This window comes from Juglans microcarpa x Juglans regia, chromosome 4S, assembly GCF_004785595.1.
Source record: "Juglans microcarpa x Juglans regia isolate MS1-56 chromosome 4S, Jm3101_v1.0, whole genome shotgun sequence".
Lineage (NCBI taxonomy): Eukaryota > Viridiplantae > Streptophyta > Magnoliopsida > Fagales > Juglandaceae > Juglans > Juglans microcarpa x Juglans regia.
In genome coordinates this window covers 2829081-2946130 of record NC_054601.1, presented here as the reverse complement: position 1 = coordinate 2946130, position 117050 = coordinate 2829081, and the positions used below count along the sequence as shown (strand labels likewise).

The 117050-nt window shown below is 36.6% G+C and overlaps 13 protein-coding genes and 2 long non-coding RNA genes across 25 annotated transcripts; 9 read left to right on the top strand and 6 right to left on the bottom strand.

The window, feature by feature from the left end:
• The first annotated feature begins 8101 nt into the window (after nucleotides 1-8101).
• On the top strand, nucleotides 8102-11694 carry LOC121263285 (plant intracellular Ras-group-related LRR protein 6). Its single transcript, XM_041166088.1, has 3 exons — nucleotides 8102-8424; nucleotides 9047-9216; nucleotides 10592-11694. The coding sequence occupies exons 1-3, from the start codon at nucleotides 8227-8229 to the stop codon at nucleotides 11277-11279; spliced, it is 1056 nt and encodes a 351-aa protein (XP_041022022.1). The 5' UTR covers nucleotides 8102-8226; the 3' UTR covers nucleotides 11280-11694.
• A 2612-nt stretch (nucleotides 11695-14306) lies between these two features.
• Nucleotides 14307-15313, bottom strand: LOC121263286 (oligosaccharyltransferase complex subunit OSTC-like). Its single transcript, XM_041166089.1, has one exon. The coding sequence runs from the start codon at nucleotides 15026-15028 to the stop codon at nucleotides 14507-14509; it is 522 nt and encodes a 173-aa protein (XP_041022023.1). The 5' UTR covers nucleotides 15029-15313; the 3' UTR covers nucleotides 14307-14506.
• A 1153-nt stretch (nucleotides 15314-16466) lies between these two features.
• Nucleotides 16467-19838, top strand: LOC121263284 (nucleotide-sugar uncharacterized transporter 1-like). Of its 3 annotated transcripts, XM_041166087.1 has the most exons (8): nucleotides 16468-16839; nucleotides 17727-17878; nucleotides 17995-18203; nucleotides 18278-18371; nucleotides 18640-18806; nucleotides 18926-19096; nucleotides 19284-19414; nucleotides 19500-19838. In XM_041166087.1, exons 1-8 carry the CDS (start codon nucleotides 16749-16751, stop codon nucleotides 19502-19504), a joined length of 1020 nt encoding a protein of 339 aa, XP_041022021.1. In that variant the 5' UTR covers nucleotides 16468-16748; the 3' UTR covers nucleotides 19505-19838. The 3 variants fall into 3 exon arrangements, with proteins under 3 accessions (XP_041022020.1, XP_041022021.1, XP_041022019.1); XM_041166086.1 differs by having other exon boundaries at nucleotides 16467-16839; nucleotides 17727-17855; nucleotides 19284-19838; XM_041166085.1 differs by having other exon boundaries at nucleotides 19284-19838.
• A 6917-nt stretch (nucleotides 19839-26755) lies between these two features.
• On the top strand, nucleotides 26756-28503 carry LOC121263536 (probable WRKY transcription factor 11). Its single transcript, XM_041166481.1, has 3 exons — nucleotides 26756-27592; nucleotides 27713-27838; nucleotides 27970-28503. The coding sequence occupies exons 1-3, from the start codon at nucleotides 26931-26933 to the stop codon at nucleotides 28127-28129; spliced, it is 948 nt and encodes a 315-aa protein (XP_041022415.1). The 5' UTR covers nucleotides 26756-26930; the 3' UTR covers nucleotides 28130-28503.
• An 8542-nt stretch (nucleotides 28504-37045) lies between these two features.
• LOC121263780 lies at nucleotides 37046-42310 on the bottom strand. Of its 3 annotated transcripts, none has more exons than XM_041166852.1 (9): nucleotides 42155-42310; nucleotides 41713-41786; nucleotides 41443-41535; nucleotides 41230-41297; nucleotides 39778-39850; nucleotides 38869-39008; nucleotides 38669-38773; nucleotides 37974-38073; nucleotides 37046-37689 (listed from the first exon to the last, which is right to left on the bottom strand). In XM_041166852.1, the coding sequence occupies exons 2-9, from the start codon at nucleotides 41737-41739 to the stop codon at nucleotides 37576-37578; spliced, it is 720 nt and encodes a 239-aa protein (XP_041022786.1). In that variant the 5' UTR covers nucleotides 41740-41786; nucleotides 42155-42310; the 3' UTR covers nucleotides 37046-37575. The 3 variants fall into 3 exon arrangements, with proteins under 3 accessions (XP_041022786.1, XP_041022787.1, XP_041022788.1); XM_041166853.1 differs by having other exon boundaries at nucleotides 38884-39008; XM_041166854.1 differs by having other exon boundaries at nucleotides 37567-37689; nucleotides 37970-38073.
• Nucleotides 42311-43232: 922 nt separating this feature from the next.
• On the top strand, nucleotides 43233-44627 carry LOC121263781 (transmembrane protein 230-like). 4 transcript variants are annotated; one of them, XM_041166855.1, is made up of 3 exons: nucleotides 43233-43446; nucleotides 43537-43828; nucleotides 44235-44627. In XM_041166855.1, exons 2-3 carry the CDS (start codon nucleotides 43639-43641, stop codon nucleotides 44354-44356), a joined length of 312 nt encoding a protein of 103 aa, XP_041022789.1. In that variant the 5' UTR covers nucleotides 43233-43446; nucleotides 43537-43638; the 3' UTR covers nucleotides 44357-44627. The 4 variants fall into 4 exon arrangements, with proteins under 4 accessions (XP_041022789.1, XP_041022791.1, XP_041022790.1 ...); XM_041166857.1 differs by having other exon boundaries at nucleotides 43304-43446; nucleotides 43559-43828; XM_041166856.1 differs by having other exon boundaries at nucleotides 43316-43446; nucleotides 43574-43828.
• A 400-nt stretch (nucleotides 44628-45027) lies between these two features.
• LOC121263777 lies at nucleotides 45028-52069 on the top strand. Its single transcript, XM_041166847.1, has 4 exons — nucleotides 45028-46164; nucleotides 46266-46499; nucleotides 47675-48925; nucleotides 51409-52069. Exons 1-4 carry the CDS (start codon nucleotides 45890-45892, stop codon nucleotides 52013-52015), a joined length of 2367 nt encoding a protein of 788 aa, XP_041022781.1. The 5' UTR covers nucleotides 45028-45889; the 3' UTR covers nucleotides 52016-52069.
• Nucleotides 52070-52443: 374 nt separating this feature from the next.
• On the bottom strand, nucleotides 52444-53474 carry LOC121263783. The gene is made up of 2 exons (XR_005940342.1): nucleotides 53088-53474; nucleotides 52444-52688 (listed from the first exon to the last, which is right to left on the bottom strand). It is a non-coding gene; the product is annotated as an uncharacterized LOC121263783 (long non-coding RNA).
• Nucleotides 53475-56294: 2820 nt separating this feature from the next.
• On the top strand, nucleotides 56295-57836 carry LOC121263779 (homeobox-leucine zipper protein HAT22-like). Its single transcript, XM_041166851.1, has 3 exons — nucleotides 56295-56742; nucleotides 57072-57151; nucleotides 57261-57836. Exons 1-3 carry the CDS (start codon nucleotides 56365-56367, stop codon nucleotides 57553-57555), a joined length of 753 nt encoding a protein of 250 aa, XP_041022785.1. The 5' UTR covers nucleotides 56295-56364; the 3' UTR covers nucleotides 57556-57836.
• Nucleotides 57837-64087: 6251 nt separating this feature from the next.
• On the bottom strand, nucleotides 64088-75998 carry LOC121263778 (protein trichome birefringence-like 5). Of its 3 annotated transcripts, XM_041166849.1 has the most exons (6): nucleotides 75828-75996; nucleotides 75287-75653; nucleotides 73779-73971; nucleotides 66103-66296; nucleotides 65390-65548; nucleotides 64088-64825 (listed from the first exon to the last, which is right to left on the bottom strand). In XM_041166849.1, the coding sequence occupies exons 1-6, from the start codon at nucleotides 75871-75873 to the stop codon at nucleotides 64486-64488; spliced, it is 1299 nt and encodes a 432-aa protein (XP_041022783.1). In that variant the 5' UTR covers nucleotides 75874-75996; the 3' UTR covers nucleotides 64088-64485. The 3 variants fall into 3 exon arrangements, with proteins under 3 accessions (XP_041022783.1, XP_041022782.1, XP_041022784.1); XM_041166848.1 differs by having other exon boundaries at nucleotides 75287-75996; XM_041166850.1 differs by having other exon boundaries at nucleotides 64744-64840; nucleotides 75287-75998.
• A 9247-nt stretch (nucleotides 75999-85245) lies between these two features.
• LOC121262442 lies at nucleotides 85246-106392 on the top strand. Its single transcript, XR_005940105.1, has 3 exons — nucleotides 85246-85258; nucleotides 102430-102434; nucleotides 106236-106392. It is a non-coding gene; the product is annotated as an uncharacterized LOC121262442 (long non-coding RNA).
• LOC121262441 (cell wall / vacuolar inhibitor of fructosidase 2-like) lies at nucleotides 91074-91784 on the top strand. The gene has a single exon (XM_041164909.1). The coding sequence runs from the start codon at nucleotides 91188-91190 to the stop codon at nucleotides 91728-91730; it is 543 nt and encodes a 180-aa protein (XP_041020843.1). The 5' UTR covers nucleotides 91074-91187; the 3' UTR covers nucleotides 91731-91784.
• LOC121262438 (probable LRR receptor-like serine/threonine-protein kinase At1g56140) lies at nucleotides 92149-95294 on the bottom strand. 2 transcript variants are annotated; one of them, XM_041164905.1, is made up of 7 exons: nucleotides 94984-95294; nucleotides 94721-94915; nucleotides 94493-94623; nucleotides 93886-94099; nucleotides 93296-93527; nucleotides 92894-93044; nucleotides 92149-92803 (listed from the first exon to the last, which is right to left on the bottom strand). In XM_041164905.1, the coding sequence occupies exons 1-7, from the start codon at nucleotides 95003-95005 to the stop codon at nucleotides 92477-92479; spliced, it is 1272 nt and encodes a 423-aa protein (XP_041020839.1). In that variant the 5' UTR covers nucleotides 95006-95294; the 3' UTR covers nucleotides 92149-92476. The 2 variants fall into 2 exon arrangements, with proteins under 2 accessions (XP_041020839.1, XP_041020841.1); XM_041164907.1 differs by having other exon boundaries at nucleotides 92149-92794; nucleotides 94984-95283.
• Nucleotides 98719-100035, top strand: LOC121262440 (probable xyloglucan endotransglucosylase/hydrolase protein 23). Its single transcript, XM_041164908.1, has 3 exons — nucleotides 98719-99119; nucleotides 99293-99486; nucleotides 99599-100035. The coding sequence occupies exons 1-3, from the start codon at nucleotides 98769-98771 to the stop codon at nucleotides 99990-99992; spliced, it is 939 nt and encodes a 312-aa protein (XP_041020842.1). The 5' UTR covers nucleotides 98719-98768; the 3' UTR covers nucleotides 99993-100035.
• Nucleotides 102832-105130, bottom strand: LOC121262437 (ribosomal RNA processing protein 1 homolog). Its single transcript, XM_041164904.1, has one exon. The coding sequence runs from the start codon at nucleotides 104807-104809 to the stop codon at nucleotides 103070-103072; it is 1740 nt and encodes a 579-aa protein (XP_041020838.1). The 5' UTR covers nucleotides 104810-105130; the 3' UTR covers nucleotides 102832-103069.
• Nucleotides 106393-117050: the final 10658 nt, after the last annotated feature.

The following is a 117050-nucleotide window of genomic DNA, read 5'->3' as shown; positions in this document are numbered from 1 at the left end:
AGCTGCAAATAGATTTTACAAAAATAAATTAACAAACTAACATGACATGATATGGTACATTAGATTGTAAAATACTTATTTTTATTACAAAATAAATCTAATATATCATACGAAATTACGTCAATTTAAAAATTTATTTTTATAAAAAAAAATTTGTGATTGTCGCACTTTGAATAAATACAACAAAGTTGATAAACAATTGATATTAACCTAATAAAATCTAAGAGACATTCCATGCAGCTAGCTAGCTACTTATAATCATCTCTCGATGGATATCTAATATTGATCAAGACTGGCCTAGATCGAGCTAGCTAGCTAGCTAGCTTTCCATTAATAAAACGATGACCATTGTTTAGTATATGCATGCAGGCACGTACGTACGTAATAAATTAGTATGAAGATAAGAGATCAAAATTAAGCATCGCTTGAATATTAAAATGAGATGAAATAAAATAAGATTAGATAAAATAATTTTAGATAAATTGGATAAACTATTATTTGAATATTATTTATTATATTTTATATAAAAAATAAAAAAAGTTATAATAATAAAGATGAGAAGATATTATCAAACAGGATAACTCTCAACGGTTTGGATTTCTGAAGGCCTAGTTGTGTAAATAATTAAGTGGTTAGGTATTGGGAATATTTTATCTTTGGTAAGCTGTTGATAATTCAGAATCCATTAATTCATGGAGTACTAGTACGTACGGTGTACGAGTGCTAGCAGCTTGCTGGATCGATCATTACGGATTATATTGTCTTAGACAATCATGAAATAATGCTAGTTGCTAGCTTTTAGTCAAACTTTCCGCCGTCCTATTCGATGTCAATATATTCCCTTTTAATTATTTTTTATATTGATTAATGCAAAGCATATGCTCATGTCATATTTAAAGCAACTGATTAACGTTATTTGTCTGCTTTCTACGTACGGAACTGGATCATACTCTTTAATTTCTTCACGAATTTTCTTACTTTTTTGCTAATCTTTCTATTATTTGGATGTATATATAATACGTACCTTTTTTTTTTTTTTTTTTTGTTAAAAGCGAAGAACTAAAAATGCTAATCCCCGTGAGTAGTAATAGCCAATTAGTGATCACAGGTTGACATATATATATATATATATATTATATTGAACCATATAATCGTGTTTAATATTTATAACGTTTCAAAGGAAGCTCTAAATCACATGAGTTATATTTTAAAAGGACTAGTAAATGATACAATTGAAACTTTATTGAAACTTTATAAAGAATAATAGAGCACATAGTGACTCAGCATCCAAAGAAGCTTCTGCAACAAACTCTCAACAGAATTGCACAATAGACATGCTAGAATAAAGTAGAAGATTCTTGAATATATCTGTAACCGAATGCAGGACTTTTATTATTATTTTCTTTATGTAAATGAGTCTGAAATATAGGATAAACATGCCTATAAATACTACACTGTTGTGGTTGTATTCAGTATGAAAAGCAATAGTAATACAATGATGAGTTTTACACAGACTTTACTTTCGTTGAAGCATTTCTTCGAATAGGTGTAAAGCTCTATTTTTCATTACTTCATCATGGTATCACAGAGCCCTAAGGACCTCCGTCCCTTTTTTTTTTTTTTTTTTTTTTTTTTTTTTTTTTTCTCTCCGATCCACCATGGCAAAACTTCCTCCACCCAATCCCAATCTCACTGCCTCCGCTACCCATACCATTACTATCAAACTTTCTACCACAAACTTTATTCTCTGGAAATCCCAGATTATACCATTTCTCAAAGGCAATCAACTATTTGCCTTTGTCGATGGTTCCTGCTGTAAACCCTCCCCCACTCTCAATGATGCCCCTAATCCTGAGCATGATAAGTGGATTCTTCATGATCAATTACTTATTTTTGCTCTTTCTGCCACTCTTACTGATGGCATTCTTGCACAAATCACGGACTGCTCCACCTCGCATGAGGTTTGGACAACTCTTCAAGGTCTTTACTCTTCTCACTCCGATGCCCATCTTATGCAAACACATCTTCAGTTAGCAACCCTTAAGAAGGGAAATGACTCCATTACCGAGTATTTTAATAAAGTCAAAGCTCTCTCTTCTTCCCTCTCTGTTGCTGGTTGTCCCATTTCTTCTAGAGAATTCAATGTTTATCTCTTGGCTGGCCTTGGATCGGATTACGAATCCTTGGTCACTTCCATCTCCACCCGACCTGATTCTTTATCTTCCTCTCAAATTTTCAGCTATCTACTTAACCACGAGTCACGTCTGGCTCATCAAACTCAGTCTTTACTCTCTGGTACCTCACTCTCTGCCCACTCCACCTCTGCTCGCACTTCTTTCTCACCTTCCTCTCCAAACCGAGGCCGTGGTTGTGGCTTTCGGCGTGGACGAGGAGGAGGTCGAGCCCCTCCATCTCCAAACTACTTTTCTAATGCTTCCTCTAATCGTCCTGTCTGTCAGGTCTGTTACAAAATTGGTCATACTGCTATGGTCTGTCACCATCGCTTTGATCATGCTCATCAGTCACCTCCACCACCATCCTTCTCGGCAAATAACACTACCTACACTCAAACACCCACTTATCCGAACAGTTGGTTCCCTGATACAGCAGTTACTAATCATTTTACAGCCGATTTCTCCACCTTAAATTTGGACTCCCATCAGTATCAAGGCACTGACCAAGTATGCATCGGAGATGGTTCATCACTTCCAATTCATCATTCTGGCACTGGAATTCTTCCCACCCCAAATGGCAAATTTCTTCTTCGTCATTTATTACATGTTCCATCAATTTCACGCAATTTATTATCTGTTCGTCAGTTTTGTCATGACAATAATGTCTTCTTTGAGTTTAATTCATCTGGTTGTCTTGTGAAGGATTTGCGCACACAGACGGTTCTTCTTCAAGGACCCATTAAGGATGGCTTATATGTGCTTCCTGCTGATGCTCGGGCCATGTCCTCTTCTTCCAAACATGCTCTTATTGGTGAACGCACTTCTCCACAAATCTGGCACTCTCGTCTCGGTCATCCGTCTTCACGTATTACTGCCTTTACCATTCAGCAATTTCAGCTTCCTATTACTACTACAAAAAATAATATGACACCATGTGCTGCCTGTCTCCAAGCAAAAGCCCATGCTCTCCCGCACCCTCCCTCACCATCTCAATCCTCCCAACCTTTTCAACTTTTATTTTTAGATGTTTGGGGACCAGCGCCTGTGCTCTCTTCTAATGGTTTTCGTTATTATTTGTCAATTGTCGATGACTTTAGTAAATACATCTGGTTTTTTCCCCTTCATGCTAAATCTGATGTACCTACTATTTTCTTGGCTTTTGTTAAATATATAACAAATACATTTTCTTCTAAAATCATTGCCATCCAAACGGATTGGGGTGGTGAATTCCGCCCACTTCCAAAAATTTTACAACATTTTGGTATTTCTCATCGCATCACATGTCCATATTCACATTCTCAAAATGGCAGTGTTGAACGGCGTCACCGTCATATTGTAGAAACTGGACTGTCCTTACTCGCTCAGTCCTCTGTTCCTACTAAATTTTGGGTTGATGCTTTTCAAACCGTTGTTTTTCTTATTAATCGAATGCCCACTCCAATTTTACAAAATCAGTCACCCTTTCAAATTCTCTTTACTCAAACTCCTGACTATTCCTTTTTCCGTGTTTTTGGCTCAGCTTGTTGGCCTAATTTACGTCCTTTTAATAAACATAAAATGGATATGTGTTCTCAACTCTGTGTCTTTCTTGGTTACACGCCTGACCATAAAGGATACAATTGTTTTCATATTCCAACTGGTAGAATTTATGTCTCGCGTGATGTGCGTTTTGATGAAACTAATTTTCCCTTTTCTAATAGCACTGGTTCCCTAGCATCTGTAAATTTGGCCCAACCTGATCCTACTTTTCTAAACCTCTCCTCTGTTCGGCCCGATACCTCTTCTTTCCCTCCATCTATTATTCCCACATCATCTGGGCCCACTCCAGCCCCCCAACCCGATCCACCCATACCCAGCCTACCAACTGAGCCTCCTCTCTCGTGTGAAACCCTCATACCCAGCTCCGAAATATTGTCTTCCTCCTCAGACCCAAATCCCCCTTCTACTTCGGTAGCGCCGACACCCATCTCCACAACTCATACTTCCTTCTCTTCCCAGATTGATTCTTTACCCCCCTCTCTTGACTCCAGCTCCCAACTTCTACCTACTTTGGTCTCCTCCTTACCTCTCTCTTCTACTGAGCATCGGTCCAATACCCATTCTATGCTCACCCGATCCAAGACAAACATCCATCGACCAAAACAAAGATCTGATGGCACTATACCCTGGCCATCTACTCATCCTTCTTCTCATCTCACCGAAGCTACACCTATTCCTGAGGAACCCTCCACATACACTGAGGCCTCCAAATTCCCTGCCTGGCGTGCTGCCATGGCCAGTGAATTTGAGACCCTCCTTCACAATCAAACGTGGACCCTGGTTCCTCCTCACCCTTCTTAAAATATTCTTGGTTCAAAATGGGTACTCAAGACCAAGAGACATGCTGATGGTACTCTAGAGCGTCGGAAAGCTCGTTTGGTTGCTAAAGGGTTCTATCAGCAGCCTGGTCTTGACTACACTGAGACTCTCAGCCCAGTGGTGAAACCTATCACCATCCGTTTATTACTCTCCATTGCAGTTTCTCGGCACTGGCCCTTGCACCAGCTTGATGTACAGAACGCCTTCCTCCATGGTGACTTAGAGGAGGACGTCTTCATGCAGCAACCAGTCGGGTTGGATTTTTTTTTCAATTGGAAATTTCCAATTGAAAAAAAAAAATGATACTTATCAGGGGAAACTGCATCACATATTTTATTCTAAGAAATCAATATCTGTATTATGGTCTAAGTCTTGAAAAAAAAAAAAAAAAAATAGATAAGATTTGGCCCTATTGGGCTAGGTCATTTCGGGGTTCGGACAATATTTTTTTTTCTGTACTGCAGAAATTAGGAATAAAGAATCTATATCAAAATCAAAGAAAGGTCTAACTTAACTGTTGGAATAACGGTATCCATTGTTATTTGCTTTGATTCGGATATTTATACAATTCATCTAATTGTTCTTTGTGGTACAATACCTTAGTAGATTTCGCGTTAATTCTGACTTCCCTCAGTATGTATGTAAACTCAAAAAATCCATTTATGGGCTTAAACAAGCCCCACGAGCTTGGTTTTCTAAACTAAGTTCACAATTACTTGCCTTGGGTTTTCATGCATCTGTCTCTGATTCTTCCTTGTTCATTTTTAACTCTGGTTCTGCAACTGTCTATGTACTCATTTACGTAGATGATATCATAGTTACAGCCTCTGATCCTATGCTTGTCACTGAGTTCATTACAGCTCTTCAAAATACCTTTCCTGTCAAAGACTTAGGCCCCCTACATTATTTTCTAGGCATACAAGTCACTCGTAACCCAACTGGTTTATTTCTCTCTCAGTCTCGATATATCTCTGACTTACTATCAAAAACTAATATGGACAATTGTAAACCAGTGTCTACCCCCATGGCTACCTCGAAAAAGCTGAGTGCTCTTGATGGATCCACTTTTGAGGATCCACAGCTTTATCGTAGTGTCGTCAGCAGTCTTCAGTACCTTGCTTTTACTCGTCCTGATATTTCTTTCGCTGTCAACAAAGTTTGCCAATTTATGCATTGTCCCCGCACTTCTCATTGGCAAGCTGTTAAACGAATACTTCGGTATCTTCGTTTAACTGCTGCCTTTGCTCTTCATTTTTCTCCAGTTTCTTCTCCTAAGCTTTTAGCCTTCTCCGATGCTGATTGGGCTAGTTGTCCGGATGATCGGAAGTCCACCGGTGGTTTCTGTATCTTCTTTGGTTCTCATTTAATTGCATGGGTTTCCAAAAAGCAGCCCACGATTGCACGTTCTTCAACTGAAGCTGAATACAAGTCCGTTGCCAATACTGCTTGTGAATTATTATGGCTCCAATCCCTTCTTAAAGAATTAGGAATTTGTCTTGCTGATCCTCCTACTCTGCTATGTAATAATATGGGTGCTACTTATCTTTCTGTGAATCTTATTTTGCATTCTAGGACAAAGCATGTGGACCTTGATTTTCATTTTGTGAGGGACCGTGTGGCAGCCAAAACACTCAATGTGTCATTTATCTCTAGCCATGATCAATTGGCTGATATTCTTACAAAGCCCTTATCTACTGCTCGTTTCTCATTGCTGCGTTCAAGTCTCACCATACTTCCTATGTCGCTTGAAGCAAGGGGGGATAATAGAGCACATAGTGACTCAGCATCCAAAGAAGCTTCTGCAACAAACTCTCAATAGAATTGCACAATAGACGTGCTAGAATAAAGTAGAAGATTCTTGAATATATCTGTAACCGAATGCATGACTTTTATTATTATTTTCTTTATATAAATGAGTCTGAAATATAGGATAAACATGCCTATAAATACTGCACTGTTGTGGTTGTATTCAGTATGAAAAGCAATAGTAATATAATGATGAGTTTTACACAGACTTTACTTTCGTTGAAGCATTTCTTCGAATAGGTGTAAAGCTCTGTTTTTCATTACTTCATCAAAGAACGATAAACTTCCCATTCCTAAACAATATAAAATTCAAACACCACCTATATTTATCCTTTATATCACAAGATTCGTTCTTGCAAGGCTGGCCGAAGACCATCAAGAATAAATTATATACAACGAAAGCAATATCTCATGAAGTACCCTAGCTAGTTTTAATAAGCCATCGATCTTATCACTCCTCGATCGAGCTGTACATGATTTTCAAAACTTATTTATGCTAATAATATTAATAATAATTATTATCATTAGTACTGTAATTGTTGTTGATATTATTATTATTTGGTTTGGCAGTTACGTACGTTTGATAATTATTCTAATATTCCTTTAAAGCAGACGACGACGTTGGAGGTCGCGATTATATATTTCTTCTGGTGGTAATGCAAATCTGCGGTCCAGAATGATCATGAACCCTTTGAAACCCGCGGTCATATGCATGTGCCATCCCATATATATAATTAATGGAAGATTGAAGAATAATAATGGACCATTTTAAAAAGTAGCTAATTAATTAACTATTAATTATGCAAATTCAAGGGATCAAAGTACTCAGCATGCTATCATGCTTGCTTTTTATGATGCCACCATTACTCATTATTCTTTTTATTTTCCACATGTAATAATTATATATAGGCGATCATATAATAATATTCTATCGGACCGTCCAAAAAATGAACCGAGAAAAATATCTTATTTTCAATAATTTTATGGATATAAATGGGCAAGAGTAGTAGTAGTGCTTGACCATTGCATGAGTTTAATATAGCTCTATATATATATATATATATATATATATATATATCTAGGGATATTGCAGCAAAATAAATATTCATCATGCACAAAACCAATAAATTTTATTTTTATTTTCTTATCCATTGTCTTATTGTCAAAAGATAAAAGGAAAAGAAGAAAGAAAGATAATTAGAGAGCGTTGGATTTAGGCCTTGGTTACACAGTTCAAAAGACATAAGATGAGATGAGATATTTTATTGAAAGTTAAATAAAATATTATTATAATATTATTTTTATTTTAAAATTTTAAAAAATTAAATTATTTATTATATTTTATATAAAAATTTTAAAAAATTATAATAATTATATGAGATGAGATTAAATAGTTTAATTTTATATAATCAGACGGACTTACTTATAATCAAAATAATTGCAGAAAGCTGCATGCATATATATATATATATATATATATATATATATATATGTATGTGCATGATGATATATTGGCCGAGATTCGCGTGCAGCCGAGAATGGGGTTTCATCTTTCAACACGAAAGGAGGGGTTGACTTGATCAAGTGGGAAACATGGCCACGCAATCCCTTAGAATACGGCCTTTGTACTTCACCACCCTTCCCAAAAACAAAAACAAAAACAAACGTCAGGCATACGTGGTGGGTACCTAATGACCTCAAGCCGTACGTCCTTACAGTCCTTTGTTTTGAATATAATGACGGGTCTTTCTTTTCAAACAAACACAAACACAACAAACAAGCCAGACTTTTTCTCTCGAAGGGTATTAGGTTTCTATTAAAAAACGATTTGCGTCATTTTCTCGGGAAAAGATCAGAATAAGTTCTTTCATGTGGGTTTCTTATAAGGATGATGTACGAACAGCATCAGCCTCAACAGCAGCTGCAGCAGATGAGGAAGAGGATGGAGAGAAGGAAACCCGCAGAGGAAGATCAGAGATTAATGGAAATAGTGGATTTGAGTGGCATGTCCTTGGAGTCTCTCCCTACTCCTTCCCTTAATTTAGGCACTATTTGTAAGTTGAACCTCTCCAACAACAATCTTCAGGTATATATTAATTCAAGCTGATATTATTTTTCGCCAAAATCCAAGTGATTTTCCTTCATCAATACCCTATTAAGTTTTTGTTCTTTATAATTTACAGGAGTTTACAGCTTGTGTTCTTGAACTAAACCAGTTTTAGCAAGAAAAGCATCTTATATATATATATATATATTTACTCGTACGAAATAAGTTCTTTTCATCTAAAGAACCCCATCACCCATCAAGTTTTGATTTCAAATTAGGTTTTATTTTTGCATTCCTTTGGCAATAGTGGGTTACTTTCCATCTTCTGATCTATCTCTTTTGGCATCTCTTTCCCTTTGAGAAACCATGCGTTCAGCTTCATTAATATCTTCTTTCTTTCCTGTGGCATCCTTCGATCTCATTCTCTCTTTGATGCAATCTCTAAAAGGGAAAACAAAGATCACGAGAGGAAATTAAAGTTGAATATTTTATTTTATTTTACCAGATCATGTTCTATTGCTTGCAACATCCTCCGATCCTAAAATATATAATCGCGGGCCGGAGAAGATTGATCAAATATTATATCTTGAAAATTTATGATCTCTATCTCTGAGTCTTCTATATATGTGCTGATTATTTCTTCGGTTACTAAAATTGACAGAGCATTCCGGAGTCCTTGATTGCGAGATTGCTCAACCTGATAGTGTTGGACGTGCACTCAAATCAGCTTAAATCGCTCCCAAATTCGATTGGCTGTCTTTCTAAGCTCAAGGTTCTCAACGTCTCCGGCAACCTTATCGAGTCCCTACCAAAATCCATTGAGAACTGCAGGTTTGTCCTCGATCTCCAAGCTCTTGAACTTCTTACCTATGACATGACGTAAAATATATGTATGCTTTTAACAGTAACATCCCAATTATTTACTGCATGTCCAGCGAAAATACCTTTCTTTTTATTCATTCATTAAAGAACGGTAAATCCCTTTTAATAAAGATTAGTTTTTAGCAACGGTCGATCGATCTATTAGCTAGTTCTGAAAAACTACAAATATCGACCGTAGATCCCTTGAAACTCTTGTATTGCATCATAGAGGTGAAAATATCAAATTTTGTAGGATATATAAGAAGTTTTATTTGGGTACCTCTAAAATATGTCATGAAAATAATTAGGTCCGACGAAATTTTTTTTTTTTGGTCGGGCGACGATGATTTTTTTTTTCCTCAGCAGCCGGACGACATGTTTAGCGGGTCCGAGTACTCGTATAGGGAGAGGGATCATATAGTTATAATTAGGTGCTTTTGTTGAATTTTACAATTAGTGCATATCTTTACTAAATTAAAGTTCTGCCTATTGACTCTTTCCTTCATTAAAGTAACAAGCTGCGATGAAAGTGTTGCACCACTAGTGAATGTCCGCTTCTTACTGTGATCTCAGCAAGCGAATATATATATATATATATATATATATATATATATTCTTAGTAAATTTGTGAAATCATCACTCGTCTCAAAAGTTTAAACTTAAAAAAAAAAGATAAATTTTATTATTTATTTTATATCTTAACAATCTTTATCACGTGCTGACCAAACTCCTCTTTGATAGATGGTCTAATATGTAGAATATTTAATTAAATATGATAGAGTATAGAGTCAGAATTCAAACTCAAGATTTCTGCTCTGATACTATGTGAAATCATTATTTGTCTTAAAAAATTAAGATTGGATAAATTTTATTATTTATTTTATATTTTAATAAAATTATGGGACTTTTCGATACCTTGCTACTTGCCAGTCAAGCGGTAAGCTGGTAGGGCGCTATTCGATGAAGAAAACAGACTTTTGGAAATTAAGTGCTTCGGCTAGCTTTCAAATTACTCATGCCCAAAGTATATTATTGCTGAAATCCGTAAAAACAATTTGTGTCCATGTGAACAATAATTAAATCATACCCTAGCATGCATTTGCCGTTGAAAAATTAACCGTCACTTTGGGTGTGAGAAATGATACATCTGACTTTTACAAATATGACGGCCCGAAAAACTACAATGAAGTTAAAGTCGCAAAAATGTCCATGACCTTGTAGAAAATCTAGTAATAGTACTTTGGATCGTTTTAGATCAAGCTGCTGCTTTTTTTTTTTCATTTGTAGTTGCACCAAGATGCCAGAAATTTCACTGACATTTTCTTGTTTCATGACTCGCCGCCAGATCCTTAGAGGAACTGAATGCCAACTTCAACAAGCTGATGAAGCTCCCAGACACCATCGGCTTTGAGCTTACTAACCTAAAGAAGCTCTCAGTCAACTCAAACAAGCTGGTTTTCCTCCCAAGCTCCACCTCCCACTTGACCTCCCTGCGTGTCTTAGACGCCCGCCTGAACTGCCTCAGGTCTCTCCCCGAAGACCTCGAGAACCTCATCAACCTCGAAGCCCTCAACGTGAGCCAGAACTTCCAGTACCTCGACAGCCTCCCATATTCCATAGGCCTCCTCATCAACCTCGTCGAGCTGGACGTCAGCTACAACAAGATAACAACCCTGCCCGACTCCATGGGATGTCTCAAGAAGCTCCAGAAGCTTAGCGTGGACGGGAACCCGCTCACTTCGCCTCCTACGGAGGTGGTGGAGCAGGGGATGCATGCGGTGAGGGAGTACCTGAGCGAGAAGATGAATGCAGGCCACAGAAGCCCGCAAAAGAAGAAATCGTCATGGATTGGAAAGTTGGTCAAGTACGGGACCTTCAATGGAATCAGCACAAGACACCCTCATCGCGTAGAGGAGCGCGACGGCTTCATCATGCCGGAGTACAGGTCCATCGACAGCCTTGCTTCGCCGAGGTATATGGGGATGTTCTCGCCGCGTCGTCTCTTCTCTCCCCGCACTTACTTCACTAGATGATCATGTAGATCAGGCGCAAGAAGCAACATGGTCTTTGGAACAGCAAAAACCCTGTGAATTAAGTTTCGCTGTAAATGTTTTGTTTTTTTTTTGAAAGTGGACTTTGTGAATTGATCGTGCATGTATACCATTAGTCGTTTTGCAGATTGTAAAGTAGTACTGGGATTCAGTGGCAAAGGGTTTTGTTGGGATTTAGGCCTTTCGAAAGACTTCTCCTAGCCCTAGGTATATGGATCAGAAAGATTCGTGGGTTTTTTTTTTTTACTCTGATCGTGTACTAAGTACGTTGCTATGTATGCAAATAGCTAGAATATTGGGGTATCATGTTTTGGGATCGAACCTAAATAAACATCACGCGTGTTTTGGAAAATTTGTTTACCTGAAAGTTTTTATAAAGGAAGCTGCTCTTTGGTCATCTGATCAGTTTACAATCTAAATGGACTGCTTCACTGATGAACAGTGCCATGGGGTACTATAATGCCAACGAAATATCAAAGCTTATAATGAGCCTTGTTTTATAATCATTGCTGTTAATAAAAGAAATGGATACAAAGAAAAGATGCCTAAGAGGAAAAAATAAGTGTTATATTCTTTTCTTTTTTTTTTTTTTTTTGTAGAAAACTACTGGTTAGTCCTCTCAAGTATATCGCTCAAAGTTTCGGTTAGTGTTTTTTTTTTTTTTTAAATATTTGACAAAGTTACTACTAGATTTTTTATAAATGTTTAAAAAATATTTAAAAAAAAAAAGAATGTACTAGCGATCACATCCAACGGTATGAGCTGGGCAGCCCATTATCATTACCCTTAATTTTTTTTTATGACTTGCAGCCACGTGGCAAGAAACGCTGAGATTTGAGGCGTCTTTTACGTAATGATCAGCTAGCAAAACCACCATCAGAATTAGAATTCGAAAGATAGGAACGGATGTACGATTTCCAATTGATCATTGGGGAATAAGCTTCATATAATTTATATAGATACTTTTACACGACTTGAGTCCATCAAAGGCCAATTCCCTATTTACAGTACGTACTCGCTCCCTTCTGCCCATTTTTTCTCCTTAATTCCCCACAAATTGCAATAAACGGATCTTCCATGCATGGGCAGAGGATTACCATTATAAGCAGAAATCGCAAACAAATGAGAGAAACTTTCAGCAATTTGGAATTATATATAGAGCAAGATTTGAGTTGGCTGAATAAAAAGCCTTGGAACCTATTGCATGAGCGCGCAGCTCTAGCAGGTCTAATGTGAGCTAAGAGTTTAGTACATTTATGATGGGCAAAGCAATCAAGCATGAAATAAGAAGTACTGATACCTCTAAATTAAGGGAAGCAAAAAAGTATGAGCAGTGATCAAGAGACGGAAGGCAAATGCAAAAGGCATGAAAAGCACTACGAGAGTACATATGTAAGTGGTTCATTCCATGTTTAAAGGCCTAAAATCAGCACGAATCATGGAAGCAACAAACGCATGCGCCCAGACACGAAAACAATAAAGGCATGAACTTCTCAAATTTCACTTTCTAACCTTAATTTTCAATTTAAAACAAGTGCCTAAATCCTTAAACATTAAACCCAAACAATTATGCTTAATATTAGTTCCCAATGATTCAAGTTGTAAAACTCCCCAAACATTTCTGACATCCCTATATGTCTGGATGAAAAAGAGCGTACACCTGCCACTAGTTATAGCCTTCCTTTTGTGCTGCTTTCTTGGTCCTCACCCCAACTATTCACCAGTCGCCACTTCAATCAAAGCCCTAGTGAATAGTGATACCCACGATCACTTCCATTACAAAGACAGATTATGAATTAAACCTTCAACGAGTTGGATCCCAACATATATAGTTGTTTTTGAGGTACTCGATTCTTTCTACCATACAATTCACCTTTTAACCATTCCAATAAACTTTATAGGTGAATCCCCACAATAACTGTATTGCAAGACATGATACAAATCCCCTATAACACAATACCTATTAACAATATCACTTATAACAAGAGTACACGTATTCACTTTACCTATGTCATATTCAAATACCGTCTTGGTTTAATCTGTTTCCGATAGTATTTGTTTGACTTGTTGGCCCCCAAGGGGCTACTGACTGCATCCTAACAAAATCTAACATACATATACTCAAAGTCAAACTAGCTACTCAGAGACCAAAAAATACAAACAGAAAAAGAAGCATGATATCTAATGCTCAAACTTCATATTCTATTTAAATCTCAAGGTTGGGCTAAGCAGAGAATACAGATATTAACTCCATCACAACACACACATACACACAAAGCAGCTTTGGTCCAGCCCGGAAATGCAGCATTACAGCGCATGCATAAGCTACACCATATTCGTGTCACAACATCAAGCAATCAGTTCACATCATTCGAAGTAAAAAATAAAATTCCACAATTAAATGTTCATAATAACAACACGTGCGAGTAAGTATAAAGACCTGAACTCTAAATGATTGTCAGAGTATACCTTTATGTTTAAAAACAACTTTCTAAATTCCTAATATTCTTATAGACCTATTTTCATCCAATTAGGATTTAGAGTTTAGATTTTAATCTGTGTATGAGTACAGAGTATGCTAGAATCTAATGCTTCCGACTCACATGAACGCCTTGTTGACCCCGAGGGACTGCTGGCTGCATCCTAACAAACTAGCCATTCATAGACCAAAAAACTACGAAAAAAATGAAGCATGATATCTCATGCTCAAACTTCGTATTCTATTTAAAACTGAAGGTTGGACAAACTGAGAATACCGATGCTAACTCCATCACAACATACACCCACACAAAGCAGCGGTTGGTCCAGCCCGGAAATGCAGCATTACAGCGGATGGATGAGTTACAACTTATACAGGTTTCAGGTGGGGACTAACTATTTTTTTTTTTATATAACTAAATATATATATTCACGTCATGACATCGAGCAATCAGTTCACATCATTCGAAGGTAGGAACAATAGTCCTTCATGCAGAAATGTTGTACGCAAGCAGATCAAATGCTAATAGCTGAGGGGAAAAAAGGACATCCCACTAATAATAGTAGTAATTGTAATTCAGAAATAGGAAAACCTTAACATAAGGCGCTAGAAATGTACGTGAGAAAAGATCAATAATTGTATAGAATAAATCCATTTCAAGAAACAACCTAGAAAGGAATGCCGCAAACATAGAAGAAAGGGATATGATTCCCACATTGAATTTCAAAATTCATCTAAGATAAGCCGGGATCTTAATCCGAATAAATAGCATACTCATCACGTAGGCAATCACCACGGAGGCGATCCCCGCGGTGGCGTAGGAGACCTTGACGGACTTGGCGCGGTTGCGATCAAGCGCGAGGTCCATGAGTACGACGCCGACGCCGCCGAGCACGAACATGAAGCCGGAAGAGAGGCCCTCAACAATGTACTGGCCGTTGACGCGTCCGGGGAGGAAAACGACGGGTCGTACGGATCCTGTGGCGCGGTCCTGGGTGGAACCTATACCGGGTGGCTCGACGATGACGTCGTATACGATACCGGAGACGACCATGAAGTAGGTGAGGAGAACGAGGGCGTAGACGGTCATCGGGGAGGGGAGGGTTAGGTTTGGGAGCTTGAGGCGGAGCTTGGGTGGGCGGAGGAAGCCGAATGGTAGGATCCGGAGGAGGTGGAAGATCGGGTCCATGGACGTGGATGATAGTGGCTCCGTTGCAGCGGTGAGGCTTTGGGTTTCGGGTTTGGACCTCATGTTGGGTGGTGGGTCGGGTTGAACAGAGGAAGGGGAACTCGGAAGGAAACGCAGCTGTTGTACACCTGCAGTGTGGCGTGCGTGACTTGTGGGGGTTGGACTTCCAGGTATCGGACTCAGTTGTGGGAGTGTTTGGTTATGGTAAGAATGGTGCCCTGGTTATGGATTAGAATATGGTGCCATGCCATTCTAGCTTTATCTAAAACCTTATGTCTAATTTAGGGAGATACTCGCCCATTCGGGGCCGGAGTTTTCACCCCCGCACCCTGCTCCTAGGATGCGAGGGTGGAGGCTGACGCTCATCTGGCCTGCCCCCTATCCACTCAAATAGTGCTCATGGCCCACAGGTTCTTAAATTATTTGAGTCTAAAATAACCAAAAACATATTTTTAGACATAAATTTAGATTTTTAAATATAACTACAATTTAAAAACTAATAACATAATTTTTAAATTTATTAGTGCATATTTTGATTGCCTTGACAAGACAAGAGTCCAATATTATTTAATTAAAACTCTTGTATTACATTGACCTCCTGTATAAAGATCACATTAGATTACTTTCTAACTTGTACAAAGTATTAAGTAAAAATTATACTTAATACATATTACTATATTTATATATAGTAAAACTAATAATAAATATTTATAAATATGTATAAATAAATATTTATTTAAAAAATATATAAATAGCAGGACGGGGCCTTGCTGGGGCCAGCCTTCCCCCACCCTGCTGGGATTTTTCCCTGCAAGGCGGATGGGGCGGGCAATTCTTTATGTTTGAAAGAACCTTCAACGAAAACCCTGCAAAATTTAGATTTAACCCTTTTTTTAAGAAAGATTTAATCCTTTTGATAAAAGTTAATTAAAACAAGCAGAGAAGAAAATAATTTGAGGAATGTTATAGTTACGAAGAGATTTTTTATAAGAAATTTTTAAATTGATATAATTTTATAATCTGATATACCACGTCAACTTGTAGATTTATTTTTATAAAAAAGCTTTATATCCAAAACATTATCATATAAATTACGACTATGTCAGATGATGAAATCCTATCTTCATTATGTATACTTCGGAAAATTCAAGTTTTGTAAAAGAAAAAACAAGTAATACCTCAGTGACGCACATTTGTCTGGTATTCTCATAAGAGGTCCCCCGCCTACCCCATCAATTATGGTACCATGCACATCAATACGACCATATCTAGAGAAATATAGGCTCCCCCTTAGAAGAAGTCGTGATAAATACAAACATATGAAATTAGATTAGATAGAGACCAGTAACCGTTACAAATTTATCACGATCTGTCAGACTGGTTGGTAGGTATGTCCGTAATTTACGACCAAAACACGATGTTGATGATGATTAAACTTTAAAAAGTTCCAGATATATCTTTCTTTCTTCCATTAACCTATCTTCTCACAGCTTTCATTATCCGTCATCATCGTTCTCCTCGCTTCACAGGTCCCCACTTTACCGTCTCCCTCTCACACTGATCGGTGCGGATTGGCTTTGGTTAATGTGCTCCTGCGTGTCTTTTTTAGCTTGTCTCTCGGGGTCTTCTTTTTTACTATTGAACTCTTACTGAACTTGTCCGGTTCTGCACTCTCATTCGTGCAATGCTTCTCTCTCTCTCTCGACGGTCTTAGAGAAGCAGACCCCATTTTGATTTCTTTGAGAGGGAGTGGAGAGAGAGAGATATCAGAGAGTGAAGATCAATGCTGTGTAGCGGTAAAATGTTCGATTTCTTAGGAAGGAAAGATATCAGGAAAATTCTTAAGCGCAAAGATAGTGATGCCGGCCAAAAAGGTTACTACTTAAAGACATCATTTTTTTGGGTCCATCTTTACACCGAGTTTTCCTCTGTTTTTTGATCTATTAGCTCTCTGGGTTTTTTTAAATACAAATTATTCAATGCAACAGAACTAGCCCTGTAGTTTATTGAACTTCTTTTTGTTTCAGATTTCTGGGTGTTTTCTTTTTATAGATTAGGTTTTTGAGTGTACATCGGCTTTGATGGATTTTTTAGTTTTGTTGATCTGGTCCGCTTGCGGGTGATGAATATAATGAATAACATAATTTTGTGCGGTATTAATTGATTTCTCCTGTTATTATTTATCTGTTACATCTGGCAGCTCTTGGCATTATTCATTTATTTATTTCGAAGAATTTAATGAACTGTATTAAATTCTATCGCTTTGTTTTACTGTTGCTGTTATTAGTGTTGTTGCCATCATGTTTTTACTTTACCTTTTAGCCTCGAGTGGTGTTGTCGAAAGAAAATGGGGAAAGCAAAAGAGGAACGAAAGTAAGAAAAACAAAGGAGGAGAGGGAAGAGAGGAGTGGAGACTGAGAGGATCAGGTAGAGGAGAAGAGGGGAAAAGGGGAGGGAAGGGAAGAAAGGAAGAAGGGCTAGTAGCTGTTTTCTAGAGAGTAGGCGTAGCGTTTCCTCTCCCCAGGAAGTCACGGCCAGGGGCTCTCACTTAATGCTTGTTTAATTTATTTGATTAACAGATTGTTTCGTGTGCTTAATTTCTTTTTTCTTTAATTTTTTGGGTATTGGACGGAATGATTCTATATTGATATACAATGTGTAAAGTATAACATGTTTTTAAAAAAAAAAAAAAAATTTTGAAGGAATTTTCAACTCAATTTGATTGATTTGTGTCCATTTTTTTCTCTCATCATAAACGCAGGAAAAGTGCTCGAAGAGTTGCGAGCTTTTGTTTTTAACGAATTTGGCTCATCTGAAGGAGCTAGGCGTCAACCACAATGTAGATGCGGCCCCATTACTGCTCTCACCTTCAATTTTGTGGTTGCTGTTGGTATTATTTTCATGAATAAATTGGTTTGTATTTAACCATTTTTCTTTTATATATCTAATCTAATTATGTAATTGCCATAATGTTTATGCACTCCATGCTTCCCAGCTCGTATCTGATTCGGGCTTATTTGTTTTTTCAGGTGCTCAATGAAGTTAAATTCAAGTTCCCCATATTTCTTACTTTTATTCACTATGTTATAAGCTGGTTATTGATGGCTGTGCTAAATTCATTTTCTATTCTCCCTGCATCACCTTCCTCAAAATTGACACCTTCATCTACTTTAATTGCTCTGGGCACTGTCATGTCTCTATCTACAGGGCTTGCTAATGTCAGCTTAAAATACAATAGGTGAGATATGTTATCTCCTGTTTCCATGATTGAAGTATTCTGTTTCTGACACAGTTGAATACCTCTGTTTTCAGTGTGGGATTCTATCAGATGTCTAAGATTGCTGTAACACCATCAATTGTTCTGGCTGAGTTTATATTATATAAGAAGAAGGTTTCTTTCTCCAAGGTAGCAGCTGTTTATAGTTTCTCTTCTTGTATCTCTTGAAATTATGGCAATTTCATAAGCTTTGTGTAGACAATATCGGGTAGGTGCTTGTACAGGGGACATGGGTGCATTTGAGTGTCAAGTGTGTTTTGTTTTCTAAAGATGTAATATTCTTGTTGAATTGGTCACTGACGAGAGTTAATGATACTTTATATGATCTGCCCATGTTACTGATGTAGGTCATCGCATCGTGCTTTTTATTTGAAATTTTGACAATGAAATCTTCCAGGTGCTTGCACTTACAGTAGTATCTATTGGTGTTGCTGTGGGTACGGTCACTGATCTCCAATTCGACCTCTTTGGTGCTTGTGTAGCATTGGCATGGATAATACCTAGTGCAGTTAACAAGATACTCTGGTCCAGTTTGCAGCAGCAGGAGAATTGGACTGCCTTGGCGTAAGTTTCAAGCTCTTTCAAATCTCTCCTTTTTTCCTATAGCTCTCACCTATGTTTATTTGCTTCTAGAAAAGTTAGATAAATTGTATCTTAACAAGGATGTTAAATAATTTAAACAGCTTGATGTGGAAGACAACGCCGATCACTTTGTTATTTCTGGTTGCCTTGATACCTGTATTAGATCCCCATGGTGTCCTCTCATTTGATTGGAATTTTAATAGCACATTGGCTATTCTTACATCAGCTGTTCTTGGCTTCTTGCTTCAATGGTCAGGTGCTTTAGCACTTGGGTAAGCAATCTCTGTTCATTCTTTTGACCATTCCATGCCACAGCCTGTTTGGTCCCATAGCTTGAGATATATGACTTTCTATGTTTGTTTTGGTCAATTCATACTCTAGAGCGTAAAGTTTGCAGAACTCTGGGAAAGTATCTTGTTAATCTTGGGTTGTTTGCTGTTTGGTTCTTCTCTCTCTCAGGGCTACATCTGCCATAACCCATGTTGTTCTTGGGCAATTCAAAACATGCGTTCTTCTTCTAGGAAACTACTCTCTGTTTGGATCAAATCAAGGAAAAACTAGTATCTGTGGAGCATTCACGGCAATTGCTGGTATGTCTATTTACACCTACCTTAACATGAAGCAGAAATCAGACAAAACACCTCCTCGACAAGCCTCCTCTTTGCCTATATCCAGGCTGAGCAAAGAAAATGGCAACACATGATGATGGAAATTTTGGCGGGAATCAGAGAAACAAGAATAAGATACCTAAATTTTTGATATGAAGATTAATGAGAAGATGAAGCTCTTCGTAACTCGAGTTGTTATATCAACTCAATTTTGCTCCAACTTTTCTGATTTCCAAGTAAGGGATCTCTGTCATCGTTTAGATCATTGTTATATCTCCAGTGGCTTATGTAGATCACCATGTTGAGTGCTTTGCTAATCTCCTGACTGCAAACTGAACATTGTAAAAATGAATTGTCTGAGGGATTTTTGACCCGAATACAATTTCATTTGGCTTTTCTTTCTCCACACACACGTATTTGGTATTTTTTTTCAAGACAGATACACGCAAATTAGTGTTGAAGAAGTTAACCAAAAGCATTATCTCCATACTTTTTTGCTCATTTCGTGCTGGGGCAAATGACTATGCCAATGATATAATCCGAAAGCTACAGAAGACCAGGGCAGAATAGAAAGTACTAGATAGAAATAGTACTGAAATTGTCTCATTGTTATTCATAATCTCCTCGAAATCTGTTTTCACTGTAGTAAGGAGTTTATAGTTGACCTAACCATTTCAATCAAAGTTGAAAACTTGAAAGTGTAGTGTTTTTGTCCGTTGTCAAAAGCACCACAGTTATTATTATTATTTTTTTTATAACACCACACTTTCAATTTCTCCTTAATAACCCGTTCGAGTGGTAAAGGTTTTAGTTTTGAGATATCATTTTCTTTTAGATTCAAGGTTTAATATCTCACGAGTGTAAACAATTTCTAAAACTACGGTTTACGAAACTGAAGTTTACTCGTAGATCCGATGGTCCTGCCTTGAGGTTGCCGACATTTTTTAAAAAAAAAAATTCACATATGAAGACGGCAGCAGACCCACAGGCCAGAGAGAGACGTGCGATAGAGTTCTTGGTGTGACTGGATGCATGATGTCGGATTAGTCATATGTCGCTCCTATGGCATACAGGAATTCTTCGGCTGTTATTATTTATTGGAGGCATGTCTTGGAGCTAGATGCCAAGAGATTCAGAAGCAGAAGCCCTTCATGTGCATAACTCTAGATCGACTACTTCCCATCTTAACTCACAAGACATCCCTCGGTATAAGATCAGATGATCTAACTTTCCAAATAACTCCTTAGGTTCTGTTTGACAACATAATTATTTTCAAATATTCTTAGATATTTACTTAGTCTTTAACTTTTTCATCTAATCCTTACAATTTCCTCAAACTTTCAAATAAAACACAAAAAATAATACTACTTTCTCAAATTTCAAAATAAGAATAATATTAAAAAATTATATTTTTAATTTTATAATATTTTTGTTCAATTTTTTCTCTTCTTTTTAAAAATTCAATAAAACATCTTAACTTAAACTATCTCACTATTGTTTACAGATATGTTGAGATATTTTAAATAGAATAATAGTAAGTACAAACTTCAAATAGATAAGTTTCATGTAAGCATTTTGTTAAAAAGTGGGCCCTACTAAAAAGAATGATATTTTTTACACTTTTTCAATGTAAGACCCACTTTTTTACAAGAGTAATACTACGTACAAGTCCAAATGTATAAGAATTTTGTAAAAATGTGGACCTCATCAAGAAAAAATAAATTTTTTCTATACTTTTTCATGATGGCGTCCATTTTTTTATAAAGAATTTATACAAGATTTGTACATTTGAGACTTATATATATATATATATATATATATATATATATATATCATTTATCATTTTAAAAAAACTTGCATGCACTTAATTATTTAAAATTTGTATAAATCATTTCTTTTATTCAAAGTTTCCTTGATTAGGGGTGGGCAGGGGGTCCCGCACCTTGTTGCCCCGCCACGCCTCACATCTAGAGCCCCTAGCAGGGTCGAGGGACGGGGAGGGCCCAACCATGCCCTGCCCCCGCTTACATTTATATATATATATATATATATATATATATTATATATAAATATAAATATATATATGTTACAATTTATTAGACTTGTTTACAAAATATGTACTAACAAATTTAAAAACTACATAATTTAAAAACTAATACACTACAACTTATACCAAATATGCATTAGCAAATTTAAAAATTACATAGTTTTTAAATTATAGTCATATTTACAAATTTTAAATTTACAATTTGAGTCTAAAAATGTATTTTTATTCACTTTTGGACTTATGAATAATTTTAAACCTAGTGAAAATGTAGTATATTTTTTAAGTGGACGGAGGCGGGACAGATTGGGTATCCGCCCCGCACCCTGCCCGTCGGGACGGGGGTGAAAACCCCACTCCCCGCCCCATGCGGGGTGGGGTGCGGGGAAGGGGCGGTCCCGCCCCGTAGGGGGTGGGTATATTAGGGACCTCGTCTTGTCCCTAAACACTAAGGTCCACGACCTTGCCTTGGTGATGGTGATGACCAAGTAGACTTTGTCAACTTGCTTGGCCTTCAACTGTCGTGGCAATGAAGAGTTCCTAGGTTGATGAAGGTTTAGTGTTTGAGTGCTGGAAGGCTGAAGCGATGATGATGATGCAATAAGTATTCTAAGTGTTTGAGATATGCAATGCAATGTGGTTTGACTAGGGCTTGTTCTTGAGAATGGCACTGCAATGGCTTGGGCTAGGGTTGGAGGCTTGTAGTGAGGTTAGGGTTTGGTGGCTAGGGCAACACGCCAAGGGGTAGAGAAATTAGGGTTTGCTTGAGTTTAGGGTTTGGATTAGGGTTGGCGAGTTTGGATGAGGGGAGGATGATGAACGGTTTAGAGATGAGTTTGGAAAGATTCCTAAATGGTAGGAATCTCTTAGGGAATAAAGGGGATTCGGTTTTGGCTATTAAGGAAGGATTTGGGTTGACTTGAGATAAAGTAGGAAATGAGGGATTTAAGGAATTGATGATGAATGTCAATTTCTTAAATTAAGGGATTTGATTTGGAAGAAGTCAAGGAATCCTAAATGATAGGAATTTCCTTATGGGGCTTGGAGATTTCGGCTAGGGTTTGTGGAAGATGGAGGCAAGGTTAAATATGGTAAGTGGACTAGGGTAAATACAATAGTGGCCGAAATATGGTGTATGGAAAGATTGAATCGATGCAATGAATTATATGAATACAATAGAAGGGATAGACACTCAAGAATTTGAATGAACAACAAGATAAACCAATAAACTTTGATTCACAAATTGTACAAAGATGAAAGAAAACCTCATATATTAATAAATGAATCACACATATTCACGAATTGAAAGGTGTGATTCTCTCTTACGGGATTCACGAATTGCACCTCAAAGAGCCCAAGTGCTAAGTACTGAAAATAATCTCAAGAACAATATGTCATCCACAAAAGAATTTGTCAAAAGATGTAAAATAAATGACTAAGTGTTCTATTTATAGAGATTATAAAGTGGAAACCCTTAAAAGGTCCCTTGAAAAACATTAAATTAAAAATAAAAAAAAGTTATACGATAGTCTTGTTAAGGGCCATGGTGGCCCGTTGCATGCATTGGCCCATGGGTGGGCTTGAGTGGTTCATGGCCCACGGCTAGTTGGTCTGGCTCATGGCTGGTCTGGTCTGGTCTGGTCCGATGGTGGTCATGACAGGGTGCCATGGGCCTGTTGGTGGGCACGATATGGTGCCATACATGACCCACTGCTGGTATAGCAGGGTGGCCTGTACTGGTGCTGCATGGCCCAGGCAGATGGCTTGGGCGTTAATGTTGCAAGACATGGGCTGGTGCCATGCACTAGATGGCATACCTGTTAGACCCCCACGTCGAGTTGCCTCCAGAGGAGCCGCACATGCCTTAGTCATGGTGGAGACATGCACCTTGGCTAGCCCACAACCATGCCTTGGCTCTTGGGGTGACACGCACGTGGCGCCCAGCATGCATGCATGCCTTGGCCCGTGCGATGGCACCCACGGGGCGCCCAGCATGCGGGCTAGCAAGGCTAGCAGGCGCACGGCAGGTGCGCAGCACAGGTCAGCGCGTACAGGCTCGCGCGCACAGGCGCGCAGCACATGGCCCAAGCGGGCCGCACGCCCAGGCACTTCCCAGTGCGCAGGCCCATGCGCACATCATTGGGCCGCATGGCCCTGCAGGCACCCATGCGCCGCATAGACAAGCCGCCCAGCCCACGCCCAGACTGACCATGCCACACACCCGCATGACCTTGGCTTCCCCTGCCGCACACCAGCTTGACCATGGGCCCTTGCCGCATGCCAGCACACCACGCCCATCCTGCAGCGCACCAGCGAGGCTAGTGGCACGCCCCATGGCTTGCCATCCAGCGCACGGCCCCAGCCCGTGTCATGCAGCCAACGTCCAAGCCACCCACTTGGACCATGCCGAACCAACACTTAGCCATGGACCAACCAACCAATATGCAACCACTTAGCCCACCATGGGCCCGTGCATGTCACACCATGGTTTAGTCCATGGCTCTATTTTATTGTTTTATTTATTTGATCCTTTAATTAATTGCTATTTACTTTGAAGGGACCATTTGGGGTTTCCAAGTTGTAACTTATAAATAGGACCCTTAGTCATTTCATTCAGGATCTTTTGGCAAAAACTCTTAAGAGAGAACACTTGTGAGAGATCAAACTTTCGGTGCTATGCACTTGGGCAAGTTGGGTGCAATCCGTGAATCCCACTTGATTTATCCATTTATGAAGTTTATCATTTCTTGTGCAATTCGTGAATCAAGATTTGATTGTGTGTTTGCTATTTTAATTATTCAAGTGCAATATTGTTCTACCCGTGTTCTTGGAAGTTCATCATTGTTCATGAAAGTTTTTCTTCATTGTGGCATTTTCAATCCATTCAACCCTTGTATTCGGCCAACAAAGGTGTTAGCCACTTTCCATAAGTGACCCTAACCCCTTTTGGCAAACCCTAGCCGCCCACTCACTAGCCCAAATCGGCAAACCTCAACATTACTTTCCCTTCCACACTTACACTTTTGGTAATCTCACCTTCCATCCCAATTTGGCAAACCTTAACTCCACTTTCCATCCACTTTACCACTCTTGGTAATCCTAGCCGCCCACTCCCTACTCCATTTCGGCAAACCTTAGTCTATTCATCATTCCCATTTCCACTTTAGGCAAACCCTAGGCAATACCTCCCTTTCCCATTTCGGACAACCCTAGACCCGTACTAGTGCCGTCATTCCCTAATCACTCCCAAGCCGTGCACTTCCTTCACCTATCCCCTACATCCCTACACTCATACTAGCCGAAATACTTAACCTCATATTTGCACATTGGTCATCTTGACCATCATTAGACGTAGACCAAGCAAGAGAAGAACCAAGACTCGGTCACATCAAGACTACTATTGGGTTAGCAAGGTAAGTGTTTGGGGACTAGACCGGGGTCCCTAACAATACCACTGGCCTTGCCTGCAGGGCACAGATTAAAGTCGTGCTCTGGATACCTCACTGGCTGTTACTGCTGGGCGCACGTAAGGGCGTGTGCAGAGGCGTGCGCATGAGCAGGCACATGGGCGTGCTACTGCTGGGCTGCACGCGCGCAGCCACTAGCCTTGATAGGCATGCGCATGCTCGGCAGCGCGCAACCAGCAGCCTCACTGGATCCCTCGTGTGTGTCAAGGAAGGGTTGTGCGGGGCCAGTAGCCTCACTGGGCCCTCATGCGTGTCATGTGCAGATCGGCTATAGAGCTGTCTTGGCATGTCAAGTGTTAGCCCGATGCGACTTTTCTACGGGTCCTGACAGGATAGCACGCCTACCCCTGATGTTAAATGGGATGAGGTTTAGTTAAGGATGAGACTCCACCCAACCGAGGCCTCAGTTTAGTGAAAAGCTATATAGATCTGCTTGCGACCTCGTATTGGGCCTGCCTTTGACCTAGGCCGCAGTGGTTCTCCCACTCGTTGAATTTCTAAAACCACGTGACGTGTGTGGGGGACTAAAATAAGATAACACACACTCAGGGCGCATCGATTTTATTTTCTTTGGTCAACTTCCATTTAGCCGTCGGATTGGATTGGTGGAGTCTCATCCAACCGTCACAGATGGTTCCCGGCTAATTATGTAAAGTCGGCCAACAGTTTCACAGATATCTCAAAACCCAAGACATTATTTGACTGCGGGCCCCACCATTAATTTAGATGGTTTCCCCTCCATTTCCTCGGGCTTTAGCTTTTATGTATAAATAATGATTGCAATTTGCAATGAAATTACCAAGAAATTACGTTCAAACGTAGAGACGGGGCATCAAACAATGTTCATGTTGATATAATTAAAAAAGAAAATGAAGGAAAAGTATCAAAGCGCCCCCCCCCCCCCCCCCCCCCCCCCCCCCCCCCCCCCCCCCCCCCCCCCCCCCCCCCCCCCCCCCAAAAAAAGAGTGGTATTTGATTTGTCCCCTAAAAGCCAAAAAAAAGAGAACAGGTTCTAGTGGAAAAAATTGAGCATATTGCTTTTGACTTCTTAATTTGTAACCCCACTTGCCACTTTCTTTTTTCAAAATCATAGAGATAGAATCTTATCTCGAAACTGATGATTTAACTATGTAAATTCAAGGACGACTTTTCCAATAAAAGTACTAAAATAAAATAAAATATTTATAATTTTAGGATTGTTTTTAAAAAATATATATATATATAAATCTATAATTTACATAAAATATAATTTTTTAAAAATAGAATGCATGAAATTTATTCACCCTATTACTATATATATAACATTGTTTAAAAATTTAAAAAGAGAAAAAAACATTAAGAATGGTTTAGATTTAGAGATTAGATAAAATGAAATGATTTTCGATTAAAGATGAAAGTTATAAAATATATTATTAAAATATTATTTTTTAATATTATTATTATTTTAAAATTTTTAAAAAATTGAATTGAAATTTAAAAATTAAATTATTTATTAATTTTATATAAAAATTTAAAAAAATTAATAAGAAGAGATAAAATAATTATCAAATCTAAACGGTCCCTGAATTTCTCTATTCTAAATTTCAACCTAATTAGTGAGTCAACCATAATAATAATAATAATAATAATAATAATTACTATTATTATTTAGTTCATCCACCTGTGAGTTGATTATTGCATTGCTTTACCTGTGGAAAATTCAAAAGCCAGCGCGTTACAGCGCTGTTCCTTTACCTTTGGTTTTTCAAACCTGCACGGGACCCACCAACAACACCTCTTTTAGACAATTACAGTAACCCCAACCAATTTCCAACCTTCCATCCATGGATTGAGGCCGAAACCTCCTTGACTTTGCCACCCTCCCATCTCTTTTATAAGAAACCTTCCCTCACGTCTCTCTCTCTTCATCACACAAAGTCTACGCCTTTTTCTTCCTCTAAGCTCTTCCTTGTTGCTCTGCTTCTTAATTTCTGGTTTTCTAGCTACTATGGCCATAGATCTGGTCGGCTTCTCCAAGATGGACGAGCATACGGCTATACAACAAGCAGCATCGGCTGGGTTGAAGAGCGTGGAGCACCTCATCTCCCTACTCTCCCATCCGGCTCCTCAAGGTCAATACCTCGGCCTCAACCACGACCACCCCGAGCTAGACTGTCGTGAAATCGCTGACTTTACCGTCTCCAAATTCAAGCAGGTTGTTTCCATTCTAAACCGGACCGGCCACGCCCGCTTCCGCCGCGGACCGTCTAATCTTCCTTCCTCTTCTTCCGGACCTGCGTACCCGGTCGAAGGCCCCGAGATCCGGCCGCAAAAACCTCAGACCTTCACGCTCGATTTCGCAAAACCTAAAGCTACTACTTCCGAGTCGCGGTCGGAATTGTCGGCGATTCAGTACTCAAAGGAGCGCTTCAGCATATCTCCACCCGTTTCCTCCACGACTTCTTCCTTTATGTCATCGATCACCGGAGACGGCAGTGTGTCCAATGGTAAACTAGGTACCTCGCTCCTCGTAGCTCCAACCACTACCTTCTCCGCCGGAAAACCGCCTCTGTCGTCATCTCACCGTAAAAAGTGCAACGTGGATCATTCTCTTGCCGGCGTGGTGGCAAAGATCTCTTTGTCCGGCCGTTGCCATTGCTCCAAAAGAAGGTCGGCATCGGATTATCGGCTCGATTACTTTTTCTATTTTGCTCACCAATACTTGCGATCTTGAATTTTCCAGCAATTTCTAAATTTTTATGTTATGTTGCTTCTTTCTGTTTTTTTTAGGAAATCAAGAGTTAGGAAAACTATCAGGATACTGGCTACAAGCTCGAAGATCACCGATATACAACCGGACGAGTACTCGTGGAGAAAGTACGGTCAAAAACCGATCAAGGGCTCACCTTATCCACGGTACTATTCTACTCCATAGATATTTCTATTCCTTCACCATAGATCTTTTGGACCATGTAAAAGTCAAAGACGAATCTCGTGGCACACGTGAAACTTCTAGTAATTTTCTGTTTTTTTCTCCGACTGTGCAGAGGGTATTACAAGTGCAGTAGCGTGAAAGGGTGCCCGGCGAGGAAGCACGTGGAGAGAGCGCAAGACGATCCGAAGACGCTGATCGTAACCTACGAAGGGGAGCACCGTCACCCACACACTCCGATTCCCGCTGCGAGTTTCGTGCTTCAGTCGGCGTGATACACACGTTGGGACCCGGGATTGGAATCATCCTTAATAGAACGGCGAGGATTGGGCCGTGACACCAGCCCGTCACCATCTACCGTGACGGTAGTTTTGCCAGATGAAATTGGTTAAGAGAGTGAGTAGATGGGAGAGAGAGGGATTAATCAAGTCAACTATGCTGGGTGGTGGGCTCACGCTTGGGTATTAGTCAAAAAAGAATGTTAGATCCGTAGATGAGAGAGGAGATTGGATTCCGAATTTCATGAATATATATATTTTAGTTGCAGAAAATGCTTTACTTATAATTGTAAAATCTTACTCCATGTGTATATACTCCCATCGAAAGCCCACCTTTCTTTTTTGAATTTAAATTTACTTTTTGCTTGTTAGTTTAAGTTTATAACTTGAATGGAAATTGACAGTGTCTCTTAAATATGTATATTCATATATTTTATTTTATTTTTATTTTTTTAATGATTAAGGATATTTAAAAAATACTTAAAAGAAAAAGAAAAAAAAAACCATTTGCATTGGTGTGCATATTTGGGATGCACATTTAGTGTGCATCCAAGCATTGTCCAACTAGAATAATGTATAGTATACATCATTCATATTATTTAAATAGTAAAATTTGATTTGTAAGTTTCAAATTTTAAAAATTATCTTTCAAGTTAAATTATATCATATAAGTATTTTACTAAATCTACTTTACATATCAACTTGAGAATAAAATATTTCTTATAACTAAAGGTTGGTCTGTATTAAAGGGGGACACTTCTAAATTTGTAAAAAAAATTATTATTTATTTCGTGTCTTATCACTCGTAATGACATTACTTATTTGTTTTGTTTTAAATAATTTTTTATTTAAATAATTGACTTCTAAATCACTTAAAATATGAAATATTATTTCGTAGGATTGAGTCTCAACTTTGATAATCATATATTTCTCCGTAATACAGTTGAAAAACATTTTATTTCAGAAAAATAAATTCATAAATTAGCGTAGTTTGATGTGTTACATTAGATTGTAAAGTTAATTTTTATATAAAATAGATATAATATATCATATGAAGTTATGTCAGCTTATAAATTTAAGATCTTTTGTGGGTATAGCACTTGTCAATTCTCAATTCAGTTATTCCACTAACAAAACTTATGAATGACGCTTGAACACAAGAAGATGTCGGCATGCATCTATTGATATAAAAAGGTAATAAGAAATAATATGAAGTGGCCACACAAATAGTAAAAGGAAAACACTAGTATGCCATCCCAACTTGACCGCTCTTTTTGACCGCTTGGCAAAAATTTTTTTTTTTTTTTACTTAGTGATTAAGGAAGTGTTTTTAGTGTATTGGTGTATTTTTTTTTTAAATATTTAAATGTATTAAAAAAATATGAAAAAAAAAGAAAAAATAGACTGAGCGACACGCTTAACAGTAAATGCTAGACGGCAGAGTAGTATTGGCCATAGTGAAAACATATCAAATGAGATTAAATAATAGAATAAATGGGCAAAAAAAATCCTAGTGTATATGGGCTCGGAGAAGGAAAGGTCTTTTGGTCTTAGAAGGAGTAAAAGTTTGGGTTTTTAATTATCTTCGGTTGGGTCCAACTTTGCTTGTAGTAATGGGTCTTGAGAATGAGTAGGTTAGAATAAAGTGGATCTGATATGGAGCTGGGAGGGATTAGGCTTTGCTCTCTAAGGCTAATAGTATGAACATAGCTAGCTCGAAAAACATAATAAAAAAAATGGTATGAACATACGGAGAAGAAGAATTTATAAATAATTATTTTATTTTTAAATCAATGTATAGAATATATTTAATAAAATGCTTACATGATATTATTTAATTTGAAAGATAAATTTTGAATTTTGAATCTTATAAATAAAATCTTATTATTTAAGTAATGTAGAAGTTCTACACAGATCGATTTGAGAATAAAATATATCTTTTATAAAAGGCACATACCACCTTGTAGGAAAAACACCCCACGAAATTGAGTAAAAGAGGGCCTAAGAATGATTCTTTACACGACAGGTATGCAATTAGTGCAAGGATGAAATATGATATGCAACTTCTTGTTGATCATCTGTTTGTTAATTTGAACCATTGGTTATGTAAGACTTACAACAACATTAATCTTAAGAAGGGAGTTCGGGATAGGAGTGCCCTTGTCCTGTCCCTCGTGGGAGAATGCTGGGAGGCGAACTGACCCCCATGACCGTCTGCCCCACCTTGCCCAAAATCGAAGAACAATAACAAATCTACATATCTATTCCTAAAATCTACAAATCTATAATCCAACAACAAATTCAAGAAATTACGAAGTACAAACAGTCAACACAGTGACATGGCAAAAAATAAAATAAAATCCCAACTACAACCCACGTCAAGACCATAGTGTGACCGTGGGTCTGAGCAAAGGAATTACGGCCACGCTTTAAGAAGGAGAAGAAAAATTGAAAATAGAAAAAGGAGGGGGAGGAGGAGGAGATGAATGGCGGACTCATAAAGGGAGAGAAACAAGATGGGAGAGGAGAGGAGTTAAGAATGGTGGAGAGAGAGAGAGAGAGAGAGAGAGAGGAGAATGAGTTAGGGTTTTTATTTTTTGATATATATACTAATTCGTAAGTATAAAATGATGTCTTTTTATACTTACAAATTTGTTTATATATATATATATATATATGTATGTATTTGGGTTGTGTAGGCCTGCGCCCAGCTTGGGCCCCTTCTCTTGGTAGCCAAAAGCATGGCTGGACGGGGTGGTGGATGACGAAGGCCCGCCATCCACCCCTATCCCCAGACCCTTGTCCCAAAGAATGATAAGCCAAGAGTAATATTTATTTGAGAAAATTTAGCAATTAATCGAAAGAATCAAAGAGGGTGTAACGTGGCGATGGGAGTTTTCTTGGGAGTTTTCTCTTCTCGCAAGTGTTGATGGTAATTCTCCCATGTGTGCCACCCATAAAAACAAGTTCATCAATCCTCATTAGAAATTTAGAAAGATCATTAAAAAAAAAAAGGTAGAACATTTTTTCCTCCTCCTAATCCTATTGGGTCTGTGGAGCTTGGTTTATTCTTATGGCGGCCTGATTTGATGACCCGACATGACAAGGACTCTTCGTGACTTTTTGGTGGAGTTTCAATGAGGCTTCGACTGTGGAGTCGACCTAGTTTGCGACTAGTGAAACTCCAAACAAAAAGTTCGTTTGACGTTCATGTGATAGGTCGCTCGAGTGAAGTTTAAGCAAAGAGTTCACTCGACGCTCGCTTGAGTGAACATTAGAAAAAGAGTTTGCATGACACCTCGCGTGAGCGAATAACTTGATAATTGAAAAATTAAGATTTTCACCGTGTAACCATATATATATATGTTTGTTATGAACAATACTATGACCAGTTTTGAGCATTGTATTTCATCTCAAAGTGTATTTTGTCATTTCGTAAGAGAATAAAATCTTTTACAATTTCGTAGTGTAATGACCGGACCCAATAATTTTAAGATTGGAATATTGATAATTTTTATTGGGTCTAAATTTTATTTAATGGGCCATATTGGATAAGCCTACGAGCGATAAATTATTGATATTGATTAGGAATTTTAATTATGCTCAATAACTAGGTTAAATATTATATTTATTGAACGAGTTAAACTCCTTTTAAAATTTAAAGATCGATCATTAGAAATTTATTTCAATTTAAAATCATTACTGATTGAAGTCCTCTACGCAGTCTCAGTCACTGTCAATCCTACATTGAATGAACTACTAAATTATATTTTTAAATTCAATCTCTCTTCTTAGATGATCACGACTAAGTGTTTAGCATATTAGTGTCACTACATATATTAACCAATTCCATCTCAAACTTGTCGACACCCTCTCCCAAAAATCTCTATAAATATCTTTATTCCGTCTGTTATTTTTAAAAAAAATGATAAACCTTCATAAGTGCAGTGGCTACGGGTGGGAAAAAACTCCACCCACTCTGATTTCGCCGGAAATCCGACAAGACTCCAACTCCGATGGAATTGGAGTTTTCAGAAATAGGAGTCAGAGTCGGAGTTACTCGGAGTCAGAGTCGGAGACGGAGTCAGAGTCGGAGACGGAGTCAGAGTCTAGAGTCCATGTCGGCTCCGAACTCTGACATTTAGACTTAATATATTTAATATTGTAACATATATAACAGGCAGTTGAGTGGCCTAATGGTGCAATGTCGCATTTTTTCAATTAATTGACCCGCATTCGAGCCCCCGTGTACGAGATGGTGTATTTTGCAAACCTTTTTTTTAGAAACCCTCAAAAGTTCAAAACGAAGTCGTTTCTGCCCCTATATATTTATCTCTTCGGGACCAAAACCCTACGCCATTTCTCTCCTTCTTCGTTTTCTCAGAATTGAAAGTCTCTCTCTTATCTCTCTTGCAATCATTTTCGTCATTTCCCTCTTCCTCATTCGTTTTCTCATAACTTCTCTTTTGTCTCTTGTCCTCTCACTCGACAACTTTCTTCGTCCTTTATTTTTTCTTTGTGCTTGTCTTCCTCTATTTCAATCCAAAATCCTATGGTGCGAAAATCCTACGTGAATCAGTTTGTTAAAATTTCTGTTATTTGTTATTAAAAAAATAGGAAAAAATTCGCATTTTCTCATAAATGTTTGTTATTTGTTGTTTTGTTATAATTTTTGTTGTTGTTTTGTTCTGTTATAAAAAAAAAATCGAAACATATTTGTTATTTGTTGTTTTCCTATAATTTTTGTGAAATGTTCTTTGTTGGGAGATTTTGAAATTACGTTGCAAGAGAGAAAACAAGTTGTGAATTGTGAAATGTTTATTGTTGGGATTTTTTTTTTCTTTTTTTTGGGTTGCTTTTCTTGTTTCATTCAACTCTGATCAGAGCACCAACCCCCGACTCTGACTCCAAAAACTCCGATCGGAGTCGGAATCTGCTTTGATTCGAAGTCGGAGCCCAACTTGGTCTTCGACTTTGGTCGGAGTTGGAGGCTGGAGTTGGGCTTTCTAACTCCTTCGTAGTCGGAGCCCGGCCCTAGCAACTACCGAACCCAAGATACCCAGTCCAGCACCGTGTGTGTCCCACTTTCACCATGCCAATAGCCGACTGCCTCATTACTTTTACAACATCCCTCACGTTTTCTCTCTCCTTCTAGTTCACATGATCGATTTCATGTCAGAAATATTGGATTAACGTTGCGAGGTAAGTAGCCTGATTATAAATTAGGATTAATATACGTTAGCTAGTTATATATTTTATGATTTAAGCTAGTTTCTTGGAAGCCAATATTTATGTACCACGTATGTCATAATATTTACAAGCATGTCATTCATCATGTTTCATATATTATAGTTATGTATGTATTATGCATCTCATGCATTTCACGTTATATAAGACAAGCTCAGAACAGTTAACTAGATGACCATTCAGATGCATGATACCAATGTCGTCTCAGGGTGGACATACAAGTCACGAACTCAAGCGTGGTCTACCATAGTATGCTAGAATACTATCAGCGGCTCCCTTTGAGACCACGAGACGTAGGGCCGATGCACAACCTCGCACACATGGTTAAATGTGTTAGTCACTCAGATCAATCAGTTAATTTAGATAAATCAGTCATGATTTTAAGTTCAGCATGAAATATTTTATGAAAATATGATGTTAAGTAGGGTTACGTTATGATGAGTTTCTATTTTAGTTTGTTTTTATGTTTTTAAACCAAACCACTCCATATCATAATATTTATGAAAGTATAGCTGCAGGATGAGACCTAGTCCTGGGAGGCGTGACGGTACTGGCCTAAATCATGTACAGAAATTTTAACTTATGATTAATTTTATGGTACAAACTTTGAAAAATTTTAAATAAATATTTCAACGCACTCTTTCTTATGATGATCTCAGTATTTTAATAAACAAATAATTTCATTTATAAGAAAATCTTTGTACTTGACGCTTTCTTTAAAATAAATGAAAATATTTTTAAGTTACGTTCAGTAGTAGCACTTTGGCTTTTCAGAAAATTTCTAAAAGATATGTTACACATAGACAAAGACATGCTATGTACCGAACTATGTAAATTTTTGTATCAATTGATTTATTTCTTATTTTATTATACTAATTTTCTGTAGTCATTTTTCACAACAAATCGATGATTTGTAGACATCACAATTTGTTCTCCTAATCCCTGGCATATATTATATGTAGGGGTACAAAAAACGTCCATGCAGTGATGAGAGTCATGCATATATAAAACACTACTCTACTCTCTACCCAATTAATTAACGCAATAATGCCAATGGGATTCACACAGTACTCCTCCTTTATTCGATCCCACGTAAACTTTGCTGGGGGGATCAGATCGCTAGAATTTCTCCATTTAAAGCTCTGTACGTACTGTCCAAACGCAATAATGGGTTTCACACATTCCTTTATTCCTACGTTAACTTTGCTGGTAGATTGGAATTGTGGTGCTGGAGATCATCATGATAAGGATCACGGGGTGCTGGAGATCATAACTTTACTGGTAGTTTAATTTGTTCCAGTATTTATATGCATGCAAGCAAAACCAGCTGATCAAGAGAAAAAGGACATCGATCGGAGCCGGCTAGCTAGCTAGCTAGCTACTGATTTAAACTAACATGCAGCGCTGTAATTGCACCCTTTGACCTAAATAAACTGATAATCATGAATAATCATGATACCGTTCTTACCTAAGAGTTTTTTTGTTTTTCATAAAATAAAAAAGGGAATGTGCAAGAACAAGAACATGAGACAAATTAAGTAGTATTAACAACGTATATGAAAGCCAGGTTGACTAAAAACAAATGACCTGCATGCAAATGGTAATGATCGAGGAAGAGACAAGGATGGAGGAGCATCCGAAAGTCCCAAAATCCCAACGAGGGAAGCGTTTCGTTGCTGGAGGCCACATTAAATTTTAGTAAGAGAGGATCAGCTACCATCTGTGATCTTCTTGTCATCTACTTAACCCCTGCGTTGCTTCCTTTTTTAACATCGATCTAACATTCAGTACTTCCACGCCGCACACTCAATTTACCTTTTATTTTTTCTTATGTCTTCTTCTTGGCTCCCTGCCTAGGTTATTCGTCTTCATCATTCCTGTCTGTACCTGATCCCCCACCTTCACCCTTACGCATTCTCTCTCTCTCTCTCTCTCTCTCTCTCTTTCTGCACCCCTCATCATTTACCTCTCAATTGCCTCAGCATATCTTCTATATATCTCATTCTCTCTCAAAATACCCTGGCTACACTTACTTTACTATTAAGTGCTTGCCACCTGAGAAAACTCTCTCCGAATTATAGTACTTCCTCTACCGTCAAATGGGTTTCGAAACTTTAGCAGAAATCCGGCCGATTACGCCGATACGAACAATTTCAATAACTCGAAGCTTCAACCATGCTATGGAATTGTCCAGCCCGGATGAAAGAAAATATCAGCTCTTAGATGATGAAGAGTGTCACACACCCAAGACTTCAGATCAGGCCTTGAAGTCTCCCTTGGTATGCCCACCGGCTCCCAAGAAACCTCGGACGGCAAAGAGAAAACTGAGGCCGCCTCCGAAAAGGTTTTTACAAGTTCCCCAAGATCTTGCTTCGGTATTTATGGCACTCAACAAGCCTTCCAAGAAGATCAGAGCCAGTTAAAAGGCAGTGCTCCTGTACGTGGTATATGTAGTTGTTACCATTATTCTATCTATTTGTTGCTAGCTAAGCTTTAAAGGACAGAATAAGGAGTACTGTAAAAATGCATGGAATTAAATTGGTAAATGAATTAGTTGAAGTTACTATCGTTATCTAGATTTGTTTTTAATTGTAAAGCTTCGGATCCATTGAAAGTACTTCCATTTTCTTTTAGATCCAACTGGTTGGGCTGGTTAGAAAGATTTCTGCTCCATTTCTTTGAAACCTAAGTACAATACATGATATGAAGCTCAATGATGTGGGAATTGCAGAGAAGCGCAAGATCTAGAGTGTCTTTTTGCACCTAATCCTTCTCTCCCATCTCTTTTCTATAGGTTCAACCTTTTAAACTTCTAACGATTCTTTCATGCGAACGTTCCATTTATTTTTTTTGATCTTCTGCTCCTCTTGGCCGAGAAGCTGTACATGACTGAGAGAGAGATTCTGGAAACGACAGAAATTCTGGCTAGCTAGAGGCTAGTTCAGAGATGATGAGCGAATCGATCAATATTAGTCAGCAATATTTCGGTTATGAGTTTCGGACATAGATATCGGCCTGATTCTTGTATGGAGCTCTACGTAGTGGTTATGAGACTGCAATAAGAATTTTCCTTATAAGTTGGGGGGACCTGGGAATCGAAGCTAATTCGTCCATGGCCTACACTCTGACATTCAAAATCTTGTCAGCCTTGGTCATCGATCAAGTACTATACTAATAGTTCCCAGAAAATTTAACTCTAGTAATACGCAAGGAAATCACATTTCTTTGCTTTGTTAGATAGATATATATAGTCACTTGCATGTCTGGATCGAAGATTTTTCTAAAAATTTCTGAATTTTTTTAAAATACTTTTGAGATAATTTTCTGAAGTGGTCTGTATAAAACGTTTGAATTGGGAAAGCTTTCTGTTTTATTAGAGTTTGTATGGTGATGATATCCATTGAAGTGATCCTTCGGAGAGAAGTTAGAACTAGTTTTTCTTGAGCTTTTGTTTTTCCTAAAAAATGTTTTAATTTTATGTTTTTTCTTAAATCATAAAATTCCATTCAAATTGATTATATGAAAATTAATTTCGAGAGATGATTTTTTTTTTTTTTTTGTGTAAAAAGTGTTTAGTTTAATTAACATTTTTTTTTCTTTTTGCCAAAAAGAAAAGAAAAGAAAAGAGATTTGAATCCGCACCATTCGTGACAGAGAATGCTTAAATACGCAAAAAGGCCGATTTCTGTCATATCGTTGGCATTTGGCAATTCCCCAGAAACGAAGGATGATTTTGATCCATAATAATGTGATACAAATTCTTTTAAAAGAAAGATATGAGGGCAAAGGTTTATTACACTAAATAGGTTGGAAATGAGAACATACTTTACATGTGTTGCCAAGAGAACAAACTGAAGTACTGAATTCTGAATTCTGCAGGCAAGGGAGTTCAGAGAAAAGAAAATGAATCTTTGAAACGCCACGGGGGAAAATAACACAGGAGTGCTGGATTTCGAAGTCGGTGACTATTCATCACACTATTGTATCTGCAGCTATACTTGAGCCGAACGCTCTATCTTGGCACACATTTGTGCAGTCTTAAGCATACAAACTGGTTTGGAATATCAGTCTCAAAAATGGTAGAGCAAGCCTCCGGGATCAAGATTCGTACAGCCGACTCGACTAGTACTAATTCAGGTGACGCGAATTAGAAGTACCACCATGATAAAACTGCATGTCATCACAAAGATCACAAGTCATGTGAAGCATGTAGTCTTAGAAGTCAGAGAGTATATCTCCATTGCCCGAGCATTAGCACGACCGGTGCTTGCCAAGCTATGCTCAACAGCCTTCTCTGTAGAATCAAGTATCTGCACTCAACCATAATCAACTTATGAGATTGCTTGATCCTCAGTCTAACACCAGAACATGAAAAAGAAGAAAGTAAAAGCTCTTTACCAATACTAAAAACCAGTCATTACAGTTCAAGTTATTGGTTAGATTCCATCCCCACACCCTCCAAGTTATGTAGGGTCAGATTCTTTTAGAATTCTTTTTCTACAATTAATATACTTATGAAACTACCCATCTCATGTGTTTCAACTATAAATAATCAAAGTGATGCAAGACCTCTCCATAAATCGTGGGTACTTACTTTTTCAGTGTTTTCCACTGACTGGCTTATCATTAGACTACTCTCCTTGAGTTGTTGTGCCAGCCCAACCATTTCATCAATGAAGTCCTCTTGAAGCTTTCTATGGCAAGATAGAAAAGGTAACAAAGATTTAAAGCAGCACAATGTGCAGAGAAGTTATTACTGACGACAGATCTTTTTTGAGTCTTTGACACATAATCCCATTGTTTACAGTCGTTTTAGGAAAGCTAAACAAGAAAACCATAATTTTCAGTCTGGGAATAATAGATTGCGGGGAGCTATTGTAACTTGGAGACAAGATCCATTAGCTTAATGACCTACACACTTACAGCACTCACTAGGCACAAAAGGGCAAGCCACCTCACTAGTGTCTCGACTGAAGCACCTAGGTGAACTCAGATTTCCTTAGACATTACTGATTTAAACAATGATGTAAGCACATTGCTTTTATGGACAGTGCTCTGGACGATACTCCAGGCAATGGCTTTTTATGTTTGGAAATATACGAAATATCATAACAAAATAAATTTAAAAGCTTTTTTTTTTTTTTATAAGTAAATTTACAAGCTTTTTTTTTATAGGTAACCAAGAAGTTTTATTACCAAGGTAAATAGGCATAGCCTAAGTGCATAGGATGTATACAAGAGAGTAATACCTAACTAGGATTTACAACCAAAAGAAATTTAAAAGCTTACCTGTGCTTTTTTATATGTGCTTGTGAGGAAGCATCCAGTTTGACAGGCGCTGATGAATGATCCTCAGCATTGTCATGAACTCTATCTTCAGAATTCGATCCAGGCCTGGTCAATGATCCAAACTGCCCAAAGATTAACATCATAACATAGAAAAGAGCCAAAAGCTAATCAAATCACGTTGATTCCAAATTTCCAACTACCACAGATTCACATACACAGATCTTTTTCTTATTCCAGGAGTAGGGAGAAGATGATTTTCTACTCCTGTTCTAGAAGGGCTCTCATGTGTGCTTGTCTTTGCAAAGGGTTCCTCAGATACTTGCATATCAGGCTGAGCAGCCTGCAAAAGTGTAGTCAAGCGGGAACAACATTTGGAAGGGATAGAAACTATATCAGAGAGAGACAGAAGTCAATAACCTCCATGCCAAATTATACTAATCAGAGCCACCATTTCACTCCAGTGAAAGAAATGAATAGCAGCAAACACAATAAAGTACTTGGTTCAGGGCCCACTAGGTTCATATGAATTTCAAGCTTAAAGCTTGTTTTACCATATAAACTTCAACCAAAATGTTTGGAACTCCCTATTCATTAGCATTTTAATTCATGGCAACTTATTCTAGCAAAAAGAAGTAATGGATTCTCTGGCTACTCAATGCCCGTCCACTTTAGTATTAAGACTTTCCTTACACTACTTAGCAAAAAAAGTCTTTCCAAATATTGCATCAACCAAAACGCCTACCACTTTCATCACTACAAAGTACAAACCCCTCATGCAGGTTTTGCTCACCATAGTAGTTCCGGTTTTCCTCCCCGATTTAATGATATCACCATGCGAAGTATTTTAGGTGTCTTTGGTCTTTAGCTATTGCAGGAAAACAACAAAAATAGAAGCAATTTATTTTCTTATTATTAGTCATAGCACTATCAGATTTACAAACTCAAATCTGTTGTTAACCAAATTTAGTCTTAAGAAGTCATAATCAAGGTTTCATTTGAACTTGCAACAAATAAATTTTTGTTTTTTGGAAAAAGTAAAAACAGTAATCTCTTTAATATTATGTACCTACGGAAACTTTATGTTGACTTGCTAATTAATATGCACGCACCAATGGGGCAGTTAATTTGGAAGCAATCAGTTTGATCTTCTCTGAATACTCATTCACCTTGGCCTTTGAAACCCTGTACAAACAGCACAAATACAACACCTGAATCAGCCATTTGAAATAATCAAGAGTGAAGATAAATATCATTTTAAAGTCAGTCAATTATGAAACGACTTTTGCCTAATGCCAGTGTTTGCCTTGGATCTAGGAAAACTAAATGAAGAATCAACTAACCATTAAGTAGCATTTTCTATTAAATAAATCTTTGTAGTAAGCATCTTTCCAAAGCAAGAACAGTCAACAAATTTATCATTGCAAGTCTAAAGAGCAACCATAGGCATAAAATCCATATAAGATTTGGAAAAGTATGGGTTTGCTCCCCAATGGTCACCAATTCGAGTCCCCTTAAGGCCACTGGAGGTTTACGTGGTCGTTAATGCCCCATGGGATTAGTCGAGGTGTGCACAAGCTGGCCCGGACACCCATGGTTATTAAAAAAAAAAAAAAACATTTGGAAAAGTAGAGAGAGAGAGAGTCTTTCAGCTATGATTCATAATATATGTTACTGTGCAGGAAAAGCAATTGGAAAACAATGTTCAAATCTCTTCCAAACTTCAAAATCCTTAAGGAAACATAACAGATCACAAGTTAAAAGCTAGTATAGTTCTCAAAAACTAAGGATTGGGGAAACCGTACATTATCTTCACATTCCAAGAACCATTGGCCTCAGTAGTCTTGTCTATGACCCATGACACTTTTAGATATTCCATACAAGTCACTGACATGGTACTCCATAGTAAAAAAGACCTAATGCACAAATTTTACTCATTGGATGGGCCAGTAAGGGTCTACATTTTTTTTTTTCCATTGGACAAGTCCAGACCAAAATCCGTACATGTCAAGGCATATTTCAGGCAATACATATCTCACATCTCCCAATAAGAGAAAGAAAACATGATTCTAGAGTAGTTCATTCCAAAACAAACATTTTAGTTTTGTACCCTAGTCTAAGCATCAAGGTAGTCAAGGCCCTCAAGGATGTTGAAACCCTAGATCACATGCAGTAGTACTTCATGCTAAAAAGGTACTCACCCTGGTGAAACTGGAGACCTGTATAGTATTGGTTGACAGCATCTAACGATATCTCATAAATTATATTAGCATATTTGAAGTCATTAAATTTATCCCACGCCAAATAGAAAATCTATTATCCAATGGTCTAGGGTAAGAATGGAGCATAAACACATACTAAGAGAGAAAAACCATGTAGACAGACGTATCTTTAGAAGGACTTAGACATTTTGATCACCTTTAACCAAACTTAAGAGTTAGCTAGTGAAATAGGCAGAAATCATAGAGACACTATAAATGAATAGTTATACTAGTAAAGCAAAACCAGGAAGGAACTAAGAGCAGAATCAAAGAAAAAAAAGGGAAATAAATGAGTATACTGACCTAGGTAAGCCTTCAGGAGTAGTCTCTTCAGCTACTTGTTCCACTTGTTCTCGTAATGTTGCAACATACTGCAAATTCACATGATTCATGTGATCATAAAAGGCATTTCACTAAAATTAGAACACCTAGATATAAAATCAAGAAAAAAATTTAAGAGCCCAAAGAAAAAGAAATAGCCAAAGTAAATATCACTTCAGAAAACTTTAGACGTACATGTACAAGTTTTGCCAGGTTTTGTTGATGAGGTACAGCTGCAAGCAACCTCCTCAAGTTCACTTCTGTTTTACTGATTCCCATCACAAAATCCTAGAGCGTTGAACAAACATGGAAGCACTTAAGTAGATAGATGAGTATGGCTATTCAACAATAAATGAAACTCAAATCGCAAAATAGTTTAACAATTCAAGTGACCACAACTTCATGTTTTTGAAATGATAATATTCCCACTTTACCAGTAAGACAGAAAACAAACCCAAAACTAACCAAGCAATGTAGCGACCATATGTCCATTACGATCTGACAACTAGAGCATAATATCAAAAGAATCTGAATACTCTCTGTAAGAGTAAGAGAAAATCAAGATTTCAATTGCTGGAAATAAAACCTCTGTGAGGCGCTGTCTCAAACATATAACAGGTCTCCGGAAAACAAGAAAGCATACAATTTAGATTTGTTTTATGAATTGATGTTGTCTCTTTTGCCACAAATGCAATGTCCAAGACGATAGATTTACTCGCAAAGTTGTCTCTTTTGCTACAAATGCACGATCCAAGATGGCCGATTTACTCACAAAATCATATGCAGAAATTATATATAAAAAACAGCGTAACTTCAAAGATCGTCGATTTTTCCTTTACCGTTCTTTTTCAAATGGAAAGAATCTAGACTTCCAGCAACTCAAAAACATTCCTTAAAAAAAACTCACCTGACAAAATTCAGAATTCAGAGAAAGGATATAGAGAGCGAAAACAATGGACTCAGTACAAATTCGCTGTCAATTCCACTGAGAGAAAGAGCGCCACGACGCATTAATTTGGAACCAGATTCAGTTCGGATTTATACCTATTCTCTCTTCTCACACATTATTCTCACCATCATTATTATTATTATTATTATTATTATTATTATTTATAAATAAAATTTAAAAGTGCGATTAGATATTGACTTGAGTTGAGTTGATAAAATATTATTATTATTATTTTGGAATTTAAAAAAATTGAATTGTTTATTATATTTTGTATTGAGATTTAAAAAAATTGTAATGATGAGTTGATATGAGTTGTGTTTCCAAATGAAGCTAAGATAATTTATTTTAGGGAAAAGTTTGACTGTTCGAAAGAAAAATGAAAAACGTTTGTTGCAAGCGTCTGGAGTAAATAGTGTATAAACGGAGTTGACGTGGAGACACTTGATGAGAAAGAAACGGAGTTGATAAGAGAGAGATGAGAGAGAGTTGAGGAGAGAGAGATCGAGTTGATGAAATTGATGAGAGAAAAAGATTGAGTTGATGCGAGAGAAAAACTGAGCTAATGGAAGAGAGACGACTCGAGGAGGTAAAGATAGAGAGAATTGATAAGAGAGAGTGCCCTGATGAGAGAGAATATGTGTGTTTTTAGAAAGAGTAAACAATTCATTTTAAATTGACGTAGTATAGATGACTGCATATCGATTATATCAAAATATTGTATATAGAAGAATTGAAGAAAAGTTATCCATTTTGATAAAATAGATTTAGAAAAATTATAGATATAAGTATTATATTTTTACATATCACTTAAAAATATGTGATTTTATTTTTTATCTTTATATTTATATAATTTTTAAGTAATGTATAGAATATAAAATTTCTAAGACTCATAGATTTAACATAATAACTTTAATTTAAAAATTTACTTTTATAATTTTTTTATAATAATATATAAGACAGTTTCCACTTTCCACGTATTTAGCGCTCTCGCTTTCCACGGATGCCTACTCTCCGAACTCCGACAGTATCTCTCTATCCTAATCGGATTATTTTAGGTTCGCTTAAAAAATGTAGAGTTTTTTAGGATAAATCTATGAGAAGAAACTATAAAGCACGCGGCGGTCAGGAAGTTGGCAACACGCGCCCGAACTCCGCACACCGTAAGCGGTAGCGGTAATAATGTGAAAGTGATTCGAAGAGATTGCGTAGCTCCTCAAAAGTTCAAGACTCATCAACCACCTACTAGAAAGGTAAAAGAAAACCCTCTTTTTCCCTTTGAGAAGTCTTCTACTTTGAAGGTTGAATTTCTTCTCCAAGCTAACTTTGATTGTTATCTGAAGTTTTCGGATCAAAATCAAATAGGTTGCAGTCTTGCAGAGATATCAAGAGGCAGACAGAGAAACTGAGAGACTTTGTGGAAGAAGAAGAAGAAGCGGAAGAAAATGGCGTACGTGGACCACGCGTTCTCGATAACCGACGAGGACATAATGATGGAGACTTCTTACACGGTGAACAACCGGCCTCCCATCAAGGAGATCGCTCTCGCCATCTCCCTTCTCATCTTCGGTACCCTCGGCATCATCGTCGGTTTCCTTATGGCCTTCAACCACGTCGGCGGCGACCGTGCTCACGGTTATCTTTTCCTTATTTTTTTTCTTCCTTTGTTAATCCTAACCTCTTCTTATTATCCTTCTTCTTCTTCTTCTGATCTTTTTCTTGAATTCCCGTGTTCTACTATTGTTTTTAAAGAATCATCGAATGTGCCTGATCTAAGGGCTAGGGTTTTAAAATTTTCTGGATGAAATAGCGCTTTAGATTCTGTTTCTTCATTTAATTTCTTGGTAGCCAAACAGATCCCAAAGCGAAGTAATTCCTTTTTTTTGGTGGAATTTCTTCTACAATCTTGATTTGTTGGGCTGCTGAGAGATTAGGAGATATTAGTACTGGAATAAAACCAACAGAGCTTTGTCAGGGTTAGGGTTTTCTGTTTATGGCTTTCGGTTCTAATATTGATTACGTTTTGATGATGGATGATTAGGGCTCTTCTTTGCAATACTGGGTTCGATCTTGTTCATTCCGGGGTTTTACTATACAAGAATTGCGTACTATGCATATAAGGGATACAAGGGCTTCTCTTTCTCCAACATACCTGCTGTATAAGGCACGATTGGCTGGAAGTTCATGCTCACCTTCTACTCCTGTACAGATCTTTCCTCAAGATGTAATTTTTAATGAATACTGTGTATTAGCTGAAAATAGTTCTGAACAAGGTAATATTTTTGAAGTTTCTTGTTGCAATGTAGTTTATTTGCATTTTGCAATCCTTGTGACGGTCTTGTGACCTGTGAAATTCATGATTTTGTCCTGTTTTGTATTTGTATCTGCTGTTGTATTTTTTATATAGTGGCATAAGAACACTTGTTGCTTGCAATTTTTCTTTTATATGGTTGCTTATTGAAATATGCAGGAAGGGAAAATATAGATTACTTTCTGGTTTAGTTTTACCTGTTTGCTAGCCGTGTAGCAGATGACAGATACTAAATTATGATTAAGAAGGCAAGCCTAATGTTATTTATTTTTGGTTGTCTATTGAGTGAAATAAAAAGGGGACATATTTTCATGTTCAAAAATAGCTTATATAAGATTTGTTTGTAGTTTATAGTCCAAATGGCGTGGTCTGGAAACACCATTTCCAAGTTTTCTGTTTCACCTAATAAATATTTATTTCTCTGGTGGAATGGTAGAACCATCAGGCTTTGAGTTGGTATCTGGCTTGGTTATGTGCTAAGATAGCAGGTTTTAGACAATATAGCAAATCTGAATGTTATCTTTCTTTAAACATTTTTTATGGGGGATTTGCAGCTATCCAAACCAGGCCTAAGTGGCACAAAGTTCCATCCTCAGCTGTATTAGATATTATATCTGTGAGGTGGTATCAAATGAAGGTCTCTGTTGTTTGTATTCCGAAAGACTTCAGAAACGGTTTATATATGTTCAACTTTGTAAACGATATTCCTCCGTCTGTGATGCATAACTAAATTTAGAATGCCGTGAAAGGTTACCCCATACAAGCGGATGGTTCGAGCTTACTCTGCAGCAAAGTGTCCAACTCGTGTCAGTGACATCGTTTCAAAGATCATCTTTATCATCCTCCACAGCAACACAGAGAAACTTGGTCAGATCTCCACTTCCATATCTGGAATCAATGTGTTGAGGAGTTTCTCAGCATGATTTTTAGGACCCAACTCGTGTTACAACATGAAGCTGTGCCAAGCCATCTCTGTTCAACTATCTATACTACTATTGATGGTTCAATGGACCATAACCGTTCAACAATCTATAGCTACCATTGATGGTTCTTATGCTCTCGACAAACACCTAAATTTGGTACACATCACATGTTTTTAAAAAAAAAAAAAAACAAAGATCCTTTTTATGGATGTAAAACACTTTTTATCTCCCAATGTAAATGTACGACTGAAAAAAAGAAAAGAAAATACATAAAACATGTATAAATAAAAATTTATGTTTTGATGTTGTCGTAAGCTGTGTCTAGGTACCAGCCCATGAGCAGCAGAAAATACAACCAAAAAAGAAACAAAACACGAGTATCCGATCCGATTGAAAGTTGAAACTAGGTGCAGGGGCAGCAGACGGCAACGCAACCGCACGGCATCGGCAGCAGAGGAAAGAATGGAGAAGAAGCACGAGAGGAAGCGCGCAAGCCGAAAAAGGAAAAGCAAACCCCAAACTTTCTCTTACCACGACCGTAGCCTTCACCTTCACCCTCAACTTCGACATGTTGATGCCGACACCATTTTCGCTCTGTTACTCGCAGGGATCTCCAACTCTCACAGACCCGACTCTCTTTCCTTGATCGAGAAATGTCTAATCAAGCTCCCTCACTCTCTTCTCTCCACCAAACCCAACCACATCCTGTCTTTGCTTCCCTTCCTTCTCTGTTCCAAGTAATCTCTTCAACGTATCCTTAAATTCGATTAACTCAAACGAGCCCATTATGAATGAATTGCTGGTGATTCTTCGATTTTCTTATATTCTTTCGTTGCAGAAGGGCCTCCATAACGTCTCGCGGTGCGGAGATTGTGGGCATGGCGTCGCTGTTTTCACTCGAAATGAATGAACGGATTGCTTTCGATGCTGATATTGTGAAAGGTTTGGTTTCGGCTTTGGCAAGTTCCAAGAGGAGTGTGTTGATGGCTGCGTGCAATGCTGTTCTGGATATGTCGACAACCTCGGTTGCTCGAGAACGCCTGCTGGCATCCTCCGCTTTGGAGAGTCTAATGTGAGTGTCTAATTAAAGATTATTATGTTGTTATAGTTTCTTGCATTTTCATTTTCAACCCAGTTGTGGCTTTTTGTTTTTTGGATCTGCAAGTCGGATAATGTACTGTTTGCTTGAGAATTAAGGAAAATAAACGAGTTTCTGTTCTTTAGTGTTACGGTGTTTGGTTTTTTTTTCTTCTTTAGTGAATGGGACCATATTGTTGTTTTAGCCATGAAAGAAGGATTATGGTTTGGTGTTGTTAAGAGGGAAGAAAAAAGGTTTACGAGATTGTTCTCTAGTAGTGTGAATTAAGCGTGCGTGAGCAGTGCATAAAGAAGAAGAAAAAGAAATTACGGTGTTACCTTTAGTTTAATATCTTTGCATTATTTTGAGGGTTTGTGCTAAACCATCTGATAAAATCCAAAATATTAATTAAGAGTTCTGGAATGTTCTTGATTTTTTTATTTTACCTATATAAAAAAAAAAAGGGTTCTCGAATTCCCTTTCTACCAGTTATGCCCTTTGAATAGCACAGGCTTAACCCCTGTTTTAGTTCCATCCAACAAATTTATTTGCTTGATAATATCAATCCTGTTTTACCTTTCCTGTCTTCTTATACGCATTTAGCATTTATTGAAAGCACACATTTTTTCTTTCTTCACGTGGGCATGTGTGAGGAAAATTTTCAACTTGAACATTCACCGCTACTAAAGCCAGCACCTTGACGTATCATCTGACTCTTGCTCTAGATGAGGTTCAATTAGTGAAAACTGGGATTAGAAAAATGCAGTTTGATGTCTTAGCAGATTTGCTAGTGACAGAGACAGAATGACCTCTTGATTTCACTTTTCCTCGATGTTCTTTTTCCACTAACTTAATGGTTTTTTTATGTTTGTACGCAACACCTAGCAATCGAAAAATCGGTAACTTGATCATTATAACCATTCCCTTCTTCCTATGAGTGTTCTTCACTTGAGGAAGGAATCTTCATGATGCTTAAGTTGATTGGCGATAGTTGTAATGAAATTGTATTTTTTTTTTTTTTTGCCATTTTTAATTCCTGCTGACAGAAAATGTCTCCTCCGCTTGTTTCACATCTTAATCATGTCATTTTGTATATGGGTTTCCATATTAGATGGTATATTGATATTTTGAGCTAAGGATTTTGAATAAATTGACTTCATTTTCACTAGGTTTGGATTCCTTCAGGTTCCTAAATCTCCAGTGATGCAAGTCTCTCTATGCACCGTGGATGATGGAAATGCTACCTGTCTCAAGATCGGGTTTGAGGAAGACGAACTCCCAATATTACTTCTTACTGCATCTGTAATTCTCATTAACTCCTGCAGTATGGAACAGTTGGAAAAGATCCCAACAAATCTATCTGAAACTTTCTTGGTCCTTTTGAAAAAGCTGTGGGCTAAAGTGCATAATCAAATGTTGCTTGCCAACACCATGAGATCCATCCAAGAGGCACACATTTATATAAGCAACATTAGAACTGATAATATCGCTGAAAGCATCTTTAGGCTTTCCATTAATAGTAGTCAAGTTACAGCAGCTTTACCTTTTGAAGTGGTCAAAAGAAGTATCTTTGGTTTGGATAGTTCTAGTTTTGAAGATTTCATGTTAAATCATTGGGAGGTATCACCCTTTAGAATTTCAAGGGCTTTGGATGTAAGAGATGATGTTTTCAGTTCATTTATACGGTCTCTACACTCAGCCGAAACAGTTCCCTCCTTTCTTTCTTTAATCCTTCAAAACTCTGTGTCTTGTTTTCCTATTTCTTCAGATGAACTAGGCATCCTTAGTTTTTTGGAGGAGGTGAGGAATAAATTGGGTTGCCCTATAATCTATCAGCAAGACATTCGGGTGTTAAGAACAGAAAGCCAATTGAAAAGAGAGGTGCATTTCTTTAAGGAGAGTCTCAACTCTTGCTACAAAAATGGTTCCCACTTTTTTAACATTGACGATGTTTTGAAATGTGAAGAAGCATATCAAGAGGGTTACACAGTAGCACTTCGTGGCATGGAATTTCGCTTTGAGAGCATCGCCGCTATTGCAAATGGAGTAGCATCTATCTTTGGCCAACCATCTGTGGGTGTCAATATGTACTTGACGCCGCCTAATTCTCAGGGTTTGGCTCGTCACTTTGACGACCACTGTGTGTTTGTTTGCCAACTTTTTGGAACTAAGAAGTGGACTGTTTTTTCTCAGCCAAATGCCCTGTTACCTCGCTTATATGATCCTCTTGATAGCCTACCTGGTGCAGAGGCTGAGGTTTCAGTGGCTGAATGCAGAGAGATTTTGCTAAAAGAAGGTGATATCTTGTACATTCCCAGAGGTTTTCCTCATGAGGCATGCACGGATAGTGGCTGTTCCAATGGCTCTGCTGGATTTTCCTTACATCTTACACTTGGTATTGAGGTCGAACCGCCTTTTGAGTGAGTAAATGTTTACTTTGATTTTGTTTCAGATTTGGTTCTAATGGTTTAGCTTCTTGTGGTTTCTTTCAGTCCTTGCATGTGGGAAATTGTGCCTTTCTTGTGCATATCTTTTTGTGCTACTTTCAAGTTCAGATTGATTGCTGATGTCCATGAAGTCGAATTAAGATTTGACTATACTGAGTAGAATGTTTGAATGACCCTTTTATATAGGGAAATAGCCAAACATGTGTACATGTAAAATTTCTGCGATATTAATGTGATTGTTAAATTAGGACTCCAGTAATTAATTGAGTTGGTTATCAATACATATATATATCTGGCCAATGAGCTCTTCATCAAATAGTAATTCTTACTCAGAAAAATGGTTTGGAGACTAAGGTCGTGGGTTGAAGATCTACTAAGTGTGTGTAACCTGTCAATAAAAAAATTAAATAATAATTCTTCTATATTGAATAGTAACAATGTGGAAAAAAGTTAGCCTAGGTCTACCACCATACGATTGAATCAAGTATCTCGGTTCTATTTATCATACCGTGGCACATTACCCTGTTGGCATGTCCTATTGACTCTTTTGATTGAATTCTATCTGATATAGTTATAACTTATTCTTTTCTCAGCTGGATTTAAAAGATGGATTTTGGAACACATCCACTTAATTACAGGAAGTGGTTATACAGCTATACTTGTGAAAGTACACACTGTCAGCTCTTTTCCCTTGTGTTTTGACTAATATTTGGGAAGTTGAACGAGATTATGAATTTATCAACAGTCTTCTGAATTCTGATCAATATGACATAATAATTTAATGCTTATCTTAAAAAGTTAGATGCTGAAAAAGACCATTTACTTGATATCTGAGGAATTGACACGATTATTGTCTCCTTCTTTAAGTTACATTTTTTCTTAGCATCTGCTTTTTTATCAATATTTAAAACAAAATAAAAAGATATAGTGATTGATGATATGACACTATGCAATTTTTAGAAACGGAAATCTATTTTCTCTGTAAATTGGGATTCAATAATTGTTGATATTTTTGGGCAGAAATGACCCTTGGCCACTTGTTTGACACATTTGCTTGCTTAGATGTATCTTGCGGTTGATATGCTGTATAGAAGAAACTGCCCTTCATCCACCTGTAGTTTGGATTGAGTTTGAATTGTCAATCCAGGATAAAAATCGCATCTTATCCACGGAGAACTGAGATTCCAATTTTTTTAAAAATCTCGTGTGTAAATCACCCTTAAAAAGAAAGTCTAGTATACAAAATATCACCATTATTACATTTGAATAAATTAAACTTAAAGACCAAAAGCAAATACTACTAGACCTTAGGTGGGCTAATGCAACTTTTTAAACCAATTATTGGCAATTCGAACTCAATTAAACCGCTGGAGGAAAAAGAGTAACTTCTTCAATTCTGGATGATTCATTAGATACCTCTGCTCATTACGGCATAATGCTCATTTTGTTTGGTGAACAACTTGGATTCAAATCAATCAATCAACAACGTATTGCTTGAGCCCAGCTGTCTGATTCCCTATTGATTTAGACCCAGTAGCCATCTTTGCCTCCCACACCATTTGGTCCACTAAAAAAGGGCTCAATTGGATTGGTCAGTCAATTAATTGATGGATCTGGGGTCTTTTAACGCGTAGACTGGCCATCCATTGCAATCTAAATAATAAGCATGGGTGAACGTGAAAGGGACTTCCTTTAACGTGTATGTTGTTATTGTTAGCCCCCCTTCCCTATGAGTATGTCCGTGTGTGTGTGAAACACTTCCATCTAAAGGCTACTTCTAAATAGTCATCGATGCACATTATTATTGTTTTCAATGCTTTTTTCTTAAGTCCTTTATGCAAACCCCTGTAAATATGGCAAAGTTTTATTCATGATTGGAATGATAATGTTTGAAGTGCTGAAAACAGAGCACGTGGGCTGACCCATTTTCTTGACCAAATAATATAATATACATGTGTGTCTATGAGACAGAGACAAGTTTTAGGATCCAGTAGCTCAGAGAGCTGAATCACTGTATGTCTTCAAAATGTAATACGGTAATCTTAGATGTTATAGATTTGTATCAATTTCCTTACATAGAACTTCAAAATGTCACTATTATGTCTCTGTCCGTGTGCGCGCGCGTGAAGTGTTAGATTTCCAAACGATTCAAATAAGTGAATCTAAATGCCTAGTGTTGTGTGACATGGTGAAATCAGCAATATTTGCGTTTGCAAATTGACTTTATTGTAGTTTGTAGATCTAGACAGTGGACTTTTGTTAGTATTTATATTAACCATTAAATATAATAAGACAACAAAAAGAAAAAAGTTTCGATCCTGACATTGTGGTTAAGAGCTCGTTAATTTAAGAAGTCACCAGAATCTTTGGAATTGAAATAACAGGAGTTTGAGATTATATTGAACCTGAAACTATCCAAGTACCAGACACTTTATTTTATGTCTTATTTGACTCAGGTGGGAGGGATTTGCTCATGTTGCACTTTGTTGCTGGAGCCAGACCCAGAAGCAACCTCAGTTCTCTCTTCTCGAGTCTGCAGTACTTCTTGATGTTATTTCTGTGAATGTCTTGCATGTTGCAATTGGGCTAGTAGGTGATTCTGATCCTACCTTCCGGAAGGCTTGCTTGGTTGCTGCAATTTCTTTGTCATCAGACACTGGTTGCTGGCTTGATCTGCATCAGAGAACCATTTTCAGCCATTTGATTGACAAAGTCAACACAGAGTCAAGGTTCTTGGAAGCGCTTAGGAGCATAGAAGTTGCAATTCAGAAAACTGAAGACCCCTTTCATCAGATAAGATGGCTCCGGCTACTCAATATGGAGGGAGAAAGCATTGAAGGAAATGATTGGAATGTGCCTTTTGTGGAGATGGCCAAGGTATTCCCTTTATGTGTAATGAACAAAGATCAGGTAGAAGCAGCATTCATGCGTGTCAAGTCTAGGTTCTGTCATGAGGTGTTATTTGGCGATGTGGTAGATAGCTATAAAATGCTGCTCGACAAGTATAGGATGGCCAGAAAGCAGTATTTGAACGGAATGGTTTCACTGCACTGTACATCGTGATTCCATACATATATGTATCAACTGATTCTTCTTTAATGGTTTGTTGTTCCTGTTTCTTCTCTCTCTCTCTCTCTCTCCAGGTAATAAATAAAATTGCATTTGGCGTGGTGAGTTTTAGCTGCATTTCTCGTGTAAAGTTGTGAATAAATCCAAAGGGCATCCAGCGTTGTCCCAAGTGCATCCGTTGTTGTAGAACAAGGTGCTTGCCTTCTTAACATATGATCTATGTTAGTGGGACATCATACTAAAATTTGAGTGTTGTATTGGAACGTTTGTTCTATTGAAAGTTCTTATGATTCATGCACTTTAGGACAGAAACTCATTTGACGTGTCCAAAATTCATCCTGATAATTGAGCTCTTACTATCATTTTAAAAAGAAAAAAACGCTTTCTCAAACTGTTTAACATTTTGCACAAGCCTCTTATCGCTTAGAAATAGTACCTCTCTCTTTACTTTTCATTTCTATCTTTAAACACAGTACATAATTGCATTTCCTCATAAAAGCGAATAAGCTCTCTACGATTTGGGTTGTTTTGGAGTTGGAGTTGGATGTGTTGTCACCCCATGATAATCAATGTGGTAGACAATCTCATCTGAATTGTCCCTGCTGCTTGTACGTTTAAATGCCACTGAAACTTCTTCGACGGTTGATCCTTTCATCTCTTCACCATCCTGCATTTCACAAGACCCAAGAAGGCAGCCTGAAGTATAATTTTAATTGTAAACCTGGCGTGCATGGTCCATCTGGCATGGGGAAGCTAAAAGGTAAGTTTGATCCCTTTTTTATAATTTCAGTAACATTAATTCTAAACAATATTATTATACTGATTATTAGGGAGCTGCTTGTCATAGTTAGCTTTTCTTTTTTTGTTTTTTTCTCAGAACATGAACTTAAATATTCTGTTGTGAAGCTAGGCATGGCTGAGTTGATTTAAGATTAGAACTAGTAAGTTTGAGTTTATGTCTGTGAAATAAGAAAATAATTAGATCCATATATGCAATATAATATGGCATCAAGCTCGTTTGATAAATCTTCTGATAAACTTAACAGTGAGGGACTTTTGAACTTACCTGTATTTTGTGGTATTTGTGCTTGTCATAGGGCTGTAACATGCTCAGTTTTCTCATGGGCAGCCTTCCTTGGAGTAAAATGAGGGAAGGGGAGGGAGAGGGGGTACTGATAGTTGGGAAGATGTGGGAGAAAATGGTCGTAAGGAGACATAAGAAAATGATAGAGGATGATTTCATTATTTATTTGGCCGAAATATAAAAACTTCCTAGCCTTGGGGAGGAAAACGGGAAGAAAATCTAAGTATATATAGAAGAGCATGGTATTTCCATATGGAGAGAGTGTATTATTGCTGGAGAGGCTGGGAAACATGTATCTGCCCATGCCTATGATTATGCAGCTGATGTAAATGAGAGAGACCCCCCAAGACTCTAGGCCTGGAGACAATATATGTCCCATCCTCTTTCCAAATTAGGGACTCCTGTGTGGGATTATTATAGGCGACACTTTCTCCTTGGTATTGTTTTGGGCGGGTAAAGGGAAGATATTAGGTTCACGCGCATGTCCATGCCAAACGAAACCAGTCACGATTGAATCATTAATCCATGTTTTGTCCTCATCAATAATGACTGGATGTAATTATGTCATCTTAGGTCCCTCGGTTGCCTCTCTCTCTCTCTCTCTCTCTGGGCATGTTCAAGAATCAAGATGCAGTTACTGAGGTGTTATTTATCCCACTTTGTGACTGGGCCCTTGGAAACACCGTATTTTCAGTCACATTTAGCAATTTCTATCGATTCCTATAAGGTTTGGGAATATATAGCTCTAATGATTTCAGCATATTGCTGTCATATCAAACGAGTATCTAGACTGTCCAACTTTCATCTTCATGGAAAGTGACATGAGATCTCGTAGTTATGGTTGCAGAATCTTTAACTACTGTATGTGCCCAATGAAAGTTTTCCTTGTCAACTACAATGACATGAATTTATCCAATTATTTTCTTCTGGGTATAAATTTAACAGCATTACATTAGATCTTGGCAAGAACTAGGGTTGCCCAGTGATGAAGTTCATCATTCTGATGAGGTGAACTTGGATTCACTATCTGAATTGAACAGAACCAGTTTGAACAAATTATCATTCTAATGCTCGACACGACAATTTCACAAGAGCATGCATATATATGCAAGAACTTCAACAAACTAATTAACGATATAGCTCACTGATTACAGGACTTAAGACGCGATGAAGGACAATGCATATTGACCTAAGCCTTTGCCCCTTTAACGATCATTGGCATACAACACAGGCTAAAAGAACTCAAAGCGTTGAAATTAAGCCAGAAACTGCAAACCGGTCTTCTCAAGCGTTTATCAAAAGAGAAATGTTTTAGCCACAAAGAAATTTTACAAAAGTAAACTTACAAATTGATGTAACTTGATATGGTATATCAGATTGTAAAATTATTTTTATTATAAAGTAGATCTAACATATTATAGAAAGTTGTGTCAGTTTTTTTATGGAATCTATTTGCAGTTGTAGCAGTTATCTTATCAAGAAAGAAAAGATTTAATTGTGTTTGAGTAGTGAGGTATTTTTAGGTATTATATAAATAATAGTATAGTAAAAAAGTAATGATAAAATATTAGGTGAATAGTAATAAAAAGTAAATAAAAAATAATAATAAAATAATAAATAATAATTTTGTATCCAAACTAGGCACGAGGACTCAACAAAGAACAAACACAGCCAGCCAATGGTCTTCCCTAGCAGGGGTAGCTGTCCTAGCCCTTAGCCCTATAGGAGATGTAGTCACCCTACCGGGCTTCCCCTCAAGTAGAAGATTACCAAACCCAACCCAACTTCTCTATATTTACAGAAGGAATTTGTTGAAAGAAAAATGGCCACGAGTAAAGATCAGGTCCACTCAAATTTAGGTGAAGTGGGAAACCCAGCTGCTAAAACTTGACCCAGAAGGTGGGGGGTTGTAGTCTTCTGTAGATCAGTGCTGGGCTTCGCTTCTATTGTAATATGGTACTAGTAGGGCTGTTTGCGATAAGAGATTATTCATTGCTAGCTCAGGCTATGGCCTATGGGTATGTGGAATTGGATTCTTTGGGTTTGGAACTGAATGATTTATCATTTCCCAGCAAATGGTTCGACTTGATCGTTACTAGATTCCTACGTGACTTTAAAAACTTTTTTTGAAATCTGATGATGCGTCTGCTGATACACATATTCCCTCCTCCTTCAGTTATTAGGGTCCCTTTTTTTTCTCTTCAGATTCTGACTATTCTGGAATATACTCTTAATTCTCAGAAGTTTAATGAATGAATTCCCTTTTAACAAAAAATATATAAATAAATAATGAAAAGATGACAGTTTTGGAAAACAGTCATAATTCATCAGTTTGGTCCAACTCAATAAACGTACAGATTCAAAAAGGAGTAGCCATCACGTAAATTCATCAATAATTTACACCTTTTAATTCCCAGTCCAATAACATTACTTCACAATCTCATCCCTTTGGCCAAAAGTAAATTAATAAATAAATAAATCTCACAAAAATCGTATATATATATATATATATATATACATATCAAAGAAAAATAACTAAAATATTAATATTAATATTTCCAACATGACCCTACATGCCATCCATATTACAGCATCAACCCCTCATAATTTTGTTTCCTTTTCTTTTCTTTGATTTAGGTGATCAGAGGATTATTACTGAGATATTGGGAGAAATTAGCACGACTATCATAATTCAAAGGAGAGAGGCTTGGAAAGATGATCATGTTGTGGTGGTGGACAGTGGACTCCAAGGAAAAAATCCCGAAGAATTCGTAAAAGTCAAACATCCTTCCTCTCTGCATTTTTTTTTTTTAATGGTTTCCTAAAAGGAGTCACAATTCTAACGCATTCCATTACTCTTTCATACTATAGTCTCGATATATTTTGAGTAACGCTATACACTACATTTTCATCCTATTTTGATTATATTAAATAGTATATAGCACATTCATCATCATTAGATGATAAAGAAACATGCAATAAATTATTATTTAATGGTAATAAATGTGTTACATCATACTTAATAGAATGAAAATGAGATAGTAGTATGGTGTATAGAATTTTCCATATATATATGTATATGTATATGTCATTACTACTGATTGGGTGAAATATTAGATAGTCTCACGCCTACTAATAACTGTTTTGAAATTTAATACCCCAATTTATTTATATGCTCTATCAAATCCCCTTCAACTTTCCCATTTGACCATTATACTCATCTCTGCTCTCTCTCTCTCTCTCTCTCTCTCTCTCTCTCATGGAAGAAGATGATCAAGCATGCAACACAAGGCTCAACCTTGGACTTGGGTTGGGTGATCAAAATGGTCCGAGGAAGGAGAGGGATATTGATCGGAATAAGGAAAAGCCTCTGGTTTGCTTGGACTTGACGTTTGCGCTGCGGCCAAAAGAGGAAGCAGTTAACGTGGATGATCATGAGATCAGCGCAGACCCATCAACGTTCAAAGTGAATATCGACGGTTACGAGGATCATCAGTACCTGAATAAGGAAAATGAGTCCAGTAAAAACCACCACAAGAAGGATGGTGGTGGTGGATGGAGAAAGAAACTCCGGCTCACAAAAGAGCAATCCATCTTGCTTGAAGACAGCTTCAAACTTCATAGCACCCTTAATCCGGTAACTTATTTTCCCATACAATATTTGATTTTTTTTTTTTTTTGTTTAAATCCTTTGCATGAAGATCAATAGCACGTTTCATGATAATCAAGGTCATTGCAAAGCCAATATATATTTACATATGCTGCGTTACAATGGGGCCGGGTCTGACAAAACTCTAGAGGCTTGGTTCAACATCGATCATTTGCATGAATTTGTAGTGATCAAGACGTCAAGTTTTGGGTTCCCATGTCATTTGTCATTTATTGTGTTTGTTTAATTTCCATTTAATTCTGTTTTATGCGTTGAAGAGACTAATTGATGGAGATCGACCAAAAAAAAACATGCAGGCACAGAAACAGACACTGGCCGAGCAATTGAAACTGAAGCCGAGACAAGTGGAGGTTTGGTTCCAGAATAAAAGAGCAAGGTAATGTTTAATTGTTCATTAATGAATTTTCGCATCTTTGTTTCGTTTTTTCTTTTTTCTTTTTTTTTTTTGCAATAATTTAAGCGAAGAAATCATTGTGCGCCTGCAGAACCAAGTTGAAGCAAACAGAAGTAGACTGTGAATTCTTGAAGAAATGCTGTGAAAGTCTTGGCGACGAGAATAGAAGATTGAAGAAAGAATTGCAGGAACTCCGATCGCTAAAAGTTGGACAATCACCTTTGTATATTCAACTCCAAAAGGCTGCGGCTCTTAGAATGTGCCCGTCGTGCGAGAAAAATATCCTCAAAGCTAATGATCAAGGGAAGAACGCGACCGTCTTCGATGTGGTCCGGAAGAACAAGAAATTGCAGAGCGGGTTTGGTGCTGCTGCTGCTGCAAACTAAAGATCAGATTCAATCTAATTGATTCATACCCATATATAGGTGCAAGTTTAACAACAACAACAACAACACTCATGATCAATGCATCCAACCATTTGTCAGATTGAACCCCAAATAAATGTTGAATTGTTATGGGGTTGTCCCAAGTCCTGATCTCCGCAACTGCCTAGAAACTAGAGGTAGATTATAATTAATAAATTGAGGAATTTTTAACACATGGTCAGACACAATATTCTTCACTCAAATTGATTTGACATGAAACTTGATGCACTTTTATTTCCAAATTTCTCTCTCTAATCTCGAAGTCTCTATCTATCTCCTTTGATGGATAAATCTCATAGTTTCATGGAAACTGAGATTTGAAATCAAAGCTGCATTCAGCTAGCAGCCAGTATTTTTTTTAGCGTGTTTGGTATGCTTTTTCACATTTCAAATCATTCAAATGATAGATGTTATTTAAAAACTTCTTGCCAACCATCACTTGGACCATGGTTTCGGGGAAAAAAAAAAAAAAAAAAAAAAAAAAAAGTTTGACCACTATGACTAAACTATACGTGGTGTCATTCTCATTGTCGCGGTCAGAAAGTTTTTGTTTTTGTTTTTTTTTTATGTCAAAATTTTTGCATGACAAGTTAATTTGTCATTATTTTTTTAAAAAAATAAAAATAAAAGAGTCGGGCTACTCTACCATAATTTGATCTTGTACTCTTACGATGTGATAGGACGGTTGACGTGATATGCTGCATAATTTTAAAGTTGAAAAATAATTATAAGAGAGTTGTAAGATAATTATTTTTAACTTGCAGAAGTTTTTATAATATGAAACCGAAAAATATTGATCATGAACTAAATTACATATCGACATTAATTTCACAAGACAAATTTTTTAAGAGATTGCTTGAGATCTTTTAAAATAATTCTTAAACTACAACAGCTGTGACTTTTTGGGTCACTTTTATTTTGAGCGAACGGATTCTCTTCACAAATAAAAACTTTTTGACACAAAAACTAAAATCTTGCCGCATAAATTCATCACAAATGATGATGACGAGTTGACTATTGTACCTTACCCCGCCTTTAATTTCAACAAACCTTTAATTTAGGTACAATTAAGAACTAAACATATACGCAAATATTTACAAAAAATCCACAAAGAATATTATAAAAAAAAAAAAAGAATAGTACTGTATGTATTTATAATTTCACGTACAGGATTTACTTTCTCAAATTTTTAAAAAAATTTAAATTTCATAATTCTCGACTTATTAATAACTTATATGTTAAAAAATTAATTTTTTATAATTTTTTCTTAAATATAATTAACATTTTCTAAAAATAAATACAAAACCAATTAATGTAAAAATGGAAAGAATTCCCGCAATTACGTACGGTTGAGTGCCTTTTATGCACATTTTTCAAACACACACGTGTGTGTATATATATATATATATTTATATATATGCGCGCTTGAGTTGTTCAGTACTATTAATTGTCTTTCCTATTTAGGCCTCATTTGGATTAGGGGTGGGCACTGCTGCCCCGCCTAGTATCTAAACATGAATATATATTTATATTTTATAAATTATGTATATATAAATATATATTATAATTTGTTAGATTTATTTATAAAGTATGTATTAGTAAATTTAAAAATTAATACATTATAACTTACACAAAATATGTATTAGTAAATTTAAAAACTATATAGTTCTTAAATTATAGTCATATTTATAAAATTTTACATTTACATTTTGGATCTAAAAATATATTTTTAATCTCTTTTGGATCTAAGAAAAATTTTTAAACCTAGTGAAATATAGTCCATTTTTTAAATAGATATAAAGCGAGGCGAATTGAGAATACGCCCCGCACCCCGCCACCGTGGTGGGTACCCCGCCCTCGAGATGCGAGGGCGGGGGACGAGGGTGAAAACCCTGGCAGGGATTACCTTCCACCTTATGGTGCGGGTAGCACCCCTAGTTTGAATAGTTAGATGAGATGAAATGAGATAGTTTTAGATAAATTGAATAAAATATTGTTAGAATATTATTTTTTAATATTATTATTGTTTGAGATTTGAAAAAGTTAAATTATTTATTATATTTTATATAAGAATTTGAAAAAATTATAATAATAAAATGAGATGAAATGAGATGAGATAAAAATAATTGAGAGTATTTTTATATCTAAATAGAACTTAATTTGATGCATTTGTGTGTTTTCTAGGTGAAAATTCTTGATTTCTAGAAGGAAAAAAAAAAAATGTCAAAACATTAGAATGTCGGTCCTTTATTATCTGCTGCTGAAGAGGCGCTGCAGTTCTAAATTGGTAAAGAGAGGAACCTATGATTGACAATGTGTGTACAGATATAAAGTTAAGTTCGTACTTCGTACTGCTTTAAATTAAATGCACTTAAATAAATTAACAGAATATTGGGAATAAATAAATTATAAGAGGGCTACGTACGTGATTAAAGCAGCTACTAAATTTAACTACATTAGCATATAAATATATATAGATATATCCATCAGAGTCTCTGTGCATGCCTAATTATTGCTAATATTCGCACGTGGAAAGAATTAATAATATTGGTGGCAGTTATTATATAATATATATATATATAAAATTTTACGTGCAATCACTTTTACGTATTTTTTTATATATTTCACTAATATAATTAATTAGGTCATTTTTTTTAATATAATTTTTTTAATATAAAATAAATGATTTGACCAATTATATCAGTGAACTGCATAAAAAGTACGTAAAAGTGATTATATGTAGCATATATAATTTTGATACTCATTATTTCTATACATCACACACCATACTTATTTTTATTTATTTTTAATTTTTATTTTTTCATTATTCTTAAATTAATTGAATTTTTGTACTCATTATTCATATATCACATATTTGACAAAGAAAAAAAATTATATATAGTGTGTAATGTGTGAAGGATAAATAGAATTTTTTTTATTATTATAAAGAAATTAATCATCACAGCATCATTATAGATCTACTGTGTACGTCCTTATGATTGTCCTCATGGTATCACTTTTCATCAGCCCTAGCCACTGTGCCCATGTGATTTTCCTCGCCTTTCGGTTCCAACCTAGTAATGTTTTTTTTTTCCCCTTTCCCGTTTACCAGACTGATGATCTTTTGCATTAGCGAAATGCCTGCAATAGTTTGATTATGAACAATATATATATATAATAAAAATTTAGAATATTTGCCTACAATTATACTTATATAATCAAATATAATAAGTAAACTATATGGAGTGAAAGTTCTTTGTAATTAACAAAAAACAAAAAATTGTAAGTGATCCTGTTTCCAGTTAAATGATTATCTGAAGATAATTCTATATATAATCGTGAAGTACGTAAATATCGTGTAATCGTTTTAAAAAAAATAAAGTTTACTATTAAAAAATTAATTTTTTTAAATTTTTTAAAATAATTATGCAATAATTACTCAATTTACAGTTGCAAAGACTCACGAAAATTAACCAAATGACAGCCCCTCAAACTTAAATGATCAGCCTATATATGTATATATATATATATATATATATATATATATATTATGGCCCGATTTGGAGAGTGGCGATGGATGTGGTGTGTGCAAGAATTATAGGGGTGAAAGTTGAGTGTGAAGCATTAAATTAAACTTTGTCCTAATGTACACACATAAATAAGTACTGCTCAATGAATGATAGCCTAGCCAGTAGCCCCCCTCCCCAAGTCTTTACGCGTCGTTAATGGTGTAGCTAAATATGTACCATAACGGCGATAATTATGATTTCTTTAAAATTTGCTATTTTCCACGTTATCTTCATCTATTTCTAATTATTCGAAGGAAAATAAGAAAAAAAGAAAAAAAAAGAGAGAGTACATAATATTAATGATGGACACGTTTACTTGCCTCCCTCCATTTATTGTACTCGACATTAGTAATAATTCCTTTTTTGTTTTAGCATATTGGATGTTTGACTTTATTGTATTCCAAAAGTATCTCCCTCGTAGTTTTAGCATGTATATTTTATTTCCTTTCTTTTTGTTTTGGACCTGTTTCATAGGTATTGAGAGGACTTCTCAGATAGTTGAGAGGTAGATCAAGAAATTTGCAAACATATAAGTAAATAAGAAAGCTCGAAGGTGGTCAGGAGACTTTTTGATGCTTAATTCAGTTTTTATTTTTAAGAAGTGTTTACTTTTCCTTAAAATTTCTTGAGTATGATCATATATTGATTAGGCTTTTATAGTAAGTAATTTGGAGTTCTGTTGTTTTCATCTCAAGGAATTGTCCCATCGTGAATTAGTTAGGGAGCGTGATACCTTAAGAAAAATAATTAATACGGTGTTGAGCTCTGACACACGTCTCGACGCCCCATCAATTAAGTCCAACGAGTCTCTCTCTCTCTCTTTGTAAGGAGAGCCATTATTGTTTTTTCGACATGCATTCTCACGGCTACTTCTTCACGACATCATTTCGGTTGTTTCTCAGCCTGCTGCGGCAGCACCCACCTTTCATTCCTCAGTGTAGGAGTCATGGTTACCTCTCCTACACGCTTCCTAGCAGCTGTTATCTAGGAACTTGAGGAGTTTGTGCCTCCTCGGCTTATTCTGGCGGCGCCCACCTTCCTTTTCCCAAGTGAATGGTGATTATAGTTTCTCCCACACACTTCCTGGTAACCACGTGCTGGTAATGATTCAAGACAACTAACAGGTCGGCATATGTCACCCCTGGCAACCTCTGCTGGCGTCTCATTATCTTGGGCTAGGCTGAACATGCCTCTCACTTGGTGGGACAAGCCCACCAAAGGCGTCATCTTCACTTTGCCAGATCGATGGGCTTCCCTTTAGATCGTGGAATCATAAACTCTTTAACTGGACCTTTTTACCCTCTTCACATTTTGCTATTGATTTTAATCTCTTACATGTTATAATTTTTTAGAGTTTTTGTAAGAATTTTAAGATAAAAGTGAAATAGAAATAAAGGCATATAAGTATTTAATATTGTACGTAAGAATCTCTCAACCAAAAAATATATATATAATTAAGTAGCCAATAAATATTATAAGATGAATTTTATGTTTATTTTCTTTCACTCTTCTGAGCATTTGGCTTTGGGTTAACCAAATGCCTTTTCATCTTTAAATTCAACTATATCATTCACATTTGGCCCACATTGAATTCGTCAAATTGGTTTAATCTAAAATATGAGTTACAGTAATTCTATCTTTCTTTTCAAATATGAAATATACTATAGCAAGTCTAAATGTATTTTTTTATTATATTTTATGAGATTTTTATGGATTGTACATATGAAATTTTTATTTACATATGAGATAATGTACACATATGTACATATGAGATTATTATATTATAGATTGTTGGATTGTGAAAATGAAAATGAATATGATTGGTGGAGGTTATTAAAGATTATGAAAATAAAATAAAAAAGTAATTAAAAATATAAAGCAATTAAAGAAATATAAATAATAAAAAATAATAATATTTTATTATTATAGAGAATGTGATGGCTAATCCAATATAGATTTTAAGTATTAAGAGATTAGCTAAAAGTTAAAAAGTTACCTGTTCTTCAAATTTTATAAATTAGAATGATCAATCCAATACCAATGCTTACGCTCAAACATAAATTCTAATAAATACCGATAATTTTTACGCAACCATAATTAACATTTCATGTTTATTACGTACAAATGAGAAATTGGAATCGTGGTCAACCCATTGTTTAAAAATCGTATCATAAGAAATAAAATAAAAACAGAGACAATTTCAATTTCACCACCATATATTCGTATGATCTGAATATCCATCCATGGGTGGACATTGAAGTCAATGTTTTCCTATTTAAAAAGTAGATTTGTCAAAGCTTTTCTTCCGGTGCATGGCTCAAATTTTTCCAAATAAAGTAGATTTTTTTTTTTTTTTTTTTGGGCTTAGAAATCATGGCATGAGGACCATTTACAATTTTTAATTTCTTTCCCTGTCTCAATCTCTTTTTAATTTGTGATTTACTATATATATATATATATATTTATTTATTTATTTTTGTTGTTGCCTAACTATTATAAGGCAAGAGTAGGCCAATCCAACAACAACAGAATTGAAAGATTGGCATAAAGCATGAAAACCAAGTCTATCAATTGACAATAGCTACAATCATATTTTCCATTATCTTATAAATTCATGATAAGGCACTTTGACTGAACCGTTGAAGACGGATTCTTCCGGGATGATTACACGTGGACCCCAGGTTTAATGGTCTAAACGAAATATTTGATGACTTCGGCTTGAAGCAAACGCCAAGTCTCAAGCATTCTCTTAAAAAAAAAAAAAACGATTTTATCATTAAAAAAAATAATATTTTCACGTAAATTCTAATATTATCCACTTTTTTAAAGGAAGTGCACAGATTTAAAACTGTAAATATTATTTTTCTTATTTTAATAATCAAGTAGATATGGAGAGAGAGAGAGAGGAAACTAGAAACCCATAATGACAAGGTAATAAACAGTATCTATCATTAATATTCATTAATAAAAAGGCCTCGTTTTTCCTGTCACGCGCGAGCAACTCTATGTGAAAAAAATATTTAAAAAAGAAATGAAAGAATTGTTTTTTCTTTCCGGAGAAATACATGACTAGGAAGGAATAGACCCAGTTCTTTCTTAATTTGCAAGCTTTCCGACTGTAACTCCAAGTAGAACAAGTAGTTTATCTTACCCAAGATTCTCAGAACTCCACGTAAGAGTTCTTAATGCATTAATATCTCAAAAATAAACGAATATTCATGAAGTGGTGAACTATGATTTCGAAAACTCGATGTGGAGTTATATGCAAGAAAATCTGGAGGAAGCATCATATGAACCATGACTTCATTAAAGGAAAGAGTCATTAGATTTTTTTCTTCGTACCTATCTGTTGAGAAACCAGGGTAGCATAAATAAGCTCATTCCATGCATCAGGGACCCCAGGTAGACACCAATGGCTGCAATCCTGCCTCCTTGTGGAAACTTTTTTCCCAGCAGTCACATTCTTGCCATAGATTGAAGGGTGGCCATCCTTGCGGAAGTTGGTCAACCTTGTCACGTTCAATAGTTTTACAGGAACCTGCATCTCCTTGAGCACCTCATCTACTATCTTCATTTTTTGTGGATAGTTATTGAGGATGGTCCCACTCAAGACAGGTCCAGTCTCCCCTTTACATGAGCCGCCTGAGTCCCAATCTCCACCTCTGTTTCAAATAATTCTGAAATAATTATAGTTCTTTTTTTCTAAGGTATTCCAATTTTTGCAGTCACCACAACTATTCTGATGGAATAATCACATTTTCTTTTCCACCTCTATTTTGGCTTTATTAATCCTGGATAGATCAACAGACAACAGCCGCAGTTATAAATTACCCCATTAATAAACCTCAACGATTAAGCTAGCAATTCCTAAAGTCAACTTTTTCGCACTCCCCACTTGTAGATAACAGATATTATGAGCAACACATTCTCCATTTATTTCTTTAGTTATTAACTTTTTCTCGGTGTTCCAAAGAAAGTAAACTGATTAAGGCTGTGTTTGGATAACTCCACTACAATTCAATATTTTATCATTACTTTCCACATACTTTTCAATATTTTATTATTATTTGTTCACTACTATTCAGTATTCACATATCATCTGAGATCACCTCACTACCCAAACGTAACCTAAAGCTTCATGGTTAATTGGCAGATTCTAGCACCCAAAAAGATTTCTAAAAAGAAAAAAGAAAAAAAGAAGATGAAGGTGAACTGGAAAAATGTACCTGAAATGGGCAGAAGAGTAGCCACGATAGAAGACCAACTGCTTCTTAGGATTCACATTTTTATCAACCCAATTTGCCCAGGTCCTCAAAGCCCTTTTATACGCCACAACTGAATCAAACTCTGGATAGAGATAATCACCTTCTTTATAGTAATTTTTTCTGCACCAACCAACAAAATATCTTTTATACTTCTGAAATAAGTCCCATCATCCAAAATAAGTCTTTTATGCTTCCAGGAAGGCTAGATTTGTTTTCATGAAATACAAGACTAAAAATCAAGTCTTGATCATCCAATTGAACTTCTCACCAATGTGATTTTAATGTCTCTAAAGCTTAAGAACTTCCACAATAAGATAAACAAGGATGTCTACATCTATTGTCACTAAACAAATTATATTTTGGAGAAGAAAGACTGTTCTAAACGACTAATAAAGATCCAAATGATTAATGGAATCAAAATCATGGCAAAGGTAAAACCATTTTAATCTAAAGATGAAATCCAACAAAACACAGAATAATAAATTACAACATAGACATATAAGTCCTACCAAAATATATGACAAAGATGCATCCTATAACCAAAATACAATTTGGCAAAACACTGAAAGAGCCAAACCAGTTCGATGTTGAATGAACTAAAATAGCAGCATTACATATCTGAACAGTTGTGAAAAATAAAAATTGTGAACTGTCACGAATGATTACAAACATACCCCCGAGCAGTCTTTCCATGAGTCCACCAATGGCCAGTATTAAAGACAAGAATGTCAGCCCGCTTCCAACGCTTAGCTGTCTTGTCAATTTGGTCTATGGATAGAGTTGGATTTGAGTTCCCATGAGCATTAACACGGACACCTTCCTTCACAAGGAAATGTGACCTCACAAACTCCACTGTACAGTTGTAGTCCTGCCAAGCATTTTGAAAAACCAGTCAACTACCATCTGGTGACAGTTAATCCCCATACTCCACCAAAAATGACTCAAAATAAATAATGTTTCCTTAGTAAGTAATGCTTATATGTAGATTAAAATGCGTTTAGCCAAGAAAAAATATTTTAAGCTAATAAAAAAACCAGTTATAAATAATATTTTACATGTTGTATTTCCAGGAGACAAGCAATTAAGATGATGTAGAAGTTCCTTTAAAAGAAGAGTGAAGCTATTAAGAGTTGCACTCACATCAGGTGCTGATGGAGATTTGGGTAAGGTACAGAGAAAAATTAAGAGTTGATGGCTCCAGATAAATGCCTATAACAGTTTATGCACCTTGGGACCTACGCAGCTGCGTGGTGAGCACAAGCAAACTATTCTCTCTCCTTTTACTAAAGAATACCATGTGCTCGCCAGATGGTACTTTTGGAGGGGTTCTTTTGGGGACAAATAAAACCCACCTTCGGTCCACTCAGTAAGGGTCCATCAATATCTACTGTCAAAACTATCAAATATAAATTACGTGTGTGGAGGGATAAAATACCACAGCCCATAGTTGGGCCCAACCCACCAAGCCACCACTAGGGATAAGGAGGGACATGAGAGCATGCAGATGTCAGGGGTCAGGGGGGTGTCAGGGATCAGGAGGCATGGAGGAGTCAAGAAGGTGTCAGGGGTCAGGAGGCAGGGGGGTTAGGAGGCATGGGTGTGTCAGGAGGCATTTTTTTTTGGGGGGGGGGGGGGGGGTCAGACACACAACCACCAACAGTTGTAGGAAGAGGGTCATATAAAAGGGGATGCCCAGACAACTTCAACCCCCTCGTCTTCTTCTCCTTCAGCAACTTCTCAAGGAAGATAGCATCTCCAACAGGAAGAGCTCCAATTTTCTTTGTATAGTGAGAAATGAAAGGCCATGAGAGACTGTAAACAAATATATTATAGTGGACTTTTCCTCCCCAAACTAACGTGGACGTAGGTGACATGTTGAACCACGTAAATCTGTGTCCCTTACTCTTACTTTCTCTGCACTTGTTTTCCATTCATTGTCATGGATGTATGCACCGTACAACTGTACCAAAACACTGCCGGGTGCCCCAAACAACACCGATCAAGGCTCAGTCTACTCAGTGGGCCAGAAATGACTCTCTCTCCTTCCGATCTGTTGTGCGATTTTTACAGCATCAACAACGTGCTTAGAGAAAATATGATACGCTAGCAATGTCTTTTTCTTGTATTATTGTTTGAACCATAACATTTAGCTTTATAATTAGTGGAATGAATAGAGTGAATCTCAGCTAGTAAAATGTCTTTCTGAATTACAGGTTCGCAAATTGAATTCACCTTATACCATGTAGGCAAAACATAGTTTGACAATAAATAAATCAATATACCATAAAAGAAAGCACGCTTGTCTCTCTCCCTCCCTCTCATAACTTTATTCTCACATTTCTATCTCTATAACTCCAAAACTCACTCTCCCCAAGAGAACAAAAATGAGGTTCCTCTTATTACTTCTTAATGGCATTAGAAATGAATTCACCTCATAAAACTGCTTCCCTCTTTCAATAGGTGAATACAACTCATATACCTATAAGAGACTGAACTCATAAAAGGTCATTTTGTCTACGAACCAACCATGGGGACCAAATATGGGTTTTTCTAAGATTCAACCTTCTATTCATTTTCTTATAGGTTAAGATTCCTCTGATTGATTCTGTCATGAAAAATGGAATGTCTCCATTGCAATATTTATTGGGATGCAGCAATGAATGTTTTGTTGGTTGGAATTGCTGAAATCTCGTACAAATTATTATTAATACAAGGAATAATTTATAGCACTTTGATCTTTGGGAACTTGTTCCTCTTTTTCTTTTATTGCACGTGTTTATATGGTAACATTTCTGTCATAATGACCCTCAGGTGTGTGGTAATTTTTTTGTGCACATCTCTTTATGGTTCCTGATGCAAGGGTTAATAGAGAAAGTTACATTTACTTTTTTTTTTTTTTTTGATGTTAGGGAACCTCTCCAAGGCAGGGCCCTTCGGACCCACCCCTGCAGAGTAAACCTCGGTCCTGTGCACTGCACCCACGGAAGTTTCCCTACACGGAATTGGTTAAATCACTGGCTTTTCACTAGGGGGTGTGACCCCAAAGGATTGTTTGCACTCATGAGGTGTTGAACCTTAGAACTTGAAGGGAGTAATACCCCAAGACTAGGGGTGTGCAAAATTCCGAGAATTCCGACTCCGTCCGACCTCCGCTCCGACGCCGACGCCGACGCCGACTCCGACGGAGTCGGAGTTGTCGGAATTCGGAGTTGGAATTCGGAACTACTCCGACTAGTGATTCGGAAGCGGAGTCGGAGCTACTAACTCCGACTCCGACTCCGATTTTTTTTTTTAAACCCAGCTGTAAAACGACGTCGTTTTACAACTGGGTTTAAAAAAAAAATATTGAACGACACCGTTCCACTTAATATGGAACGGCGTCGTTTCATATGTCTTCCTAAGGAAGCCTTCTCCTCCCCTTCTTCTTCATTCTCCAGTTCTTCTTCTTATTCCTTCTCCCTTCTCTCTCGCGTCTCCCGTCCCAGACTCCCAGTGACTGAACCATCCCTTCTCTCTCGCGTCTTCCGTCCTAGTGCCAGCGTGCCGCCGTTCGTCGTTGCTCCTCCGTGCCGCCGTTCCTCGTTGCTCCTCTACTCAGCTTCCACCTACGGTGAGCCCTAAATTTATGAGCCCTAAATTTAATTCAAGCACGTCTCTTATGAATTGGAGCCTGCAGTTGTGATTCTTGTGAATTGGTTGTATTGAATATTCAATATAGTCCCAACACGGCGCTCAAAATCCTGAATTTTACATCGTATTGCAGACTTGCGCTAAAGCGAGGTGTCGAGCGCAAGTCGAGCGCACGTTGTATTGAACATTGGCTCGAGCGCAAGTCGAGCGAACCTCTCTGGATGGATTCTGCTCGAGCGCCATGTCGAACGCACGTCGAGCGAACCTCTCTAGATGGATTCTGCTCGAGCGCCATGTCGAGCGCACGACGAGCGAACCTCTCTGGATGGATTCTGCTCGAGCGCCATGTCGAGCGCATTTCGAGCGAACCTCTCTGGATGGGTTTTGCTCGAGTGTCACGTCGAGCGCACGTCAAGCGAACCTCTCTGGATGGGTTCTGCTCGAGCGGGTGTCGAGCGCAAGTCGAGGGCACGTTGTATTGAACATTGGCTCGAGCGCCATGTCGAGCGCAAGTCGAGCAAACCTCTCTGGATGGATTCTGCTCGAGCGCCACGTCGAGCGCAAGTCGAGCGAACCTCTCTGGATGGATTCTGCTCGAGCGCCACGTCGAGCTCAAGTCGAGCGAACCTCTCTGGATGGATTTTGCTCGAGCGCCACGTCGAGCGCACGTCGAGCGAACCTCTCTGGATAGTTTCCGCTCGAGCGCACGTCGAGCGAATCTCTCTGGATGGGTTCCGCTGAGTCGAGCGCAAGTCAACCGAACCTCGATGTAATAATACATCGATATAATAATATATTATGATACAATAATACATGTCCTATTGTATAATACAATAGCCTAGTTTATTTTTAAACTAATTTTTTGCTTCTAATTTAATTTTTTCAGCTTCATTGATTGTGATATGGATCCTAGACATAGTGGAGATGATCGTCCACAAAGGAATGTGGCGGATGCCAATGCTACAACTCCTACACTGGTGGGTACTTCCACCCCTAGAGCCACATCTAGGGCAGCTACATCTAGAGCAGCTACATCTAGAGCAGCTACATCTTGTGCAAGTAGTCGACTCCCACTCCCAGTTGATATAGAGGATGAGGATATGTTCAACGAAGAGGAGGAGATGCCCATTGAGCAAGATCAACCACCACGACCTTCTAAAAAGAGGTCGTGGACATGGGAGCATTTTACCAAAATTCCTGGTGAAATTGCGAACCCAGTAGCAAGATGCCATTACTGTGGATCACTTTGTGGATGCCATTCGAAGAAGCAAGGTACCAATGTGTTAATAACACATCTAAATGGTTGTCAACGATATAAGATAGCGAAGGGATTGCAAGCCACTGATCAGACCAACCTCAGTTACCAAACTTCTACAGCCACTGATGGTACACAGACTAAGAAATTGGTCATCCCTCAATACAGTGAGAAGATGTTGAGGGACATGCTTGCAGAGATGATAATTACTGATGAAATGCCATTTACCACAGTCGAGAAAAGAGGCTTTCGAAAGTTTCTAAATTTTGTTGAGCCACGATTTCCCCTTCCATCACGGTATACAGTGATGAGAGATTGTATGAAGAGGCATGCGAAGGACAAGGAGGAGATGAGGAAGATGTTTATTACCACTGGCCAGAGAGTGTCTTTTACGACTGACACATGGACTTCCATACAAAACGTCTGCTACATGTGTATCACAGCACACTACATTGACAGTGAGTGGATTTTGCATAAAAAAATTATTGGTTTTAAAGAAATTGTGGATCATAAAGGTGCATCCATTGGGGCGAAGATGGATGATTGTTTAAAGGACTGGGGAATTCGAAAAGTGCTGTGTATTACAGTTGACAATGCCAGTGCGAATGAAACAGCAATTGATTGGTTTAAGCGGAACACGACGGTGAGAGATGATGTCATTCGGGCCCACGAGTTTATTCACGTTCGATGTTGTGCTCATATCATTAACCTCATAGTTGTTGAGGGATTAAAAGAGGTTCATGATTCCATAACCCGAGTCCGCAACATTGTACGATATGTGAGGGGTTCCCTCAAAGGCTTGCCAAGTTTAAGGCAATAGCAGAAGATCTGAAGATTGAATGTTCTAGTATGTTGTGCTTGGACGTTCCGACTCGATGGAATTCTACATACATGATGTTGGATGTGGCACAGAAGTACCAAAAAGCATTCGAGCAGATGGAGGTCGAGGATGGGGGTCTGAGGTATGCTTTGTTGGAGCCAGCAGGACAGGGGCTCGGTGCGCCGGATGCACATGATTGGACCAGTGTGAGTTATTTTGTTGAATTTTTAAGAACTTTTTATGAGATAACCATGCGGCTATCTGGATCCAAATATACGACTGCGAACTCATTTTTCAACGAGCTCTCGGAGCTTCACTTCCAGTTAGAAAATAGTTGTACTGACTCTGCTGGATTGTTATCTGCTATGGCTACGAGGATGAAGATCAAATATGATAAATATTGGGAGAATATTGAGAAGATAAATAGATTGCTATTTGTGGCTGTGATCCTTGACCCCCGAGTTAAGTTGGCCTTTCTAGAATTTTGGGTAAATTCCGTCCTCGGGGCAGTGAAGGCTGCAGAGTTTATTAAATTGCTAAAAAGTGATGTTGATGACTTATATCATCACTACAGTACTAGTGCTCAGCCTTCATCCGCAGTTGGTAGCTCCTCACATTCGAGGCCGACAGGATTGACAGTTTCCTCAGGTGATACTGACCCATCTGTAGGGGTTAGAGGCAATCGTATTATATAGCAGTATCATCAACTCATGTCAACAAGGAATATTATGCATTGTATATCTGAGGTTGAACGATATTTTATGAAAGCTGTCGAGGCACCTAGTGATGTATTTCAGTTATTAACTTGGTGGAAAGTTAATTCCACCAAGTATCCAGTCCTTTCCCGTGTGACCCGTGATGACTTATATCATCACTACAGTACTAGTGCTCAGCCTTCATCCGCAGTTGGTAGCTCCTCACATTCGAGGCCGACAGGATTGACAGTTTCCTCAGGTGATACTGACCCATCTGTAGGGGTTAGAGGCAATCGTATTATATAGCAGTATCATCAGAGTCGGCATTTAGCTCCTCACATTCGAGATGTGCTAGCCATTCCTGTCACTACAGTTGCCTCAGAGTCGGCATTTAGCACTGGAGGTCGCGTGTTGGATGCTTATTGGAGTTCATTGTCACCGTCAACCGTGGAGGCCCTATTTTGCACACAGAATTGGATAAGTGAAACGCCTATTGGACTAGATACCATTGGCGTTGATGCCGAGAGCTATAGGCTTGAATCGGGTAAGTTTATATGCTTTTAAATAATGATTTAATTATTTTTAATGTTTCTAACTTCTAATTTTTATGATTTTACAGATCTAATTGTGAACCCTAACATAATTACCGATGATTGAGAGTCTGGAACGGACGCTACTTGAGAGTTGGGATGGAGTTGGGAGAACCTCCTTTCTTGGTAAGAATAAAATTATTCTTTTACGGTATTTAATTTTTTATTATCAATTTTTTTTCATCTATTGATTGCTACTTTCTATCTTCATTTCAGGCATGACCAATGGAACAAAAAGTATTTGACTGAAATCCGTGTTTAATCAAATTGTAGTTATATTTCAAATTATAGTCATATTGTTATTACGTTATAAATGAGACTGTTATAACTTATGGCTACATCATACATGTTATTTACTTTTTAAACTATTTATATAGTTATATTTATGTAGTTATATCCCGAGCAAAGACGTGAGATGAGTACTCTTTATTCTATAATTTCTATTAGTACTTATTTATCCTCTCTCAAACGTTTAGAATTTATTATCCAACTGAAATTAATCGAATTATAGAAATTCGTACCATCATTCTTTTTTATAAAATTTTAAATTTATGTAATTTTCAACTCATGAGTCATGAGCACTTTTAATGCTAAATTTCAGGCGGACATAAAACAAATTAAAGATATAATCAAAATTCAGTAACAAAATCAGAACGAATATTTAAATTATTGAAAACTCTTGAATAAACCAAATATTTGTAGATCGTTTCACTTTTAAAAAAAATATATATGTTGCTCACTATCTGAAACGAAATTGAACAATAAAATTTAAATAATAATAAAAAAAAAGAACAAAATTTTGTTCGGAGTTCGGAAATTTTATTCGGAGTCGGAGCTCTGACATCCGTTCGGAGTTCCGATCGGAGTTCGGGGCTCCGACCTCCGATCGGAGTTCCAATCGGAGTTCGGGGCTCCGACCTCCGATCGGAATCGGACTCTGACTACGTTCGGAGTCGGAGTCGGAGGGAAAATCTGACTCCGACGAGTCAGAGGTCGGAAATGACAACTCCGACTCCGTCGGAGTCGGAGCCCACCCCTACCCAAGACCAAGGCTTTCACCACTTGAGCCAATCTCTTGGGGTTTTACATTTACTTATGAAAGCAATCTCATAGCACTACTCTATGAATAAACACACGCACTCACACATGCTCTTAGAAAGACATACATGTGTTTTATTATCTTTTCAATAACAAAAGATAAGAAATATGAACGATAAAGTTCCCAACAGTATTTCTTACCATTCCGACTTGCAACCAATCAATGCATAAGAGGAAAACCAGATTGCAAAGAAAAATGTAGAAAGAAAAATGTATTTTTAAGTCATAAAGAAGCAAAACGACTGCAATAGTTTTTAGTTACCTCAAATTTGAAGACAAAGTAGCCTCTTCCTTTTGTTATTTTGTGGCCATGAATTTCATACATTTTGCTCTTATTATGCAGCCCTTCCCGGAGGAGGCAAAGGATTGACTCAAACTGGTTCCGGTTCATGGAATCTCCAACCAGCATTAGCCTTTTACCTCTTATTCTTGACAAGAAGTCTGTTGCATTAAACCTACAAGTGAAAAGTGAATGCAGAAAAGATACATACACCAATGGATCTGATAAATTATCAAGAACAGAAGAGCAATGGAAACATTGTAGCAACTATATGCTGCAAGTCATTAAGAAGAAATTAAAAAAAAAAACAAAAAACTATATACTGGCAAATCATTTTAAGGTACTGGAATCAAATTTCTTCCAAGATTAGAATGAAAACATTGCCCTCACATTTAGAAGAGACTGATTTTGTTTTTCTTTTTTTTTTTTTTTGATTGGTAAACAAAATTTTTATTGATCAAAAGAGTAGGCAATAGCCCAAGTATGCGGGACATATACAAGAACAATGCCTAGGCGTGCTAGTTTAGTGATACAAGAAAATCATGGAAAGTCATGCCATGAAAATTGATTACAATCGACCAATGGAGTAAAGTATTGAGAAACAAAGTTCTAAGCTCATCCATTGGAGACTAAATTCCAAGAAAAGCATATAGGAGTCAATTTTCTTCCACATATCCATTAGTAGAGTACGAATTCTTGTGAATATTCATATATCTTTATGACTCTCCCAAAAAAAACTACGCACACGTACTCAAATTACCCAAAAAGGATGCAACATGTTTTGCCCTCTACTCATAGGAATTTAAATAAAAATGAAATTGAAAATTCAAATATACTGGTGCACAATTTAAAAAGGTTGATGAAAAGAGGAAGGTCATTTAGCAAAGTTTGTCATATGCCTAGCCGAGAAGTTCAACAAATTGGTGCAACATGAAGCCCAAATTCTTATTCCGCAAGACAATGAATCTTTTGAAAAAATTCGCTCATGAATAGGCAGACACAGACCCAATAAGAACAATGTTACATGCTGTAGCAATGTGAATGCATGATATTCTTAATCTTAAACAATGCTTATATCAAGTAAGTAAAACGAGGGACAGTTGCCTAGCAAATCACCACTTCCATCCGTTTTGGATCTTAAATTAACAACGGCATACGACTACCATATGGTCTGATTTAGTTCAGCATCTTCCTAAAGGTCAACGCATACCAAATCATTGGGAAGACTGGTGTGAAGACTAAACCACTTTTATGCCAAGCATGATTCAAATTTACAGGGTATTTTTCAAGGGAATGTTTAATTTTATAATCATTTCCCACCGATGGAGCCATGTAGGTGGTAAACATAAGACGTTTCAGAAATTGTGTTTTATTTCCAATTTCACTCCATCATCATCTGTGAGAGTCCACTAGAACATAATGCAAGCAAACGAGAACACGAACCAAAATATGTGCCCTGATAACAAAATGGGAAAACCCAGAACACGTACCTCGGAAGATCACAGCCGTCGGGCTTCCACCGCCACTTGAGATAATCGGAGTCACCCCTACCATTGCTTTGGCAATCAAAAGCCTCATCAACATAAGGGCAAGAACCCTGTTTGTAAATTGGGTACCCTTCATCTTTCACCCAAGTGCCCATGTAGAAATTACACTCTTTAACTCCCTCCATCGATAAATCACCGCCATTATCATCCGTTATACCAAAGGACTCATTTTCTTGCACTGGGTCGGTCTCATCATGAACAGAGAGCTCGTCGCTGATGCTCCGGAAGCTGTTGTTTTGAGAATTGGGAGGGACGAGCGGGTGAGTGGGTGAGTGTGCTGGTTCTGGAGGAGCAATTGAGAGAGTGGAATCTGATGAAAAGGAAGAGCGGGAATTGGTTAGTGAAGAAGAAAACGGAGGGGGTTGGGAAAAGAGATCTCTGTAGAGGAAGAGAGTGGGCTCGAAAGCTCGTTTGCTGAAGAGGAAAACGGTGAAGAGAAATAACGAGAGGCACAAGAGAACGGTTATGGTGTAACGATTCTTACTCCCGAGGGGGAGAGGAAGTTGCCATCTTGTGAGCTGGGATATCATATTCTGTTCCGTTTCTCCTTCACCATCGAGAGAGGGAGGAGTGAGAGTAGGAAATCTGCTTTAGCCTTTAGGGAGGAAATATTTTCTTTGTATTGTATTTACTATTTCCTAAAAGAAACCATTTCTGTACATTTAGGTACGGAATTAGAAAATTATAATGTGAAATGATGCATTGACAGCAAATGAACCCATCGTTCGTCTCGCCCAAGATTTGGTGAATGTGTGTCCCGCTGCCTTTTTTTTAAGTTTTTGTCTTCTACTTTTTTGGACAGAATATGGGCCCTAATTGTCACCCATAAGAACTTGGACTGCACTTTAGTAGAATTGAAACCTTGGACTATGTTCTCAGCCCAATTACCTTGTATTCTCATTTATGCTTCATTGTCAGAGGGAAAGTTGTAAGCTCATTAATTTTTGAAAAGAGAGAGAACAAGATTTTATGTTGCATTGCTATATAAGTAAAATACTCTAGTCACAGAGTGATTATATAAAAATAATTTCATAAATTGATATAGTTTGATATGGTTTGTCAAATTGTAAAGTTATTTTTATTATAAAATAGATATTAAGAGATTACTTTTATATAATCTCTTTGTGGCTATAACACTCCTCCTGTTATAATCAGTAAGGAAAATGAGCATGACTGCAGGAGCTCAACAGACTAGGAATTGGTTGGAGTTATAATGGAATAAATTGTAAGCGCTGAAAAGTGAAAATTTGAGAACAAGTTTCGAGTAAGACTGTAGAACCAAAATCAAATACTGATCAGGTGGTAACACCAGCATGTTACCAGGTTCTCTTTGTTTCCGGCCCAAAATATTACAACTACTAGAGCCCCTGCTACCTCCATGATTCACTCATTCTATCAAAAACACCATCACAGACGTGCTTTAGAAGCAAATTATGTAACCCATGTCTGGTCACAACTCCGCCATTGAAGTTTCACCGAAAGTTCCTACGATTACTTTTGTGAGTATCTAGCTTTTGATACGTAGGGCATCTGCTCTGAGACTGAGAGCAAGTGAGAGAGAGGCTCCATTGATGAAAGCACTTTCAAACAATCGTATTGGGTGCTCAGAGGGGATTGGGAAGAGGAAGAAGTTAGGGTGGACAGCTATGGCCTGGACAGAATGTTTGGTTTTTAGGCCTTTTGGGTCTTCCCAAGTTCACATTCTGTTTTGTTTAATTCGTAATATAAATGTCCAATGGAATTCAGAGCAATAAATGAGGTTGTTGAAGGTTCTGATCGGAGAGGTATGATGTATCCATGTATTCCACTGCATATCCGAGGTACCATAGTTAATGTCCCTATTCCTCTCCCCCAGCCATTCCTTTTTATTCTAATGCATCCATCTCCATTCCTTTTGCCTTTCTCTCCGTCTATCAGACGTCGCTTTTCAACAACACTGTCTTCTCGTGGCTTTCGACACAGATCTGTCGTCTTTGTTTTCTGTTTTCGTCTCTGTAATTCAAAAAGGCTTTATTCCATTGAGGCATTCTTGCAATGAGATTAACCGAGTTCATGATTCTGCTGTGTCTTTTGTCATTGGCTTCTCTTTGCTCTGATGCAGAGGCGGCAAGGAGGACCGTCTTCTTCATGACTGTCGCCGATGGTGCCAAGAAGAGGAGCTCCAATGAGACATTTGAAGCCAAAAGACTCCATTTTCGCTCAGAGCAGTGCTTTAACTCTGAGAAGTATAACCACAGTTCGGTCGACGACAAACGAGTGGTTCCCACTGGTTCTAATCCCCTACACAACAAGTAGAATGAAGAGCTTGCTTTACAGCTTAAAGCCATGCAGTATTTCTCAATGCTAATTTCTGTTATCGATAGGAATTAATTGAAAGGTTTTTCTTCTTTTATGATATGCCTTTTTCGATTTTCTGTTCTTTTTCCCTTCTGTTCCTAACTTTTTGATTGCGTAGAAGCTTGATCAGAATTTCTAAAGTCGGGTTCCTAAGCCATTATCAGTTTATCACACTGGTAAACGACCAAAGAACAAAAGATCGAAAAAAGTGCATGGTTCTGAAGCTGGATTATAAGCTTATTTTTTCTGTTCTGGTTTTTCTTTCTTTTGGAATTTTAACACGCGAAATTAATTTATCCTATGTGATCACTATTTTAGTCTTAAAGAGTACTGGGTTCGAGTTCCATCCATGGCTGCAAGCGAGGCTATTTTCTCAGTTTTTCTTATAGTTGCCCCTTGTCTCCTTGAGTTGTATATACCCTCTCTCTCTCTCTCGCTCTCTCTCTCTCTCTCTCTCCTTTAAGCACGCATTAAATTAAGAGTACTTCTACCACTTGCAAGTCAAAATGGTATCAAAGACACACACCACTTACACAGTAAATTTTGATATACAAGATCCTTCAAAATTTCCCTTGCAAGCGTGTTCTCTGCAGGAAAGAGCCCAACAAACAGTTAATTGCAAGAAACACAAAAATATATAAATAGATTTCAACATGGAAATCACTACTCCCACCTAGTAATGTCACTATTTTTTGTTCCGATTTCCCTTTTTTTTTTTTAACTTAATGGTTAAGGAATTATTTTTTTAATAAGTTTGTGTTTTTTTTATATTTTTTAAAAATATGTAAAGTGTTTAAAAAATGTTTGTAAATAAAAAAACTTTTTTAATAATCGTATCTGGGTGTAACTTCACCCTTTTAACATATGTTACTTGGCAGCAGTACTAAGGATGGGCGATATTTGAGTGAGTTTCGAGTGAACTTTTTGTCTGATATTTACTTGAACGACGTGTCAAGCGAATGTTACAAAACTTTCTGCTTAAACTTTACTCAAGCAACATGTCATACAAACATCGAACAAATCTTTTGTCTGAGTTTTTAAGTCACAAATTGAACGCCAAAATTTTTTCTCTTGAAACTCTATCAAAAAAATCATAACAAATTTTTATCGGTCGTTAAATCGGGCCAACACAAAGAGCAACGAATCCAGTGAACAACACCGGATCCCTTTTGAATCTCTCCATTCAACTTCTGCGGGAAAAAAAATGGCGGGATCATGAGGAAAAGAAAGTCTACCCGTTCTCACGGAACTGCAAATTGACATGTTTTCTTGATTAGTAAAACGGCATTGAATTAGGTCAGAAGAGAATTTAATGGTGCTCCATGCAGCTAGCTAGCTAGCTGCTCCTGAACGCGGCAGCAACCTGACCCTGCATTGAATTCATAGCTCTACTCTTTTCAACTGCACGACTCGTATGGTATTTTGCCGTGAAAAAAACTGAAGGAAAAAAAAAAAAGCCACTTCCCTGCAGAAGTTATGTTAGGTCGTGTTCCCTCCCGAAAAATAAAAATTGCAGTGCGGTGTAGTGCATACTGCATAGTGCAGAGGGAAAAAAGAAAAGTACTCAGACAGAGAGGAAGGCTAGCTAGCCATTGGATTTCGTGCATGGAGAGAGAAGGGTGAGAGAATGATTTAGTTATGATTGTGTCTCTTGCTGTTTTACTGTTCCCTAATCCATTCAATTGAGCTAGGAAAACGGAATCATGGTCAAATGAGATAATCCCACCGTGGAAACTCTCAACGTTGGATTAGACTTCTACAGTTTGGGGATAAAAAAGTCGGGTGCTTGTTCTAACCATCTTTGATCTGTCACACTTCATGCACGTATCATATGCATGCTGCATGTATATATTGCATGCATCCAATTGATAGTGTGGTGCTTTAATGATTGTCCGTTCTACCAAGTTATTTTCTGCAGAGTGGCCTTAGATTTGCATGGGAAGAAAAATTGAGAAGGTTCAATATCGATACTGTGAAGTAGAAATGTTGATGTCGTATTTCGCACGCTCTTGGTTAGGTCCGACAATTCGGATTTTCAGAGATGAGCCTCGATCAGTGATGTGTGTGAGTCCTCAGTTGTGGTCCAGTACGGCTGTACGATTTCAGTTCGTACGTCAATAGTGGTAAACAATATTTAAATACAGAAAATAAATAAATGAACACAAATTTTACATGGTTCAGCACTATGCCTACGTCCACGAGGGTTTGGGGAGAGGAGATTCTACTATAATAAGCTTGTTTATAATCTTTTGTAGGCTCTTATTTCTCTCTATACAATGGAAGCTGTATAGCTATTTACTGGAGAATCAATTCTCTCTGGAGCTCTCTGGATGAAGATCAAGTCCCCAAGTCCGAAGAAGTCGAAGAAGCCAAATCCTAAAAGTGAAGAAGTGTCCAAAAAGTCTTGAATCCGTAGGTTTCCCCCCTCTTTCCTGCTGCCCCTCCCTACTTGCTTTAAGTCACTTTTCTCATTTTCTTTCCTGACACCTGACACCTTATTTTATGTCAAACCCTTTCTTTTTTCTCTCCTGACACCTTCACTCCTCTTACACCTCTATCGAGTCCCCTCCCAATGGCTGGGCCTATGACATTCTATGGGCCGAGGAAAAACCTCCTTACATTACCTCGCCAATTCTTATCGAACTTGTCCAATGGGAATTTCACAGTCTATTTTTTTCCCGTCGGTCGGTCCTTAGGTGGGGTTATACCCCGCTAAGCCTTTATGTCATTGCTTTGTCATTCTAATTTCCTTTAATCTTCTTTCCATTTTATTTTCCTTTGATCGCCTTTCCCATCTACTTATACTTTTCCTTTTATTGTCTTTTTCCTTTCACTCCAATTTCCCTTAGTCGCATTCATTTTGCCATTCTTTCTTTGGCCACCTTTTTCTTAACCGCTCCCATTTTTTACCTCACTGAGCCTTTCGTCTCTCATTTTTCTTTCTTCATACTTTGTCTTGCAGCTTCTTCTTAAATTTTCTTTTCATTTGCTCATTCCTTAGCTTTTCTTTTCATTTTGATGGAGATTCCGCCGATAATTATTTTGTTGGCAAAGATCTCACTAATAAATATTTTACAGATGAAGATCCCGCCGAAAAAATATTTAATAGATGAAGATCCTGCTGATGAATAATATTTGATAGATGAAGACCCTGTTGATAAATATGTTGTTGAAGATCCCGCCGAATAATATTTTGTAAAAGATCCCGCTGAATAATATTTTGTAGAAGATCCCGCCAAATAATATTTTGTAGAAGATGGCTCTACTGATAAATATTTATAGATGCCGATAAATAGATCGTGCTGATAAATATTTGGTAAATAAAGATCCCGCCGAATAATATTTTGTAAAAGATCCCACTGAATAATATTTTGTAGAAGATCCCGCCAAATAATATTTTGTAGAAGATGGCTCTACTGATAAATATTTACAGATGCCGATAAATATTCTGTAGATGAAAATCGTGCTGATAAATATTTGGTAAATAAAGATCCCGCTGAATAATATTTAGTAAATGAAGATTCCGCCGAAAAATATTTAATAGACTATGACTCTGCTAATAAATATTTACAGATGCCGATAAATATTCCGTAGATGAAGATCGTGCTTATAAATATTTGGTAGATGAAGATCCTACTGATATAAGTAATGTCGGGTAGTTGAAAGACTGAACCCGTACTTCGATGTGAGGCAGGCCGGGCTGCCCCAAGGCTGGTCCCGCTTGTCAATTCTCCCAGGAAGGTAAGTAGAAGGTGCTCAACCGTGCTACGCTGTCTCTAAAGTAATGTCAGGCAGTCGAAAGACTGAACTCGCACTTCAACATGAGGTAGGCCAAGCCGCCCTCAGGCTGGTCCCACCTGTTGACGCTCACAGGAAGGTAAGTAGGAGACTTCCCGCATAAAATGACTTTGTGTACTTGACTGTGTACTTCCCACATATTATTTCCAGTTTCCCCTGCACTGTCGTTTTCTATGCCTTGCTTACTGTACCGCTTCCACATTTTATTTTTTGTGTTGTTTCCACACTTTCCTTGATGTATTTCTTCTTGTACTCTTGCTGCTTTTCCCATTTTTTTTTTTTTTTGTAACTCTGCATTGAGTAATAAAGTAAATATGTGTATCTGGCTATACCTTTTGCATATGCTTTTTGTTTGTCGATGCTTTGTGTGGCTTCTCTTCTCGTCATTTTGCTTCTTTTTCGTGGAGTTTCCTTTCTTCGAGTAGTTGTAAGACTCAAGCCCACTCTCCATTGAGGCGAGGTTGGGCTACCTCGAGCTATCCTGCCCCTTTTTCTTCCCCAAGGCGATAACTTCTTCGGGCTGCCAGTAGAGCAATCCACTCCTTCGCTGCAATGGGAGTCGGGGTAATTCATTCGGGAAGGTTGTATGCTAGTCCTGCTCTCCTCCACGGGAGGGATAAGGCCACCTTTAGGCCAACTTTTCCCTTTTTGATCCTGCAGAGAGGTAAGTTGTTTAGGTAATTTGTAACTAGACTCATTCCCGCTCGTTGACATCACAGGGAAGGGTAATGCTTTGAGTCAGGCTGGTGCTACACTCACTCTTCACTCGCAGTGGAGGTTGGGGTAAGTATTCGGGAGGGCCGTATGCTGATCCCACTATCCTCCTTAGGAGAGATACGGTCACTCTAGGGTCGACTTTTCCCTATGGTATCTCACCTATTGACACTTACAAGGAAGGTAAAGATCTCTAACGTCGGGTAGCTGGGGACTATTCGCACTCCATCGCGAGAGTGATAAGACGGCCTTAAGGCATACTTTTCCTTATGGTATCTCGCCAGGAGGTAAGTTTGGACAGTAGTTGGCTGGCCGCTCCTTCACCATGACGGGGTCAAGGTAATTTATTCGAGAGGGCTATATGCCGATCCCGCTTTCCCGAATGAGGAGGCCGAGCTTTCTGCAAGCCTATCACCCTTCATGGGGAGGTAATCTGTTCAAGCAGTCTATTACTAGACCCGCTCCTGCCCGTTGACGTCACAGGGAATGGTAGGTCGGGTTAGGCCAGTGTTGATCACACACTTCGTCGTGGCGGAGGTCAAGGTAAGTCATTCGGGCAGTCGTAAGCTGACCCCTTTCTCCTCCGCAGGAGGGATAAAGCCACCCTCAGGTCGACCTTTCCCTATGGTGTCCCGCAGAAAGGTAAGTTGTTCGGGTAGTATGTTACTAGACTTGCTCCCACCTATTGACGCCTATGAGGAAGGCAAATTTTTATTTTCGGGTGGCCAAAGACCTACTCGCACTCCTTCACGAGAGGGGTAGAGCAACTTTTAGGCATTGCATTCATTCTTTCACCTCACGGGAGGTAAGTTGTTGATGGAGTTCCCATTTAGTAGAGTTAACTTTGTTGACAAAGCTTGGTTGGTTATGTCGTTGTAGTGTCGGGTCGTACAAAACATAATTCACACCACATGAAATAATTACGTTAGTAAAACAGAATTCACGTAAGTTTTGAAAAAGACAAACCAGAGCTTGTAGTTGTTGCGATGGATTTTTTTCTCGTTGTTATTTGTTTGAAATTGTCTGCAATTGTTTTGTCATTTCTTTTCTTCCTTGCTCTTCCTTTTTATTTCAGTTTTTTTTTTTTTTTGGAAGTCACCTAATCGTGTACTATCGTGATGTTGTCCGTCGAGTAAGGTGGTGGGCCACGTGCTCACCATGCTCGACCATGCATGATCGTGATGTCCTTAGTTGAAAGATTTTGCCCGATGTGCATTCAACATTGCTACTTGTAGGTGAGAAGAAGACCATATGTACTGGTTTGGCAAACATGACGGAGGAGCTAACCAAGTGCATTGGCTGAGGAGTTCCACTCGACGTGCATGGCTGAGAAGTAATGGGCCGACGTGCCATTGTGCACGATTGAGGAGTGGTTTCCCGATGTTGTCTGGTCGTGGAGAGGGAGCCATTATGCTTCGCTGCATTGCATGGCCGTGGAGAGGAGCCGTAGAGGTGAGGCCGTGTAGGTGAAGCCATGGAGTGGTTGCATAATGTTTGTTAAGCCCGTGCAAAAGGACTGTGGAGTGCATCCTCCGGCCTTTGAGAAGGGTTGTGGAGAGGCACCATAGGGTGGTTGGTCAATGAGCCATGGCCCCTGGATGTACTGGCCCTGAAGAAAGTAACAGTTGTGGAGAGGAGCCGAGGAGAAGGCTGTGGATGCCAATCGTTGACCGCGTAGAGTCCATTAGGCCTTGGAGAGTCCGCATTCATGAATGTCGTGTAGTGGAGGCCGACGAGTGGAGGCCGATGAGTGGAGGCTGTGGAGCCCAAATTGCTGCAGATGTCGCTTGTAGTAAAGTCGAAAGGTAGTCGGTGACTTCCTTAGAGGTGGCAGTGGACACCGACAAGTCTCTAGGTGGCTTCCGGCAAATTTGTAGTGTCATGGCGGGCTTAGGCCTAGGAGCTCCCGCCGAGACTCTCCAGTACATGTAGTTGGCACGGGGAGGATCTCGCTAAAGGAAGGTGATCGGGGACCACAGTAGGGACGACAAATGACCCCAGAGATCTGGTTGGTGGCCGCCACTGGTGGTCCTGTCACGCTGTGGCGGAGCTAGGCCGTGGAGAACTCTGGGTGTGCATCATGGTCGTGAGGTGGTGGACCGTCACCTGCCTGCCTTAGTGGTAAGAGACCATCACCATAGTGATAGACGATGGCGGCTGTATGATTGGTGACCGTTGGCGTAGCCCCTGGCTACTCCAGGGCGGGGCCGTGGCTTACGAGGTGCATTTTCGTGTGCCATCGTGTGCTGCTTAGATGGGTAGGACGACCCGTGGGTGGGGGCCATCGGTGCAGAGTAGAAGCTATTGACGACCTACGTGGTGGTCGCCGGCAGGTCAACGGACTCCAGGGCGAGGTGGCACAGGGCCCCCTCGTGCACGGAAGTGCACCTGTGCATTGTGCACTTAAATGCACAGTGCCCGACTTCTGTACACCCTTGTATGCCCCCAATATTTTTCAACTATATTGTTAAGCATACGCAATGCATTCACAACCTTAGTGGTTGAGAAGTTTGGTTCCTAGTCTTTCATGCTTTGTGTGCATGTGCACTTGATTGCTTGGGCGAGGAAGAGTTCACTTGCTCCTTTCTTTTGCAACAATATTTTTATAAAAATAAAAGTCGAAAGGTGAAGGTCACTTATCTGGAAGATTTCCATCTGTTCCTCCGATATGAGCTCTTTGTTTTCTTTGCGAAACATTTGCACTTTGTTAGTCAACTTCATCACCCATTCTTCCATGATTTTCAGCCTTGCCTCCATGGCCTCCTCTGTATCACTTCCAAGTCGGCCGAAACTGGTTGTTCCAGGCATACGGAGGATACGCAAGATCTTTTACAATCCCACTGAAGATGCCACTATTGATGTCGTATTTCGCACGCCCTTGGGCCAGGCCCCGACAACTTAGGTCTTCAGAGATGGGTCTCGATCGATGATGCGTGTGAGCCCCTGGTTGTGATCCAGTGCGGTTGTATGGTGTCTGTTCGTACATCCATGGTGGCAAACATTATTTAAATGCAGAAAATAAATAGATGAACACGCATATTTTACGTGGTTTGACACTAGGCCTATGTCTACAAGGGTTTGGGAGGAGAGATTCCACTATAATAAGCTTGTTTACAGTCTCTCGTAGGCTCTCATTTATCCTTGTACAATGGAAGCTGTATAGCTATTTGCTGGAGAATTAGTTCTCTCTGTAGCTCTTTGGATGAAGATCAAGTCTCCAAGTTCGAATAAGTCGAAGAAGCCAAATCCCAAAAGTGAGAAGTGTCCAAAAAGTCCCGAATCCCCCCCCCTATTTCCCTTCTGCCCTCCCTACTTGCTTTAAGTCACTTCTCTCATTTTCTCTCCTGATACCTTATACCTTACTTTATGTCAAATCCTCTATTTTTCTCTCCTGACACCCTCACTCTTCTTACACCTCTATCGAGCCCTCTCCCAATGGATGGACCTATGACATTCTATGGGCCGGGAAAAAACCCCCTTACAAGTAAGTTGAGATGTAAAAACTCAATGTGTACCTTTTTAGCAAAATAAATTGGTGGCCAAGATGAAGTACTTCAAATAATTTCTGAGAATCAGTTGAGAATAATTTTTTATGGTTGACTTTGAGCTAGTTTCAAGTCATTGCCCACATCATTTTCGAATGTGAAATTCTACAAACTTCTCCAGTTATATAAATGCAACAGACTATTTCGACTTATGTGGTCACCAGTACAAACTTCTTGAGTTTGTAAGATGTTCCTCTGTTTTAGTAGTAGATAAACATGTTTCAATCCTTATCGTTTCTCATCAATGACTGCGGCAATCTCTCTCATTTATTTCTGCATTGCATTATTTTTTCCTTCTATAAATAGCTCATCCGTTATCTTGTAATTGCTCCAGTTGTGTATTTCCTTATTTAGTTCTTTGTACAGCGTAGGCCAATTGTAAACATGATATAAATGGACTACTAGCCATGCACAAGGCAAGCTATTCTCCTTACATGGTATCAGAGTTCAGGTTTACCAACAGTCACAAGCCCAACAGTCTACGGGAGAAACGAGTTGTCGCTGCTCCAACCCAGGATCCGATGTGGGAGAGGAAGATTGTTGGGGTTGTCCCACATCGGTTATCGAATGGGCTGATGGTCAGTTTATAAGTATGAGGAAAAGCTTAACATCTTGAGCTAGCTTTTGAGGTTCAGGATGGTCAATCTTACATTCTTGGCCCACTTCTCTCTCCCACATAGATTTTGGACCGTTGCATTTTCCTCATCTGTCTTTGTTATTAACAGGTTACCGACTCCTATTCTAAATGGCAAGTCTCCATATGAAGTTTTTTTTCATGCACAACATCCTTACACTCAACTCCATATTTTTGGTTGTGCTTGTTATCCGAATCTCAATCATTTTGGTCAATCTTAACTTGATTTTAAATCCATTCGTTGTGTCTTTCTCAGATACTCTCTCAATCATAAGGATTATTGTTGCATGATTTTAATTTCTGGTCACATCTATATTTCCTGACATGTCATTTTTTATGAGACTTCTTTTCCATTCTCTTCTCACAAAAATGGGTCTCCAAACTCCTTAAAATTGTTTTGAGTTAGTGTTATACCACCTGCTAGCCTTCAAAATACCTCAGCTCAGCATGTACCTATTACTCCAAGCTCAATTCGTGATGACTTTGTGCATGCCTCCTTGTCAACTTCTCCTAGTCCAAGCCACCAAGACCAATCCACATCACCCACACATCCCAGCTCCCCTACGCTTATACCTGTGGCGCCACTTCATGACCCAACACCCATAAGACTTCACCACATGACTACACGTACTCAGGATGGCACTAGGAAGCCCAAAATTTATTTGTCCACTTGTCATCCCATCCCCACTTGTTTTGCAACTACCTTAGTAAATCATCACATAGAGTCCAAGTCTTATAAGCAAGCTCTTAAGGATCCACAGTGGTTCCAGGCCATGCAATCTGAGATTTCTGCATTTCATTTCTACCATACACTTGTTCCTAAAACAGTAGACATGAATTTGGTCTAGTAAATGGATTTTCAAAATTAAGACTCGAGTCGATGGTTTTATTGAGCGTTACAAAACTCGACTTGTAGCACGTGGTTTTACTCAACTTCATGGACTTGACTATGATAAGACTTTTAGTCCAGTTGTCAAACCTAGTACTATTAGACTTATTCTCACATTGGGCCTCTCTCATAATTGGTCGTTAAAACAGTTAAATGTGAGCAATGCTTTTTTACATGCTGACCTTCAAGAAAAAGTGTTTCTCACTCAACCACCTGGTTTTGAGGATTCTATTCATCCAGATTATGTTTGTCGTCTACACAAAGTTATTTATGGTCTCAAACAAGCTCTACAGGCCTGGTACATGAGGTTTAGCTCTTATATTCAGCAAATGGGTTTTCAGCAGCGCCCTTATGATACATCATTATTTTTTCGTGGTAAAGGCTTTGATATTATTTTTCTCTTGATTTATGTTGACGATATTATTATTGCTTGTTCTAATGCAACCTAGATCCACCACTTTTTATCACATTTGTCCAAAGTGTTTCACATTAAGGACCTTGGAAAGTTGTATTATTTTATTCGATAAATGAGAGAGAGTGATAAACATATGAAATAGATCAGCACTTTTTTAATTTGTTTCCAAATAAATGTAATATGTTTGAAAGTCTTTTAAACATATAGTTTCCAAACATTAAATATTTTTTTAATAGTAGAACTTATTACTTAAACTATAAGTTATAAACTATATTTTTCACCGCAATCCTAAATATACACTATAAATTATATTTCGCACTGCAATTCCAAACATGCACTTAGAAATGATCTATTATTTATTTCTCAACTCATATTAAAAACAATAAGAAAAGTACAACAAAAAGACTTAGGTCTTATTTGGACAGTGTGACAAGACAAGATGATATGTAAATAATAGTAAAATGACTTGTGAATAGTAGTGAAATTGTTTGAGTTGAGATGTTTTATGAGATTTTGAGAAATGAGAGAGGAAAAGTTAGAATAAAAATATTATAAAGTTAAAATATTGTTATAATATAATTTTTTAATATAAATTTTGTTTTCATATTTAAAAAAAGTTTAATTATTTTTTGTGTTTTGTTTGAAAGTTTGTTAAAGTTGTAATGATTTGATATTTATTAGATGAAAATTTTGAAATTGAAAAATGTTTGTGTTTAGATGGGATTGGATGAGATAAAATGGGAGGTTCTTGCTATACAAATCAAGCCTTAATAATATTAGAGCATATTAACTATAATGTTGGTGGTCAAATTGAGCGAAAGCCTTTAAAATGGGGTTTTTCATAAAAGAAGATAATAATTTACCTATAATTATTTTACAACTTATATTATTAATCAATCAACACAACTAAGTTACTTTTATTAAAAATAAATTTAAAATATTTAAAACTGTCTTAGTAAAACAAAGTGGAGGGGTAAAATATCTTTTGGCACCCATTTTCCCAAAAGAGAGCAAGATTTTAATCCTATTAAACTCAATTTCTTGTAATCATAAAGAATTCATATGCGTAGGTAGGCTGGCATGCATTTGAAATAATAATAATAATAATATTTTTTTTTTAATAAAATACAAACACAGTTGGAGCTAGATTTCCTCCAATATCAATAACATGCAAGTTGTTGAGAATTCTGAGGTAACTAATTACACCTCATTTGTTTTCGTAGATGAGATAAAATAAATTGAAATTAAAATTAAAAGATTGAATACAATATTTTTAGAATATATTTTTTTCATATTATTTTTATTTTAAGATTTAAAAAAGTTAAATTACTTATTTTATTAAAAAAATTTTATTTATAAGCTCCATATGCCACACACCACCATTTTTGTGATTTTTTTCTCTTATCAAATGTGTGGTATATGGATAATGAGTAGAAGAATTTAATTGTTTTAAGAATAATAAAACTAAAAAGCTTTTTTAAAAAAATTTATAAAAATAAAAAAATTATGGTGTGTGGGGCTTATGAATAACAATGCTCTATTTTATTTTATATGAAAATTTAAGAAAGTTATAATAATTAGATAAGATGAATTGAGAAGTTTCTTAAAAATAAATGAGTCCTTAGAATATGTTTTGATATTTTGATATTATTTATAGATAATTTATTATTTATAAATTATTCATATTATTTTATTGTTATTTTCATATGATTTGAAATATTTTTAACATTAATCGAGCGCTTAAAATTGAAAAGGAGAATTAAATTGCAATAAAAAAAGGAGTATAAATTGGTTGGTCCGAATCGCCGCCAAATAATGGTGTTTAGAATTTAGATCTAACTGAAAACAATTCAAGAGCGTGCATTACGCCAACACGTAATGCTCAGCATTTCAACCACAAATACAGGAAAAAAGAAGAAAGTATGACGAGTCATCTCTCCTTCAACATCCAAAGGTACAGCCTATGGCCCATGGCCTGATGACGGTTCGAACCCCCTCCCCCAGTGTATAAAAAAATATAGGAAAATAATTTATTCATAATATTTTATATAATATATTATACAATAATATGTTAAATAAATGATATTTTTATAAAATTATGTTACTTTTATAAGATATTTTATAAAAATACTCCTTATTTACAATGTTATATAAAATATTACGAGTATATCATTACTAAAAAAAATAAAAAGAAAAACATCGAAAGGTTCATAAGACCAAAGCGTTCAAATCATCCTCAAGAAAAGCTACACACGAACGCGTTATCAACTCCTTTCACACCCATTGAGCTTCCCCCAATCAATCACTGAGGGTGTGTTTGGTTACTAAACTCACCTCAACTCATCTCAACTCATCATTACAATTTTTTCAAATTCCAATACAAAATATAATAAACAATTCAACTTTTTCAAATTTCAAAATAATAATAATATTAAAAAATAATATTCTAACAATATTTTATCATCACAACTCAACTCAACTCACTTCAACATCCACACACACCCTGAATCACACGCCTAATAATGTTATCATCATTATTATTAGAATTTGTTTTCATCATCCTTTGATCACAAGTTGAGATCGACTGTAATATTGATTTAGATTCGTCCTTATCTCTTGTTGGGATTCATAATCGGAAAATGATTTCTATAGTGAAGAAGTAGTATTTGTAATCGTAAGATACGTAAGTCTTATACACTTCTTTTTAAAAAATAGATAAATTTAGAATCACATGAAAAATCATTTTTTTATTAATATATACCATTTGTTGCTGTAAAATGGATTTTTTGGTATTTAAAGGGCACCATCAGCGTTGGGCTTCACTTCGTCAAAAGCCTGATCTCTCCTCTTACTGGTTTTTGTGATGTTGATTGGGTAGGATCCCAGGATGACATACGCTCGACTACTGGTTTTGTAATTTTTATGGGTCCGAACCTATTCTTTTGGGGTGAAAAAAAAAAAAAAAAAAAAAACAACTGTCTCTAAGTCTACCGCTGAAGCTGAGTACCGACCACTAGCCTCCACTACTGCTGAACTTATGTGGCATATGCATTTGCTTAAGACTATATGCTACCCTCACCTACACTTCACTGTGACAATAAGAGTGCTCTTAACACATCACACTAAACACTTTATTTGTGATCAAGTTGTTGATATTTTTACGAAATCTTGGTGCAGCCAAAAGTTCTTACCAAATTGGAACAAACTCTATGTCGGGCCAATCCGACCTTGAAATACGAAGGAAAATATTTTAACTATAAATAGATTATACAAAAATAATAACATAAAAATAATAAAAATACTCAAACGTACAACAGGATAGCCAAAAAATAATCTTTATAGGCATCCAAAGACATGTAAATCACATGATGACAAGTTGACAACTACGCAAAGGTCCCACCTTAGTTGTCTTCGATCTTCATCCCTCCCGTGAACTCTCCTTAGCCCTTACCAACCAAAACTGGGCTACCTCAGCTCCAAGCTCCACTACTCCAAGCATCCTAAACAAAAAAATGAACTTCACCTATGCTTTTTTCCACCTTATCCCCTTGTTCTTTTCCCTGATCCCCTTCATCGTCCATCCCTCCAACGCTGCAACTACTAATCCAACTGAGCTGGTGCTCCATGTATGCAGGCGGACCTCGGATTACTCCTTCTGTGTCGAGTCTCTCTACAGCGACCTCCACACCCCAGGCGCCGATGCGTACCAGCTCGCCTACGTCTCGTTCCGCCTAGCTTACCTCAATGCCACCGGCACCCAACACCACATAGCCACGCTCCTTCAACATTCCTCATCCCCAGGCCAGAGTCAGCATCTCCGTCAGTGTAGCCGCGATTACAAGAAGGCCACTTCCGCGCTGGAACGGGCTTACTATGACCTGGACTCCGAGACCTTCTTCGAGTTGGCTGATTTCGCGGGTGTTGCCGCCCATGCTGCTGCTGATTGTCAAGCCGCCACCAAGGGAACCTATTCCTCGCTTGCTGTCATGAATAAGAACCTGAAGCGTCTTTCCGAAATCTGTAATGTCGTCTCTAAACTATTTTCTGCATCTTAGTTTCTGTGATCACTCCTCTCTATTTAAGATTAATGGTTTTAGCTTTTCTCTTCATTCTACTCGAATAAATATTGGGAAATCATATTTTACATAAAGTAATAAAAATCTTATAGTTTGAATAAAATAAAAATCTTAATAATTTGATTTTAATTTCTCTCCTCTCTTCTTCTTCTTCTTCTTCTTCTTCTTCTTTTTTTTTTTTTTTTTTTTTTTTTTTTCTTTTTCCTTTTTAATTTCTCTTGCATTTAGACGAAGGCTCGAAACTAATGCTGCACTAAAAAGAGAAAAATCGTGGATATTGTTCGTTTGAACCGTACTAAAGGAAACAACTCGACCGCCTTTAGAGAAATTCTTCAGCACCGATTGAAGACCAGGGTTTTAACTTCTCACAGCAATATCAAATTGTTACACCACGAAGAACTCTGTAAAAGCATGTTTATTAAAAAGGAAATTAAGGGACAAAAAAAAAATCAAGTCATCTGAAAGATACAGGTTGCTTGAAACAAATTCCCAACAAATGAATCATCTTCAATCCGTCTATATCCAACCATAATCAAAATGATTCTATACTGCGATTACTAAAGGATTTGCTACCTCTAACCCCTCTACATGGTATACATATCTAGGAAAAGGAAAGGAGGCCATGAAAAGAAAAGAAACTGCGTAGTTATGAAAGTGTGAATTCCAACACCCCGAATTTCCCATTCTCCTATAAAAAAAAAAAAATGGGAAGCATAAAGTTGCCCTTAGTTTGGTGTTTTCGGAGATGAGGGGGACTCACTTTGCATTTTAGAAGGGAGATCATCAGAAATGACATCCCAAGAAAGATTCATCTTACGCCTTGGGTCCAAGAAAATGGGTCTCGGTGGTGTTTTATCCAATTCAACTTTGCATGTTAATAAAGCCACGATCTGTGACATAGGGGGTCTGAGATTTGCATGATTCTGAAGACACAAGAAGGCTACATGGATTGCTAGCAAAACATCCGTCTCCACAAACCCATCTTCTCGCATATTCGGATCAACCAGATCAAGCACTCTTGACCCCTCATATAGCTTCCATGCCTGTAATGACTATCTGAATCAGTAACACTGACACAGTGTCTTGGCAAAGAAATTGAATAATGAGTACTGAATAGGAATTATGAAATGGTGAAGACCTACATATTCAGGGAGGTACTGCATTTTCGATGCTAAACTAAAATCTGTGTTTTTCCTGCAACAAATGATTTCGAGGACAAGGACTCCAAAACTATAGATGTCTGCCTTTTCAGATAATTCTCCCCTGATAGCATATTCAGGTGCGATATAACCTCTGAACAAGAGGGAAAGAGAGAAGGCAGTTACAAACAGTGTCAAGCCTGCAAAATCACTAGCCTAAAAGATCATTATAACGCTAGGAAGTCACTTGATTGTGCATGATATTACTTTAGACGACATTAACATCATCATGGTCATTCTGATGAGGTGAGGAGATACGCATCTCTTGGTTTCGAGTAGTGATAACTTCTACCTAAATACAAAAAATCATATCATTTTAACAGTTATATTGGGTGAGGGACTTACAAAGTTCCAGCAAATGTAGTGCTAAGATAAGCTTGATCTTCAGGAAAAAACCTAGCCAGCCCAAAATCTCCAATCCTAGGCTGAAATTTGTCATCAAGAAGAATGTTGCTAGCTTTGATGTCTCTGTGCACAATTCTTAAGTGCGAATCCTCATGTAGGTACTGCAAACCTCTTGCAATGCCGACTATTATCTGGAACCTGGTGCTCCAATTCAGGAACTTATTACTTTTACCTGTATACAGGACCATGAAAAGTAATGAAGACAGTGAACCAAATTATTAAGGGCATTGCACATATTATGATAATTAAACTCTGCTTTCTTTTGTTAATCAAGCTGCAAGTGGTTTCAGAGGAAAGAAAGCCTGACATAAGTTTCTAATACAATTCCCAATTAAATATCACTTGATGATGGATATCTTCGAGTTTCGAAATTGTTTGCCAGAATCAAGCATCCCCACCAATATCATAGAATTTACTCATCAGAGAAGAAGGAAATCAAATAAATTATTTCTTAGTATAGAAGATTAATGATACTTCTCCCAAATACCAAGAAAGAAACCGCTAGGATAAGGCGGGGTAGAAAATTATACCATATAATATAAGGTCCAAGCTTCTATTCTTCAAGTATTCATAAACAAGTAGCCGTTGAGGCCCATCGTAGCAACATCCAAGAAGGCGAACCAGGTTCCTGTGTTGGATGCTCGTGATCGTCCTCACCTCTGCAAGAAATTCTGACTCTCCTTGTCGGGATGTATCGAGGGACAATTTCTTCACCGCCACCAACCTCCCATCTTCTAACTTTCCCTTTTAAGGGGGAAAAAAGCATATATGAGTTTCTGAAAACAAAATACTAAGTTCTGGTGACAGCCAAAAGAAAATTGAAAATATCACATATCAATTAGTGCTCTGGTAAAGAGTTTCAGATTGTTTGGATGGGTAATGATCCAATGAAAATGATTTATCACCTGACTGAATTTCTGAATTGGGGACATCAACGAGATAATCTCATTTCCTTCTGGTCATTAATATATACTAGGCCACAGATACCAAAATTGACATCCATTTGTTTTCAGTATGTCATGTGACTCTTAACATTCTACTATGACACATATAGATTTTCAAACATTAAAGGTTCATAATTTTGCTAATAGTAGTAGATAACTTCGACATGACTTTCTTGGGGTTGGCATCAAATACCAGATAAACAGGCCCAAATCCGCCTTTTCCAAGAAGATGATCAGGATGGAAATTCTTGGTTGCCTTCTTAAGTGTCTGGAAATCAAAATGGCTAACCGTTCGAAGATTACCGCTAAATAATTCTGCAGTTGCTGCAACATAAAAAATTAAAAAAAAAAAAAATTCTTTCAGATGTTGTGCTCTCATCCAAGATATTGTCTACTTTTCCAACCCCATCAGTTTTACTACCTCGCTGCTTATTTATTCCTGCTACCAACTTCAATAACTCTGGTGGATTAACTATTTTTCGAAGGATTAATATAAGGATCAGAAATATCACAAGCACAAGCAATCCTCCCAGAAAGAAGCACAAGGCTGAAGAACCCCACTGAGCAGAGGAGCTCTGCATCCGCAATGCAGAGGTCGCTGGATCGGTCACTGCATCTGCATGCATAAAAGTGTGAATCAGATTGACTGAAAAGAGTGAGATGTTTTTTTCCAGTGTAGCAAACCTTCTAGTACTCGGGAAGGCATTCTTATCGGCGATCGAGCAAAGGACCAGTGATGGTTCCCCCCCGTCTTCACTTCTGTTGCAGTGACAAAAGTAACGGTAACATCAATGAGCAACAGCCATTTTCTCCATATCGCTCTCTCGGAAGAATTGAAGGTTCCAAAGAGAGAGAGGGGGAGGGGAAGAGAAGGTGAAGCAGCTGTAACATAGAAATTATCGCGGGAATGGGATGTCGGACGAAACAATATCGTCTGTGTGAGAGAGCAAACGACAAGGAAAGGTCCAATTGTCTTGTGAACAGTAGGTTATAGATAAATCGAAACGGCGACGCGTTTTATGATTTAGATAACAATATTCGTCCCCTTGTGATAAAAAGAAAAAAAGGAAAAAAAAAAACTAACAGATATTTACACTAAGGGGATGCTTGCGGAATCTGTGAAATCAATGACATATTCCTTAAAAATGATAGACATACAACAGAAAAATCATACTTACACTAAATCAATACTCGCGTTATTAGTTGACTATAAATTATTTGTAAAACAGTTATATGTGCATCATACTCGTGAATTACTTGTTTAATTTATTTATGTGATCGAGCCTAACTAAAATAACTTACTTATGTATGGAACCCAACCAACGATCCAAATTGCATTAAACAAGAAAAAATAAAAAATAAAAGTGTAATACGTCTATATCAAAAGAAAAATACTTTAGCTATAAATAGATTACACAAAAATAATTCTACAAACTGTACAGCTTTATATAATTCGTCTGATTGTAAAGTAGATCTCATAAATTATATAAAATTATATTAATTTATGAGATTATTTTTATATAATCTTTTTATAATTATAACAATACTCGTATCAAAATGCGAGTTAGGATTGAAATTGAGGGAGTCAAAGTTGGATTCATTAGAATAAAAACTCATTAGAATTTGTCTTAAAAAAACTATTCGGCTAAAAAAACTATTTGTAACTGGGCACTTCTTCTAGAAAAGTGGGTACGACAAGTCGAAGAACCTATTTCATAATAAACCACGAGGGAGTAAGCAGTTCCTTCCTTTTTACATTTCAACCAAAACGAAAAGCGACGCCATGTACGACAAGATGTCATGAGGATATCATATCCACCATATCTTCTGACTAACGAACAATTATTTAAGATTAATTATGTATCAAATTATAATCTGACGTCACTTATTTATTTGTTAAAAATTAATTCTGCATTTATAAGACGATATCAGAAGATCAGTACACTCTGATTAATTACAGTACAGTACATGCAGTTAGGGTCATAAAACTATACAAGATCGATGGAATGTTGAAAATTTGCCCAACACGCCCTCAAAAGTCTAAATTCAAGTGGTTGGACGTTAGAACCATCTTGATTAATTGGATCATGTGTATCTTCAAGTCCCGCCTCCGCACATCTTCTAACGAAAGTATCATCCACGTTAGTACGTTACTGACTTTGACAACAATATCAATCAAATATTATCGTATCAACATTACAGATGATACAAATATTACTATAGATCCATGCATCAGTCATTATTCTCTCTCACATGCTACATCTATAATTTTTTTATAAAATATAATGATATTTTTCATAAAATATGAGATATAAAAATGATAAATAATAACTGATGAAAAAAAATTATTCAATATAGACAATGCATCCTTTGCATTTGACTTACAGATATAATTTTTATTTATTTATTTATTTTATATATATTGAAAAAAAATCATTTGGTTGTGTCCTATCAGTACTGAACGTGCCACGAAGGAATTCCAGCCTCAAGGATTAATATGACTCCTAGCTAGCTAGCTACCAGCGTGTAACGCCTTAATTGGAATGTTAATCCAATATCGCATATGTGCCTTTCAATTTGCTCTATTTCGGTCTAATAGTAATTATTGCTACCACTCACATCATTCTTTTATTTTGAATGAAACTTCCCATCCTTTTTTTTTTTTCCTCTTTATCTGTTGATAGTGGCTTCAAATGCATTGCGCATTACCTTACTGATCAGAGGACATTATTTGTATGCATATTCAAACAGAAAATATTTTTTAATTTTTTTTTCTAATTATTATTTAAACACAAAAATTAACACAATTTTTTAAATATTTCAAAACAAAACACAAAAATCATTAATGTAATTTTTACAAATTTTAAAACAAAAATAATATTAAAAAATTATACTTCATTTTTTTAACTTTATCTATTCACATTTACAGACTCCAATACAATAATTATTTTAAATAATATTTTTATTCTACACTTTCTTTTTAATATTTTTCAAAATCCAATAAAATATATTCACTCAAACTATTTCACTTCTATTAACAAAATTTTGACATACTTTAAACATCCGAACATGCTCTTAGAAAAGCACAGTTTTATTTAAACTAATTAGCCTTAATAAAGCTATTATGTCCTCTTATAACCTCTTCTTAGATAGAGATTTTACAAGCTTTTATTCTTAAAAATCCAAATTAAAATGGAAAAAAAAAAATCATTCCAGGATATGTAATTTCCCATTGATAATGTGCCAACTTTGCACGAAAGCAACAATAGTTGACCTGCGTACGAATATTAAGGCTCGGTAGAATTGACATTTTCACCTAATTTATCTACCGAATTCCTTCAATTAAATGCATTTTTGATACGCAACTTGCTTATTTTGAATCTATATACAAGTAAGTCATGTATTTTGACCTTCATATATAACATAGAGTAATGATTTGTATAAGATTTTAAATATATAATAAGTTTTTATTAAAAAAATAAAAAAGAAATTAATTTTTTCTTACGAGATTTACATTTTTATAAAAGACTTTTATAAAAGACTTATGAGTCTTATTCCAATAACACTTCTTTCTAGCATTATTTTCAACAACACTACTACTAGCATTCAAAGACCGATACGCAGTTGTATTAATTTAAAATTGAGAAATTATTTTTATCAATTACTATTTATTATTTCATATTTTATATTTTATAAAAAATAAATAAATAAATTATAAATATAAAATGTGAAAATAAATATTGACTAATACATAAAATTACTCTTCAAAATTAAAGTAACGATCAATATATACAAACAAACAAACAGAAACACGAAAAAAAAAAAAAACCGACAGCTAGCTAGCCGTACGTGCGTGTATTGAATTGTTGCCTTGTCTTACCCCGCAACCGCGTAGGGCTGGGGAATTCGTGAAAGAATAGTTATCAAAACCTAATTACAGGAGACCACTTGGACGTGATTTCATTGGCTGTCTTGACCCCCAAGTACTCCATCCTATATTTTGTTTGAATTGAAATATGAGTTAAATAAAATATTATTAAAATATTATTATTATTTTAAAATTTAAAAAAATTAAATTTACTGTAAGAAAATTATTTATTTGTAGATAATTATTTCTTACAAAAATAATTAATTCTTATTAAAATGAGTCTGTTTTTATCGTAAATAGTCATTTTCATCACAAATAATCTATCACAAAATCTCTTTTTTCTTGTAGTGATTATTTATTATATTTTATATGTGAATTTAAAAAAATTGTAATGATGAGATGAGATTAGTTGATGTAAATTTTCAATCCAAACGGAGGTAATATTCCCACCATAGCCGAGTCAACTCAGATCTCTTTCAACCTGGCGAGCATGCGTTTTTCCCAACCACTTCAACCCTCAAATTATTGGCTTGGCTTCTCCCATACACCCCCGGCCACCACCTCTGTATTTATATGTATAGATTCTGATCACCATTTTTCCATGCACTTCACGCCCCCCACCTTTATTTTCCTCTGCCATCTTTCTCAGAACTTAAAATTAGTCATGGCTTCTCCTAGTACTTTTGTTGCGACCAAGAATATGGCAATGGTTTTTCTTCTATCCAGCTGCCTTTTATTGGCAGCATCGGCCGGTAATTTCTACCAAGATTTTGACATCACATGGGGCGATGGGCGCGCAAAGATACTCAACAACGGGCAGCTTCTCACGCTGTCTCTTGACAAGACCTCTGGCTCCGGTTTCAAGTCGAAGAAAGAATACTTATTTGGCAAGATCGATATGCAGCTAAAGCTTGTACCCGGCAACTCGGCCGGAACTGTCACTGCTTACTATGTAAGTATTTCAAATGCTTTTTTTTTTTTTCGGTTTTGCTCTTTATTTTATGTTCATCTAGTTTTGTCACTTTATTTTCATCCTCGTTAAAAAAGTTATATAGTTAATGATCATGTGGACATGTTGTTGTGAGTTACGTCGTAACCACTCAATAACATTTATAAATGTTGCAGCTATCTTCTCTGGGGTCAGCTCATGACGAAATCGACTTTGAATTTCTGGGTAACCTAAGTGGAGACCCATATATTCTCCATACTAATGTATTCACACAGGGGAAAGGCAATAGGGAGCAACAGTTCTATCTCTGGTTCGACCCCACCAAGGACTTCCACACCTATTCCATCCTATGGAATCCTCAAACCATCATGTCTGTAGCTCTCTCTCTCTCTCTCTCTCTCTCTCTCTCTCTCTCTCTCTCTCTATTACTTTTCATATTTCCCTTAACATGATTTTTATGATGCTTTTATATGTATATACAGTTTCTCAGTGGATGGAACCCCCATTAGAGAATTCAAGAATTTGGAATCAAAAGGAATCCCTTTCCCAAAGAAACAACCCATGTCGATATACTCCAGCCTCTGGAATGCCGACGATTGGGCCACAAGAGGTGGCCTGGTGAAGACAGATTGGAGCCAAGCTCCGTTCACTGCCTCTTACAGAAACTTCAATGCCCAAGCCTGCGTCTGGTCTACTGCAGGTTCCTCCTCTTGTTCATCTAATAAGTCCTCCGGCAACTCATGGTTGGCGGAATCCCTTGACGCGACGGGGCAAGAAAAAATCAAATGGGTGCAGAAGAATTACATGATTTACAACTATTGCACCGATATCAAGCGCTTCCCGCAGGGATTCCCTCCCGAATGTTCACTTTCATGAATTATAATTTAATGTAACATATAATCAATTACCACTTCCGTTTATCAGAATTTCACGTGCTATATATTTCAAAGCGAAAAACTACCATAGAAATTCCTTTTACAAAAGGTTTTAGGTTTTATTTTTTACATGACAACCGATACGTAACGAAAGTCTATCACATCAATTACCATAAGAAAGGTATTTTGAAAATTTTAATGACTAATGTGGACGTATTATATATAAGAGCGCGGCTTGAGCAAAATTCCGAACTAATGAACCTATGATATATTCATTATTCATTTGATTATATTTGTAAACTAAATAAAATTGAACGAGTAATGAATTTATTATATATAATGGTATGTATATCTATATATAATTATATATAATAGAGAAAAACTAATGGTATTTACTTTCCTTGCTCTTACATTTTTAGCCCTTATTTAATTTTCATGTAAACCACTAGCTAATAGCTACCAATTTGAAGCAAATTAACCACGTCCATATTATAAGGTATTCATACCACCATATAATTAAGATATTTAATGCTATATATATAGGAAAGAGTACTATGTACCAGTACTCAATATATTTAATATTATATGAGTAATGTTATATACAGTCGTATATAGTACGTAAACGCTATACAATCGTTTTGAAAGAGTGAAGCTTTTTGTGTAGATTCCGTATTTATTCACTTTTTTCAAAGAGATTGCTCAGTGCTTTCGTACTCCATGATTGTAAATATCATTTCTTATATTGCATATATTGCATATAACAATCTTACATGCATTTTTCTATATAAATTGTATGCAAGTTATAATTTTTCGTCCTTCCTTTCATCGAAGCTGTCTCTTTTGTTTTTTTATATTTACTTTTGTATTTTTTTAAGAAGTGGAGATATTCGAACAGATGACACAAAAGACCACACATCAACAACCACTGATCAGCTATCCAAATCAACGGCTCTACAACTGGCCGGGCAATCACCGAAGCTGTTACAGATTGCCCGAAAGAACGTTCGGAGGTCAGTCCCAGAAGTTCTTTAAGGAGCCGGCCCAGTCGCTTTAGATATAAATTTTTTCTTATCTATTTTATAAAGGACCTCGTTTCTAATTCCACAAAAGAAAAAGATACTGAAATTTGAATAACCTCCATATGAACTATAACACATCTGAAAATTAAGGATCACTAGATTTTCACCTTTCATTAAAATTGTGTTTTTGGTTTTTTTTTTTTTTTTTTTTTTTTAGGTTATTTGTATTTTTGTAGATTATTAGATTTAATTCAGTGAGGGTGAACTTCTATATTTTTAATAAAAATCAGATGTCTCGCTACTTTGTTAATGAGTTATTCTATTCTCAAGCCTACTCTACACCACTTACTGCTTACATGAAAATTCTATTCTAAAAACTCCACAGCATTTTCCTAGGTAATATATATTCAGATCAAGAATAGCTAAAATGTCATGATCAAAACACTTCAAACCAATAGAACACAGAGCAAAATATAATGGTAGCGGCTTTAAAATGAACGCAGAAATTGAAAAAGATTTACTTTTTTCCTGGGATAGGGCAAAAGGTTTTCGATGAGGCATTGGAATAAGATGTCCAAAGTATCACTTTCTTAATAATAAAGAAGATTTTTAATAAAGGAGGCAAGTTATGACTGCCAAAAACACTATCCTTTAAAAGAATTGGGATCTCTTAACTCAGAATTGGGTTGTCCATAGCAATTTGAAAATCATCTATTAGAAATGACATAAAAAGTTGAGAGATGATAGGAAAAAAACCATGTAATGATTTATAGGCGACAGTGCGCGTCAAGATAATTCTCAATATCAATGAATATGTTAAACAAAAATACTATACACAACCGGGAGGAGGAACCGTGGGGGAACCGTTGCCCCCGTGGAAAATGAAACGCGGCGTTTTGGCCCCCAATCTCGTCACACGTCTTCAACCCCTGCACCCCAGCCTCCATTTCTCTTCTACCCCTTCAGCACTTTGTCTCCCTAGCGTCGTCTTTACGCCAAGATGTCTTAACCACGCATTCAGAAGTTGCTTGCAAAAGCTTCTAGCTTCATAGAGTATGTCTTCTCCATCTACACTTAACTGTGAGACTTCAAATAAACTCATCAATCCGTTAATATGTAGACCCAGTTCTTACCAAACTTTTCCTCTTTGTCCTTGAAGTTGTTAAATACATATGTTACAAACAATAGACAGGTGAGAATTAAATCTCATTATCGCTTTTATTTTAAACTGATAAAGAAACACAATCTCAGCCCCCCACGTGCCTTAGCTGTTCCTTCTAAGCTTTCAGGGCCACCAGACTCTAGTTAGGGTCAAATTTCAGACACCTTGATGATTTCTTTATGACCTGGTTTCTGGGTTTTTCTCAAAACCAGACTTCAGATTAGTAATAAAACCCTCACGACTACAAATTTGTGAAGAAGAGGTGCTGTTTCCATTCTATCTCAAATAAATTTACTTCCCGAAGAGAAAAGAAGGGGTAGAAAAAGGAAGTAACTGTCCAAGAATAACCCACACCGATCTAACATGCAAGCTCTTACACAAACAGTACCAAACAAAAACTTGCAACATCGTGAGCTCCCACAAGTACTAAACACATATATTATCCAAACCCCAGTACAAAATGCAAAAAGAAAGAAACCAATGGGTCTGGACAAACGAAGACGCCTTCCATAAATTTTCCTCTCTTTTTTTTTTAATGGATTTCTTTCACTTTTTTATTTTTTTTAATATCTCGATTGACGTGCGATTCCCCGGGGGTTCCCACCCCCGGTTGCCTGTAGCAAAATTGTATGTTAAATATGAACCTGAAGGGATGCGCATCAAGTCAATGTAACATTGGATTTCTGCTCAACGAACAAAACAATATCAAAATCAAAATAAACTTAAGCGTTCTGAAGACAACAGAAACCAAGAAACGAAGGAAGAGCACGAGATGGGGGAATCTTCAAGCATAAGAGCATGATAACCAAAAATGAGAGAAATTTTTCCAATAATACGTGAAAGCTACCTTTTTCTTTCGTATTTCCATCTTTTGGCTCGAAGCACACAATTTATCTACTAGGTAGAACGAGATTTCTTTTTCTTCAGGCGTTTGACGGTCGGAGAAATGGTTTTTATGGCCTTACGGGCTTTCTTTGCAGAAACAGCTCTCTGTTTCACCTTTTTAGTCGCAGGAGTGATCTCCCTGATAGGACCAGGAGGTACCCCTTTCTTAAGTGCACTTCCTCTTGGCGTAACAGAGGGAGGCAATCTTAGACTTTGTGCAGGTAAGGGACACTGTGGTTTCCAGACCAAATTATTCTTCATGGAAAACCTTACCTTCTTTACACTCTTTCCCTCACTCTTAGCACCTGTGCCAACTTCAGCATCTCCATTATTTAGCTCGGGATTTTGGGATTTCTGTGTATCCATGCTCTTTAATCTCTTTCTCTTCTTGGATACAATACCATTAACTTTAATTTTGGGCAACTCGCAGGCACTTGGAACGTCAATATCCAAACCTACTTCAGCAGCAACGTTCTCAATCTGCATCTGGAGGTTGGAAATCACAGATTCATTTAATGTTACGAAACTCCCATCACTAGCATATTCATCATTTGAATTCTCCCCATTTGCAATGGCTACATCTTTGTTCTCTTTCTCCGCATGACTGTTCTCTAAAACCATATCAGCAATCTCATTCTTCTTCAACGACTCCGTCTTCTTAGACTTTTTGCCAGTGCCACTGCCACTGCCACTGCCACTGCCACCGGAGTCTTTCTTCTTTTTCCTGCACTTCTTCAGAGGCTTTTCATCAGAAGATACATTCACAGCATCCGCAGCAACCTCGGTAGGTTTAGAACCAACCACTTCCATCTCAGTGCTAATAGGAACCAAACTTGGTGCTTCTTCTTCATCATCTTCAACAGCATCAGGAATCGAAACCTCAATCCCAGAAGACGCCAAATCCTTCTCCAACTTGGAAAACTCGTCGTACAAACCAAACAACATCTTCCTATTCCCCTGACAGCACTGAATCGAAGAACCCAATTCATAAAACTTGCTCGAAAACCCCATGGTCAATGCAATTGTCCCAACCACCACGGCTTGGTCACCCGAATCAACCTCATCCCCCACTTTCTTGATCTCCAATAACTTTCTCCCCATTTTTAACAACTCGTCAAACATACTAGACCTAATCTTCCCTAGCAACACTTTATCAGACAACTTCCCCATCACAGCCACGAACGGTTCCAAGAGAACCTCTACTATTGCGGAGCGAACCGGAAGGAACAGCCTGAGTTCTTCAAGAAAAACGGAGGCAATATGGTAATTAACGCCAATGCCCCGAAACTTATCGTCAGAAAAGAAAGTCGTCTCCACCAACACACCCATCAAGCGCCTCGAAAGCTCCAAGTCCCACGAATTATTTTTCAAAAAAACGAAAGAATGGTGCAAAAACCTTCGAATCAAGAGGTAGAACTTGTCTAACCTGAGGGCGTCGATGCCGGGCCACTCGCGGCGCATGGTGAGGAGGAAGACGGAGAAGTAGTGGAGAGAGAGAGGGAGATGGAGGCGGAGGAGGAGAGAGGAGAGGCCGTCGATGAGGATGGACTGGACCGGGAGCTTGTCGGCGTGCCAGACGCAGTAGAAGAGGGCCTTCCAGAGCTTCCTCATGTTGTCCTCAGGAAGATCGCGTTGGGATGGAAGCCAAGTCTTGAGGAGGATGCAGAGGGCTTTGTTTCGAGTGCTCTGGTTGCACGCGCCAAGCTGTTTTATCAGCAAGATCCCTTCTTCAACTTGCGCTCCATCGCCCATTGATCTCAGGCAACAGATTTAATAAGCCCTAAAACTACAAATTTTGGGGGATTAGCTTTGAGGAACAAAGATTGCACAATTCTACAATTTCAAGACACAAATAAGTTCCGAATGATTCGGATGATGCAGCAGTAGCACGCTAGCAGCAGCTGCGAATGGGACCTTGTTCTTTGCCCGACGGTGGGGTGCAAAACCCTAGGGACTGTTTGGCCTTGCAAAGCACCGGATATTCTAATTCTGCGAACTGACTAAGAAGGCCGTTGTGCTCGGGCCTGGTAACAATCTCCCTGAATAATTCCGGGTTTCATCAATGGGTTTGTTTGAAAAGTAGAGCAATCTTATTTTATTTTAAAATCTTTTGTAATTTTATTTTTAAATATCACTTAAATATAGTTTTTTTTAATTTAATTATTATTTAATTATTATGATTATTCTAAATTTTTAAACAAACACAAAAAATAATATTTCTTTTCCAAATTTTAAAATAAAAATTATATTAAAAAATTATATTCTAATAATATTTTAATTTTATATTATCTTAATTTGAATGTTTCTTCACTCTTTTTCGAGAGTCAATAAAATTTTAACTCAAATATTTTTATTATTATTTACAAATAATTTTCTTATTATTCAAATAATTCTCATATTATCACACTTTCCAAACATGCCCTAAGTATTTTTTTTTATGTGATAGTCTAAGGTTTCGTTTATTTTCACAACTCATCTCATCTAATCATTACAACTTAATTCTCATATAAAATAAAATAAACAATTCAATTTTTTCAAATCTCAAAATAAAAATATTATAAAAAATATATATTCTAACAATATTTTATTTAACTTTCAATTTTTATTAGAACTCATCTCATTTCATCACATCTGTAAAAACAAACGAAACTTAAATGACTTTTGAGTATGGTATATGCCTGTTAGCCTCTAATATTATAAAAGTGAGAGTTATTTTATTTTCAAGTTGGTGTATAAAACACACCAACTACATTACTTAAAAGATAAGATTAGATTTACAATATTTAAAATTTAAAATTTTTCTTCTAAATTAAATTATACTATATAAGTATTTTAATAGGTGTTATTCACGCCGACTTAAAATTCCTCTTCCGTTAACTTTGAGCAAAATTCTATTTTTTTAGAAAACAATGTCCCTTGCCATCCTGTCCTGCCATGTTGTGATTGTTTTTTTTTTTTTTTTTAAATAATAAGATAATCTAAATTTGTAACAATTCTCCTTCTATTATAAAATACTCTATCATTAAAATATTTAATAAAAACAGTAATTTTTAATAAAAAATATGTAAACTTGGTTCTTTTCTTTTGGTTTATTTAGTTTTATTGAATCTACTTTCGAATTATTTGATATGATATATATAGTGCTAGCTGCATGTTAAACTGTTATGCCGTGTTAAAGCATTGGCATTGAATTATGCAAATGCAAATAAAATAGATAATTTAGTTAATAGAAAATAAAAATAGTCTGCATTGAATTATGTAAATGTAAACCAAAATGACTTTCAGTTACAGTAAATCAACTCTTGTGGTTATATTTGACCTTCACTGTAGCTCAACCAAATATATTAAAAAACTATTTATTTCATCCGAACACACTCTATTCCCTCTGATTTCTTCCCTTAATTTGTTCCTCCCGCCAACAAATTCTCTTCATTTCACCTTTGTGCCTTTATAATATTATTTTATTATTATTTTGAGATATTTTATTACTGGAAAAATATATTATTATTGAAAAAAATATATTATTTTATTATTCTCTCAATTTCCTCCAACCAGCATTAGCATTTTATTATTGAAAAAAATTATTATTAAATTTATAATATTTTATTATTATTTTGACTAATATATAGATAATATAATGTGAGAATAAGTTTGAAGTAAAATAACCAAATGTAAAATCAGGTTAAATTATGCAAATTTTATATTTACATTTGCATAACCAAATACTAATGCGCTAAAAATTACGCCAATCATCTTGAATAGAAATTAACCAACAATACGATAAATAGGCTATGTATAGCAATTGAATGGTAGAGAGAATAAACCGCAAAGATAATATTTAACAAAAATGCTAGAGTCACCGACATTTGGGTCCCAATAATTTTTTTTTTCTTTTTTGTACTAAGTGATTAGTGAAATATTTTTTAGTATGTTGTAAATTTTTTTTTAAAAAAAAATTTAAGAATATAAAAAAATGAACAAAAAAAAAAATTGTTCTTCTCGAGACCGGTCTCGTGCTACATCCTCAGTGGATATAGTATTGCTCAATATTTAAACCAAAGAATTACCATTATTCAGCTCTTTTACGATCCAGTATTTGTACGTTTTTTCAGGGCTATTCACCTGTCCGATCCGAAAACATGTTTCGATCTGACCCGATTTAGATAGCTTCTGACTATCGATTACCCAGTCTGAAAATAATTTTGGTAAAATTGGGTTTTTTTACCCGAATTTTTTTAATTTTTTTATTTTATAGAAAAATTCGATTACCATATTACCATTCTATACAAAAAAAATAAAAATCATTCTAACAAATTCTTGTTAACTTCTTAATGGCACAAAGTCAACTCAAAGTGTACTTGTGAACCCTTCAAAATGTATGGTATTTTTAATTCTTTAACTTTTTTAATCTTGAATATGACACCACATGTCGACTTCTAATTAACCTATATGTTTATTTTTAGTCACATTAATCTTGTGTTATTAAATATAAATGGAAGTTGGATGTAAATGAGAAAATTATTGTATTAATCACATCATTAATGTGATATAATTACAATATGTCAACCGAAATGTGGCATCACAATAAAATAGAATAAAAATCTATAATATACGTTATATCAAAATTGAAATCGAAAAAATCAATATTAATGTGGCATCACAATGTGGTGGCATGTGACTTATTAAAAAAATAAAAATAAAAATATAAAAGGGTAAAGTGAGTATAGGATTTTAGTTTTCATATTTTTGTATTTTTTGGAGTCATTTTATTTTGAATACATACTTTTAAATTTATTTTAATAAACCACGTGGCACTATATTGTGATTAGGGGTGTGCAAAATTTTGAAAATTTCGACTCCGTCTGACTTCCGCTCCGACTCCGACTTCGTCGGAGTCATCGGAATTCGGAGTCGGAATTCGGAGTAGCTCCGAATATCTATTCGGAGTCGGAGTCGGAGTCGGAGTCGGAGTCGGAGCTCCAAGAAACTCCGATTCCGACTCCGAAATTTTTTTTACTGTACACTTGCGCTCGAGCAAGGTGTCGAGCTCAAGTCGAGCACACGTTGTATTGAACATTGGCTCGAGCGACATGTCGAGCAGAAGTCGAGCGAACCTCTCCCAGAGAGGTTCGCTCGAGAGACATGTCGAGCGGAAGTCGAGCGAACCTCTCTGGAAGAGTTCTGCTCGAGCGACATGTCGAGCGGAAGTCAGAGAGGTTCGCTCGAGCGACATGTCGAGCGGAAGTCGAGCGAACCTCTCTGAAAGAGTTCCGCTCGAGCGCCACGTCGAGCTCACGTCAAGCTCCGATCTTATGACGGAACTCCTATAAGAGGTCGGAGCTCCGACCTCTGATTGGAGTCGGAGTCGGAGCTCCAATTTGGCTCCGACTCTTGTCGGAGGTCGAAAACGAGCACTCCGACTCCGTCGAAGTCGGAGCCCAGCCCTAATTGTGATGGCACGTCTAGGGACAAAATGAATAATATAAATTAGGGAATATAATAACATTACCCGTTTACAATTATTTACACAATTATATTTAAATGAAATGCAATTTTATAAAAAAATTATTAAAATAAAGTTAATTTATAAAAATATTTTTAATTTAAAATATAGTTATATAAAAAGTTTTATAAATATTATTAGTCTAATATAAGAATAAAATATGATTACTAAAATGAGAGCATTATTATTTCAGAAAATATTAAATGCATTTAAGAAAAAATTACAAAAAAATTATTTATTTATTGAAAATCATAAACTTTGAATTTAGAGCTGTTGTCCACAAATAAACAATAGCCGTGTGTGGCAGAGGGCCACTTCCGGAAAAAAAAAAAGTAGAAGAAGAACAAGAGGTGATGGAGCCCCCACTCCCCAGCGCCAAATTGTATTGCGGGTATCGGGGAATTACCCCCGTGCCGAACTGTTTTAAACGGAACAAAACGAAAGCGGAAGCATTTATCCGTAGGTATAATCGTTTCGGTTGGATTCGGTTTTAGATATATTTTATAATAGAATTGGTATATATCGATTTTAAAATTTAAAGAATTAATATCGTAACTGTTACACTCCTATACCTATAGTTTTGATTTTATCAATTCTGGTCCAGTTTGTCTGGTATATTATATATAATATAGCATATATATTATAGTATATAATAATATATAAGTGATAATATATTGTATATATTATAATTGTATTTAGACTATAGTAATATATTTTAATATATAATATAGTGATATAATATTATAGTATATTATAATATATAGTGATATAGTATTAGTATAACTACTAATACAATAGACTATAGTGATAATATATAGGTATTTATATAGGATTTTAAAATTTAAAATTATATTCATTAGTAATTTATCATATAATACAAAAATATTTTACATATGATTATATATAAAAATAATATATAATATAAAAAATTTAAAATATATATATGAACCGGTCTGGTATTAGAATAGAGAAAATCAGAATTAGACTGATTTTGGTCGGTTTTAAGAAAAATGGAACCGATACTTAACCGAACCGAATCCGGTACCAAACCGAACCTACCGGTTCGGTCCGGTCTTGTCCAGTCTACCGGTTCATCGATTTTTTTTTTTCACTCCTATTTATCCGTGTTGTGCGTTTTGGGTTAGTTAATTCAGGTCGGGTTGGGCTGGGTCGAAAAATCAAGTTGGGGCGGGACCACGACTTTAGGCCCCATTCGGATTGAGAAACCATTTCAACTCATCTCATCTTTTTATTACAACTTTCTCAAATTCTCACACAAAATATAATAAACAATTTATTTTTTTCAAATCTCAAAATAATAATAATATTATTAAAAAATAATATTATAATAATATTTTATTCAACTTTTAACTTTTATCTAAAATCATCTCATTTCATTTCACTATCCAAACGGGCTTAATGTTCAGCCCTCCGTTTCGATTGCTAGTCCCTCGCTCCCCCAGTTTCAGTCGGTCTCGACAGGAAGACATCGGTCAGAACAGTCTTGGATTGTAGAGCAGCCTTGAGCATTTCTTCAGAATGATTTGCGTTCTTCAGTTACATGCTTGAACATTTCTTTTGCTCATGTTTTAGACATTAGCAAGTTTGGCTGGCTAGCTGCATATCGATGTGTAATTAATTTGGGCTTTGGCGGATAATATATATTTGGTATATGCCAGAAACGGTGAAGCTGATTACAGCACTTTGTTTGCAGATATTTATTTATTTATTTTGGTTGTTTGCAGATATATATGCTCAATATGGTGATGGTTCCCCCAAGGTAGACGTATATGCTTTTGGTGTTGTGCTCTATGAACTAATACTAGTCAGGTATATATGTATCTGCTAGCTCTATCATGATATTTGATCAAATTGCTCACTGTAGGGATCGAGGGACTTCTTTTGTGTTTTATCTGTGTGAAGTGTGAGGTGTTTTGCCCTCAAGAGATGCTTTGGATGATGAAGGTTGGAGCTATGATCATTGAATTTCATGATGAAGGTGGTGGTGCAATTATGGGTATATTTATTGAGCTTTTTTGGTTGTCTATGCAATTTAAATTCCCATTTTGTATATTGCATAATCTGAGGATGTGATTTTCTTTGTTTTTATTTTATCTTTGAAAGTCCTTGCATGAAAATTTTTAAAGAACAACAAGTATTGTATATGTGCAAAAGGTTATGAAGTCAAGAATATGAAGGAAAAGAAGAAGAAAAGCAAAAAAGATACATGCAACTTTTAGAATTCCATTGTTTAGATACATACATTGTTCTTAGTTTTTTTAGTTTCTTAATCGTTACACTTTTAATTTTTTTAGATTTTAGATATCTGTTTTTTTAAATTTGCAAGGCTTTTGCTTTTAGATTTTCTTTATCTTTTTGGGTATGAGAAAACTGTTTATCGAGTTGTAGATTTAATTTGAACCATAAAAAATAACAATCAACTACACAAAACTGAGTTAAAAGTTTAACGAAAAAAAAAAGAATTAAAAATTTAACAAAAATCATCATTTTTCTTTTCATTGAACTTTTTGCTGCATACAAAATATTATATATAGAAAAAAAAGAGAGGAAAAACCGGATAGGATTACGTTGTTTTTCTTAGCATCTAAAATTGAATATTGTATTGGTTATACAGAAGACTCCCAATGAATTCTTCGTCCTATCTTTTATAATATATTATTAAAATTTATTTTTTTTATTTACATACTAATTTTTACAATATACTATATATTAGATTATTTATTTATTTTTTATATCATTTAAGTATTATATTTTTTTAATATATTTTATTCATTTCAAATAAAGTAAAAAGTAGATAAATAAACGAATAAAAAATAAAATGTAGAGTGAGAAATAAATTAAATATTTATAAAATGTGAATAGTATTCCTTAGATATATTGATGGTAATGTAGCAAACTGAATATTGATTATTTATAAAATACATAATTCATGGTCTACCTCGAGACAATTGACTCAAATTCAATACCCTATCTCGAGACAATTGACTCACACCGTCACCTTTATCACCTTCTTCAACGTCCTTCAGCATCTCATCAGAAGTTCCAATATCTGTTTCGATGGACTCCTCAATTTTAGTCGGTCTGGACAGGAAAACATTAGTCAAAACAGTCTTGGATTGCATTGCAGCCTTAAGCAACTTCAGACACTGGGAACAAACAAGATCGAGAAAAAAAAAAAAAAAAAGGGCGATGCTATAGTTACCGTTGATATTTACCGTTTTCTCTTACCGTTCTACGTGGTATGCCACGTGTTTAAAAAAAAAAAAAAAAAAAGAAGGCAAAGCTCGTCTCCCGCCCAAAACCCCGTCTGCCCCTCATTTCTTCTGAAAATCCCCAACCCCCGACAAAAGCTTGCATTCATTTCCTTTGACTCCTCCATTTCAGTCCGCGCGGCAAGAGCTTCTGCTGAGTTTTTGGACATGTTGCACTCCCAGAATTCATCCATCTCTGTATGAAAGCTCTCTCCTTTTCTCTTTTTTTTTTTTTTTCTTTTTTTAAATCAAAGTTACTGTCTTCTTTCCATTAATATGGGTACACAACCACTACCCAAAAAGAAAAGGTGTTAGTCAAATAAAACATAAGAGCTACCCTATAATTTGTAAAGAAAAAAGTTTGAAATACACCAAACAACTCCCCAAGCAGAAAAATTCGGATCCTTTCGGGCAAAAACTCAACCTAGTAAAAGAAACCAAGTACTTTACCACCAACATTCTTTCTCCTAGCCTCTTTTGTTATAACCAATATAAACAATACAATTAGTTGCCTTTGTGTGCTAAATTTTCTGAAGGGGTAAGGGGAGGCGACCCAAGGGGGAGTCGATGAAGCGTTGGTTTCTCAAACTGGGATGGAGGCTATTTGAGGGAGGCGACGGAATGGGTTCTAAAACTGGAGGCTTGAAGACAAAAATGGAGGCTTGGCTTGAAGATGAAATGAGAAATGGATTCTCTTTGGTGGGCAGAATGGGTTTCTCAGGCTTGAAGACGAAACAAAAGCTTGCTTTGAAGTGTTATGCAAAGACAAAGATGAAATTTCAAATGGGTTCCTCTAGCTTGAAGACAAAACTGACGAAGATGAAATCTGGACTGGATTCCGGTTGGCTTGAAGACGAAGCTTGAAGACAAAGGAGGTTAATTTTTTAATTTGAGATGGGTTCCTCTACTTTAAGATGAAGGTGACGAAGACGAAAGTTGAAAGGAGTTTCGGTTGACTTGAAGACAAATACCGTTCTAATTTATTCAATAGAAAGTCTATTTACCTCTTTAATTTGATACCTTTAAATTTGATACTTCTATTTAACTATTAATCAAATTTTTTTTATTTTTTTATTTAATAATTAAGAAAATAATTTTAAATGTATTGATATATTTTTTTTATTTTTTAAATATATTAAAATATATTAAAAAAATATAAATAAAAAAAAAAAATTACGCTGGGCTGCTATGTCGCCCCCTTTATTCAGATAAAGGACACTTTATTTTTTTAATTTTTAAAGACATACAACGTGGCATATCACGTATAGCGGGAAGGAGGAGCGAGACATTTCAAGCGGTGAACGTAGTATTTTCCTGATGGGGAATAATAAAACAAAGAGAAATCAATCGAATCAGCATTATCTTCGAGCAGTAGTGCAACAGTATGCAGTGGCAGCAGCAAGCAGAGCGTTGCAGACAGTCTCACACTCCAAGGCAACCTTTTAATCTAACGATGCCAGAAAGAAAGAAAGACGTTTACAGAGAGAGGTGTGAAAGCCAGAAGGAGAGATTTGAAGAGAGAGGGTTGATTTTGACTTATGACAGCCATCAAGATAAGACGAGTTTCAATTTGAAAAACATTCAATACTTTGAGCGGTGAGTATTCCGCTGCAAGTTACCGCTATATTAAAATCAATATTTTTTTAAAAATTTAAAATGTATATTTTTCTATTATTTTAAAATATTTTTAAAGTAAAACCCAATTACACGCCTATCTTCAATTGGAGGACGGTGCTTACTCCCACAGGGGAGTCCACCGAATTGGCAAAAAATACTTTTGTCTTTTTTATTTTTAATTTTTCAAGTATTTTTTTAAATTCATTAAATATTTAAAAAAAATAAAAAAAATATAATTTTATTTTAAAATAATTATTTAATAATTAGTAAAAAAAATAAAAAAATGCAATCGGTGCCGCCATCGGAGAAGTATTTTCTTCAAGGGTGCAGCTACTATGCCGCCCCATTTTGATAGCTGGGCGGCATACCGCCCAGCGTAAAATCTTTTTTTTTTTTCACATTTTTTTAACATATTTAAATATATTTAAAAAATAAAAAAATATACCAATATATTTAAAATCACTTTCTTAATCATTAAGTAAAAAAAAAAAAAAAAAAAGAATTTTGACCAATGGTCAAATGGAGGTGTCAACTTGAAGAGGCAAAGTAGACTTTCTCTTCCCTCAATTGGAACAAACACGCAAGGGGAAAACCCAATGACATTTTTGTAAAATAATAAAAAACCATATATATATATATATCATTTTCGCGTCTACATGATTAATCTCGTTTGTGTGAGAAGCTAGCTGAGCCTTTCTCGGTATGTATATTACTAATATATGCTGTTTAATTAATACCATAAATACAATGCAATATACATATAGAACTGACAAGAAGAAAAACGAATCAAAATTAATTAAGCATGTAGACTACAACATTAATATTAATCCACTCGTAACACGATGCAAGACAGGCGTAAGTGTTTAAAATTAACATCTAAATAATATAGATAAACGAAAACGATACAGTACATGACCTTGCATTTTGTATCACACACTCAAAGGCTCGCCCAAAGTAACTCCTAAAGATAGTTCAGCAATTCACTTTCCGCCACAACAAGTTTGACTATATATGAAATTTTTTGAAGCCAATAATCCCAAAGTTTCTTGCAGATAAAGATTAATGACTCGGGCAGACAATATTATATATTCAGATCAACTCCTGCGTTTTTGATGGACTACTCGGAATGCAAGAAGACATCAGTCAGAGCAGTCTTGGATTGAAGAGCAGCCTTGAGCAATTTCACAGACTACCAATTAAAACATTAATGACGTCCCATATATAATTATTTACAAATGCTGTTTTTCTACCTAAATTTTATCATACTCTTATCACATTACTAATGAAGTATACTTCAAATATTTATCGTTATTAATTTATAAAATTATTTAACATGTGTAACATTAATAAATGTGAGTAGAAATTACTAATTTTAGAATGAAAGAAAGAAAAAAATACTCGGTTACTACTTAATTAATTAGTACCAATTTCTTTTTCTTTCTTTTTTTTTTTTTTTTTTAAATTATTATGCATGCCTGGCATAATACTCGCTTTGTTCCCGCTTATTAACTCTTCAACACTGAGCGATACCTCCTGGCTCATTGATGCTGATAAGCATGAATTACAAAATCCGCCCTCTGTAGAAGACAGCTCATCATGATTAACGTAGCGACACTTATAATATTTCCTCAACGTATAGGACTCGACCCTTGGCAAGAGGTGGCCGGAGTACATAATGTACTCTTTTACCACCTATTATTATTATTATTATTATTATTAAATTATTATTATTAGTAGCTCTTTATTACTTAAAATTTACGTTTTTAGTATCAGAGTCATTAATGCTTATATTGTTATATTTTATTACTATATTGCTATTTTATTTTGCTGTTCTATTTTGAATAATATATTTTATGATGAATTAATATTATGCTCATAATGTTGGTTCTTGTGATCTTTATGATTTAAAATGTTTAGATTATAACTTAAGGCTTGAATTAGAAAATCTGATGAATAATATAAAAGATATTAAGAGAAAACAATAATTAATGAAACAAGACTATACATTAATGAAGTTTAAATATCATATATATCAAAATAGACAAGCGGCAATAGAAGAATGAAAAGATCATTACAACTTTTTAAGAAAAGAAATTAAAAGTATAAGAAACCATTTGAGCATCCTTACTTTGTTAAATAATAATAATAAAAAAAAAAAAAAAAAAAAAGAAGAAGAAGAAGAAGAAGTAAAAATCATTGATACAGATTTTTACAAAGACAACCTATAGACAAAGAAGATGAAGTATATTGGGAGGTTTGTGTTGCTAAGCCATGATAAATCCATTGGTCAACACATTCATACTGGAAGGCTTTAAGGGTGGTTCCGATGGTGTTCCCTCAAGTCCTTAATCTACTTATTTCTCTTTGGATATAGGAAATATTTGTTTTAAATCATGTCTCAATGACTTCTTTATTTAAACCTAATGAATCCACTACAAGTAGCCCTATAAAATCTGATAACATTAACCAAGAAGATTACAAAATAATATATATAGAAAGAAATTTACAAGACTAGATAATTCCAAATATTCCGAAAAATCAAATAGACAAACATTATACTTTTTCTTCTAAATTATTATTTCTTATTAATTATACTATTAAAACAGCACAAAAAACTATTTGTTTAAATAATGATTATGAATCGTTACAACTATTAACAAAAGAAACTATCAAACATCACAAAGAATAGAAATATTCTTTCATACATATTGGACTAGCTACTACAGGTAACTATAAAATCACTCATTATAAATGGATAAAATACCTTAGTATTACTTTGTTTAAGGGATGGAAGACACTATAATTTTTATGATTCATTACTTGGAATGGTAGAATCAAGCTTGTTCTAAGGACCAATTTATTTTAATTGTTATCTCAATTATTCTCCTTCATTATTCGATATTAATATATTCATGCTTTAACATTAAATATTAAAACAAATGGTTATAATATGATAAAAAGGATCACATCCTTTAACAATAGTATATAGGATCTATTATAAACTGACGAAAAATTATTAGAACCACAAGCTCTTATTACCAGCCAAAATGATATACATTATTATTACAATCGAGTACACAAAACTCCAGTGTACACATTTCTAAACAAATTAATTGGAATCAAATTACTCTCCCTAATGAATGACAATTAGAGAACATTACTCCATTACCGAAGATAAAAAATAATTCTGAACATTATCTTGAATATATAGATAAAAAAAGGACGAAACAGTCCAAATAACTTTTAAACCTTTTAAAAGATCTTTATCATATTATTTTTCTTTAGCACCTTCTAGTTATTATATACCCAGATATGTTCTTATATTAATTTCTCGAAACAGATCTCAAAATTTTGACACCAGATCCCAGAGTCTAGACATATAGATTCAGGAAATTATTCATGAAAATATTATTGATACACCAGTATATACTGTTAATCATCCGGATAAGACATCCACCTCCCATAATCCTGAAAATAAACCTTCTTCTCCAACATATTCACAAGTGATTAGAGATGAAGTCCAAATATACACATTGAGTAAAGAAGAATTAAAAATTAATAAAGAATATCTCAAACAAGATTATATAAAAAAAGAAAATAG

Coding starts and splice junctions, on each gene's coding strand:
- LOC121263285 (XM_041166088.1), top strand. CDS start 8,227: ATGATGTACGAACAGCATCAGCCTCAACAGCAGCTGCAGCAGATGAGG. Junction 8,425..9,046: donor TCTCCAACAACAATCTTCAG/GTATATATTAAT, acceptor TAAAATTGACAG/AGCATTCCGGAGTCCTTGAT. Junction 9,217..10,591: donor AAATCCATTGAGAACTGCAG/GTTTGTCCTCGA, acceptor ACTCGCCGCCAG/ATCCTTAGAGGAACTGAATG.
- LOC121263286 (XM_041166089.1), bottom strand. CDS start 15,028: ATGAGGTCCAAACCCGAAACCCAAAGCCTCACCGCTGCAACGGAGCCA.
- LOC121263284 (XM_041166085.1), top strand. CDS start 16,749: ATGCTGTGTAGCGGTAAAATGTTCGATTTCTTAGGAAGGAAAGATATC. Junction 16,840..17,726: donor TAGTGATGCCGGCCAAAAAG/GTTACTACTTAA, acceptor TCATAAACGCAG/GAAAAGTGCTCGAAGAGTTG. Junction 19,097..19,283: donor TCAGGTGCTTTAGCACTTGG/GTAAGCAATCTC, acceptor TCTCTCTCTCAG/GGCTACATCTGCCATAACCC.
- LOC121263536 (XM_041166481.1), top strand. CDS start 26,931: ATGGCCATAGATCTGGTCGGCTTCTCCAAGATGGACGAGCATACGGCT. Junction 27,593..27,712: donor TGCCATTGCTCCAAAAGAAG/GTCGGCATCGGA, acceptor TGTTTTTTTTAG/GAAATCAAGAGTTAGGAAAA. Junction 27,839..27,969: donor AAGGGCTCACCTTATCCACG/GTACTATTCTAC, acceptor CCGACTGTGCAG/AGGGTATTACAAGTGCAGTA.
- LOC121263780 (XM_041166852.1), bottom strand. CDS start 41,739: ATGGACATATGGTCGCTACATTGCTTG. Junction 41,536..41,712: donor TATGGTCGCTACATTGCTTG/GTTAGTTTTGGG, acceptor TCAACGCTCTAG/GATTTTGTGATGGGAATCAG. Junction 39,009..39,777: donor CCAAATTAACTGCCCCATTG/GTGCGTGCATAT, acceptor ACACTTTTGCAG/GCTGCTCAGCCTGATATGCA.
- LOC121263781 (XM_041166855.1), top strand. CDS start 43,639: ATGGCGTACGTGGACCACGCGTTCTCGATAACCGACGAGGACATAATG. Junction 43,829..44,234: donor CGGCGGCGACCGTGCTCACG/GTTATCTTTTCC, acceptor ATGGATGATTAG/GGCTCTTCTTTGCAATACTG.
- LOC121263777 (XM_041166847.1), top strand. CDS start 45,890: ATGGAGAAGAAGCACGAGAGGAAGCGCGCAAGCCGAAAAAGGAAAAGC. Junction 46,165..46,265: donor CCCTTCCTTCTCTGTTCCAA/GTAATCTCTTCA, acceptor CTTTCGTTGCAG/AAGGGCCTCCATAACGTCTC. Junction 46,500..47,674: donor TCCGCTTTGGAGAGTCTAAT/GTGAGTGTCTAA, acceptor CATTTTCACTAG/GTTTGGATTCCTTCAGGTTC.
- LOC121263779 (XM_041166851.1), top strand. CDS start 56,365: ATGGAAGAAGATGATCAAGCATGCAACACAAGGCTCAACCTTGGACTT. Junction 56,743..57,071: donor TTCATAGCACCCTTAATCCG/GTAACTTATTTT, acceptor AAAAACATGCAG/GCACAGAAACAGACACTGGC. Junction 57,152..57,260: donor TTCCAGAATAAAAGAGCAAG/GTAATGTTTAAT, acceptor GTGCGCCTGCAG/AACCAAGTTGAAGCAAACAG.
- LOC121263778 (XM_041166848.1), bottom strand. CDS start 75,873: ATGATATCCCAGCTCACAAGATGGCAACTTCCTCTCCCCCTCGGGAGT. Junction 73,972..75,286: donor GACGGCTGTGATCTTCCGAG/GTACGTGTTCTG, acceptor TTTCACTTGTAG/GTTTAATGCAACAGACTTCT. Junction 64,826..65,389: donor TACTCTTCTGCCCATTTCAG/GTACATTTTTCC, acceptor TATTTGAAACAG/AGGTGGAGATTGGGACTCAG.
- LOC121262441 (XM_041164909.1), top strand. CDS start 91,188: ATGAACTTCACCTATGCTTTTTTCCACCTTATCCCCTTGTTCTTTTCC.
- LOC121262438 (XM_041164905.1), bottom strand. CDS start 95,005: ATGCCTTCCCGAGTACTAGAAG. Junction 94,624..94,720: donor AGGAATAAATAAGCAGCGAG/GTAGTAAAACTG, acceptor TTTATGTTGCAG/CAACTGCAGAATTATTTAGC. Junction 92,804..92,893: donor TGCAGTACCTCCCTGAATAT/GTAGGTCTTCAC, acceptor TGATTCAGATAG/TCATTACAGGCATGGAAGCT.
- LOC121262440 (XM_041164908.1), top strand. CDS start 98,769: ATGCACTTCACGCCCCCCACCTTTATTTTCCTCTGCCATCTTTCTCAG. Junction 99,120..99,292: donor GAACTGTCACTGCTTACTAT/GTAAGTATTTCA, acceptor TAAATGTTGCAG/CTATCTTCTCTGGGGTCAGC. Junction 99,487..99,598: donor TGGAATCCTCAAACCATCAT/GTCTGTAGCTCT, acceptor ATGTATATACAG/TTTCTCAGTGGATGGAACCC.
- LOC121262437 (XM_041164904.1), bottom strand. CDS start 104,809: ATGGGCGATGGAGCGCAAGTTGAAGAAGGGATCTTGCTGATAAAACAG.